The sequence below is a fragment of the Onychostoma macrolepis genome, chromosome 09 (assembly GCF_012432095.1).
Source record: "Onychostoma macrolepis isolate SWU-2019 chromosome 09, ASM1243209v1, whole genome shotgun sequence".
Taxonomy (NCBI): Eukaryota; Metazoa; Chordata; class Actinopteri; order Cypriniformes; family Cyprinidae; genus Onychostoma; species Onychostoma macrolepis.
Window position 1 is genome coordinate 15,531,134 of NC_081163.1, and position 142,685 is coordinate 15,673,818.

At 37.5% G+C, this 142,685-nt stretch overlaps 12 protein-coding genes and 1 long non-coding RNA gene across 23 annotated transcripts in view; 8 read left to right on the top strand and 5 right to left on the bottom strand.

Annotated features, from left to right (window-relative positions):
- The window catches only part of wars2 (tryptophanyl tRNA synthetase 2, mitochondrial), a 12,903-nt gene extending 29 nt beyond the window's left edge, over positions 1 to 12,874 (bottom strand). The window contains 7 exon segments of the mRNA XM_058786074.1: positions 1 to 594; positions 2,166 to 2,284; positions 2,367 to 2,449; positions 3,008 to 3,088; positions 5,546 to 5,736; positions 5,739 to 5,802; positions 12,725 to 12,874. The exon segment at positions 1 to 594 is cut by the window's left edge and continues 29 nt beyond it. Of these exon segments, the coding sequence (XP_058642057.1) occupies positions 146 to 594; positions 2,166 to 2,284; positions 2,367 to 2,449; positions 3,008 to 3,088; positions 5,546 to 5,736; positions 5,739 to 5,802; positions 12,725 to 12,829 (1,092 nt within the window). The 5' untranslated portion in view covers positions 12,830 to 12,874 and the 3' untranslated portion in view covers positions 1 to 145.
- Positions 12,875 to 21,923: 9,049 nt separating this feature from the next.
- On the bottom strand, positions 21,924 to 25,511 carry LOC131546788 (uncharacterized). The gene is made up of 4 exons (XR_009272781.1): positions 25,198 to 25,511; positions 24,793 to 24,851; positions 22,535 to 22,672; positions 21,924 to 22,116 (listed from the first exon to the last, which is right to left on the bottom strand). It is a non-coding gene; the product is annotated as an uncharacterized LOC131546788 (long non-coding RNA).
- A 3,432-nt stretch (positions 25,512 to 28,943) lies between these two features.
- hao2 (hydroxyacid oxidase 2 (long chain)) lies at positions 28,944 to 70,972 on the top strand. Of its 2 annotated transcripts, XM_058786680.1 has the most exons (9): positions 28,944 to 29,009; positions 40,205 to 40,266; positions 57,245 to 57,394; positions 62,433 to 62,584; positions 62,723 to 63,006; positions 69,273 to 69,494; positions 69,580 to 69,738; positions 69,877 to 69,946; positions 70,057 to 70,972. In XM_058786680.1, the coding sequence occupies exons 2-9, from the start codon at positions 40,223 to 40,225 to the stop codon at positions 70,110 to 70,112; spliced, it is 1,137 nt and encodes a 378-aa protein (XP_058642663.1). In that variant the 5' UTR covers positions 28,944 to 29,009; positions 40,205 to 40,222; the 3' UTR covers positions 70,113 to 70,972. The 2 variants fall into 2 exon arrangements, with proteins under 2 accessions (XP_058642663.1, XP_058642664.1); XM_058786681.1 differs by lacking the exons at positions 28,944 to 29,009; positions 40,205 to 40,266 and adding an exon at positions 56,484 to 56,603.
- A 136-nt stretch (positions 70,973 to 71,108) lies between these two features.
- si:rp71-68n21.9 (kelch-like protein 9) lies at positions 71,109 to 77,072 on the top strand. Of its 2 annotated transcripts, none has more exons than XM_058786678.1 (8): positions 71,109 to 71,314; positions 71,714 to 71,763; positions 72,254 to 72,524; positions 72,648 to 72,780; positions 73,562 to 73,758; positions 73,850 to 74,696; positions 74,787 to 74,900; positions 76,124 to 77,072. In XM_058786678.1, the coding sequence occupies exons 2-8, from the start codon at positions 71,759 to 71,761 to the stop codon at positions 76,618 to 76,620; spliced, it is 2,064 nt and encodes a 687-aa protein (XP_058642661.1). In that variant the 5' UTR covers positions 71,109 to 71,314; positions 71,714 to 71,758; the 3' UTR covers positions 76,621 to 77,072. The 2 variants fall into 2 exon arrangements, with proteins under 2 accessions (XP_058642661.1, XP_058642662.1); XM_058786679.1 differs by having other exon boundaries at positions 72,260 to 72,524.
- A 138-nt stretch (positions 77,073 to 77,210) lies between these two features.
- On the top strand, positions 77,211 to 80,720 carry hsd3b1 (hydroxy-delta-5-steroid dehydrogenase, 3 beta- and steroid delta-isomerase 1). Its single transcript, XM_058786682.1, is given in 4 exon segments — positions 77,211 to 78,629; positions 78,885 to 79,049; positions 79,294 to 79,605; positions 79,608 to 80,720. Coding segments are annotated over 4 exon segments (1,122 nt in total). The 5' UTR covers positions 77,211 to 78,478; the 3' UTR covers positions 80,102 to 80,720.
- Positions 80,721 to 84,124: 3,404 nt separating this feature from the next.
- pla1a (phospholipase A1 member A) lies at positions 84,125 to 90,947 on the top strand. Of its 2 annotated transcripts, none has more exons than XM_058787789.1 (11): positions 84,125 to 84,656; positions 85,347 to 85,563; positions 85,656 to 85,833; positions 86,065 to 86,173; positions 86,681 to 86,782; positions 87,001 to 87,093; positions 87,182 to 87,367; positions 87,780 to 87,869; positions 88,964 to 89,072; positions 89,183 to 89,338; positions 90,165 to 90,947. In XM_058787789.1, the coding sequence occupies exons 1-11, from the start codon at positions 84,530 to 84,532 to the stop codon at positions 90,244 to 90,246; spliced, it is 1,449 nt and encodes a 482-aa protein (XP_058643772.1). In that variant the 5' UTR covers positions 84,125 to 84,529; the 3' UTR covers positions 90,247 to 90,947. The 2 variants fall into 2 exon arrangements, with proteins under 2 accessions (XP_058643772.1, XP_058643773.1); XM_058787790.1 differs by having other exon boundaries at positions 87,200 to 87,367.
- On the bottom strand, positions 90,397 to 95,427 carry popdc2 (popeye domain containing 2). Of its 4 annotated transcripts, none has more exons than XM_058787791.1 (4): positions 94,353 to 95,427; positions 93,431 to 93,539; positions 92,789 to 93,272; positions 90,397 to 91,213 (listed from the first exon to the last, which is right to left on the bottom strand). In XM_058787791.1, exons 1-4 carry the CDS (start codon positions 94,847 to 94,849, stop codon positions 91,137 to 91,139), a joined length of 1,167 nt encoding a protein of 388 aa, XP_058643774.1. In that variant the 5' UTR covers positions 94,850 to 95,427; the 3' UTR covers positions 90,397 to 91,136. The 4 variants fall into 4 exon arrangements, with proteins under 4 accessions (XP_058643774.1, XP_058643775.1, XP_058643776.1 ...); XM_058787792.1 differs by having other exon boundaries at positions 92,770 to 93,272; XM_058787793.1 differs by having other exon boundaries at positions 92,717 to 93,272; positions 94,353 to 95,415.
- A 1,859-nt stretch (positions 95,428 to 97,286) lies between these two features.
- On the bottom strand, positions 97,287 to 100,226 carry LOC131547307 (cytochrome c oxidase copper chaperone). The gene is made up of 4 exons (XM_058787795.1): positions 100,091 to 100,226; positions 99,658 to 99,795; positions 99,068 to 99,197; positions 97,287 to 97,473 (listed from the first exon to the last, which is right to left on the bottom strand). The coding sequence occupies exons 2-3, from the start codon at positions 99,774 to 99,776 to the stop codon at positions 99,113 to 99,115; spliced, it is 204 nt and encodes a 67-aa protein (XP_058643778.1). The 5' UTR covers positions 99,777 to 99,795; positions 100,091 to 100,226; the 3' UTR covers positions 97,287 to 97,473; positions 99,068 to 99,112.
- A 5,560-nt stretch (positions 100,227 to 105,786) lies between these two features.
- Positions 105,787 to 110,881, top strand: hcn5 (hyperpolarization activated cyclic nucleotide-gated potassium channel 5). The gene is made up of 11 exons (XM_058787605.1): positions 105,787 to 106,421; positions 106,690 to 106,876; positions 106,953 to 107,057; positions 107,150 to 107,287; positions 107,422 to 107,583; positions 108,183 to 108,276; positions 108,382 to 108,509; positions 108,609 to 108,755; positions 108,881 to 109,118; positions 109,460 to 109,633; positions 109,969 to 110,881. Exons 1-10 carry the CDS (start codon positions 106,219 to 106,221, stop codon positions 109,627 to 109,629), a joined length of 1,572 nt encoding a protein of 523 aa, XP_058643588.1. The 5' UTR covers positions 105,787 to 106,218; the 3' UTR covers positions 109,630 to 109,633; positions 109,969 to 110,881.
- Positions 110,882 to 114,653: 3,772 nt separating this feature from the next.
- ska3 (spindle and kinetochore associated complex subunit 3) lies at positions 114,654 to 118,700 on the top strand. The gene is given in 11 exon segments (XM_058788041.1): positions 114,654 to 114,776; positions 115,075 to 115,209; positions 115,304 to 115,365; positions 115,448 to 115,619; positions 115,752 to 116,175; positions 116,910 to 116,989; positions 117,211 to 117,273; positions 117,276 to 117,400; positions 117,555 to 117,746; positions 117,888 to 118,091; positions 118,207 to 118,700. Coding segments are annotated over 10 exon segments (1,455 nt in total). The 5' UTR covers positions 114,654 to 114,776; positions 115,075 to 115,100; the 3' UTR covers positions 118,231 to 118,700.
- A 109-nt stretch (positions 118,701 to 118,809) lies between these two features.
- On the bottom strand, positions 118,810 to 120,234 carry sap18 (Sin3A-associated protein). The gene is made up of 4 exons (XM_058788042.1): positions 120,062 to 120,234; positions 119,577 to 119,686; positions 119,379 to 119,501; positions 118,810 to 119,299 (listed from the first exon to the last, which is right to left on the bottom strand). Exons 1-4 carry the CDS (start codon positions 120,131 to 120,133, stop codon positions 119,143 to 119,145), a joined length of 462 nt encoding a protein of 153 aa, XP_058644025.1. The 5' UTR covers positions 120,134 to 120,234; the 3' UTR covers positions 118,810 to 119,142.
- A 138-nt stretch (positions 120,235 to 120,372) lies between these two features.
- On the top strand, positions 120,373 to 132,293 carry LOC131547462 (uncharacterized). Of its 2 annotated transcripts, none has more exons than XM_058788039.1 (2): positions 120,373 to 120,506; positions 130,057 to 132,293. In XM_058788039.1, exon 2 carries the CDS (start codon positions 130,131 to 130,133, stop codon positions 131,397 to 131,399), a length of 1,269 nt encoding a protein of 422 aa, XP_058644022.1. In that variant the 5' UTR covers positions 120,373 to 120,506; positions 130,057 to 130,130; the 3' UTR covers positions 131,400 to 132,293. The 2 variants fall into 2 exon arrangements, with proteins under 2 accessions (XP_058644022.1, XP_058644021.1); XM_058788038.1 differs by having other exon boundaries at positions 120,379 to 120,556.
- Positions 132,294 to 133,027: 734 nt separating this feature from the next.
- lats2 (large tumor suppressor kinase 2) overlaps positions 133,028 to 142,685 on the top strand; it is a 17,095-nt gene continuing 7,437 nt past the window's right edge. Inside the window, exons 1-4 of one of the 4 annotated variants that reach the window (XM_058787354.1) lie at positions 133,028 to 133,256; positions 135,952 to 136,190; positions 136,286 to 136,674; positions 142,614 to 142,685. The exon at positions 142,614 to 142,685 is cut by the window's right edge and continues 61 nt beyond it. In XM_058787354.1, coding sequence (XP_058643337.1) covers positions 136,321 to 136,674; positions 142,614 to 142,685 — 426 coding nt within the window. In that variant the 5' untranslated portion in view covers positions 133,028 to 133,256; positions 135,952 to 136,190; positions 136,286 to 136,320. The remainder of the gene's footprint in view (positions 133,257 to 135,951; positions 136,191 to 136,285; positions 136,675 to 142,613) is intronic. The other 3 variants (XM_058787356.1, XM_058787355.1, XM_058787357.1) reach the window with 3 other exon arrangements.

Here is a 142,685-nt window from a genome sequence, read left to right on the forward strand (position 1 = left end):
AAAATACAAAACGAAAACAAACAAAACAGATAAGGATAATCTGTGACAGTGGTGTAATTTACTTACCAAAAGTTTTCACTAGTAAACTGAATGAATCTAAACACAGACAAAGAAGAGTTCATTGCAGTTCACAGTTTATAAATCCTTAATAGAAGCCCACCAGTTTTCTGACTTCGGTCATCACGGGAGCAGCGAGGCTGCGAGCGTTCTCTGCTCCTTTGGCTAACAAACTCTCAAGATGGCCTCTGTCGGCCCTCAGTCTTTGGATCTCCAGCCGAATAGGTTGCAGCTTCTGTACAATAGCCTCGGCCACTACATTCTTGTATTGTCCAGTGTCCATACCTTCAGCCAGCCTGACCACCTCCTCCACGCTCTTTCCAGACACAGCCGCGTGCATGGAGACTAGGTTTGATACACCGGGCCGACTCTCAGGCTCATAAGTCACTTCAGAAGTGAAGTCAGTCACAGCTCTGCGAATCTTAAGGACAATGTCATCAGGCGTATCGGTCAGGAAGACTGTCGCTAACTTTTGGGGGTCTGACTTGGACATCTTAGAAGATGGATCCCTCAGAGATTTCACCTTTCGAGGGCCACCTGAGAGTTAGAAAGCAGGAAAAGTTACAAAAAATTTCAACTGCGCTGAGTGAATATTTCCTATTCACTTCCATTATAATAATTAACTATAATATAATAAAACATATAATTACAATATTATATAAATATATAATTATATAAGCGTTAACTAAGTGTTAAAATAATTTTACTCAAGGACATTTAAACTGATCAAAAGTGACAGTAAGGAGTTTTACAATGTTACAAAAGATTTCTATTTCAAATAAATGCTGTTTAGAAAATTCAAAAGAAAAAAAAAAAAAAAAAAAAATCACCATTTCCACAAAAATATAAATCAGCACATCTGTTTCAAGCACTGATATTAATAAGAATGATAATTAAAGAGGTGAAGAATAATAAAGAATAATATCATAATTTCTAAAGGATCATGTGACACTCAAGACTAGAATAATGCCTGCTGAAAATTCCACTTTGCCAACACAGGAATAGATTACATTTTAAAATATATTAAAATAGAAAACAGTTATTTTAAAAAGTAAAATGTCACTGTATTTTTGAACAAATAAATGCAGCCTTGGTGACACATCCCACAAAAACTATACAATATAAAATGGCATATTAATACCAGTAAGTTACTGACACAAAATAGGAGTCAAATGTTGAATCAGTAACCACTCTGATAGATTTAGTTCAGTAAAGAATTTGTGTTTTTTTTTGTTTGTTTTTTTTAAACTGTTCACCAAATGAACCGGCTCATTTCCACCACTGCCAAAAAGCGATGCAGGAAACATGCTATTTAATATTGATTTCTTTGAAAAGCTTCCTTTACAATACTGCCTAACCATTTCAATACAAAAGTAATCGTAGGATGCAATTTTCGACTTTTTATAAGATACATTTCAGTAAATTAGCATTACATATAGCGACCACTAGTTGCACACTAATCAGATTGAAATGAAGGATCTCAGGAAAGCAGCTGGGTTGTGTAAATATTATTTCTTTGTGGAATCACAACACAGATGGGCTCTAACGGTCAGATCTTTGATTTGGTTTCAGGGCAACAGATATTGTTTGGCTTCTTTAGCTTTGGCTCTTGGATGCAGGCGCAGTCTTCCTTCACATGTAAGAAGAGCGATGTGAACCGGTCCTTTGTGAAGTCACTATAGGGAAACCCCCCAAATCCATTATCACCCCATCACTCAGATAGAGGAGGAAGAGAACACTCCTTTAATCAAAGCGCCATTGCACACATGACTGGTTTCATATTGTGCTTTTATGATGGCGATAATTACAGTGAATGAAAGACTGAAGCTCAAACTGACGATTCAACATGCCAGCCATGTGTGCGCATGACTTTATGTGCAAGGGTACGCTGATGTGTGTGTGTGTGACATACAGCGAGGAAAGCAGGGAGCTGGAGAAGACACTTGAGAGCACTGACTCATTTGTGTGTTCGCTGAATGACACCGAGTAATTTGTCTTACTTTTCCACTTTTCAGGGTTTGCGCTCAGGTGAATCTTTATGAGAAAAACAGGCTGATTAAAACGGGAAGTTAATGTCATGAGGTAAAAATGAAAACTCCCAAACATACTGAGCAGGGCACGAGGCTCTGGGAAGAACTCTCCATACTGGTTGTTAAAGATGCGGGCCAAGTCCTGGGCGAGCTCCAAATGCTGGATCTGGTCCTCCCCTACTGGCACATGTGTGGATCTGCACAACAATAACATCACTCTCTCTCAAACACAAAGCTGGGAATATAACCATGCTAAGAATAAAACACAGCCGTTCGTACTTGTAGAGCAGAATGTCCGCTGCTTGTAACACTGGGTACGTATAAAGCCCCACACTGCCTTCATTCTTCTGCTTGCTCTTCATCTGTAAGGAAAAGAAACGGAGGATTTACCGCTGGACGGACGGTAAATCTGAAGCACCTTTCATTACATCTGGCTGCAGCAGTCTATTTGTTTTCTTATTACAATGAGGTCTAACAACAAGCCCTCTCTCAGTTTCCCACATCGGCTGAATGAAGGAGTTTTGCCACATTAACGCACACAGACAGCATCCAAAGGCCACTTTCCGCCACGTTTCACATGCACTCAGCTGTTGAGTAAACAGCTAGGTGTTTTCCCTGCAGCGGTGGGAGGCTTCTGGCCGAGCTCTCCTTCAGCAGCAATATAAAAGGGTTGTCCTCTCTGGGTGAATCACAGTCATTATCAAGCCCTGTCTCTCCCTGCCAGGTCCGCCCGCCCTCATGACCGGCACAGGAAAAGCCTGTCGCCGTGCCACATGGACAGCAAACAGAGGAGGGAGGCCTGAGCATTTAGACTGGCATGTTACCATCTTCTAGAGGGCTTTAATATATCATACGTCTTTTTATTTAACATATTCTCACAAGTAGATAAAACACAGCAAAAACAAATGTGCTGTAATTACCTTCCATTGAGGCAGGTGCCGTAAACGAGGCATGCTGGTAAGGCAGCCTAGGATCCATGAGAGCTCAGCATGTTCTGAGACCTGCAGAGTAATTATATGATTATTATATGAACGAATCATTTGAAAATCCTTAGTCCGATAAATTTAATTTGGTGCGACAAACATACAGAAACATGGGAATACACAAACCCCTGGATACCTTCATAAATGTGTCAAGATTAATAAGTCTCTTCAGATAATTTAATGTTTTCATGATATGGAAAGTATAGATTGTAAAATTCAGTGTAACTCCCCCAAAACTGATATTTATCATAATTATATTTCGGAATTAATAATTGCAAAATCAATATACGGTTTACCTTGAGAAGTCTATTAAACATCTTTGAGAGTAATGAAAGATGTATATAAATGCTATTACTTTTTACATTATAGCTAAACCACATTTTTAGAGTCATTCAATTTAAACTTTAAACTTTTTTTTTTTTTTTTCCATGATCAACATGAAGTCAAAAAGTACATTTCTAAGAACTTGGCACACCATTAAAAAACTAAAATATTGTTTCTCTTTTTATTGTGGACACATACATATATATATATATATATATATATATATATATGTAACCATCATGCTATCAAATTATCATTACTCTTGATATGCAGAGTGACAGCACTTTACAGGCATCAAACTAGGCATCTTCGTAGCGCCCCTGTGTGGCAGTGAAGAGAACAAGATATCCCTCACCTCCCAACAGGTGCACAGTGGCACAGTATGAAGGCCTTTCTACATCCATACTTTATCACAAGTGCTCAGACTAGTCCTTCTCTTGTTACAAAATCATGTGAAAGAGCTCCTTTGATTGGCATTGTGAAATCTGCACAGTTCCCAAGAGAGTGTGCACGCACACAGACACACACTCAAAAGAAAAACACCCCTCAAAATCGTTCTGCTTCAGAAAATTAAACTTTATGAGCGCTGGCGACATCTCTCATACTCACAAAAGGATTCTGAAGCATCTGACGTAAACCCAGAGAGGAACGAACATAAAACGTGATTTTATGGCACAGCGCTGAAAGAGATATTTATTACAGCTATAGCTAATCTACATGTGAGGGTAAGACAGCGGATATGAAGTTGACTGAGGGATCACGGCAGAAAATCTGATATAGTGGTGGTGGATATCTTAGATGACTTCATATGTCAGATTTGTGCAATCAACTGAGACACAGAAATAGTAAGTGAAACAATAGAGCATTAAATCTAAATTGATTATTCCTCAGACACATACGTGAAAAGAAGTTTAAAGGAAGTGTGAAAAAGGGTCATATTTGTTTAGATTTACGCACACGAGTCTGCCAGAAACGTACATATAAATTTCTCTGTTGTGTGGATGTTATTCTGGTAAAAGGGTTTCTAGTGCAATACGTCCCAAACACACATACAGCTATAACACGAAGCACTATAGTTAAGATCCGACTGATTTTAGCTTGTCACCATTTTTTCAATGAAGTCAAGTGTTTTCCTTGGGCCAGGGTATTATTTTAACATGTGGAACAGTCTTGAGCTCGTATGGTCGATGGGAGGTCTTCAGTCCTGCCAAGATATGTGGCATGAAGTTAAAATGGAATAAAATCAGGGGAGTGTGTGTGTGTGTGTGTGTGTGTGTGTGCGCAGGTTTTCACATGCTCGCTGTAAAGTTTCAGTGAGAAAACACAAAATCCTGACACACTTACACTCTGCTGCACAACACACACAAACACACACAGTTGAAAGCATATCAGGTGGCTGAGAGGAAGAACATGTCCACACTTATTATAGTTACCCTTCAAAAGTTGCTCAATTCGAGAGAAAATGTGCTGGACAGCTAGAGAGTTGCTGCGTACAGTAAAATCTATTATTATCCTCCTCTTTCTGCTTCATGTGGTTGCTTTGAAGTGAACCGTGAAAACGAATCTGTGTGTTTTCCCCATCCTGAGAATTTGTAGAGATAGGAATCAGTTTGGTAAAATAAGCATTTAAAGCTAGCCTCGATTAAATAAATATTTGGCAATGGAAAATGTGTTTTAGCTTACTGCCAGTAGTTCAGCCCAATAAAATGACCAGACGCCTATTTAGAATGAGACTTTTGAAGTTATTTGAAAGGTGCCTTTGACAATGTTTAGGCAGAAAGGTTGAATAAAGATGCGCACACTTTAAAACTATAATACTAGAAGCATTTTGGGATAGATCATGTCATCCTAAATCTGCATTTCTCTCTTTCTGATGTGGAAGACAAAAAACAAACAAAAAAAATTTGGTGGTTTTTGTCCTCGCAATGAAAGTGTTGCTTTGGACCCCACTGGCTTTCTTTGTGTGACCAAAAACAGTTCATTCAAATTTTCTTATGAGTTCAGCAGAAGAAAGAAGATCATACAGGTTTGGAACAACATGAGTGTGAGAAAATGATGACTAAATATTCATATTTGAGTAAACAATCCTTAATTAAGGTTATTTAATATATGTTGCATACTTCAAAAGAAAGTCTTCAAGGCAGAACTCACTTGAGACTGCTGGAAAAGGATGGAGCGAGTCGGGTCTATGCCACAGGCCAACAGACTGGCGGCCATGTTCAGGATGTTTTCTCTGAGCATCTGAGGGTCCTGAGGCTGGGTGATGGAATGAAGGTCTACGATGCTGTACATGACTGTACTGTACTCGTCCTGCAGGGCCACCCAGCTCTCTAGAGCCCCAGATAATTCCCCAAGTGAGGAACACCTGTGGGTTGGATTCCTGAGAAAACCTGTGCTTCGGGGAGGCTCTGTAAAGAAAAAGAGAGAGGTCTGAGACAAAATCTGTTAGTAACAAAGACAAACATTCAAACAAAGGAGGGCATAAAATTGAAGGCAAAGAAAGTTGGTGGTGTGCGTACAGCCAGAAAGGAGACGCCCTACGCAGTTTTATGAATGTTATCAAAGCGATAAATCCAAGGCACGATTCACACTAACAGAGCACCCTACCGGGTGAGAGAGTGCTAGAGCGGAACTGCTCCACAGCCAATGAAAACACTCCACAGTTCACATCCAGCCAATAGCAGCTATTAAGAGCAATACAGTCGTGGAATCACAATCACAGTAGTGGTCCTGCCCAAAACAGCAACAGAAGAAAGCAGTGCAACCTATAAACCTATAAAGTATATTAAAGATTGGGAAGAATAAAACAAAGGGGTCATTTTTAAATGTTTGGACTGAGAAGGAAGCCCACTACTCTTTAGTCTTTAAAAAAAAAAAAAAAAGAGAGATATTCATGCCCACTGATTGCTTGACAAATACTGACAAAACTTCCACACTTCAGATTCAAAACTTACAAATTTCCATTTCCATACGTCAACTTCCAAACAACTTACTACAACCGCCAAATAATCTTTGTACTTCATAAAAAGGTTAACTTTGCAGCATAAAAACATTCAAAACGGGGAAAACACACTTACATGAAAAGAGCCATGAACACCTGCATGGGTATGTATGAGGTGACTTACTTTGGGGCCCATATACAATCTGAGATCTATGGCTGATCTGAAATCAGTCTGGCTTCAGGGAAGCCTATAGCCAGGGGAATAGAATCACTGATCCAAAGTCATTAGCTAGTTATAGGAAAGGAGCAGGCTCCTTATGCCATTACTGGGTGAGTAATTGCAGTGCAGTGGCCCGAATGCACAGGGCCTCTCTGAGGTGTCAGAAGTGATTTGGGGCAGAACGGAGCCTGGTTCATGTGTGTTCTCACCTTGCGTTGTTCCCCTCTTCCCCTCCGGCCGATCATTAACCATCCAGACATGGTAATAGTGTCATTTGAGACAATCACACATAAGCTGAAACAACACTAGGCCCAACTACCGAAGGAATAATCAACCTATCGCACCTCCCATCTACCGACAAGAAGGAATGTCTGAAAAATCAGATTTTTTATATCAATTTTTTTGGCGGCTGGTGTGATAATGGGGGAATTTTATTCAGGAGGTACATTACATAGTAACCTTAGAAATGCCCATTTCAATGTCATTCTTCATTATTTATTAGGGTGTAGCTATGGTTTTAACATTGATAGGGACATTTTACAGTAAATCCAAAACCTTTATTTATATGTTTAATTTATATGTTCGGTGTTTATACATATGAGGGTTTATTTCGCTGTGTTGATGCCATAAAAAATAATACAAAACAAATACAAGCACCTTTTTTACTTCCTTATTTAGTCTAAAGTCAAATGAAAAGGCCTATGCTTTCAAATGTAAATTTGATTTCATAAAATAATCTCAAATATACAAGCCTTGATGTGTCAAGAATAAGCAATGCTTATGTCACACAGATGTTAGACAGCATCCATGTTAATGTATAAAGTGAAATGAAATACTTTATTTTACATATGAAATAATGACATACACTCTTCCATTCTCACCTGCATTAATTGCTCGGTTTTTCTTTTACTCAGATTCACTGGGACTTGCTCGCTCTCCTCAGCTGTCCCACCAGCACAAACTATTTCTTGATGACACCTGGCAGAAGCAGCAACTTCTCTCCTAATTTTTTACACTGACAAATGCAACACTGTTGCACCACAGTGCAGCAAAGTAGCAAAAAAATTCCTCCGTGTCTACCATATGGAGTAGACATTAAACCGTATGTGTGTGTGCACAAGCTGATAGAGTTACACAGTACACCTACAATCCCTGTTCCTACACTCATGTAGGCACTTTGTAGGAGTATTTAATTGTAAGACTATCTGTGTGTGTTCCAGTTGGTGTAGGATTGAGTAAGTAAGTCTAGAAACAACTAAATACATGGAGGTCAGGAGGATGTCAGGTCATTACATCTCAAGTGGTCCAAAAATGGTAAAAGTTCTGCATGTGAAATAAAGTACAATAAAATAGAAACTGAAAAGAGAACTTTAAAAGCACAAGCAACCTCCATTTGACCATTTGAGATGGATTGACCCTTTTGTATCAACACAGTGAAAAACAGAAGCTAGGCTATGCAAAATTCAGCTCCAGGGCTACCATGAGACAGAATGACAACACTTGAATCTTCGTTGCAAACATATTATATGTGAAAACAATATTTTACATTTTGCAAAGTGCCATGCTCAGACAAGATTTGTTGTGAGAAATTATGTTTTTTTTTTAAGCCAGTGGTTTTCAAATGGGGTCACATACAGCAGAGAAAAAAAAAAAAGATAAATGCAAATGATAACATGCAACTAATATAATTAGCTTATCAGAGTTTAAAACACTTTTCATATTTTTTTGTTGTTGTTGTGTATCCAAAATCAAAAACTACATATTTTTTGGGTAAGGGACTGACACAATGAGCATGTAATTACAACTGGCCATTCAGATTTAATTAAGTTCTCAGCTCATTTGAGCTCTTTAAACTCAAAATCAGTACTATACATGAAGAAACGATAAGGACCCTATAGAGCCATCCATAGCTGAACTCCTGGAACATCCTGGCAGAGACGCCCATCTTTGCATGCCAATTCCAACACTGCCTTTCACCACCCTTTATGGTTCTGCAGGAAAGCATCAGCAGCTCAGTAAATGTGGAGAAGCTCTCCACAGGAGCTGATATCAGAGAGGGAGCATGAGGCCAGTTCTGAACGGCACCTCTGACCCTCCCGCCCCAGTCCATTTGTCCCCCACTAAGCTTCAGACACACAGAACCTACTGTTACGGTGTCTATCAGCATCGCCTCACTCACCCTATTAAAACAGACATCACGCTGAACAGCAGAACACATGCCTTAATCCTGCCACTCTCTGCTGGGCTACCAACAAAGCCCTGCTTTGGTGAAGTGTAGAGCAGAAAATCATTTTTTATGCACCTTCCCCTGCCCGAGACGGTGGGGAATGTGTGTTTTTGCTGTACCGAAACACACACAGCTTGAAGCAAAGTGCGAACGGCCGAAAATAAAACAGGAACGAGACCCGATTCGAGGGGAAAACACATTAGAGAAAGCGCGAGTGACAAAGCCAAAAAAGCAGTGAAAGAATAAGCAGGAGACAGAGCAAAAGAAGAGGTATTTGTGGGGAGGAGGGCGGCGTACAGGAGGTGCCAGGGGGCCAGGAGACGGAGCGTTTGATTAAATCTGCGGTTGACGTTTCGGACAGGTGAGATTGATGAGGTTCCTCTACGCTTCACACTGTGCGGAGAGCGCAGGGAGAGGAACAGAAACACGCAGTGTGGAGAGCCAGGGCTGGGGGCCCTCTCACACCGTGGGGTCCCCGGCCTGATTAATGGGGCTGGAGTCCCTTCAAAAACAGCGCTCCCAGCAGAAAGGGCCGCACCGTGCTCCAAAAATAACCAGGACGGGACAGCCGCTGCACTACGGACTGCGGCTTGGAGGCCAAACCCTGAACCGTTTAGGACCAATCGCTTTTGTTTCACTACAATCCTCCCTCTGCTGATCGCATTACATATTAAAAGATAGGTTACGCTTAGTCTGACATGAAATATAATTATTTGCAAGCTGCACAGAAAAGCCTGCCGAAATCTCAAACCAAAACCCAACGCCTGGCACGCAGAATGATAAATGTCTTGCATGGATTATATTGCGATATTTGGATACTCTATATAAACTACACTAAGCAAATAAAGGACAAAGCCACTTCTGCCTTTTTCCCTTTTGAGCCTCGACAGGAAAAAAACGGAGGCGCTAGCCTACTAATGACAAATTAAACACATAAAAGTCACAACGAAGCAGAAATAACCTGCACACACCTCATAAATTTATCAATGTGTAATTATGGTAACACTCAGGAACTCCTGAGCCAGAGTTTTTTCCTTGTTCCCTCTAATTTCCTCCAGCGCTGACTGTTGGTTTGAGCGGAACCCAGAAGCTCGATACCAGATAGTGGGTGCAATTCAATTAACTACGTCAGATTTTCGGTAACCGTAAATCTACAGGGTTTGGTGCAAAAAAAAGATTGATAGGATTTACTTTAAAACAATATTCACTCAGAAACCTCTAGTAAATTTCACAAACACATTGAATTAAATTTTGAAGTAGAAAAGATTCAAAATAAAAAAATTTCCAAAAACATGCTCCAATTATCTCATTAACTTGAAAAACTATTTTTCAAAGCGCAGCATTACTCTAAAGGAATTTAGAGCCAAAATACACTAAATTATCCAAAAAATTATGAGCGCTTGAGGGGTCTGGAGGAGTTATTCAGCATATATTACGTTCATCCTTCAGAATGATTAACCGAATTACACAGCGGAGTGTGAAATAAAGTGCTTAGCTGACATGTAAAAACAAATCGTCTAATTAATAAATACAATCAGGCCCGGCTCATGTGCGCCTGCTTTCCTACGGTTTCCTCTCCGGGCGGCTCTGGGAGTAGGTTTAATGGTTTTAGCTGACATGAGAGTTAGAGCATTTAGACCTGAAGGAGAATTAAGAGCCGTTTCCTTTTTGTGCAACACGAGGCTGAGATGACTGATATCAGCCATTAAGACCACAGGCGATTAAGGGCCGGATAGGGAGCGTCATGTTTTATAACGCAGCTTGGAGCGAGGGCCCACTGCATCCTGCTGCCTCATGCTGCAACGTATGGAAGGATAATCAGGGAAGTTTCAGGATGTGATCGGAACAAAAGCTTAAAACTGACATGAGTTTTATTGTCTAAACAACTGCGTAAAACACTTACACAACAGGGGTATTTCAACAGCTCCAGAAACAGAACAAGAGTTTTCAACACAGAGTGAAAGGTTAATGCTGAATTTATTTTGCATTTGCTTGCTGAATCTTGCTGGTTTTGGTGGTGAGAAAATCTAAGCACCTAACATGCTAATTTTATCCACTTGCCACTATTTGACACGTTTCATAATATATCATAATATTTATTTATAGGCATGGATTTCATTCTCTCACTTATACTTGGACAGAAAAATCTGTGCTCATCTTTTCACACTGCAGCTAAATGACTTGTCATAACCCTTTCTTTGCCAAAAAATATGCTCCATGTTTTGACGTACATCACACCTAGCAGCATTGTGAACGTCCAGATTAGCACGCAGTGCCTGACATTTGGAGAAAATTAAAACAAATGAAAACCAACACCTCATTTCAAATGTTGTTGCTGGTAATAAAGGACTGCTGGGATGGTTTTGACGTCTTTCTGTAACCTCACTCCCACAGTCGCAGCACTCTGCACTTTAGCGTCCCAAACGACACACTGCCTGTAGTTAACAAAACAGAGACTGCCTGCCAGCGGTGGACGCACATTCCTACACGGCAAGTGTGCTGAAGCCATCAAATAAAACCGGGTTGTCAATCAAGTCAAGGCAGTGGGGGCTTCGCATGCTCTGTAAAAGGCTCACTAGTTATAATTTACTGTGCTCAGGTCCAGTTAGCATTACATACACTCAGGGAATTGCACTGTTAATTAACAGTTTCTTTACATACTCTGGTTCACTTTAAAAGCCGGAATTTCAATATGTATAAAGGGCTGTGATGGCTGTTATAAATAGTGTCATTTTAGGATGGTTTATAACAGGGAGACATGGCTAATTGAGCAAGAATGAGCAGGTGAGCTTTGCAATGAGGGCCAAGATAATCCAAATATAAAAGGTTTCATTTTTAATAAAATAGTTATATTAATAACAACAAGTTGTTCTGGAAATGTTCTATGTCACTTACCCATTTCCATAAGCATTAAAATATTCCAAGAACATTTCTGTCTATTGGCAAATCACATATCTACACAGTAAAATTCAAATGCTTAAAGTGAGGCAATCTTAGTTGTGTAGTAATCATACAAATATTGTTTAGCAAAAGTAAAAAAATTTGATAAAAATCATATTCTCCAGAACTCATATGCCAAGCCACAGAGACAAGGACTGTCCAGTAAGAAATGTCTGAAAAAAAATGTCATCTAAATTTTTATTCTTTTCTTTTACGATTTTCATGATTTAACCTGATGCTACTTTTATGATGAACTTTCAGCACAAGGAAGACAAATTTACACAAAAATTGTGTTCTACTCCTCTCTGGACATATTTTATAAATACAAGTGATGTAATCTTCAACTGAATTACATATCAATTTTCATACTGTATCCTGCAATTCAAATACCAAACCTCATTATCTTAAGTCTTTGGCATAAAGGAATTCATTAACTTTTAAACTCATCAAACTCCAATGTTTTTTTACAGAATGAGAATAAAATTAGATCATCTGAAATATTATTACAATTTAAAATTGTTTTAAAAATGTTCTAACATGTTTTAAAATGCAATTGTTTCGTGTGATGGAAATGCTGAATTTTCATATCTCACAACATATCACTACCCTTTTAAAGCTACAAATCTGCAGCACAGCAGAACCTAATTTCCTCACAGATAATCACGTCAAGATGCTTAACTGCATGTTACAGCTAAACAAATTAAACTGCCACCTAACATCAAGCTATACTTGACATTAATAAGCTTTAACAACTATGCACTCGCAACAATGTCACAAGCAATTGCAAAGGCTCTTTAAACAACGCCGTTATTTGCACTCTATTAGCCTATATCTGAAAATACTGTAAAGACTAATGTAATGTGTTTAGATTGAAAATTAGGGCTGTCGGATACCTTCAATGTATTACAGAAGGTTTCCACTGAAGGTGATCCATGTAACATATCCTCCGTAAAGCTGCCAAACTGGCAAATAATAAAATGGTAAAAAGAGAACCTTTCTTACCGTCGTTCTCGTCGCTTTCCCAGCTTTAAATAATCTTCTGTGGGAATTACTCTTATGAATAAAACGCAAGACAGATTTCACGTTACATCTCATGGAGAGCGCCATCTTACTTATTCATAAACACAGGCGTACGGTGTCCAACAAGGGACATGCGGCCAAAACACACACTCAGGGCAGCAGCTCAAGCTTAACTTAAAAGGAACTGCCCATGAAATTGCCACCTCTGCAAAAATATTTTGTACCATAGCAAAATCTCATTCCTTTTTTAATGAATTTCGAATAAATAAATACAAGAGATTTTTTTTCCCCAATAGGCTACAAAGGAAGTGAATGGTAAAACTGAGGCTGCCATTCTACCACAGAAGAAACTGAAAATAAACAATAACATAATTGTTATAGTTAAGTAGGCTATCCCATTAAAACCAGCCTCACACTTAATCCTTCCTTTACATTGCAAAAGCATGAATGCTTGATTGTGTCTGTGTCTCATAACCTGAGCAACCTACTTAGACAGCATTTATGTTTATTATTAAAACATACCAACGCTTAAATATGTCACTAGCCTACTGCACATAAACTCACTGTTTTGAGACAGAAAAAAGTATCACAGTCCAACTCCAGCATTTCATTTTACGTAATTATTGACCCCCTGGTTTTTCTAACAGATGTTTAAAAAAAGTACAAACAGTTCTCTGTTTTGCAGCGTTTCAGACTTCTTTAACCACATCTGCAGCTGATTAATCTCACCTTTGCATCTGGTTGTATTCTCACACATATTCTATATTCAAGACTGTCTCCTGCGGCACTGTGCGCTGTAACACATAGACCGTGATCAAGCAGCATGTCTATACCAAAACCTCACTTTATGTTTGCATCATGCTGCATGATTCTCGCTCTCTCTGTTGGCTGTTAGTGCCTTTGGCATCTGTTTCCTGACCACCCAGTTGCATTGCATTGTTTTGCACCCCTGTGAAGAGGAATTCTCATTATATCATGACGATGATGATATTTCTCTCTCTATTCCTAAAAATATTAAAGGTGGTTTTACTACAACATTTCATTAAAGCCCCACTTCATTTCTTCTTTTAATGGACTGCAGCAAAATAAAAAGTTTGTGGTGTTTGGAAAAACCACTTATGCTTACATTTGACATTTTGTGTGTGTGATTGAGTATGTGTGACAGAAAGAGAAGGATGGAGAGACAGAGAGAGAAAGAGAGCAAAGCAGGGTGGGTATGCAGAGACTGAACTGGCAGCACCCCACTGTGATAGACTTTAGGAAAATAATATGTGGCTAATCTCTGTGTTTGAGTGTGTGTGGTCCATGAATAACATCTCCAACTTTACTGAGGTTCCTTTGTTTTACAAAAAGAATATCAGTTTATTTATATTTTTAAGCAATGGATAATCCAAATAAATGTAGCTTCAATAGAGTGTAGCCAAAAAACAGCACTTCTGATTTATTCAAAGTTACATTTATGATGCATTTATTTAAATAATGGTACAAAAACACGTGCTGTAGGAACTCGCTATAGAACCCAAAAACTGCCTCCTTTTTAATTCATAAATTGGAAATTGAATTGAAATTGTCTCATAAAAAAGTTGAATTAGGATGACAGGAAGAGAAATGTAATGGAAGTAGCGTCAAATAATTTCTTTCACATCTGAGTGAAATGGAATCAAAAAAGAAAAAACATAGGACAGGGACGTGGTTCTATGTTTTTTGATAGAGGCAGATTTGAATAGTCATACATCACTAGAGAGAAGTTTTCACAAGAGGATTGTAAAAAAAAAAAAAAAACAAGCTCAAAAATTGTTACATGAATGAATTGTTCACAATAAGATCAATAACATTAGAAGGGGAAAAAAAGGCTTTTAAACCTTAAAGAAACTTTTTCTCTCAACTCTTTTCTCTTTCTCTTTTTTAAATCTGTTTCCTTACATTTAAAATCAATTCTGAATTCCGTTGGCAATCCCATTTCAATTCACTGTTTTTCAGAAGGGGTGCATAGCCCTGCTATAAACTGTCAAAAATCGTTGTTCCCATATTTATTGCATGCAAGGCCTGTCTGCTGTGTGAATGTCGACCTCTTTCATCGCCCTCCCTGATCACTAATTGTTCATCTCCTCACCACACATTTATCTGCACAACCACCCTCATAGGTCTGTTCTAAAAAGCCTGGCCAAGTTTCAAGTAATAGAACCAGGGCCTATTGACTGCCCCTGATGTGCTGTGGAGAGAATGGGCAGGGTGGCTGTAACCAACAGCCCACCTGTGATAATATATAGAGGCAGGGGGCCATGGCCCACCACGGGGCAAGGCTATGAGGGCACGGGCCTGGGGAACGCAGGGACTGGGCCTGGGCCTCAGCCTGCATCAATAGCTCCCTGACACGCCAGCATCCTGACACTGACAGACAGGCCTTCCCCTCTGACACTGAGCCCACGGGGCGCCTGCCACCCAAGTCGATGGATGGATGGATGAATTGATGAGAAGATGGATAGGTAGATGGATGGCTTGGCTAGTTAAATAACAGTTCCATTTAATTGAAGAGTCCTAAAGAGCGCTTTTGGAAATTTCCATGTATTTTAATTATTTTTCTCCCCCCTACTTTGGTCCGTTAAGGAAAATAAACAGCTGGTGAGAAGTATTTTGTGTAAAGCAATGTTTGCTCCTGAGAGGAGAGTCTGGTTTCCATTACAGCAATGCCATCATGTCTGAATAGCCTGCAGCAGCGAGCGAGACGGTAGTCCAAGCAGACCGGGCCGGACTTTGGGTGGGCTATAATGGAGTTATCTCTTTCACTGTTCTTCCTCAAGAATGCCACAGCTCCGTTCGCTGAGACCCGAGGCTTCACGTTAAGCACAGGCCACCAGACGTCCTTCTCAGCTGTGGGGAACATGTGCTGTGGTCCTCTTGCCTGTCAGAGGGAAATGCGTGACTGTTTTCGAACAGGCAGGGAAGCAGCCAGCCGTGTGTGTCTGTGTGGTGCTGAGGTGGGAGGGGGTCGTCCCTCAGGAGGGATGTGTTTCAGCACCTTGTCTCCTTCTCTGTTATAGCGCTGACAGAACAGGAGGGAAAGAGTGACGGGGGTGGAGAAAGGGTCTCTGCTCTCTCACTCCCATCTGCTGTCTTCACTCTCCCGCTATCATACAGTAAAGCACGAGTGTGGGGTCAAAGATCACGGTTAAGGTCATGAGCTCGGAGAAGTTAAACTACAAATAATACAGTGGCATTTTGATCTTGTCTAATAGAGACTCGTGCACATAACTGAACATTTTAAACTACCATTCATAAGTTTGTATTTGGTTAGATGATTGAATGTTTTTGAAAGAAGTCTCTTATGCTCACCAAGGCTGCATTTATTTGATCAGAAATACAGTAAAGCAACAATATTGTGAAAATTTAAAATAATTGTTCTCTGTTTTAATATATTTTAAAATGTAGCCATTAAATGCAGCCATTACTCCAGTCTTCAGTGTCACATGATCCTTCGGAAATCATTCTAATTTGCTGATTTGGTGCTCAAGAAACATTTCTTATTACTGTTAATGTTGAAAACAGATGTGCTGCCTAATAATTTTCTGGAAACTGTTATCATTTTTTTTTTCGTGATTGTTTGATGAAAAGCTCTCACAGCATTTATTCAAAATAGAAATCTTTTATAAAATTGAACTCTGTCTTAACTCTTACTTTTGCTCAGGTTAATGCATCCTTGCCGAATTAAGTATTCATTTCTTTTAAAAAAAAAAAATCTTAATGACCGAAGATTTTGAATTTGCAGTGTACATTTGATATTATTTGTGACTTTGTGACCATCCACTTACAGCAAATTTTGAACATCAGAAGATATCGGGTGGCTTCCGTGACAGAGATCGCAAAAAAAAAGAAAATTACATGCTTTTGATTAGATGTCACATACAATAAATTGACAAGTTGCATTTAGGACCAACTTTTTTTTTTTCATTATTTTTTAGGTTTGATGATTGCATGGTAATTATTGGAATAATGATTTCCAGCTCTTCGCATCCATAATGATGTATATCAGAACGCTACTACTGGAAAAATGAGACTTTTCCTAATTTGACCACAGAAAAACACTGGTTATAAGTGGATGGACATTATTATTGTGGTCTCCTTTTGATGGAAACAAAATAATTGCTTATTTAAATGGAAATTTCACCCTAGTATATCCAAAATGACCCTCATGTTCTAAACCACTATTTTTTTTTTTCAGTAGGAAAGCAATTGTTTTAGCTTATATGTCACTTTCTTTCCTTCTTTCACACATAACATGATTGTACTGGTTCCTGTACTTCCTGACTCATGCAGCACAAACTGGTGGCAGATTCTGAATAGACCAGAGAGATTTGATTTATTTTGACAGTGCATGCAGCTCTTTGATGATTAAATCATTTATTGATTCATGCATCATTACATTAGGCAATGCTAATAGCACCATTACACTTCATGCTTAGCAAACTGATGAATGAAATGCAAATGTGATACTTCATAAGATGAGAAAAGTTATATTTAAAAGGGGAAGGAGCTACAGCTGTCGTTATAGGTGTTGCTGCTGTGAAGTAAGAGAAAGAAGGGGAGAGAAAAACAGACTGGAGAAAGGAGGCACCGTAACATCGGAGCAGGACTCTGATTATATCCAGATAGCTTGGTTTCACCACCGTGCATCATTACAAATGTGCCCGTCTTCTGAATCTACTTTCACATACACGCACTGCTCTATGCAGTACATTATGAAGCATGCGTCAATGTGTGTGTGTGCCCCTTTTAGGCTCTGCTGCTGTCAGCACGCTACTCTTCAGAATATGTAAAGGGTATCACTTTACAGTGAAGTCACAGGCCTGGAACCTCCTCCCTCTAGCTGCAGCAAACCCTGTAATTTCTGTTTGCATCTTATTTCAGCGTAATCTCTTTACATTCTTCACGGGAAAGACAAAGCTGCTGTTGTTAAATGGGGGGAGACCTCAGTATCTTAAAGATGAAGGTATGGAGAGAGTTAAAGTGTACAGTATGTCTCAGTTTAAGGAGGATTTACAGAGTATGAACAGAATCAAGGAAACAGATACACAGTAGCTGCCGTCCACCTTGTGGTGACAAGTGTAGACTGGCTACTGAAATTCAGAGAAGACACTGTCCACATTATAATTTGCTGCTAAACTGTCATAATTCCAAATGTACAGGAAATACCATGACTGCAGGCGACACAAAATCACTGAGCCCAAAATAGAAGCACCAGTATTCTTTGGGTTTGTGACTCTTGACTTTGTGATGCAAGAAAATTAGCTGGTTCAGTGACACACAAGGGCGACGACAAAAACTTCTTTGAGCGTTTGCATGTGATTAGAAACATAATTAAAATGTACAATACGTGGCTCTGAGAAAAAGCAGGATCTGTTGGCTGGTTTACGGCCTGTTGGTTTACAGCTGTTTTCCTGAATAATTAAGCCAGGAGAAAGCCAGCCGTACCCCCCACAGCTGGAATCTTTTTTCATATCCTAAAGACGGCTGTCCGAAGATTAACACTAATTTAATAGAAACCATAAACATCTCAGATGGATAAGTAAATAGTCGTTTGACGGGCAGTGACAGATAATGCAGCACTAATCATTTTCTAGTAGTTTTATTTGTGTTCATTTCTATAAAGTTTTCGCTGTAATGATGATAAATATATATTTGAAAGAAATACCTGGGCTGTACAATTATTTTGGTTTATCTTTGATTTATCTACATATTTAATATTAATATAAAATATATAAAATACATATGTTTCTTTGGCATACAAAAAATAAAAGCAACAAATTTCATAAAATAAATAACAATATTTTTGAAAAATACATTTCAGAACTGAGAAAGTCTTGCAGTGTGCTAGTCAAGAGGCTTTCTATGTTGGATATTTGATCTTAAAGCATAAAAACTAAATTTACATTTCCAAACAACTATTTCATATTAGCTTACCTGAACATTTTTACAGCTGGTTTTTAATTTTGTTTAAAGATCATGTCAGCTTGTGCCCAGAACCAGCTGGTTATGATAGCTCAGACCATTAACTGAAAATATGAGGCCAACATTTCCGTGCCAATCTGAATATGTATATTTTTTTCCACATTAATGAAATGACTATGTTTATTCAACTTCCAAGCTTTTTTGCTGCACATGAAGGTTAAATGACTGTTATACAATGAAATCAAAGGTGTGAGCTACTGTGGGCTTAGGAGCAAACACTAACAACTTTCAAAGTGTCAAAATTGCAGTTTCTTGGAGACACTAATATTAGGAAGCATGCTGAGTAATAAAAGGCAAGGTAATATAAATGGGGGGAAAAATGCCTTGGAACATTCAATTCAGTTTGTGTTGAATGAAATTAAGTTGTAACAGCACCAGTCATACATAATTACCATCATGCTGAGGAAAAAATATAAAGATTCACAGAACCAAAATATTTTAAAGTAAGAAAGTCGTACATGTATCTTAGTTCATAATGTAATTTGTGATCATGTTAATGACCAGATGGGAAAGGCTGTAGCACTATCCAGTGTAGGCTACTTAAAAAGGCACTGTATCTATAGATCTACATTTGACACAAATGTGAAATTAAGGAACATTTATTTAAATTAATTAATTTAAATGAATATGGTACTTTAAAAATCTTAAAATGTTCATAAAAACTATTTTTTAGACATTTATTCAACTAAAATAAATAAATAAATATAAATTGAACATTTGCACAAATCGACAAAGAAACGTTGAAAGTTCACGTATTAAGTTGACCTGCAGGTGTAGACTAGATGTTGTCTGTTCAGTTATAAAAACGAACTACAAAATAAAAACAACACGAATATATTACAGTTAACTTATTATTTTCTGAACAGAGATTATTAAACTACCAGCGATTTTAAGATCCACGCGAGCACTGTTTAAGCAAATTGTATGTTGACGTCTTAATTTGAAAATAAAGAGAAAAGTAGCACATTGTGAAAAGTAGCCTAATAATCAGGCCAAATCTGTCAAACGGACTCGCTTTTGCGTTTAAAATCCTGGTAAACAGCTCGAAGGTCGTGGGTCAGTTGCGTGATCATAGGTCACCCTCTAGTGGAGAGACCGCAGAGTGTCAGAACGAACCCTCAATCAGTCAACGAACGCAGAGCAAACACGGACGAACAATTAGGATCTTGCAGTAAGTTAACTAACCGTAAGAGCACTGATAGGGACGGGGCATATAATGAAGGGCATTTAGAGCGCATTGCACGGGTGAATGAGCCGGCTAATGGAAATGATAGACATGATTAGCCTTTAATGTGCGCTGAATGAGGGGATCGGGTATCATAGGCACTGCAAAGACAGCACGGAGAAGGTGCATTTATGGGGCACTACATCTGTGCATCAGCATCCTAATGAAAACGAGCTTCATTCCTGAGCAATCAAGACCCTCAAGGCAGAAAACAGGCCGCGCACTGCGGAGGCGCGCGCAAAAGTGGCCAGCGTTACCGTGGAAACCGAATACTCAGCATGTAAATAATGTGATCTATCGATGCCATCTGGAAAAGATTGGGTTTGGGTGCCTTAACCGCCTCTCTACCGATATGCGAGGGGGATCCATTACCATATTTATTTGTACTGCTAAACTTAGTCCGCGAATGGGATTATGTAGTGGTGGATTGAGAGTAGATCCTAAACAAACACATATATTAAAGCAGGATTTGGAGTATAACCTGAACAATAATGGATTTACAAGACAAGAGGGTTTTCCCCCTTTTTCATAAGCTCTCCATTTTTCAAAAATTGAATCCAGACTTTTTGGGGGTGAGCCTTTTTGCTATGAGAGCGCAGTGAGGGGGTGGGATCTGGCCAAGGTATTTATCATATTTGAAAAAATCTAGTTTGATGGGGGAAGGGGACAAAGAGTAATGGAGACGGGAAGAGAAGCTACTCAATCAAACTCACAGTCTTGGACAGAGAATCATGCGCGAGTTGCTTGTGGCACAAACATGAGGTCCCTCCTGCTCTGTAAAAATGGTAACCGGTGTCATCCAGCTCTCTTTCCCCCAATGGATGAATGCAAGAGTCTTCCTCTGCTCTTCCAGTGGTATCCTGATGAAGCAGGCAGAGTAAGGACTGGTGAATAGGTCTGGCCTGCAGACTGACAGCAGCCTTGAGAGTGAGTTTACAATGAGCTCTCTTTATCTACTGCTCGGACTGCTTTTCCCATTTAGATTCCCTCCTGAAATCCTCGTCTGCCTCCAGTGTCTCGAAATAACAGATTCACTATCCCTTGACCTCTGTTTTTATCTAGTTTCCTGCCCTCTCTGTGCAGATAAACTTAATGTACTCATTATGAAGTCAGCCGTGATGAGAGGTCACACATGCAACCGAGACAGAAGAAATGTCCTAAGAAACAAATTCTGCTCTAAAAAACGATTGAAATACAATACCTTGTACTTGGGATCAATCCCTTTTAGTTTAGTTAAGCAGTTAACTGTGTCAGGGAGCAGTTTTAACTTTGATAATAAGAAGAAATGCTTCTTGAGCATCAAATCAGCATATTACAATGATTTCTGAAGGATCATGTGACACTGAAGACTGGAGTATAATATATACACTATATATATATATATATATATATATATATATATATATATACATATATATATTAGTGCTTTCAAGCGATTAATAGCGATTAAGCACATCCAAAATAAAAGTTTTTGTTTACATAATGTGTATACTGTATATATTTATTATGTATATATGTAAATACAAACACATGCATGTATATATTTAAGAAAAATGTGTTATGTTTATATATTAAATATATTTATATATATATAAAATAAAATATAAGAATATAAATGTATAAACGTATATACATGCAAATGTTTTCAAAATATATACTGTATGTGTGTGTATTTATGTATACCATAATAAATATACACAGTACACACACATATATTATGTAAACAAAAACTTTTATTTTGGATGTGATTAATCGTTTGACAGCACTAATATATATATATACATATATACATACAGTATCACAGGAATAAATAAAATTTTACAATATATTCAAACAGAAAAGTTATTTTAAATTATAACAATATCTCTATTTTTTGATCAAAAAAATTCAGCCTTGGTGAGCATTCAACAAAAAAAAAAAAAAAAAAAAAAAAACTTACAGGCTGCAAACATTTGAATGTTATTGTAGTATTCATATTTTCAAAAATGAGACACAAACAGGCAGTACTTCCTTGTCACTGCATGCTTGTGTTCACAGATGTCTGTCCATACACATATATCTGACCCAATTAGGACCAGGTGATGGGAAAACCACAGAGAGGGTCCGGAGGTCCTGCAGACATGCTGACACAAAACAGAGATTGCTGAGGAGAGATAAGGAAATGATGGATGTTAGTAGACAGGATACAGACACCTGCTCCTGTTCAGCTAGTGTGTCAAACCCTGTGCACATAGTCATCATTAAAGCAAACATCTTCCTTTGAGGACATTTTTCTTTAGGTATTTTGTTGCCTAACTGTCATATCATGCTCTTTCACATCATTCCTTTGCTCTTGTTCTTTGTATCTCCCTCCCTCTTTTGCTTTCCCATCATCTGGTATTGATATTTCTTTCTCTGTCCTCAACTTACCTATTAGATGTGAGCAGTGTATTGCAGAGCAGTGCGTCTGCTCTAGGACAGGCCTATATTTTCTTAAATATACATTAGGAAGGAGCATAAAAAGAGTACATTTGTTCTATTATTATTGGATATTTTATTGAGATATCTCTCCTTTAACTTACATGACTTCAGCACTGATAATGGGCATGCAGAAGAGCTGTATGTTCTGAATGGAGTGGGAAAGCGGTGCTAATTAGGGCCTCTTGCAGGCCAAGAGGAAGTGGGCTTCCCAGGTCTCCTTTCCCCTGCGATCCTTCACCCTGAAATAACAACAACAAAAACAATGGTTTATTAGTAGTAGTAGTAATAGTAGTAGTCAGAGCTGGGTAGTAACCGATTACATGTAATCTGGATTATGTAATCAGACTCCAAAAATCAAGTATTTGTAATTATAATATATTACAATTTATAATGCTCATAATCAGATTAGTTACTTTTTTATGGATTACAGTACATTTACATTTAGTCATTTAGTAGACGCTTTTATCTAAAGCCACTTACAAATGAGGACATTGGAAGCAATCAAAATCAAAAAAAGAGCAATGATATGCAAGTGCTATAACAAGTCTCATTTATCTTAGCGTGGTACATGTAGCAGGGTTTTTTTCTATTATTATTATATAATAAATAAAAAGAAAACAAAGAGAATAGAAAAAGAATAGTGTTAGAGGTCTTTTTTGTTTTTGTTAATTGTATAATAAATAAAAAGAAAAGAAATAGACAGAATACAAAAAGAATAGAGAAGCTAGTTAGTTAAAGGGGTAGTTCACACAAACATGAAAATTGTGTCATCGTTTACTCACCCTCAAGTAGTTCCAAACCTGTATGAATTTCTTTGTTCTGCTGAACACAAAGGAAGATATTTTGAAGAAAGTTTGCCACCAGGCTGTTTTGGGGCACCATTGACTTCCATAGTAGGAAAAAAATATACTATGGAAGTCAAAGGTGCCCCAGAACTGCTCTGTTTCCCACATTCTTTAGAATGTTTTACTTTGTGTTCAGCAGAACAAAGACATTCATGCAGGTTTGGAACTACTTGAGGGTGAGTAAACAATGACACAATTTTCATTTTTGGGTGAACTATCCCTTTAAGTCTAAAAGGGGCACGTTTTTTATTTATTTATTTTTTTTAAGAATAGAATTAGGCTACTTTGTTTTTCTTTGTCTTTTATGTTTGTATTTTGTTCTTTTCTGTGAAATATTTTGACAATCAAAGAAGGGTCTTTAATTTCTTTCCAGTTTAATAATATTTAGCAATGTTAATCAAATGGCTATAAATTAGGTGCTTGGATGATTTGTACATATAAATAACCTATTTGTACATATAAACCCCTCGATTTATCTAAAAACAGCCCATGGCTCTAAAGACTTCATATAAAAGTCAATGTTATGTCACATTATGTCAGATACCTCAACTGAATTTAAAATCATTGCAATAAATTATCAGTTGTTGGCAATAATAAGTAACAATTCCTATCAAACAACATCAAATGCAAAAATAGTTTGCGATGATAAAAAAATGATGATATCATAACACACTAAATACTCTGATAGAATCGCTGTTTGGACATTTATTGGGAGTTTTTTTTAATTTTATTTATCTTCTTTTTTTTTTTAAATCCAGTGTTTGTTTTCAGTTCTGATTTTAATTAGATTTTCTTTTCATGAAAATTCACTTCATATTAGCAACACATTCAATGGCACTCTCCTCTAAAACGGTGAATATACAGTTATAGGTAATGACACTGTCTGCAAATGCATTAAACCCATAGAATATAATGTGGTGATGTTATGACAAATATGATGAATTCATTATAGTGTTATATTTGGTCTCCACATCTTAAGTAGGCTATTTAGGGAATAGTGCATCTGACCCTAGTTCTGTATATATAGCCTATATATATATATATATATATATATATATTATTTTTATTATTATTATTTTTTAAATTCATTTATTTATATATATATATATATATATATAAACTGTTTGTCTAATCGTTTGGTCAAACCCCTGAGCTATTTATTTAAACAAACAAACAAAAAGTATATGATTCTTTATAAAGTTCATGTGGTCATACATGTATTGTGTACTTGGATTGAAATATATATATATATATATATATATTGCTCATTATTCGTTGTAAGATAATATGTTGACTCAATATAGTTATTAACTGAATGAACACAGAGACCTGAATACTTGGCACATGATACACAATGACGGTGACAATCAGTGAATAGTGTTTGAGTATGAATGGGTCATTTTGAGTAAAAAATGAACTCCAGATGTCACAAAACAGCAAGTTACTTAACCTAACAACAAAAACAACCACAAAACAGTGTAAATACATCTCGAAAACAGCAAATAAAAAATTACCTCATGAATTATTCATGCCCAAGTGCATGATGGGAACAACGGGATCATGACGATATTTACTTAAACAGAATTTGTAAAAATAACAAACAATTCCAAGTAAAATATACTTATAAGTTCAAACTTTAAATTCTACAAGCTTAAATTGAGTACTAATATTGAATTTACTCTTTTATTTAAATTCTTGCCTGAACTAAATTATTTAATGTAGAAATTACATTTGTTTTTCTGTAGTATTTACTTCACCACAAAATCATTTTTATCAGTGACATTAACTTTATAAAGAATCATATCCTTCTATTTGTGGTGTGAGGGCTTACAGTTTAATGCAAATCACTGTATCTATAATATATTACATCTACAGAGATGAATTATAAAGCCACATTTTATTTTAGATGTTTACCATACCGAATTTCAGTTTAATTTTCATCCGAGTTCCGTAGTGAATGTAGACATATTTAATGTTTATATGATTCAACTTAGATCAATTATATGATCGATTGCCATAGCCTTTATCATCAATGTCTGCAGGTAAAACCTCGGCTTTTTCGGCTTTCTAACGCAGAGAAAGCACGTGTTTCACACCGGCCGTGCAAAGGGATATGGCAACTGATGATACAGTAAGCCTTAACCACTTCAACGCGATCTTAAGTAGAATAATATAAACATTAAATAATATAAAACGTCTACATTCACTACCACTCAGTCTCCGCTGTAGCTCCCGTGACCTAAATTCCCAGAATGCATTGCCGCTGTGACGACACATTCCCAGACTCGGTGGGCAAACTCGGGAGATTGAGGTCTCTGCAGTGCAAAAGTGGGCATTTCTGATTTTTTGGGGTGTTTTCAAACTGCTGGGTGTTTCTAAACCATGCAATCAAAATGACCCCCCTTACCTAACCCCACCCCTAAACCTACCGTCACTATGACATCAGCCAATCAGGTAACATGGTCTAAAAACGCCCTGATCTGGTAACTCCCATTACTTTCCTGCAGAGACCTATACTTGAAACTCGGCCCTTCCAGGCCACTTTCCTTTAGAGTTTAGCTCTCCAACCCTAATCAAATGCACCTGAACCAGCTAATCATTGTCTTCAAGACTGCTAGAAGGGTACAGGCAGGTGAGTTTTTATCAGGGTTGGATAAAATCTCTGCAGGAAAGTGGCCTGGAAGGGCCAAGTTTGCCCATCACTGCTCTATAGATTAAAGAATATTATGTAAGCGATAATCAACGGCAAGCTGTGCATTAAACGATTTGAATGCACGACGTGGAGGCGAAGAACCACCCGAGGCGCAGCGTCCTGCATATCAATGTTAGTTTAAATGTTTGAACTATATAAATGTGCGCTAGATGCATATCTGATCGTTTGTGTGAGGAGTGGAAGCTGAAGCGCACTTTGCAGGACATGGAGGCGTCAGAGCGGTCACTTGCATTTTTTTCTTGATAGTGGAAACAATTTAAAATATGCCGTAATTTTTGCTTATAAAGGTAAAAGTAATACATCATTCGGAACTGTAAAGGGTCTACTTTTATATGTGTGCATTCACAATATCAACAAAACGTTGTGCTTTTATTAAAATAAATGGGAAAACGGGATGCGCTTGCCGTCTCGACTTGAATAGGATTGCTTCACAATGATGAACCGAAACTCAACGAATTGAATCACAAATATGATAAATATATCTATAGAAAGCTTTAAATTACTACTTTACAACGAAATCATTCAAATCGAAAACAAAAACAATGTCCAAAACTGCATTTCTCTCTAAAGGCACGTCCAATGAGGAGATGGCAAGTCATTTTTCATCACCGTCTAAAATATAAAAATAAGTAAAAGCCTAAAACAGGCCCGATTGTATTTTTTTCTGATTTTTATGTTGCTCTGCTCTGAATTCCTTAAAATTTAAAGGATTTTCTGCAACGCAATTTTGTCTGATATGTGAATTATTTATTAGCCTATTTTAATCCATGCAGCAAAACAGCTTTAAAAATTACTTTATTGCATTGCAGATGTTTTTTTTAAGAACATTTCACCATCAATTTTACGGGTAGCTTGAATGTAAAACATTGTCATGAATTCGTTGTATTCCCATTTGTAAAATAGGCTACAAATTAATTGTTGAAGTCTAACCCGATCTCATGAAAGTGCGTGTAGCACGATTTTCTCTTTCTATTTGACGCAATGTTTATAAGCAGAAATTGACTTTGGCATGCAAAAGACTGATACGTTCATTATTAATGGCATGGCTGGTTCAGTCGACAGAAATACGGGACACACGGTCCTATAATTTACTGCTGAAATGTTTGCGGGGCAAATCTCAGGTCAGTCTGAGCGCTCATGGTACGCACAGTGCGTCCAGCCGTACACCTGCAGGCGCCACTGAATGTTCAATGCACTTAATGATGTTGATATTAAAAAATGGAATCTATTTTCTTTCTCTTTGCTTTTTTATATCAATATGGTACATTTAATGGTAAGTTTAAAACAAGTTAGATAAAAAGTAATATAAAAAAAAAAAAGTCAGAATACAGAATACCTAAAACGAGTAACCTAGATTGCATTAGGCTACTAACTACAGTTTTCATCATGTAATCTGTAATCAGTAATGGACTACAATTCGTAGGCCTAAATAATCTTCCCTGCGCTGGAAGTAGTAATGTTAATGATGTACGTATTGTGGTTCAGCTGGTTTTGGGAATGGTACACAGCTCACTAGAAATATTCCTGCGCATGCTCACAGACGACAGAGCGCGAACAGGAGTAGTGTGCAAAAGTGCGGTTTGTGTATTATGAGTGCATTAGAACGGGTAAGAAAATAAATACGCGCGTAAACAGCTGTTGTGAATCCTTAGGAAATGCGTGAGAACTTTTTTGTGCACGTAAATTCTCAAACTGTATGAAATTTTAATTGGACGAGGTCCATTATTTTTGTAATTTGATTTGGTGGAGTTATAGGCTTAGAAATTGCACTAAGCATCATGTCTTTCTGTTTTACATCGGTCATATAGTAACGAAAAAATCATATATGGAAAGGATGATGATAGGGTTCAACTGTGCCTTTTATTGTCTTGCAAAAAACTGTAATCTGATCGCAAAGCCTCCACACATGCTGGACAGACTGCTGTCCATCTACTCCACAGCACCTTTTGCTCTGCCCAATCTGCCACACAGATGTGGAGCTGAATCACAGTTGCAGCTTTCTTTTTTTATCTAGAGACCCTAAAACAGATAAAAGCAGCAGTTTGCTTTTACTGTCTAGGGTGATGGGTTTGCGAGATTTGCTATAAAGCGCTCAGCTGGACATGGAGGATGAGACACAGGGAACGATGAAGTTATCACCTCTGAGGCCCGTTGATCTTGCTCAACTTAAGCTGTCTAGTGAGAATGGACTTCATGGGAAAGCAGAGCTGACTGGAAACAGGCTATGTTTATGTATACCTCTGTCTTTATCCATCATGTTTCATTTTGTAAAATGATTGAGGATGAATTCTGTTAGAAAGGTAGCACCACTATACAGTACTCACTCTTAACGCATCAGGACATATGTAGTTGTTTGGAGAAGCCTACACAAACCATGCTTCTCATTTTAATAAAAGAGCTGCAAAATTTATATTCCTAGCTGGTAAAATGTTGTCTTCAATTCACATTTATTTCAAAATGCCTTCTGTCTCCCATTGTGTCATTTTTGGGTTGCATGAACACAAACGGATGTTTCAAAATGACAGCTAAGATCATAAATAATTATATGCCAGCCAAATCCCACATGCACACAAAAATGACATTTGGAATTTGCCCTCATACTTTTAAAAATAAAGGTTCCAAAAGGGGGGCTTTGCAGCAATGTCATAGAAGAACCATTTTTGGTTCCCCAATGAACATTTCAGAGAACAGTTTTTAAACATTTTTTAAACTTACTGTAAAGAATTCTTAAAAAATCTAAAGAAACTTTTTTTTTTTCACTATGAAGAACCTTTTGTGTAATGGATGTTAAAGGTTGGTCATGAAACCATCAATGCCATTAAAGAACTTTTATTTTTAAGAGAAACTAGTTCTGTTTGAATCTCTCATGCTCTAAAAGTGTAAGATAAATAGTGTGCAGGCTTCATTACAAACCCTTGAGCTTTTCTCATTTCTGTTTTGAGAGGAACGCCAGAGGAATACCAGCAGTTCTGAGCTACAGTACCAGACTCCCAGCAACTCTGGCACGTGTGCAGATCGGTAAGTCAGTTGAGCTTTTTTCTAAATATGCACACCTCTTTTACCTCATATTACCCAATCTCTGTCACGTTTAGTATAACATGGAGTGAATGGGAAAAGGCTGGACATTAGAGAGATATGCAGATACTGGGTGGGAGCGAAGGAGAGTGGAGGGTTCCAGGAACATGAGTATATGTGGTACAGAGGAGCAGAGCAGAGTTTCTCTATCAAAGATCTTTTCCTTCCTCTCATAAATACCACATCGATGAATAATAGCCCTCCCTCTGCACCATGGGCACTGACTCCAGCTCGCAGATCTGGACAACATATGAAATCAGTACACACCGGGCCGCGGCTGCAGCTGAAATCTCCTCGCCTTTAACTCATCAACAAGTTCATCTGGTGTGTAGCGCTCACACTGAGTCAGTCTGTATACAGCATATGCATGAGGCGTAACCATCTGTAGGCGATCTCATATTCACAACACATATGAACAGGAACTGCTATATCATTCTTGCTAACATGTGTGGGACAATGTATTCATTAATGATTCGTACAGCTTTGGAATCAACTCTCTATTCTTAAAGAGATAGTTCATCCCAACTGGAAAATTCAAGTCACATAAGATAACTTACAATTGCAAGAAATGTAAAAATACAATGAAATATGATATAAAGATAGGCCTTCTATCCTGCTTCTGGAGACCTACTGTGCAGTTTATATCCAACCTGCTTCAGTACACCTACCCAGGGCCATCCCTGGCTGACCCAAAGGATGGCCCTGCACCTACCTGCGATTTTTTTTTTTTTTTCTTCCCCAAGCGATCATTGATTAAACTAGGTTCAGGTGTTTTTCATTTGGGTTGGAGCTAAACTCTGCAGGACAGTGGGTCTCCAGGACCAGGGTTGAATACCCCTGTATAAAGTAAAAATGATGAGAAATAAAGTTGCCATAATGAGAAAGTTGGAGTTATGAAAATATGGTTGCAGCTGTTAGAAATAAAGTTGCATGTATAAGAAACAGTGAGTTATAAAGTCAAAGTTATGAGAAATAACATTGCCATTATGAGAAAAATAAGGTTGCAGACAGTTGTCAGAAATAAAGGAGCACTTATGAGATATAAAGTCAAAATTAAGTTGCTATGAGAAATTAACAATTACGAAAAAGAAGGTTGCTATTGTCAGAAATAAGGTCACTGTTATAAGATATAAAGTAGGAGAAATTGTTAGATATAATCATAAGATATAAAGTTGCAATTATGAGAATATCATAATTTAAAAAAAAAAAAGAAAAAAAAGTTGCATTACTTGGAAATGAAGCCAGACTTAAAAAAAAAAAAGTATTAGAAATTGTAAGATATTAAGTAGAAATTATGGAAAAATACAGTCGTGTGAGATAGGAAAATGTCATTGAAACATCATGGTGAAAAAAGGCACTGAATGAATTTGAGAGCTGCAAAAAAGCTGAAGATTTTCAGTGAATAACAACAGTCTCCGAATAGTGATGGTAATGGCAGTTGATGAAGGCGAGCAGATAATCACTGAATTTTCATATTTGGGTGAAATATCCATTTAATCCTACACTGAAACAGTAAATGTTTCTTATGGGAAGAGTTCAGGTTTCCATGCTGCCTGCATAACCTGAGAGTTTGGCCAGACGGAAGCTGAGGTCTGTCTGCCTCATTACCCACAAAGACCCAATGCTTCTCAGTGCAGCCTAAGAAGAATTCCTAAAAATCTTCTCAGCTGGACATCCCTGACCATAAACAGCTCATCAGAGGATAAAGTGCTTTATAGAAGAGTGCAGTATGCGTGTGCGTGTCTTTGTGCTTTAGCTTTTTATGTCTCTATCAGCTCCCCCTCAGCAGCAGAGCTGTAGGAGTGAGACGGGACGAGGGAAAGCAGTTGTGGGAAGTTGGCGAATGAGCTAAGCTTTGAAAGTGAAACATAAGAAAGGCAGATCATAAGAGCCAGGAAAACTGATATTCTCCTCGTTAAGGACTTGCTAGCTTCAGTCTCTGTAGTGGAGACTTCAACTTTTAACAGGAAACAGGTCTGAAAGAACCTGCTTGCAACACACAAGTATTGAGCATTCGCACAAATGCAGATGTGATGTGTGTTACATGCTACTTCACTTTCACTGTTAAATAATCCGATTGCCCAATATCGGGTATTCTACCACATTGTAAGGATGAGATCCCTTTTAAGGCTGTCATTTTTTTTTTTAAACATGGACAAATGAAAGCATGGCGGAGATGTGTTATCTGCTCTGGTCACAGTAAAATCTGCCACGTTTACTGCTGAATCTTCATTGGCTAAGCCAAAAGCATATTTGCCGTCATTCGCTCTCATAGGACGCCTCAGGAGTTTGTATAAAAACGTAATTTCCCTCATTGACGTGGCTTTCTCTTCTTCCTCTCCTCCCTTCTTTCTGCCGCTTTCTTATTTTTCTGTCATCTCAGTTCCTGTCTTCTTTTAAAAGTCTCATAAATCATGACACTAAGCTTTACTCTACATTATTTATATCAGTGTTAGAGAGTAAATAATAACTACTGATGCTGTAAATTTAACTACTTTTTTTAGCATGACAGATGTAGCAAGATGTAAGTATATTATATTTATTATGCCATGTAGTATATTTTCAAGTATATTCGATTGTTGTAGCATTTTTGTAAGTTCTGAAAAGTAGTTAGCTACATGTTTTTTAGCTACTTTTGTTAGTATTTTGCTATATATAACAGTAGATACATTTAAGGGGCTGGTTTTTAAATGTATAAAAACTCAAATCAAGATAAAGAAGGAAAATGACTAAGAAAAATGCCATCAAAATTTAGTGCGTTTGAGCATAAAACAAGAAATATATCTGTTAATAGTGTAAGAAAAATAAACCTAATTCAAAGGGAAAACAAGATTATTTTTCTTACTCCATTGAGTAAGATTATTTTTCTTGGTTTAAGTACAAAACAAGAATTTCAGAAAACAAGAAGGACAACAGAAATATAAGAGTTTTTTGCAGTGTAGCCTTCGATATAATTTAGTCAAAGACAGTGAAGTAAATTAATTTAGGTGATGACTGACAGCATTTCTTAAATTATGATTAACATGTAGCTCAGAAAGCAAAAGTTTCAAAGGAACTTCCTCACCGCTGGTGTGTATTCTTGACTTAAGATCTTCTGGAGTAGCTTGTGATGTAAAAAAAAAAAAAAAAGAAACCTCACACAGATGCAAAACTGGTGTCTTTCAGCAGGTTTGCTCCTTTGAGCCCTGCCAAGGCTTTTGTTTTCCATTTGTCATATGATAGTGCTGATTTTTGGTGGATTTCATGCTTTGTTTAATAAAACAAAACTTGTGTAAAGCTAATGTGGCGCCACTTTTCATTCGAGCAAAGATGCTTTTGTCTCTGTCACCCGTCAGTGCACGAGACGGTACGTCTGTCAAGGAAAGCTGGTGTGTGGAGCTGAACGGACAATCGTCTTTTAGCATCAAAGCTAATGGGGTGATTGACATTTCTGGGTGGCATGAGCTTTATGTCAGTTTGAGCAATGGTTTGTACATGCACATCCAAACAGATGCTCTTAAAACGTTTAATCTTATTTAACATTCCACTGAGTCCACAGACCCAATAAAAAGCATGCTTTGCTCATCTGTTACTGCAGTGTAGTTGTAAATAATTTAGTTATCATGTGCTTTGGCGGCATAATTTGGCCAATGCCCCAGTGCACTGCAGTGGTCACTCTGTGATGGACAGCTTTACATCTCTCTGTGAAGTTTTTTTCTTTTTCTTCCTCTCTAAAATGAACACAGTCACATGCAAACATCTGCTCTGTATCATTAAAAATAAAACCCAATGAAAACATGCACATGCCTCTGCTCTGCAGTGCATTTATATTGACTTCTAGAGACTCTGGATTGATTGGGGTCTTGAAAAATGGCCTTTCTCTCTCTTTTTGTACAGCTGTAACAAATTGAATGCCTGACTCTCATCAGCAGCTTTTCTCTCAACCCTGTGATGAATTACTGTCACACAGCATCGAACACATTGATGTTCTCTACACAGAGCAGGAAAAAAAAACAACCAACATCAAAACAAGCACAAATTTGACATCATGTGGAAGTATGATATATGGTATTTTATTGTGTAGGCATCTAATGCAGAAAAGTGAAAATAAACTGTTGATTGAGTTGAGGTAAGTTTGAGCAGGAATGACATTATTGACCTATTTCACAGACTACAGTTAGGCATATTCACATCATAAAACTAGTTGTTATTATTTTATTTTTTATTATTATACTGTATTTTTTTTTTTTTTATCGTTTCGCTGTTTGCTGTAGCAGTGTTATTTTAGTATCATTGAGATTTACTGACACCACAAAAAATGCTAGTACAAATGTTTTAAATGTATTTTTAAATGAACATGGAACTTTAGAAATACAGCTGAACAAGGTGTAACATGTTGTTCAGAATTAATTCAGTTCATGTCTGACTGCAATAATTGATTCTGATATTCCCTAAAATTCACTGTTGTCCATGTCCGTGCTGTACATCAGTCTGCTTCTCCATAATTATCTAAAACCGGCGCTGCTCTCATGTCTGTCGTATCACACCACTGTGTCCAAAATCACCCATATACCCTTATTTTAGGGGACACACATTTGTAATGCTGTCTGAAACCATAGTGGACATTATCGATCAGTCAGTCTGTCACTCATTCAATCCTATAATGCACCTCAATAACATTTTTTTTATTTGTGATAATGACCGACTGATTATAAATTATCCCTTATTTGTTCAACGGTTATACTATGAAGCAACTAGTCAAAGATATGAAAGAAAGAAATCCATTTTAAGGTGGACATGAGGCAGACACAAACTATGGAAAAAAGGCATACTTGATGCTTCCAGCTGGACAAACTATATGGTAATTTGCATAACTGCATAATTGTAGCTGAGCACACACACAGTTGATTAAATGTAGACACTGAGACTGAGGTCCTTCACAGGACAGAAGAGGAGCGTCCTAGCAAGAGAAGTCAGTCTGACCTCATTCTCGTTTTTACTACTCCAGCCATACTGGAACCCAACACTAGTTTAAATGACCCAAAGGATCCTTTCCAGATTAATCAGCATAGCAGCTGAATCTAAATGAGAGCACTCAATTTTTCCATTCTCTGTTTCGAGTGTTTGATTTTTTTAGCAGGGAAAATGAGCACATTTGATCAAACAAATAGTCTTGATTTCACCTAGTTTTGCGTAATCAAGGTGCTTGAACTCATCTTGCTTCTTGGATGGATGATAATTAACTGGGCCATAACAATAAGGAGAAACATTTATATGAAATTGATCCAAGGTTATGGGTGAGATTTGGGGCATTGGGGTGGTTCTCATATTAATTGACTTTGATGCAGTTTGTTAGAATGTTGGGTGGTGTTTATATGACTTCATAAATGTGCAATTAAACAGCGAATTTAAGAGTTGAGATGCAAAATTCTTCTGATACCTGTTTACAGAACTACTCAATTTAAAGAAGTCAGTAAAAATTAAGTGACTGATCATGTACAACAGAAGTTTCCTGTGCAAGACAAACTTAATATTCAAATAAAAATATTTAAATGCAATAAGAACCATGCAAGCATGTTAAATCCTGATAAAAAGCCCTTGTTCTGAGCTATCCAGAGTTCTAAACCACCATAATTACTCATCATTAAAACATTTTCTAAACAGAGTCTTACAGTAATTAAAAAAAAATGTAAATGTGCTGTACAAAGTTTTAAACAAACATAGTTAACACTTTACAATATGGGTGCATTAATATGCATTATTCCATGCAATTAATGCAAAAAAATTATCTTGAGATAATGAAGAATTAATGTATTAAGCTTATTTATTAGAATAGAAAGTTACATGGGTCAAAAAAAACAATGAAAATACTATTTTATTTTACTTTTTGATTCATTAAAACAGACGGGTGGGAGTTGAAATGCATGGCTTCAACCCATTGTGGTAATGAAATTAACTTATGCTATAGTTAATATTAGCGATATGGAATATTTGGAGTGTTGATAGGGAATGAATCCATGATGACACGTTTAATTAAAAGCAATTAATATATGACTTTATTTAATGAGTCACACATTAACTCAAGATTATCTGTGCATGAATTATTCCATATTAGTACACCCAAACATTTTAAAGAGTTGCTGGACTATAGGTTATTAAACATGTTTATGACAAAGCAGAATACAATATTACAGTCTGACGTTAACTATTTAAAATTAATTATTAATAATGTTAAATAGTTTGTATGTGCATTTTCTAACCGTATGAACCATAATCTGCTAATTGTAAAATCAAACAACCATTAATTATAATAGTAACTTCAAATTTGGCACAAGATGTAACGCACTATTTTAGATTTTATAGCTATCTAGCTGTAACAACACTCACTGTTCAGACAGTGAATACACAAAAGTTAACTAGTCTAGATCTGTAAGATGTAATGAAATTCCCCAAATGTTATACTGCATGCAGGGTCCTCACATTTTAAACCATCAAAGTATCAGTTTTGATGGGATTTTTCCATTGATTTCCATGACTGTAATCCATTTATCTTCAAAATAAGTTGGAATAAGCAGTGTGTTGGAGTGAATCATCAATGTAAACTGTGCTGAGTGTGCACTTTCCCCCACGTTTCTGTCTCCTCTCACATGCAAAAACACCAGACAATTATATATCCATCAATCAATCTCAACTCCAGATTTATGAGCCGTCTCCAGTCTACAAAGAAACAGAAAGAAAGATTCAGAGAAATAATGACATTAGGGTGACAGAGGATGACATTGACAAATTAAGAGAAATAGGAGGGGTTTTATTAGCAAATTTGGTCCCACATCCTATGAATTCTCAGACAGTGAAGTGGCAGAGACTAGAAATCCCAGACGCCACAGTTAGCACATGAAGATTGTATTATGAAGTCTCATACAGTAAAATGATTCTATTACTACAGTAAATGCTTAATTCAGAGATTGAAACATACATTCTAAGAAAAGTATGTGAAAATATGGTCTAGTGTCTTTGCCAGATGTTTTAGCCATATTTTGAATTTTGCATTGCAAAAAAAAAATGCTTCATTGTGTACTTTTTAAAAAAATCTGTGAAAAAACATATTGAAGTACTAAAATCTGTTTTTTCTCTTTATAATGTACCACCATAAAAACACAGGTGGGAAAGAGAAAGCTGATGAATCAAAGTTCATCAGAAGTGTATATTAATATAGAAAATGCACAGTGTCATACAAACACAATCACAGTAACACACATGACACTGAAATAATGCACTAAACATTAATGTAACATGTAGCATAAATTCCTAATGTATAACTAATAAAAAAAACTAAGATGAAAAACCATCAAATGTGAAGTGTCATACAGGGAATTTTGGAAATGTCAATTCACATTCACAAGATTACTTGTTCTGTTTCACGTACAAAAACTGTAAATTTAACTAAATTCTTCTGTAAAATTAAGTTAAATGCCTCATTAGCTTTATTACAGTTTATTACATGGAAATGTATCATTAACCATTTAACAGGTTTTTACAGTTTTTTTTTTACAATCTTTTACCCTTAAAAAATACAAACATTTGTACATTGTGTTGTAGGGCTGAAAGAAATGTGCATAAACTGGAAAAGATACTACTATTTTTGACAGGATATCATCCATTTTTCTACAGCTTTTTTTTCTAACAATATCTGACAATTTGACCTCTTTTTCTCATACATGCATAAACACAGTCATACATTCAATAATGTGTGGTGAAGATCCATGTGTGATAAACTCAAACTGTGTTTGACAGACAGAGGGTGGTGTTTTTGATCTTGAGACTATATTGTGACGAGCAGTAGGCGCTGTTTTGGTTCACAAAGATGTGGAACGAAAGGACAGAAAAGAGAAAAACAACATTAGCTCTTCAAACTGAACTCCACCGCTAGACCCAGAGAGAGATGGAAAGAGAGATTGAGGTAAAGACAAAAGATTGTGACCAGGGCAGGAGAACTCTCTGCTCAATCTAACACATATGTTGTGGGCTAATGGTGTTGTAGCCCAAGGGCACAGACAGCAGCAGCAGCAGCAGCATGTGAAAAAGGTTTTCCACCCAGACCTCACTTCAAATTTAAGAGAGAGAGGGGAAGAAAGGGAGAGGGGTTGAACTGAGAAGACTGAGAGGTTGTGTGTTTGAGGAGGGTAGAGAAACCGAGAAGAAAGAAAGATGGAAAGATATGACAAACATCAGAGCCATCTGTGGATTAACACAATTAACACCTCAGTGAAAGCAGGTCCGTCAGCACCTCTCTGATGCTCAAAGGATGCCTTCAAAGAGCCCAGCATGGCCCTCAAAACTCTCACTGCTGCCCAAAACAGAAATACTGTGTGTGAATATTGTAACTCGATTTAAATTAAGTAAGTGGAATAAGGAGGTAATGAAATAGAGGGAGAATCTGATTTAGCTTTAGCACAAGCGTGGCATGAATGGCGTTAAGTGGAGTTTTGTTTCGTTCATGGTGAGTTCAGACACTGATACTTTCCTCTAACATAACGCTTTCCACCTCAACAGACACAGGGACCCCCTCTATAAAAAACACCAGACTTTCTAATACGTTACAATAAGTTGCATTAAAAAACAGAGAAATTAATACTTTTATTTAGCAAGGGTGCATTAAATTGATCAAAAGTGACAGCGAAGACATTTATAATTTAAGATTTTTATTTCATAAATGCTGTTTTGAACGTTCTATTCGGTTAAAGGCATTAAAGAATCATGAAAAAATGCATCGAGAAGCACCAAATCAGCCTAGAATAATTAGGCTAATTAGAATCATTTCTGAAAGATCATGTGACGCTGAGTAATGGAGTAATGGCTGCTGATAATTCAGAAGAAATAACTTACATTTTAAAATATATGAAAACATTTCATTTAAATTGTAAAATGTCTAATCAGATAAATGCAGCTTGGGTGAACGCACAGGAAACGTCTTTCAAAATATTACAAAAATCTTACTGATGCCAACTCACAGTTAAACATTACATCAGTTTAGCATTAAATCATTTGTAAGTCGCTTTGGATAAAAGCATCTGCTAAATGACAATGTAAATCATTTAAAACACTTTAAAATAATTGTTTATTATATTTATTTTATATTTTTGAAAACTAAAATCACTGAATCGGGTGATTCAACATTAAATCCTCATTATAATAAAACTGTACTCACAATAACTGAAATAATACATTGTCCAGAATATTTATTATTTATCTGAAGTGACTTAAATGTTAAACATAACAAGCAATTTGTCACAGAGCCAACAATATTCGTAGTATGCATACATAGAATTTATTTGAACATTTGCAAAATTGCACAAACACAGGCACATTGATGCCATGCAGTGACCTTTACTCTAAGCATACAATTGAAACAAAGAGTTGCTTCTGGCCCCTTTTCACTCTTGAACAATGTAACTGGGCTAGTGCTGACTGTAGGGCTTAGTGACTCTCTCTCTCTGTGTGTGTGTGTGTGTGTGTGTGTGTGTGTGTGTGTGTGTGTGTGTGTGTGTGTGTGTGTGTGTGTGTGTGTGTGTGTGTGTGAGTGTGTGAGTGTGTGAGTGTGAGTGTGTGTGTGTGTGTGTGTGTAACTGGGGAGCAGCCAGAGGCAGGGTGTTGAGCCAACACATATGGCAGAGAAACATAGTACAGATCTCAGGAGCAAATCTAGAGATTTAGCGACAAGGTAAGACATAGCAACATACACACAAGAAGGGTATTAATGACTTCTTATGAAAAAGTAATTCATTTGGATATAAAAAAAGTGGTTTCTTTTAAAAAAAATAATATAAAACAAACTTTTAAAAATGATATACGATGATATAAAATATTGTATGTGTTAAATCCAATCTTAGATATGGATTCCTCTAGTGAGATACATTTTGATAAAAATAAATAAATAAATAAAGAGCACAAAAACAGCTTTTTTGTGACTGCCACACATAAACAAGCTTTGAAACATGAGTGACAGCATCTAAAAGGAGTGTGACGACAGCTGTCACATGACTGAAAGCCACAATCACTTCAGCTGATCTTAGGAAACTTTTTATTCATATCATGTAGACTTTTTTGGACTATTCCTTTTGGGAGGTGAGTGACTTTCCTTTTTGAAAAGCCTTGGCTTTATTTTTGACTCGGAGCTCAAACTCGATCGCCAAATAAATGCTGTTGTTTAAAAATAGTTTTTTTTATCTTAGATATATAGCCAAGTTGAAGTCTATCCTCTCTCTCAGTAATTTGGAGAAGGTTGTTCATGCCTTTGTGTCTTCTCGTTTGGATTATTGCAACGCTTTGTATCTGGGGGTGAGTCAGGCCTCCCTCTCTCACCTGCAGCTGGTTCGGAACTCAGCTGCTTTTAACTGGTACCAAAAAAAGAGACCATATTACTCCTGTGTTGACTTCATTACATTGGTTACCGATTCGATACAGAATCCAGTATAAAGTGCTGTTATATGTTTTCAAATCTCTCCATGGTTTGGCACCAGAGTATGTTTCTGATTTAATTATTCTACATCAACCTTTGAGATCTCTTCACTCCAAGGATCAACTGTGTCTCACGGTTCCTGGATCGCACTTGAAATGTAGAGGAGATAGAGCTTTTTCCGTGGCAGCACCTAAACTATGGAACGAGCTTCCGCTGTCCTTAAAAACATCTCCTACTCTAGGGTCATTTCAGAGGATGTTAAAAAAGCATTTATTTTCTTTAGCTTTTAATAATGTGCTGTAAATTGTATGTATTTGGGTTGTATGTATTTGTTTTTTCTTTTTTTTCATGTGTAGCACTTTGGTGCCCATTGTGGTTTTTGAGTTGAGGTGATAATTTTGTTTATCATTATAAGAGTTCTTAAGATTTTATCATACATTTAATGATTTGGTTGGAGCTTGTAATCCATGCCAAAATGTTTGTTGATAACTAGGGTTGTATGTGTAAAGCTTTTATCTTTATATGCTCTATAAAAAAAAAGTCTTTATTTGCTTACTATCGCCATCTAGTGTTCATTTGTTCTGGAGGTCTGTGTTGTCTGACATATTACAACATATAGAAAAAAGATGAAGAATCATAAAAGAAAAATAACTAGACAAAAGAAAGAAGTGATCTAATGTTGTTACATATTTCTCTCTAGACTGTGAACATCATACATATGCTGAACTGGACTGAAGATATGAACATATTGGGCTCTAATGGGTAAGTGACTAGCAGTTTGCCAACTCAACAACATAAGTGATATTATTGAGCATACATCTGCCGGAAATACCTAATCAAGATGCTGATGCCAAAACCAAAAGCTTTAAGTGGGGCAAACCAACTACAGGGAGATGGTTAGATAAGAAATACAAAAGCAAAATAGGCCATGTTTGAGAAAACCATGTGATGTGTGATTGTTGCACCATGCAGTTAATTGAAACCGTCAGTGAGACCTGCTGTATTAGTTGATACTACTGTTGCCCATACAATAGCATCATTCTTTCCAATGACAATCTCTCTTTATTATGTGGAGGTTTTAACATATTGTGTCAGAATCTGATTCTAATATTATACGAGTATCTGTTTTTTGTCCTGGCTCACTGAGAGTTGGTGTAACAGATTCAAACAGCATCTGATGTTTGTTTGAATATGTTGTTTGTTGTTTGTTCATCACTCAGTATATTGTACGGTGGCCGAGAGAGCTCAACATGCTGCAACTTCAGAAAACGCATGCAAATAGAAAAAGCACCAGCAAATCAAGAAAACATCTTCATCGGTTTGACAGCAGGTGGTGTAAATGCTCACAACGCAAACAAATAAAGAAACACACTGCAAATGCTCACAACACAACCAAATAAAGAATTTTATTTGCAGCACATTTTATTTGTGAGTATTTGCAGTGCGTTTCTTTATTTGGTTGTGTTGTGAGTATTTGCAGCGCGTGTGTTGTCAAGTTGTTTTCTTAATTTGCAGGTGTTGTTTCTATTTGCAACGCGTTGAGCTCTCTCGGCCACCGTAATATTGACTGTTCTAAGTTAATTATCTGTCAGTCTGCTTTATGTATATACAAGTGAACTTTTGGTTTGATATTGGTTTGAAATTTAAGCAAATAAAGTAACGGCAGGAGTTCAGGCTCTACTATCTGCTATGTTTGTGATGTGTAATAAAACACTGAAAGGTGTGATATTAAGTGCACTATGAAAAGGAGGAGGTACATTTATAAATGCATAACACAAGCTTTGAGTGTGAAAGGGCAAAATAGACAGAAATGGTTACTTTTTATATTATTAAAATGGTTGAGTAATGCATTTTTATCAAAAATATCAAAATATCAAAAATATGATGAATTAATACACTGCTGTTCTTACAATGTTTTTAAATATTTTTTAAGTCTTTTATGCTCAACAATGTATTTATTTGATCAGAAATGTAAAACAATAATACTGTGATAATTACAATAAATAAAATAAATGCAATTTGTTCTTATTATATTTCCAATTTGTTTCAATACTGAAAACATTTTTTTTATTTATTTGTTTTGGACAATATTTTTGTGGAAACAGGGATACATTTTTCGTCTTTTTTTTTTTTTTTTTTTAATTTCTTTTGAAAAATACCTTACTGACCCCATATTTTTCAGTAGCATATTTACTTTACTACACCCTCAAAAACTGTTTGACACCCTGAAAACATACATTCTGGCTACTCCACTTAAAAGGCTCAGAGGCCATCTTTGATTAAAAGTGTGATTGTTTTTTTGTCAACTTATAATATGCCATATATACCTGAAGGAATAATGTAACTGTCAGGATTCTGGACTGTTTGGGCCTGTTTACACCTGGTCACTTCATGCGTATTCAAAACGTTTCCATCTACACTTGGCCACATATATGTGTCTTCGCAAAACAGATATAAATCTGTTCTTAAATTCCCGCGCTATATGCAAATTTAACGGAGTTCACGTGAATGAAAGCAATACATAGGCGCTGGATTTTATTCATTATCAGCTAATTTCAATATCAGAGACCGCAACAAGAGAGAGTGCGACATCAGCACTGGAAAGATAGGTTAGTCTCACTACTTTTAATGAAGATGTTTTGTGTTGTGCGTCTGCGACTTATTTGCGTGTCAGCTTGCTGAAGAGATACTCGGTTCATCCGCGGTGACGCTTGTTGCATTAGCGCTGTCATATCTGACTATAACATGCCATATAGCCTATAAAACGCTCTCACACGTTTATTATTTAAATATTTTGGGAGGAGTAAAATTAGCATATGTGGTTTCAACAACCAGATGCATTTACACTTGTCCAGTTTCGTACTGGAATGGGGCCCAGACCACCTCCTGAAGTGGTTAGAGCGATCGGATTTATATCCGTCTCGAAAGCGTTTCGGAAGGCATTTACACCTGGTCTTTTCAGGATCGGATAGCTATCTGATCAGAAAAAACGCATGAAGTGACCAGGTGTAAACAGCCCCTTTGTGTCGTGTTTGGCCCCTGTTTCTGTTCCTGTTTGTCCTTATTTGGTCATGTTCCTGTCCTCGTTTATTTTGATTATTAGTTGATTCCCCGCACCTGTTTGTCCCTCGTTATCCTGTGCATTTAAGCCCCATTCTGTTCAGTCTGTGTTTGTCGGGTCTCTATCGTCTTGCTCGTGTGTCTCTGCTGTTTCCTTGTGGATTACCCCGTTGTTTTGGAATATATAAAGACTATTCCTTTGATCCTCGTCTCCGTCATCTCTCCTACACAGAGTGTAACAGTAACGTGGTACAATTATGATTAAATTAATACCTTTTCAGTATTGTTAAATAAGGTAAATTAAACGGGTCATATAATGCTACATGCACTTTTACAAGTTGTTTGAACTGAAATACACAACCACCCTATAATGATAAAAATCCACTCAGTGTATTTTTTTTTTTTTATCTACTAAAATCTTAACCCTTTTCTCAAATCAAGCCGATCTTAGTGTGACGTCACACAGACAGGCCCTTCCCACAATAGTTTGATTGACAGCAGCGTTTCAGCACAGACTGCACTGGTGTCTTACCTCAGACCCGCCCTGAGTGAGCTGTCATCAGTTGTTTCACCGCCGGAGCAGATGTAGACAAGAATGACTCTTAAGCGATTGAGGTGTTTTGTTGCTGGATGTAATAATGAACATAGCAGTAGTCATTTACTCCCGTCACCTGAGCGGCTGAAGAGGATTACGTTTGGTTCTGAAGGGAATGCGCCCTTGATCGACCTAAATGCATCTATGTTCGTGTGAATCATTCGTGATCCAGCTTCACCTACAGAAGTAGTGAGTACAAGGTTTTTTAAATGAATCTTTGCAAATGGCCTTTCCTAATAATGTGCTAATTAGCAAGTTTCACGATGATTGCAGCTAAAGTAAACAGTCCCTCAGAGTGGGGCGGGGTCAGCAGAGCTCAGCAACATTTAAAGGAAAATGACACAATACAGCTTGCTCTGAAAAGATCTGTTTTAGACAGGGTAAAAAAGGGTGTTTTTTACACTACCAATGAGAAATTTTAACCAAACTATGTTACAGACATTTCATTAAGACTCTAAAGAATAATATCAACTTGTGAAAAATGGGCATTATATATGACCCCTTTAAACACTCAATTTTTGTAAAATAGAAAAATATATAAATTTTAGCCATCTGTCAGAATTTGTTTTGACTATTCCATTTGAACAGCAGGTTCTTAGGGCGAATTCCGAACGGCTTCTTTGCGCCCTTGAAGGGCACTTCGGGAAGGGGACGGCATTTGTAGGGACGTTCCAAACGAAAGTGAACAACTTAATCCCTTCACGAAGGGCTCTTCCAGAAGTCCGTTAGCGAAGGGAACATGCGATGGTCACTTCACGGAGGTGATTTCCGTTTGTGATCATGTGATCTTCACTCAGGAGATCTTGCGATGCATTTTAAAGCAAAATTCAGGTTTATTTTGACTTTACATACAAATGTAAGTAGAATAAGCTAATTAAATTTGTCTTTATTTTCATGTAATACAAAATATTTTCGTCAGTGATAGAAATATGATTTAAGTTTGATTTTAGTTTGAAAAAGTTTAATAGTAAATAGTACACAATTAGACAGTATTTGAAATAAAAAAAAAATAACAATAAGAAGAAATATTTATTTGCAACAACTGTTGGAGCGCTGAATGCTGCACGCACGCGCAGCGTTGTCAAGGTAACATCTGGTCAGACATTCCCTTTGCCAAGGGAGTTCCGAACGCTTATACGAGACAGTAATGCCCTACACCCTTCAAAGAACTCACTTAAAAGGGCTCTGCCCTTCGAAAGGGAGTAGGGCATAGGGGTGCTCACTTCTGTTTGGAATTCGCCTTTATTCTAAATAGATTATGCTGTTGCTATCTCATTAGTTAGTCAGAGCAGGTGGTTGCATCACATGTAGAAAACTGTGAGTAATGCTGCATTCACGCCATGTCGTAGTTACATGTTACGTTCTCACAAGAGTGGAGAACATTGGTCAGGGACTGTTGGCTCCACGGAGCGTAGTTCAATAGACTGGTTAACAAACCATTGCAACAGCACCTTAGGGAGGAAAGCTGGATTGGGCCAAAGGGTAACCACTTAGTTTCCAAAGTTGCCACTTTCCAAAAGACCTTTTAATAAAGTTAAAACTTTCAAGGTCAAGATCACGAGTCGCACACCATTAACAGAAAGATTTCCATCGGTAGGCATAAAGCTTCCTTGTAGAAGCCGCCCTTGTATTACGAATAGTGTGAATGACCGAAGGCTCACAGTCTGCTAATAAGGAGTTGGTCCCAGAGGCCACACCCATAACTGCAGGCGGGCTGGATCTGGATGCCAAATACGACTGTCCAGTTGGGACAGCAAATCCCTCCTGACCAGAATCTGTCTCTGTTTGCCCACCAACAATGTTAGGAGCAAGGGAAACCATGGTTTGGACAGCCACCGTGGTGCTATCAGAACCCCTGAGTCTGCCCTGAGTAATTCTGTGAAGTGTCTCCCATAGCAGAGGAATTGGAGGGAAAGCATACAGAAGGCAGTCTGGCCAATCGTACGAAATTGCATCCTGTCCTAACGGACTGGATGCTTCCACCTGGGCAAACCACAACGGGCAGTGGGTTGTGTTCGAAGCAAACAGGTCTACTTCCACCATACCGAACTCCCGCCATAATGCCCTGAACTACATCCGGGTGTAGCCTCCACTCGCCTGCATGTATCCAATTCCTGGATAGAGCATCTGCAACCTGATTGACTACCCCTGGCAGATAAGCAGCCCTCAGCGACGCAAACCGTGGGAGTGAGCCGGAACAAACTCTCCAACTTCATAACCCCTTGGTGATTCAGATTGAAAACTGTTGACGTATTGTCTGATCGAATAAGCACATGGCGGCCTGCTAGAACCGGAAGGAAATGTCTCAAGGCCAGAAACACTGCATGCATCTCCAACAAGTTGATGAGGTCCATCGATTGGTCCCTTGACCATCTGCCACTGATACCTCTGTGGTTCCATACCACCCCCCAACCCATGAGGGATGCGTAGGTTGTTACAACTTCACGACGAGATGGGACAATTCCTAACGGCACACCTGCTGTCAAAAAGGTTAGGGAAGCCCACTTGCGGAGTACACGCACGCAACTGCAAGTCACTATAATCCACCGATGTCGATGGTGAGATGAATCCAACCGCAGAAGGTTGTTCCATACTTGCTGGGGTCGCAGATGGAGTAATCCCAGGGGAATTACGGAGGAGGCTGCTGTTAGCATCCCGACTAGCCTCAGGAACACTCCATACTGTAGAGTCACTCCCAGACGAAACTGGGCAAGGAGGTTTAGGATATCTGTCATCCGAGACTGAATTGATAGTCATCCCGATGAACGTGATGGATTGTGCAGGGGACAGAGAGCTCTTTGCCCTGTTCACTGAGAGACCCAACTTGACCACATGGTCTAGTAGTAGCTGTGTATTGTGCACAGATTGGGCCTTCGTCGGAGCACAAAGCAGCCAGTCGTCCAGATATGGTAGGATTGGCACTCCCTGGGCCCACAGGGAAGACAGGGCAGCCTTTATACATCTCATAAACACACAAGGGGCTAGTGAGAGGCCAAAGGGTAAAACTTTGAACTGATAACTCTTGTTCTTGAAACTGAGGCTAGAAGCGAAGAAACTTCCTGTGATACATGGCAATCGGAACATGGAAATATGCATCCGTCAGGTCTACACTCATGAACCAATCCCTTTCTGCAACTGACCGAAGAACATCGGTCACACGCATCATGCGAAACGGAAGCTTCTTTAGAAACTTGAGTCTTCTCAAATCTAGTCTCGTTTTGGAACCAGACTAGGAACCATCTCTTTTTGAACTAAGGGGTGAACCTTCTCTATTGCTCTCTTCTCCAACAAGGAAAGAATTTCCTTGAGAGAGAGAGAGAGAGAGAGAGATCTGCAGAACGTATCGGGTCTGTCACAACTGTTGGGATGAGACCCGAGAACTTGGGGGGCCGGCACGTAGCGTTTCTGGCCTTTTGAAGTTGTGGGGGGGCGTTGACATGGACCCCCCACGAGGGTGGCATATCTGGGCCTCATCAGAACCCGGAAACCTCTGTTGACCTTGAGGTCGGCTAGAAGGTTGTCGGAAACGTGGTTGTGCAGGTGTGTATCGGCGATAAGCAGGTGGTATAGGCATTCTAAAATTTGGGGTACGTTGCACCTGTGTTAGCTGTTCGGTAGTCGCAGACAGCTTCATGTGTTTTTCCAACACCTCTGATACGTCAGGACCAAAAAGATGTCCAAGAGACTTCCGGTTATGTCGGGTTGCTGAACGGCCGCGCTTTTCAACGCTCTCAGTTAATTCCCATAATTGCCAAGCCCTGATAACCAAAATCTTCGTTTTCTTCTTTGATATTTTCTCTGCAAAACACTAAGCATGTCTTCGCGACCGCAAAGGAAAAGAGATAAAAAGGATAATACGGATTCGGCTATGGATGACCTAGGATCCATGCCTGAAGCAGATACCGCACAAGTTGGCGCCTTTGCTAATTCCCGATAACAGCGTAATTCTTTCGGCTATAAACAGTCTGAAGAGTGAATTTTTGTCTCAATATAAGGATGTTCTGGCAGCAGTGAAAGAAGTTAGAGAGGATTTCTCTTCCTTTGCTGAAAGACTTACCGAAGCTGAGAACCGAATTGGCCAGACCGAAGACGACATAAGCGGCCTTCGAGAAAGGGTTTCCAAACTTGAAAAACCACATCGGACCTTGCCTCTGCTCTTGACTTGGCTGTGAAGCCGGCGCTCTAATATTCGCATTCTGGGTCTTCCAAACGGAGTTGAGGGAAATAATCCTGTTTCGTTTTTGGAAAACTGGCTCCCTCAGGTTCTGGGTGCGGACTCTTTCCCGGCGCCGGTGATCATTGAACGGGCACACAGTACTCTTTAAACTTACTACTATGTAAGCCGATAAGGTTGGTAATTTTGGATTTCACAGTCCACGAAGGGCTGGCTTTGATTTAGATAAAGAATGTTGAAATGGAGCTGTTAGGCTTTTATGTAAACTTATTTTCCTATGGTTAAACGGGCATAACATTTCAGAAATATTAGAGCATGTGCTTGTTTTCAAAGGATTTTTATGTTTTGGATACGGATTTTATTTTGTTTCTTAATTCAGCAACCTCATAGCGTTCCTATTAAAGGACCGTTAGAGTACTTAACTAGGGTAGTCATTGAAGTGATGTTCGCCATGCACTTTTTCAGTGTTAGTGCGTGTGCTTGGGGATTATTTTGTATTATAATGGTTCTGATGTGTTTTTTTTTTTTTGTTTGTTTTTTCCTCCTTCTTACCCTACTATATTATATATACGTATACTTGCACATGTCAATTTACTGGTACCTTTTCGCTCGACTCAAAACTACTTTAATTTTGTTGTAAATGACAATGGATTCTAGTTTTACACTAACATCGTGGAATGTTCGGGGGCTTTGCAATCTAATTAAATTGAAACAAGTGATGAATAGAGTTAACTATCTTTTTTGAAAAATATTGTTTCTGCAAGAAACTCATTTACTGCCGGATGAAGTCATTAAACTACATAGAAGATGGCCAGGCCAGGTTATAGCAGCATCATATGGTTCATATTCAAGAGGGGAAGCTGTGCTGATACATAAATCAGTACCATTTCATGTATTAAAAATTATTCATGACCCATCCAGTAGATATGTTATTATTACTGGTAGGATGGTCAACGAATATTGTAATCTTGTGAATGTTTATGGTCCGAATACAGATGAGCCATCATTTTTTCGTAATCTCTTCTTAATTTTGTCCTCTCTTCAGGGTAATTTAATAGTTGGGGGTGATTTTAATTGTACCCTAGATCCTAATTTAGACCGTTCCACAGGTATTGACGCTTCACACTCACAGACTAGGAATATAATTAATCAATACATAAAGGATCTTAATTTAGCTGATATCTGGAGGTTTCAAAATCCAACAAAGAAAGAATTTTCTTGCTACTCTTCATCTTTTCATACTTACTCCAGAATAGACTATTTTCTAATTTCAAAAGATCTGATTGATTGTATATCTAATTGTAAATATAGTAGCATTGTTTTATCTGATCATGCATCATTATCACTGAAATACACTCTCAGAAATATAAGTAAAAGCCCATCTAGATGGCGTCTAAACATAAAATGGTTACATAATCCTGAATTTCTTGATTTTGTAGGAAACCAAATTGATTTATTTTTTTAGTGTAATACAAATCAGACCTCCGCCTCAATAAGATGGGAGGCATTTAAGGCTTATATTAGGGGGCAAATGATCAGCTTTACCAGTTCTAAGACAAACAGATCCATCCTTAAAATGATAGAATTGGAACAAAATATTAAAGACTTAGAAGAAGAAATCCTCAGAAAAGATACTCCTGAACTGAGACAGGAACTTTTGTTACTTAAAGCAGAATTGAATGACATTTCTACTAATGAAGCTGTGGCTAATATAACTAGACTTAAACAAACATATTATGATCAAGGAGAAAAGGCCGGAAGGCTATTGGCTTGGTGTATCAAGGCTCAACAAAATGTAAATGTGATTAACGAAATAGAAATTATAGATGGTTTAAAGACAGTGATTCCCACTGAAATTAATAAGGCTTTTAGAAAATATTATGAATATCTTTATAAATCATCACCCCCACTGAATACCCATCTCTATAAAACATTTTTGGAAGAGATTCAGTTACCCTCCCTATCCGAGGAAAACTCTAAAGCACTGGATCAACCAATTGAAGAAGCAGACTTGACTGCAGCCATTAATTGTATGAGTAGTGGGAAAGCGCTGGGCCCTGATGGTCTACCCATAGACATCTATAAGATTTTTCACAACAGATTGATAACCCCAATGATTGATATGTTAAATGAATCATTCAATAATGAAGAACTCCCTTTCTCCATGCGTTCTGCCCTCATAACTTTAATTCTTAAGCCGGGAAAAGATCCTACAAAATGTGGTTCTTACAGACCCATTAGTCTTTTAAATTCAGACACTAAGATTATTGCTAAAGTTTTAGCTAGTAGACTTATATATAAATATTTACCATCATTGATTGATCCTGATCAAAACGGCTTTGTAAAAGGTAGTCAAGCTTTTCATAATATACGCACCGTGTTAAATGTCATACACTTCAAAAAAGAAGCCCCTGATACTGCTTTACTCTCCCTAGATGCCAAAAGGCTTTTGATAGGGTGGAGTGGGGTTATCTTTTTGATATCCTTTTCCACTTTGGTTTCGGTCCTTGTTTTCCCATGGCAGAAATATTGACTAATAATATAATCTCTAAATCATTTCAGCTTTCACGAGGCACGCGCCAGGGATGCCCCCTGTCACCGCTCCTTTTTACATTAGCTATTGAATCTTTGGCTAGTGCAGTACGAAGAAATATATATCAGGGATTACAATTGATGGTCTTGAAAATAAATTAGCTTTATATGCTGATGACATTATATTATTCCTATCCAATTTAAGTACATCTATACCATGTTTATTGAGCCTAATTAAAACATTTGGATCTTTTTCAGGCTATAAAATAAATGAGTCCAAATCTATGATTTTATTTCTTAAAGAATCGGAACGTCTTACACCTCCCATCCAAACCCCATTTAAAAATGCTCATGAAGGTTTTAAATATCTTGGCATTAATATCTCCCCAGACCTATATAATATGGCCTCCAGCAATTATAACTACATAACTAAGTTAGTCACCGAGTCAATTAACAAATGGCCACTTTTACCAATATCTCGGATTGGACGTATCAATATATTAAAAATGAATGTACTCCCCAAGTTCTTGTATTTATTTAAATCAATTCCCCTGCCTCCTCCACATAATTTTTTCTGTAATATGAGGAAGCTTTTCTCCAATTTCATTTGGGCAAATCGGCGTCCCAGATTGAGGCTCTCTCTTTTATATTTACCATATGAATGGGGAGGGTTGCAGTTGCCTAATCTTAAATGGTACTACTGGGCAGCTCAACTAAGAGCAGCAATGTTTTGGTTCACGAATAAAAATGTTATCCCTTGGGTACGGATTGAGGCCTGTACATCCAGGCAACTGCCGTTGAATCTGTATTTGTACTCAGCACCCCTGCCCAAATTGAAAAAAGCCACTTCCAATCCCTTTGTTAAAAATACTATTGTGGTATGGTATGAAGTCTTGAAACATCTGGGAGAGGTTCCACAGTTATCACAATTTACCCCTATTTGGGGTAACACTAACTTTACACCTGGGACACATGATGCTGGATTTAAAATTTGGGCATCAAAAGGTTTGAGTAAGGTGAGAGATTTACAGTGGGGCAAAAAAGTATTTAGTCAGCCACCAATTGTGCGAATTCTCCCACTTAAAAAGATGAGAGAGGCCTGTAATTTTCATCATAGGTATACCTCAACTATGAGAGACAAAATGAGAAAAAAAATCCAGAAAATCACATTGTAGGATTTTTAAAGAATTAATTGGTAAGTTCCTCTGTAAAATAAGTATTTGGTCACCTACAAACAAGCAAGATTTCTGGCTCTCACAGACCTGTAACTTCTTCTTTAAGAGGCTCCTCTGTCCTCCACTCGTTACCTGTATTAATGGCATCTGTTTGAACTCGTTATCAGTATAAAAGACACCTGTCCACAACCTCAAACAGTCCAACTCCAAACTCCACCATGGCCAAGACCAAAGAGCTGTCAAAGGACACCAGAAACAAAATTGTAGACCTGCACCAGGCTGGGAAGACTGAATATGCAATAGGTAAGCAGCTTGGTGTGAAGAAGTCAACTGTGGGAGCAATTATTAGAAAATGGAAGACATACAAGACTACTGATAATCTCCCTCGATCTGGGGCTCCACGCAAGATCTCAACCCATGGGGTCAAAATGATCACAAGAACTGTGAGCAAAAATCCCAGAACCACACGGGGGGACCTAGTGAATGACCTGCAGAGAGCTGGGACCAAAGTAACAAAGGCTACCATCAGTAACACACTGCGCTGCCAGGGACTCAAATCCTGCAGTGCCAGACGTGTCCCCCTGCTTAAGCCAGTACATGTCCGGGCCCGTCTGAAGTTTGCTAGAGAGCATTTGGATGATCCAGAAGAGGATTACAAGTTGAGTTTTTACTTTTTGGTAAAAACTCAACTTGTCGTGTTTGGAGGAGAAAGAATGCTGAGTTGCATCCAAAGAACACCATACCTACTGTGAAGCATGGGGGTGGAAACATCATGTTTTGGGGCTGTTTTTCTGCAAAGGGACCAGGATGACTGATCCGTGTAAACGAAAGAATGAATGGGGCCATGTATCTTGAGATTTTGAGTGAAAACCTCCTTCCATCAGCAAGGGCATTGAAGATGAAACGTGGCTGGGTCTTTCAGCATGACAATGATCCCAAACACACCGCCCAGGCAACGAAGGAGTGGCTTCGTAAGAAGCATTTCAAGGTCCTGGAGTGGCCTAGCCAGTCTCCAGATCTCAACCCCATCGAAAATCTTGAAAGTCCGTGTTACCCAGCGACAGCCCCAAAACATTACTGCTCTTAGAGGAGATCTGCATGGAGGAATGGGCCAAAATACCAGCAACAGTGTGTGAAAACCTTGTGAAGACTTACAGAAAATGTTTGACCTCTGTCATTGCCAACAAAGGGTATATAACAAAGTATTGAGATGAAATTTTGTTATTGACCAAATACTTATTTTCCACCATAATTTGCAAATAAATTCTTTAAAAATCCTACAATGTGATTTTCTGGATTTTTTTTTCCTCATTTTGTCTCTCATAGTTGAGGTATACCTATGATGAAAATTACAGGCCTCTCTCATCTTTTTAAGTGGGAGAACTTGCACAATTGGTGGCTGACTAAATACTTTTTTGCCCCACTGTATTTAATAATGAAACTATGCTCAGTTTTCAGGAATTAAGACAAAAGTTTGATTTACCTAAAACACATTTTTTAAAATATCTTCAAATTAGGAATTTTATTAATAAGACACAGCATCATTCTCCTCTCTTGCCAGATCTGTCCCCTTTAGAAAAAATAACTGTAAACCATTTTAATGGGGGTAGACAAAATTTCTTTATTTTATAGACTAATCTCTACTAATTGCAAGGAAAATACAGAAAATAAACGTTTGGCATGGTGTCAAGATATAAGTGAGAATATAACAGAAGATGAATGGCAGAGTATCTGTCTAAAGACCCATACCCAAACAATTAATACGAGGTTCAAACTTCTGCAATATAAATGGATTATGAGAGTATACATAACTCCGGAATTACTACATAAATTTAATCCCAACATTCCAGATCAATGCATAAAATGCAATCAAGAGATAGGAACTTTATATCATTGTTTATGGATGTGTCCCCTAGTTGAACATTTTTGGGAAAAAGTTTTAAACTTTTTATCCATGGTATTGAAACAAAATATTCCCAAATGTTTGGGAATATTCCCAAATTCCCACATTTTATACTGTGCATTGTTGCAATGTGCTAAATAAATATTGTTATATACTGTGGAACAGAGGGATCAGTCTCTACCGACTCCAAGGAGTTAGAAGTTGCCAAAATTAGTTGGCAGACAGTGTTCTCAGCTTGAGTAATGTAGGCAGTTGACTCATAAGCTTTCTTCAAAAGGGAATCTGTGCGGCCACACTGAGCACTAGGGCAGTGGACGTTTCCCCGCAGTGCTTCGTCCGGTGACACTACCAGTGCAGCAACTGGCTTTTCAATTTCAGGCACACTCCGCACACCAATGGACTGCGCTTCTGCCATTGAAGTTAGAGTGCGAGCAGTCTTGGATTGTCTTTTGGCCATACCTGGTCCTTTGAGGGCATTCGAAAACTCTGCCATGAAATCCTTGCATGCTGGCATAGCAAAGGAATCCACAGGTGAGGGTCTACAGAAAAACACATTAGACTGAACAGTATGTGCAGGACATTCGTCAAGGCCAAGATGAGCTACTGCCATCCGAAGCACTTCCAATGTGTCATCCACTGGATGTGGAGCATTCTCAGATGAATGAAGAGAGCCCTCACCAGAGCCACCAGCCACTGTAGACCCCACTGGCTTGTCATGGAGCTCAGGAACTTCAGTGGGAAGATGGTCTTGAAAATGTGTGTCAGAAGCACATGTAGACATAACGTCAAGGTGGGGGCTGTGAGAGTCATAAGGTGGAAACGTAGGTTCTTCACTCGATGAATGCGAGTTAATGTCCTCAGTGAAGGCCACAGGCACCTTCACCTTCGGTGGAGGCCACGTTCATCCCCATGAATAAACTTTCACCAAAAGAGGAGCCCCTTAAATGTGTGGTTTTTTTAGATGTTTAAGCCTTTATTTTGGGTAAGTGTCACTACTTATTGTAAAATTAAGAGATTAATGTTCAGACTTTTGCATATTATAACCTGGAACTTGGATGTGGTAAATAATTACATCAGATCCAAAAGATTTTAGCAACACAGCACAGATGCTATAGAACATGGTTAGCTGACTAGCTTTATAAGATTGTGTGCTACGCTAATATATTACTTCACAGGCATTACTGGCTTGTACTTTAACATCCATAATATTATAAATTGACAGTTTATTGCTGGTCTGTCGTTTTACAGTGCTGTAATTTTTAAAGATTTCATATTATTTTAAGGTGAGCTTAAAGGGTACACGACTATGAAAATCACACAGCTTCAGTGTGACATCAATAAGAAAAAGCAGAATTTCATAGATATCATAGTGTCTATGTAAATACTTCATAAACGGACTTTAAATATTAACTGATGGTTGTCACTTTAACTTAAGTTAATCGATTTTCTATGGATTCTGTCGACTCAAATCTGCAGACTGGCTCTGATCTTTGACAACTAGCATCAACTTCTCCAGACTGTAAATCTGTGGAAAATCGGGGCAAATATCATGTAGTGTATTCCAGCCATAAGAGACTATAGATAAGTTGACATCCATTTAAAAAGAGGTTTCATAATGAGGCTAGTTTCTGTGTTCATTCCCATGAATTAAATGTTCATTATTGGTTTGTTTTATTTGATTTTTGAATGTGTTACTTAGCTGAACGTGGACTGAACGTGTGCTTAATGGGTACAAAAATGTACCCATTAAGCACAGCCAGACTTTTTGAATTTAATGATGTATATCTTAATTGAAATGCTTTTGTCATTTAAAATAAAATTTTTGAGTGAGAGATTAATATTTTATTTTAACATAACTTTTTGCACTGAAACCAATATCTTGTGCACTAAAAATGTCTCAATGTAGATTTTGGTGAGCTTAATATGTACGTTTACCCTATAGGGGCATTCACTACAAACATCATTTATTTTCAACCTTAAGCATACACTATTTTCTGGCTAAAGTGAAACTAAAATTAGCCTGTGTGAAATGCGCTAGGCTGTACTGTACTTGTCCCTCTCATTCTGTACCAGTACAAATACGTGCACGCGTTGCACGTTTTGCTTGCTTCATAAGTGTTCCTGCATTAGGCTATATGAGTGGCTTTGGAATATAAATCGCAGCACATTTCGGATGAAAAAACGCGACTTCTATTTCTGTAAATATCACAGTTAGGAGATTTCTAACGACCGGGTCCCTGCATTATTACAGAAAAACGTGTGATTACAGTACTAAGCTGCTGCAATGGAGTAGCTCTAATTCTATTAAATAAAAGATGATGTATCATAGAGCAAAAAAAAAAAAAAAAAATGAACAGTGAAAGTAACAAAAACTTGTAAAATACATTTTAATGGGCATAATTAAGTGTGAAACTAACCGAAGGATATAGCTACAGTCAAACCAAAAACTATTCAGACACCACATATCATTTTTTATCTTTTTTTGAGTGCAGCACACTATAGTTCATTTATGTAAGTGAGGATAGCAAAATAAAGTAAACTGTGACATATTATAACCAAAAATTCATCATACAGTGGACTACCAGTAAAATTGATACAAATTTGGGACCAAAAATTATTCACACCAAGTCTGGGAAAAAAATTAAATAAAAATAAAACTGAAGTTCAGGTTTGCATGAACCTGGTTGACAGCATGCCCAGGAGACTACAGGCTGTCATTAAGGCTAAGGGTTGCCTGACTAAGCATCGATAGTTGTGTAAATATTGTCATAGTAACAGCTGTCTGAATAATTTTTGGTTGATTGTAATCCATCACATACATTTCTATCAAAGTTATCTGACATTATCAAGCTGAATTTGTTCTGACACAGTTTAACTCTGAGTTCTTGTCATATTTTATTACCATTTTCTAAACTATAGCGAATAAACTGTGATAATGTTTATGTTATTATTATTAAATGTTGAAGGTGTCTGCATAAATTGACTGTATCTATTTGATAAATGAAGTTAACCAACTAACATTATACATACTCTTTTGGTTTCTGTACCCAATATTTAAAAAATTTACAAATGCAATGAAAATATCAGTATCGGTACTCGGTATCAGCAAGTACCAAAGATAAAAGTATCATTAGTAATTCATTAGTAATTCATTCTAATGAATGTTATGTATTTGTTTGTTTTTGGTTCTTTCAGAGTTACATAGTGTATGTGTGCTGATCGATGAGTAAACACTGGGTTGCTGCAGTCCTTCAAAAACAGTACTGGATTAAGTCCATAGGTCATAGGTTTCTGATGACCAAAAGTACAGATCTGGTGTTCTGCTTTAATTATTAACTTTTAGTGGTAGTTCATGAAAATTTTATTGAAAAGTTTGACAAATTTATTTTTCTAACAAATATTATTATGAAAATACTTTTTAGTTCACTGTCTTTGCACTACGTAATCATATAGTCTCAGTAAGGGAATAAAATGTCTTGTAAAAGCTAAGTACTGGCCCATATTTAGAGTTCAAAAGTTAATCCCAACCTACTTGTGTTTCCATCCTCTTGGTTCAGACTTTCATGTTAATCAGTGTTCTGTCTGCCAAAGTTAGTTGGCTAAAAGCACCAAAGCAGTCCACTGTGCTGTGACCTAAATTTGTCTAAACCTTCAGAAAAGGTAAACGGGTCTCTTGTTTTTGATTTCAAAGTAGAATTGTTACATATAATACTATGTAATTATAATATTTAACCTAAATTTGTAAAATCAGGTGTGTAAACCTTCATATTCTGATTCTGTTTTAATGCAGGTCATTTGTTTAATGCTTTTGAGCACTTATCTGTAGGGTTGCAAAGGGGTGGAAAATATCCGGAAACTTTCCAAAAATCCCTGGAATATTCAAAAAAATCCTGGAAAGTTTCCAAAATTTCTGGAATATTTCCAAAATTTACTGGAAATTTTCCACCTTTTTGCAACCCTACTTATCTGCAATATCATGTGAAAATGTTAACATTTTTCTAAAGCAAATTTTTAAATGCAGTTTTTAAATGCATTTTTTCCACATTCACTAATGTAAAAATGCCTTGAGAAATATCAAGAAAATATATTATATTGATTTATTTGTATTTTATATTCATTGACATTGAAAGTAAATAATCTAAATATTAATCTAATTGATGTTCATAATTCTCTTTATATATTGGTGCAAGAATGCGAACTCAGTGATAAAATGATATTAATGCTGATATAATGTCAGTTGTGCATATATTGATGTCATGATGATGTGTGTGGGTTTATTTTATTTTCTTACTTTTTTTCAGTGAAGGAGTCTGTGTAGAAATGACTATGGTCTGTTTGAGTGATTTTGAGGAATATGCCAAGCAGCACCTCTCAAAGTCTACATGGGACTATTATGAGGCTGGAGCTGATGAATGTTGCACCAGAGATGACAACTTGCTGGCCTATAAACGGTACTATACTGCTGTTAAAGGGATAGTTCACCCAAAAATTAAAATTCTGTCATTAATTACTCACCCTCATGTCGTTCCAAACCCATAAGACCTTCATTCATCTTCGGAACACAAATAACGATATTTCCGATGGAATTCGAGAGCTTTCTGACCCTGAATAGACAGCAACAAGGCGCAGCACATCCAGGTTCTGTGTCAGAACGCCGGCTCCATTGTCCGCAGCACCTCATGGGTGGTGCAGTTAATGCCGAGTTCACACTGCACGATTTTTCACTCGCCGACAAATGCCCGAAATCAGAGACAAATCGGTGCTCGTTCACGCGAGTGTGAATTATCAAAGATGCGATCTGAGAGAATCGCCGACGCCCGCAAAATATTTGGCATGCTAAATAGGCTATCTGGAGCTGTCGGGCGATTCACAATCACGCTGTGTGCAATAATTTCTGACTGAAAACTACATCGGTGATGACCTTCAGCCAATGAGAGACCGAGAGACCAAGATACAGGGCAGAGGGAAATTTGGGGAGGAGTTATAGACCAGAATTAGTGTTGTCAAAAGACCCGGTACTTCGGTACCAAATCGGTACTAAAAAAATGATAACGTCAAGGTACCAGATTTTTTTTTAAGCTACCGGTGGTACCGAGCACCCGGTCAACCCGGTTCTTGACGCGTACGGGCCTATGATTTCCACGATGCAGAAAACGCGGACGGAACCTCGGAATCCAGTTAAAAAAACGGAATTTACAGTTTAACAAGGAATGCCACGGAATTTGTCAAAGTTTGGATGAATTAATCAAAAGTAGGTCATTACACTTAAATCAAATCGCGACACTGACTAGTATCTGTAAATATTAAGCCGCAAAAGTCGATTCAGATATGAATCCCGCATGTTCTGCGGGTCTCTGTGTGAATGAATGAATGACAGAGACGCGCGTCTTTTTTTACTACACACACTGAAGCGCGCGTGACGCTCGCGGTGATTTCAGCATCTGCCGTCTCAATGAGGACATAAAAACATAAACAACATCTACAGAACTGCTCTGAAAGACACTTCACGAGCATTTTACCGTTTCATTTGAGTAAAACCAGTGTCATATCATATAGCTACACACAGAAATTTAAAGGTATTCACGGCAACCCGTCAAAATAAAAGTTTGTCTTAAAGACATTGTGCCAGAAATATATTACTATTATTTAGTAGAATGTATGTGATACTATTACTACTGTTGAAAAAAATTAATATTTATTTTTAAAGAAATAATCACACAATATTTCTTCCATATTTTAATTTGAATAGTAAATCCCCTTTATTTACCAAAAAATAAATAAAATGTTTAAATTTCATTTATTTGGGTGAAACTTTACTGTTTACTGTTTTTCATACTTTTATTACTTGTGGAAAAACTTGAAACAATTTAAATAAGTATAAAGAATGGCATTGATTTCTGTACATTTTATTTTTGTTTGACTTTATTAAAAATAGTGTGTTTTTTAATTAGCATGTGGTACCGAAATTGGTACCGAGAACCGTGGATTTTCACTGGTATCGGTACCAAATACTGAAATTTTGGTACCGTGACAACACTAACCAGAATATCAGTATTTTAATAGATACAATTATATCATACAGAAACAAGCACAAACATTTGCTTGACCAGCCGCAACATCAACATTTACTGCAAAATTATTATTTACCTCTCTTTGCAGAACACACAATCCCTGTTCTCTGCATCTCCCTCCTGTATAATCTGTTCTTCTTTTTGTAGCTGGAAATTTGCACACAGACAATTTTCGGGCTATATATTTTTTTAATACTTCCAGTCTTGCTCGAGAACTCCGGGCTGACGCACGCGGGTTCTCGAGTTATTTCCTTATCACTTCTCGTGTGTGTTTTGTTGTGAAACGTAGTTTGCGGATTAGACAGAGTTTTAGGCGATTCTTCCTATTGTGAAATCGTGCAATGTGAAAGCCCCTGTCGCCGATCCATCGTGCAGTGTGAACTTGGCATAGAGAAATAATTGTTGAATAAAGTCATTATTTTTGTTATAAAGTCGTTATTTTTTGAATAACGGCATTATAAATAAACGGCGTTACTAACGGCGTTATTTTTTTAAGTAAGGAGTAATCAAACGAATTACCGTTTGCCCCATTACAACGCCGTTACCGTTACTGACAATAAAATGTGGCGTTACTATATTATATTATTAGAATTTAATTTTTCAGTTCATCTGAATGGATGCGCAGTGTAGCTGTATTTGACGTCCCATAAACAGTGTCAAGGCGCACGACTCGCCGTCGCTTTCTCTCACATACACCACGCAAAGAAAGATACAGAGCAAGAGAGTCTTTCATAACGTGCACAATTGACCTATCGGTAAGCCCCTCCCCTCGAACGCAGACTAGCCAATGGCAGTTGAGTATCAGTTGCAGGGGGAGCGGAACTCGGACATCTTTAGGTTTCAGCGCCATAGAGAAACACTGGAAGATCCGAAGCTCGCATCAGTTTTATGGGGTTTATGCTTCAAAAATGGGAAAACGATGTGTCTGGGGTACTTGTAACACTGATTCCAGGTATCCTGAGAAGATGGGCGATATAATTTATTTTATTACATTTCCTGAATCCAAACAAAACAGAGCAAAATGTCCCTAAGTATTCATACAAATGAAGACAAAAACGTTCATTTTCTGGTTGTCACACACTCATAAAGTTACAGTTTTCATCTGCTCAAGCAGAACGTTAATGTTATTGTGCTTTAGCAAGGTATCTCTGGCTAAAACTAGCTAACGTTAAAGTTAGTGAGTCCATGCTAATATACAAACCTAAATAGGGACTGTTCTCGCGTCTTGTACAGTGTAGGTCAAAAACACATAAACGAAGGTCTACATTTCAGTGCCTCTCCATATTAAACTGGTTAAATGTACATTAATTTAATCGTTCCCTGCGATGTTGATCCTGCATGTCATCCGCGATCGTTAGGACCGACCATAATATGAGACTTCTCCCGCTTGCATTGTGATCTGTAAACCCTTGCTTTGAGTTACCCACCGTATTTATTTTTAAATATGTTATAAATCCCTCCATGGAATATTTAATTCCCATTTGGTGGCCTTCTGTGTCCAAAATTGTGCAAAAACATTGTGGGACAAGGTTTTCACACTGTAGCTGTCATTGAAAGACAGCGAGCAACTCCGTTTGTTTGTCCGAGGGAGCAACAGTAACTAAGGGGGGCGGGGCTTACCGATAGGTCAATTGAAGCGCTACATGTAAATGATATTCTTTGTTGTATTTTCATGTCAAAATAACGGAGTTCCTTTGGAATTCTTCTGCTTTTAAGAACTGCCGGTTTCTCTGGTAGTGGGCGGAGCTAATGCGCAAACGACAATCTCATTGGCTGGCGCTCACCTATTATCGTCCCTATTTTGATTTCAGCAAATCAATTCGCGCGAACGCAGACAACTTGATTAATATTCATGAACCCAGCAGCTTATTAATCCTTAGTGCGTTTTATATTGATGACAAATATGCATTCATACTTGGTTATTCTAATTACTAAAGTTCTATCATCATATAATATTAAATTATCATAATATTATATTATAATGCTTGACTGACTGGTACTAAGTGTCAGTAGATAAATAGTGTAGATTAATGTACAATGTTTTATAATAATAATTTATTCTTTTTAGTGTCCATTTCATTAATTTAACATATTTAATATTGGGGACATCCAAAGTTATTTGACATTTGAACATTTTTTAAAAAGTAACGCAATAGTTACTTTCCCTGGTAATTAGTTACTTTTATAATGATGTAACTCAGTTACTAACTCAGTTACTATTTGTGAGAAGTAACTAGTAACTATAACTAATTACTTTTTTAAAGTAACGTGCCCAACACTGCTGATGTCACATGGGCTGTTTTAAAGGGGTCACTTTTACAAGTTGTTTGAACTGAAATGTGCGCTGGCAGTGTGTGTACACAACCATCCTATAATGATAAAAATCCACCCAAGTGTTTTTTTTTTTTTTTAATCTACTAAAATATTTACCCCTTTCTAAAATCGAGCCGATCTTAGTGTGACGTCACACAGACAGGCCCTTCCCACAATAGTTTGATTGACAGCAGCGTTTCAGCACAGACTGCACTGGTGTCTTACCTCAGACCCGCCCTGAGTGAGCTGTCATCAGTTGTTTCACCGCCGGAGCAGATGTAGACAAGAATGACTCTTAAGCGATTGAGGTGTTTTGTTGCTGGATGTAATAATGAACATAGCAGTAGTCATTTACTCCCGTCATCTGAGCCGCTGAAGAGGATTAGGTTTGGTTCTGAAGGGAATGCGCCCTCCATCTACCTAAATGCATCTATGTTCGCGCGAATCGTTCGTGATCCAGCTTCACCTCCAGTAGAAGTGAGTACAAGGTTTTTTAAATGAATCTTTGCAAATTGCCTTTCCTAATAATGTGCTAATTAGCAAGTTTCAAGATGAATGCAGCTAAAGTAAACAGTCCCTCAGACAGCGGCTTGGAAGAGAGGGGCGGGGTCAGAAGAGCTCATACAGATTTAAAGGAGAATGACACAATACGGATGGCTCTGACCAGAGCTTTTTTTGACAGGGTAAAAAATGTGTTTTTTACACTATCAATGAAAATTTTTAACCAAACTATGTTACAGAGTTTTCATTAAGACCCTAAAGAATAATATCAACTTGTGGAAAATGGGCATTATATGACCCCTTTAATGATGTACTACCTTTCTGGGCCTTGAACGTTGTAGTTGCGTTGCTGTCTATAGAGGGTCCGAAAGTTCTCAGATTTCACCAATAATATCATAATTTGTGTTCTGAAGATGAACGAAGGTCTTACAGGTTTGGAACAACATGAAGGTGAGTGACTACTGAATGTTCATTTTTGGATGAACTATCTCTTTAAATTTGTATTACTCTATATGTGTATAACCCTATACAATTTTATGGTCCATGCTTATGAGTAATCTAAACTAACTAAACTAATCTCATACAATAATGTCATCTCTTTCAGGATCCGCTTGAGGCCGCGGATTTTACGTGATGTGTCGATCAATGACACTCGGACCTCTGTGCTGGGAATGGAGATAAACTTCCCTGTGGGAATTGCTCCCACAGCTTTCCACTGCCTTGCGTGGCATGAGGGAGAAGTGGCCACTGCTAGAGGTGAGTGTGTGATGAAGTTACTGGGTTTCATTACTTCTTGTGTTATGCAGCACTTTGGCCACTAGATGGAAACTTGTTTGAAGCTACTAGTTTTACTTTTTTTGCATCTTATCTCTCCATTCTTCTTTCATTTCCCAGCCACTGAGGCAATGAGCACCTGTTACATAGCCAGCACATACTCCACATGTTCAGTGGAGGAGATTGCTGCAGCAGCGCCCAGCGGGTACCGTTGGTTCCAGCTGTACTTGTACCGGAACCGTAAGCTCTCAGAGCAGATTGTGCACAGGGTGGAGGCACTTGGCTACAAAGCTCTGGTGTTCACAGTGGATGTGCCCTACACTGGCAAACGCCGCAACGACATACGCAACCAGTTTAAGCTCCCACCTCACCTAAAGGTCAAGAACTTTGAGACAATGTTCCAGGTAGGGCAGTTATTTATTTTTTATTTTTTTTAATATTTGAACATTTAAAATTTATAATACAGTAAAGCAAGGGTTTTTAGGCCACCAAGGAAATTTGAGAGAAAATAAAAAGATTATGGAAAATATTTTTAAGGCTGTCCCCACATAGCAATTTTTCTCTGGCCCAGCTCCGGCCCACACAATCAGCTTTTGCTTGGCCCACATACCACAATGAATTACAGTCCTAGTGTGTACCAGAAATTGCTATGTGGGCCGGAGCTGGGCCAGAGAAAAATTTCTATGTGGGACCATACCTGTATGACCATAGCTGGCCCTATACGCTGGACCAGATGGGTTCCACATGTCAGCCTCAACAAAACCATAACCAAGCCACTTGATACACACCCCTCCCAGATGAATAGTCACAACAATGACAATATTCTGAACAAATATTTAATTATGTTTAATCAGCAAATCAAGTTGAATGAATCTCACACCTAACATACAGCATTATGGTCAGTTCACACTTTCACAAAAACTATTAAAAAAACAATAAAAAAAAAAAAACATGCTTATTTGTTTTGCTTGGTCAGTGTGTTCACCTTGTTGGAGTATGGCAGTGTGAATTGGCTTTTAGGTGCTTTGGAAAACAAAACAAAAAACAGAAAAAGAAATACATATTTGTTTAATGTTCACGAAATTAACAAAATTCTTAAAGGGGTGGTTTACTGCTTTTTTTCTTTGCTTGATTGTGTTTATGGGGTGCAATATAACATGTCTTCGTGTTTCGTTTGTTAAAAAACGCCTTATTTTTAATATATTTCACCTTTATTGTAAGCCTCCTCTGTCATTTGAACGACCGGTTGACTTCCTGATTCTATGAAACCACTCCCTCAGAAACAGGCAATGGGCTCAGATTGGTTAGTTGGGCCGGTGTGTTGTGATTGGCTAAACTGCTACTTGGCTAAACTTCGACACATTGTCCGGAAACTTCACGCCCATTACCTTTACGGGCGACAGTTGCATGTGCTGCGGTCAAATGTAAATAATGGTGTCAATATTAGTCAATATCAGTTTGAGCCAGAATCAGACCCAGAAAGCGGTAATGAAGAGAGTCGAGCAGAACTTCCGCAAGCACGGCTCTTACAAAACGTTTCTGAATGGAAGTTTGCTGTTGTGATTACATATAATTGTTTGAAGTTTGTACACGTTTGTCTTATACACACAAAATAGCATTGAACTAACTGGCCACTATAACCAAACAGCGTTGGCTTGTGTTTACGTTCTTGATCAAATCGAAAAATTACGTCATAAAGTATACATGGAAAATACATTTACAAAATTAGTACATAATTACAAATTCGGGTCCAAAATGTTTGTACGCGTTTGTCATAGACACACGAAATAGCAATTAACTAACTGGCTAAAGCCAGCGTTGGCGTTTGTTTACGTCCTTGATAAAACTAAAACATTACGTCTGAATTTATACATGCAAATACATTTAAAATTATGAAATCTTACTTACAGGTTGTGGCTCTACAACTGCTGCCTCTGGTTTTAAAGTTGGAACCGCTCCATGTTTTAGTAAGTTTCTGTGTGAATCCGGCATTGAACTTGTGTAGATTCTGGAAGCTGTCTTCCGTAAAATGCGCAGCACAGAGAGCTAAATTAGGATTGTAATTGTCAGGAACATAATCAAACATAAATTTTAACCATTGTTGACGAACTACAGCGTCCGTAGGAAGCCCGAACACAGAAGACCTGACAGCTGGGTGAAAATAACACCGTTTCGACAGCATGCCTACAACTCTCCACTATAACTCTTCCTCTTCGACAAAGCCGCAGAACATGGCCTTGCCCCCTCTTTGGCATGTTCCAGAGGGAGGGGTTGATGCAAATTTATGGTTTTTTTACGTATGCAACCCGGGAAGTATCTCGTTGTAGTCCCATATGAGTCGTTTTTGTAGGCATTAAACTTCCTGATTTTTAAAAGACGATACCTCCGCTTACGTTGAACTTTCAGCGCAGCAACTTTGCGGATACTGTTCATGCACCAACAGCAACATTACACACTATTTAAAATGAAAAAAGTGAAATCGCAGTAAACCACCCCTTTAAATAAGGTAGTTTCTCTATTTTTGAAATAATCAAGTGTTCATGTCCCTGAATAATATCTGCATGAACCCAAGTCTGAAGAGTACACATAATATCTAGTAGACAGCAATCCTTGTGAGTGAGAAGTCTAGTATGGAGGCTGGATCTCGAACTGACTTCTGTCCAGGTTATCAGTCTTCACGAACTGCCCTGAAATACAATTCAAACAAACAATGCTCATTTTGACCTCGGTGGTGAAGTGTGCAGAAAATTCTGCTGGACTGAAATTTAGTCTTTGGTGAACAGTCTTCAAGAGTGCAAATAATATTTTAAGTTTTAAGTACCTTTCAGGCTCGCGTGAGGTTTCCACAAGCAACAAAGTCTGCTTGAACAAAAACTTCACTACATTTAAAGTTTAGAAAATAATATACATACAGACCGTTACAGTTTGAAGTGAGGTGCGTTCACAATATTCTGGTTCTGTCTTACCGTTGTTAATTTTAATTTCAAATAACTTTTTTATTATCATCTGTGAATTTCTAATATTATATCATATTCTAATATTTTGAGATACTGATTTTTGACTTTCATGAGCTGTAAGCTCTAATCATCAAAATTAAAAGAAATAAACATTTGAAATATATCAGTCTGTGTGTAATGAATGAATATAATATACAAGTTTCACTTTTTGAATGGAATTAGTGAAATAAATCAACTTTTTGATGATATTCTAATTATATGACCAGCACCTGTATGTGAATATATTACCTTTCTGTATGGGAAAACATTGGTATTTTAGTCAAAAATATTTGAAATGGATTTTAAATGTGGGTCAAGATCGGCAATACTTATATGGCCCACATATCTACATTTGACCTCTGGCCCATGTCTTCTGTGCCGTCTTAAACCCGGTACCACCTCTGCCAAACCCGGGCCATGTTTGGCCCACATGCTGTATGCCAGTGCCAGATGAATGGCAGATGAATATATATACAGTGAGGAAAATAAGTATTTGAACACCCTGCTATTTTGCAAGTTCTCCCACTTAGAAATCATGGAGGGGTCTGAAATTGTCATCGTAGGTGCATGTCCACTGTGAGACATAATCTAAAAAAAAAAATCCAGAAATCACAATGTATGATTTTTTAACTATTTATTTGTATGATACAGCTGCAAATAAGTATTTGAACACCTGAGAAAATCAATGTTAATATTTGGTACAGTAGCCTTTGTTTGCAATTACAGAGGTCAAACGTTTCCTGTAGTTTTTCACCAGGTTTGCACACACTGCAGGAGGGATTTTGGCCCACTCCTCCACACAGATCTTCTCTAGATCAGTCAGGTTTCTGGCCTGTCGCTGAGAAACACGGAGTTTGAGCTCCCTCCAAAGATTCTCTATTGGGTTTAGATCTGGAGACTGGCTAGGCCACGCCAGAACCTTGATATGCTTCTTACAGAGCCACTCCTTGGTTATCCTGGCTGTGTGCTTGGTCATTGTCATGTTGGAAGACCCAGCCTCGACCCATCTTCAATGCTCTAACTGAGGGAAGGAGGTTGTTCCCCAAAATCTCGCAATACATGGCCCCGGTCATCCTCTCCTTAATACAGTGCAGTCGCCCTGTCCCATGTGCAGAAAAACACCCCAAAGATGATGCTACCACCCCATGCTTCACAGTAGGGATGGTGTTCTTGGGATGGTACTCATCATTCTTCTTCCTCCAAACACGTTTAGTGGAATTATGACCAAAAAGTTCTATTTTGGTCTCATCCGACCACATGACTTTCTCCCATGACTCCTCTGGATCATCCAAATGGTCATTGGCAAACTTAAGTCGGGCCTGGACATGTGCTGGTTTAAGCAGGGGAACCTTCCGTGCCATGCATGATTTCAGGCTCTTTTCAGGTCATTCACCAGCTCCTCCCGTGTAGTTCTGGGCTGATTTCTCACCTTTCTTAGGATCATTGAGACCCCACGAGGTGAGATCTTGCATGGAGCCCCAGTCCGAGGGAGATTGACAGTCATGTTTAGCTTCTTCCATTTTCTAATGATTGCTCCAACAGTGGACCTTTTTTCACCAAGCTGCTTGGCAATTTCCCCGTAGCCCTTTCCAGCCTTGTGGAGGTGTACAATTTTGTCTCTAGTGTCTTTGGACAGCTCTTTGGTCTTGGCCATGTTAGTAGTTGGATTCTTACTGATTGTATGGGGTGGACAGGTGTCTTTATGCAGCTAACGACCTCAAACAGGTGCATCTAATTTAGGATAATAAATGGAGTGGAGGTGGACATTTTAAAGGCAGACTAACAGGTCTTTGAGGGTCAGAATTCTAGCTGATAGACAGGTGTTCAAATACTTATTTGCAGCTGTATCGTACAAATAAATAGTTAAAAAATCATACATTGTGATTTCTGGATTTTTTTTTTTTAGATTATGTCTCTCACAGTGGACATGCACCTACGATGACAATTTCAGAGAACTTGCAAAATAGCAGGGTGTTCAAATACTTATTTTCCTCACTGTATATATAAAACAACAGAATATACTATTCTATAATATACTATATAATATCATATATTATATAATATCATATGAGGCATGAATATAATTTCGCATACAAGTAACACACAACATGAGCTTTATGTTATGCATTTTAAAAATATATTTTAGACGCAAAAGTATAAATTGGGCATAAAATGTGCAGTTTTATCACAAAGCACAATGCCACAGATGTCGCAAGTTTTGAGGGAGCATGCAATTGGCATGCTGACTGCAGCAATGCCCACCAGAGCTGTTGCCCGTGAATTGAATGTTCATTTCTCTACCATAAGCCGTCTCCAAAGGCATTTCAGAGAATTTGGCAATTTGGCATCCAACCGGCCTCACAACCGCAGACCACGTGTAACCACACCAGCCCAGGACCTCCACATCTAGCATCTTCACCTCCAAGATCGTCTGAGCCACCCGGGCAGCTGCTGCAACAATCGGTTTGCATAACCAAAGAATTTCTGCACAAACTGTCAGAAACCGTCTCAGGGAAGCTCATCTGCATGCTCGTCGTCCTCATCGGGGTCTCGACCTGACTGCAGTTCGTCATCGTAACCAACTTGAGTGGGCAAATGCTCACATTCAATGGCGTCTGGCACTTTGGAGAGGTGTTCTCTTCACGGATGAATCCCGGTTTTCACTGTACAGGGCAGATGGTAGACAGCGTGTATGGCATCGTGTGGGTGAGCGGTTTGCTGATGTCAACGTTGTGGATCGAGTGGCCCATGGTGGCGGTGGGGTTATGGTATGGGCAGGTGTATGTTATGGACAACGAACACAGGTGCATTTTATTGATGGCATTTTGAATGCACAGAGATACCGTGACGAGATCCTGAGGCCCATTGTTGCGCCATTCATCCACGACCATCACCTCATGTTGCAGCATGATAATGCACGGCCCCATGTTGCAAGGATCTGTACACAATTCCTGGAAGCTGAAAACATCCCAGTTCTTGCATGGCCAGCATACTCACCGGACACGTCACCCATTGAGCATGTTTGGGATGCTCTGGATCGGCGTATACGACAGCGTGTTCCAGTTCCTGCCAATATCCAGCAACTTCGCACAGCCATTGAAGAGGAGTGGACCAACATTACACAGGCAACAAACAACAACCTGATCAACTCTATGCGAAGGAGATGTGTTGCACTGCATGAGGCAAATGGTGGTCACATCAGATACTGACTGGTTTTCGGACCCCCATTAGTGTGCTCACTAACACAGATTTAGACAGATTTGTGAACAGTATTTGAGAGAAATAGGTGTACATAGAAAAAGTCTTAGATCTTTGAGTTCAGCTCATGAAAAATGGGGGCAAAAACAAAAGTGTTGCGTTTATAATTTTATTCAGTGTAATATGACTTCATATAATGAATAAGAATTTGTAATTCTTACTTTATAACTGGGATTTTATATATGAAAATATCTCAAAAGGGGGTCATCACATTTTGAGAGGTTACAATCATAAAATTTGAAATAAGCAGTAGATACGGAAGGCCACGAAAAAACAGAGAGAGGTAGTGGGAAATGTTGCACGCTGAATTCAAACTTACGCTGTTTGTATGAGAACTATGGCTTACCAAGTTTAAGCATACAGTATCTTGTTATGCAATGTCTGTTTGTATGAATCCCTCTTTGCTCCCTCTACAGGATCAGGCAGGATCCCAGGAGGACTACGGGATCCCTGCTAACACACTGGACCCGTCAATCAGCTGGAAGGATGTGTCCTGGCTTCAGTCTCTATCACGGCTGCCTATAATCATCAAGGGGATCCTTACTAAAGAGGATGCAGAGCTGGCCATAGAGCATGGCGTCCAAGGGATAATTGTGTCTAATCATGGGGGCCGGCAACTGGATGGAGGGCCAGCAACAGTAAGGCAATCTATCCATGTCTCGGTTGTTTAAACCTGATTCCCACCGTTCAGACAGTTACACCTTGACCTTACATGTCACACAGATAGATTGTCTGCCTGAGATAGTGGATGCAGTGCAGGGCCGTGTCGAGGTCTACATGGACGGAGGGATCCGCACGGGCAGTGATGTGCTGAAGGCCATAGCCTTGGGAGCCAAATGTGTGTTTATTGGCAGACCAGCAATCTGGGGCCTTGCATACAAGGTAACTGTGTGGAAAGCAGTGTTTCTAATGCTTGAAAATCTATTTAAGCTTGTACTGAATTTTCCATTAACAAATTGTCAGATACTCGCGTGATATTTGGTGCAGATAAGGTGTTCATATACAGTATGTTTTGATCAGGGGGAGGAAGGAGTCAAAGAGGTCTTACAGATTCTACACGATGAGTTTCGTTTATCCATGGCGCTGTCAGGTCAGTCTGTTATGTAAAATGTAATGTGCCATGTGTCGCACAACAAAAAATGGGTCACGTTTTGATGTCTGACAATTCTCTTCATTTCAAATCGCCTCTTATTCTGCTAGGTTGCCGAAATGTTGCTGAGATCAACAGGAACCTCATTCAGTTTTCCAGACTTTGAACAGCAAAGAGGACTTTAGTACTTTTAGGACTTTACCATTGACAGCAAAGATCCACTTTATTCACTATTAATACTAAATATATTCAAAAACTACTGTTGCTTTAAGTCACATTTAGCAAAAATGACATATTTACATATGTTCACAGTGTATGGATGGTTATAATGTATTTGTATTATGCACAGTACTGCATAAATTCCACACTATTTTGCCTAAGAATGAATTATTTTAGTACCTGATGAATCTCCAATCAGAAATTGTCAAATTTATTTGTATAGCGCTTTTTAAAATACAAATTGCTGCAAAGCAACTTTGTTGTAGTAAAGAGAGAAACAGGAGCAAAGTTGTTCATTTGGATTCAAATGTTTCGGTTCTCATAATTATGACTTCTATTTCAACTATAAAGCAATTATGCGGAAGATAATCTAGTAATTGACCTATTTTTTGCTTTACATGCTCCACTATATGGCAGAAACCAATTCAAGGGACTGAGTAAGTAAGTAATGCCCAAAGACAAAAAAGGTATCTTATGTAAATTAAATAATGTTCAGTTATATATCAATTTATCAACATTAAAATATCCAGTGTGACAATACTGAACAATACGAGGTTCTCGGAAGTAATGAAAGATGGTATGTCAGTATTGGTATGGTACAAGTCAGTATTTATCTGACAATTAGTGCTATACTTTGTCTGTTGATTTCTAAATTTTTAAGAAGTAACTCGATTTTTCCCTCTAAAAATTTCATATTCAAGTGTGCATTGTTTTTTTTCACTCTGTCTTTAATATAAAGATTGTTTGTTTTACAGGCACTGCAGTAAATAAACAGTAAACTGCTAAAGCAGCACAAAAAAAAATGCAGATTTGCTATCAGGCTTCCTCTTTTCACGCCGGCTATGGGTTCACCTCATGTGTATCACAACATCAGAGTGCAAATGCAGCTGAGGGAAGAGCAAAGGCTTGAACTGAAGCCTATTAAAAGTAACATGTCAAAAGGAGGAAGATAGAACATTTTGAAACAACATGTAAGGGTGTGTGTGTGTGTGTGAGAGAGAGAGAGAGAAGTGACACAGGAAGTCAATGAGGTTGTGGTAAACAGACTCTACATACCCATTTGTGTCGACTGAGTGTGATCACAGCGTGATGCTTTGTGCTAAAATGAGAAGACACTTCTGAAACCCCCTGAGAAAGCACCACGTCTCGGTAAGCTCCTTTTATTTTATGTAGTCCATCTTTCCAGAAATTTACCCCACTCATAAACTTTACATTTGTGTGTCAGTGCTCTGAAGAGAATGGGTAATGTAGTACTGTTATTTAGTAGTAAGCAGTAGAAAAATATTCAGTAAGTTTAGTATTCAGCTGAAGTTTATCTCCCAATTACTTTTGTGAACATAACTACAGAAAGACTCCTTCTTTCTATACACACACATATATAGAAAAGGCCGTGTCTGTCTAAACGGCATCTTTGTGTTCGTTGCACATAGATGGCAGCGCTAACTTCCCCTTTCAGACCTTGTTGTTGGTGAACGTACCTTTTTTACTTTGATCCAAATATTGTTCCTGCAGATCTGGTGAAACACTTTTTTAAATTTTTTTTATCAGAAATCCTATAGAGAGCAAATTTGCAAAGAAGCAGACACAAAAGACATGGGGTAAGTTCTGACGGTCTTATGAAGTTATTGCATCATAGGCCTTTCTAGGCCAATTTGGACAGTCATGTTGTATAATAAACTGAAATTTGTACTTTTGTAATCATTTATATTTATTTCTCTGATTTTCTTCATTGCTTTATTGCAAGAATACAAATAAGAGCTCAAATAAATCTCAGAGCTTTAGTTTAGTTTATTTAGTAGAAACGTGCTTTCGTTTCTACAAAAAAAAAAAAAAAGGGCTTTCGTGTTGCTTAATTGACAACTAAGATGTGTGATACAATATACAAATATCTTTTTTTCTGTTAAAATACATATATTTACTAGCACATAAAATAATGCATTTAGTTAGTGAACTGATAGTATTTGACAAAAATGGTCAGCTAAATGTTTACTAATTATTACAGAATATTATTATAAATTAGAGGAAAGGTGGAATATAGGTCTTTCGTGTGATCTGACTGTCAAAGTTTTAAATATGTCTTTATTTCAGCAACAGTGGTGAGGAAGGAAAACTGCATCGCAGACTTTCCCGAATAGGAAGCAGATCGCAGAGAGAGCCGCCACGACCCCCTCCTCAAACAGAAAAGCCTCCAACGGTGGCTCCTCCGAAACCAGCTGAGACTGCTCCAAAACTTCCAGAACCTGCACCAAAACCAGTTGTAATCCCCCCAAAACCTGCAGTGGCTCAAAAGCCCACTGCCCCTCCAAAGCCACAAATACAAGTGTTCAACAGCACAGAGCATGGAACTGCCATACTCAAGGTAAGAAAAAGACACGGTGGAAATAAACAGCCTAAAACAGAGAAATACAGAGTACTTACAAAGATAGAATGGTGATTTCACTGCAAATACTATATATTAATGGCAAATTTTGCCATGTCCCAGGGGTTGGATTGTTTTCGTGGTGATGAGACTCTTTGCGATGTGACTCTGGTACCTGGTGACAGCAGTGAAACTTTCCCAGTCCACAGGGTCATCATGGCTTCAGCCAGTGACTACTTCAAGGCCATGTTCACAGGTGAGTCTTACTAAATCCAGGAGGAGGAGCTTTACTGTCAAACCCTATTAATTTTTTTATGAAGCCCCTGTGGTTTAAATGTGTTACCTTTTTGTGATGTTGATCAGCTGTGAGATCTTGGGTGAGCCTGATCCTGCTATTTATCCATGTCTTGTGTTTTGCGATTATCTCACAAATGGTTATTGGCTGATATCAAACATTTTTTTATTTTATTTGTATCAGTCGATATAGGATATTTGATTGTGCGTATTCTGTTGCCTTATTTTTAAATTAATTTATTTAATTAATTCTTGCCTTAAATGTTTTAAAAAATATTTTAAATGATTTTAAAAATGAATTAAAATATGCTTTTTTGAAACAATAATAATTTAATAGAACTTAACTGTAATTTAGCAAATCTCTGAATTCATATCCATTTTCTCACTGTACACTGTGCCTAAATTCACTTATAACATTTAAAACAATTGATTTCAGTGTTTAGTGTTTTATTTTAAATTAGATTTAGTATTGTTTGTACTCAAACTTTGATAAACGCTTGAGAAAGCCAAGCCTGAAAGTTTAAAATAGTTTAAAGCAAGACGGATAGATGGAAATAATTATCAACTTGAAAAGTACAGGCCAAAATTGTAATATTTGTAATATTTTGTTCAAACATGTCACACTTTGTTCTGCATTTTAATTTATAATTAGGTTACCAACGAAAAGCATTTCCTCTTTGCAGTCTACTTCTCACTGATCCACACTGGTCTAATTTTTTTCCGTCTCCCTTTTGGTTTGGCAGGTGGCATGAGAGAGCAGGAGCTGAAGGAGATTAAGCTCCATGGCGTGAGCACAGTCGGCCTGAAGAACATCATCGAGTTCATCTACACATCTCGTGTGAGCCTGAGTCTCGGCACCCTTCAGGACACGCTAGAGGCGGCGAGCTTCCTCCAGGTGCTTCCCGTTCTCAGCTTCTGCAACCAGCTACTCAGCAGTGAGGTATAAACTCTTAAGATGTGGTGTTTGTTCTTCTTTTGCATGAATTATTCATCTACGCGTGACGTAATAAGCCACGTTTTCTACATGGCAGATCACTATAGAAAACTGTGTGGAAGTTGAGCGCATTGCCAGGGATCTCCTTCTGGAAGATGTCCAAGAACATGTCTACACGTTTGTGTGCGAGAACTTCTCCGGGCTGATGCAGAGCGGCCGCCTCCTGCAGTTGTCCGAGGCGAGCATTATATACGCCCTCTCCAGTGACTCTCTGAATGGTTTCTCCGAAATGGAGCTGTACCGCATCGCCCGCACCTGGCTGTCCCATAAATCCAGCGAGCGGCGTTCTGCGGCTTACTCTCTGATGCGCCACATCCGCTTCCCTCTGATGTCCCCTGCTGAGCTCCTCCAGATCTCTCAGGAGGACCAGACTGAAGAAGGAGCAGTGAGCAGAGGAATAGAAGAAGGGGAGCCGTTCATGCGATCAGACACGGCCTGTGTCAACCTCCTCCTGGAGGCCAGCAACTATCAGATGCTTCCCTTCCTCCAGCCGGCGCTGCAGACGGAGCGGACCCGGATTCGATCTGATTGCACTCACCTGGTGGTTCTGGGTGGTGTGATGAGGCAGCAGCTGGTGGTCAGCAAAGAGCTCAAGCTATACGATGAGGAAGACGGAGGCAGCTGGAGGTCCCTCCAACCTATGGAGGTGCCACGTTACCAGCACGGAGTGGCTCTTCTAGGGGACTTTCTTTACATTGTGGGAGGTCAGAGCACTTACGACACCAAGGGTAAGACAGCTGTGGACAGTGCGTACAGGTATGATCCTCGCTTTGACCGCTGGTTGCAGGTGGCCTCTCTGAATGAGAAGAGGACATTCTTCCATCTGAGCGCTCTTAAGGGGAAGCTGTATGCTGTTGGAGGGAGAAATGCCACTGGGGAGATTGGTAAGAACATGTTTTACTAATTACTCTGTACAAAATGTTCTGTCCTGTCTTAAAATACTGTGGAAAAACAGAAAACTGTCTGTTGTTCAGATTCGGTGGAGTGCTACAACTTGAACAAGAATGAGTGGACTTTTGTTGCACCGATGAGTGAACCTCACTATGGACACGCTGGCACAGTACATGGAGGTCTGATGTATGTGTCAGGTGAGTATCCACCATGATGTGAGATCAATGTGAAAAGGACATGCATATTATATGTAGTTGTGCATTAATGCGGTAACATCTGTCCTACATAACGAGAGGAGAATTTGTATACTAATTAAATGTGGCTCACAAAGCATGTGGCCTTAATCCACCAGAGTTCTCTGCATGAGTCTAATGAATGCACCGCACAAGAATTCTTTTATTAGTCTTAAAAAGAAGAAGAAAACACTTTTTGGAGGTCTCTTAGCAACTTTGCAACCTTCACCTAATGGCTAAGTTCCCAGAGCTAGAATCAAAAGTAACATGAAACAGATAACCAGGAAACAGAGCTGCTTCAAGCTGAACTGGGTCACTCATCTGAGGTTAAACCGCAGCCTAAAAAGGGCACGGCAGACTTGTTGTGAAACCATGAGAATGTCCATGCTTAAAGAATCACAAAGTATTCAGTAACTATTATTGAAAATAATTAAATTTAAAGGGGAAAAATGAATTTGGGGTAATGGGAAGATAAAAAATGATACAGGCACGTTGGGGCCATGTCCACCATGGTTTTTCAAAAGGTAGTGCACTTATTTACCAAAGATATGAAAGTGTGACGTGATGTGTAAAAAACATCAAGCTGGAAATCACATGTGACCATTGATCATGTATTTTTGTTTTTATTTTGCATTATTTTGTATTTTTTCCAAAAAAGGTTAAAGTTATCAGTAAAAATTTAGTATAGGGACCAATTCTCACTATTAACTAGTTGCTTATTAGCATGACTATTATTAATATGTTGGCTGTTTATTAGTACTTATAAAGCACATATTCTGCATGACCATATTCTACATTCCTAATCCTACCCAATACCTAAACTCAACAACTACCTTACTATTAATAAGCACCAAATTAGGAGTTTATTGAGGCAAAAGTCATAGTTAATGGTTTGTTAATAGCGAGAACTGGACCTTAAAATAAAGTGTGACCACCACAGATGCTATTAAACACGAAACATCATGTGGCGGAAATGGTGGTGGGATTTTTTTCAGACTTCTCCTGCGATTTATACATTGTTGGTGGATTGTTGAGTTCTGTGCAAGTTTTGGCCTCACAGTATAAGACCAAGTTAAAGGTCCTATACTTCAACTTCGTAACCACATTCTTTCTGCTGGTATGTATATTTCCACAAGAATAAAGAATAAGCTTGCTCTAAAAGTTGCATTCACTCTTTATACCATCAGGCGGCATCACAAGAGATGCTTTCCAGAAAGAGCTGCTGTGTTACAACCCCGATAGAGACGTGTGGAGCAGACGAGCAGATATGATGGAGCTTCGTGGTCTTCACTGCATGTGCACCGTGGGCGACCGCCTCTACGTCATGGGTGGAAACCACTTCCGGGGGACAAATGACTATGATGATGTGCTAAGCTGTGAATTCTACAGCCCTGCAACTGACCAGTGGACAGTGGTGGCTCCGATGCCCAGGGGTCAGAGCGATGTGGGAGTGGCCGTCTTTAAGGACCGCATCTATGTGGTGGGTGGTTACTCCTGGAACAGCAGGTGCATGGTGGATATTGTGCAGTGTTATGACCCTGAGAAGGATGAGTGGGAGAAGGTCTTCAGTGTCCTGGAGCCTCTTGGAGGCATACGGGCCTGCACTATGACAGTTCATTGCCCAAAACGTTCAACAGATGAGTCTGAAATACAAGAGTGTCCTCTTTTAACATCCAAAAGCTGAACAGATGGTTTAATATTGCTATTGGACTTTAAATGTGACATACTGAAATTAGATTCACACTGCCAGTGATGTGTATTGCAAAAAAAAAAGGTTGAATGATTTGATTACTGTACATGCCACTTTATTAATATCTGAGCTGGGGTAAGGGAAAATAATTTGCTTGTAAAAAAATAAAAAATAAATAACCAGCTAGTGCACCATTATTTGTTTAAATGTGCATGACTGTGTTTAAATGCTGTTCTCTTTCATTGCCTGATGGCCACAGTGCTTAATTTTGGCTCTCTAAATTATTCTCTTTTATGAGTAACTTGCTTAAACTCCTTTTATATGCTTTGCAAATCTTTTTTAATGAATTAATTTGTGTTTGGTTTCTTTTATATACATTTATCTTAGCATAAAATGTATACTGATTGCATTCAAGCAAAAATAAATAAATAACTAATAATAATTAATATTGCATTTCTTTCTTTCTTTCTTTACTTTTCAAATAAGGGCTAGATAATATACTGTTACACATATATAGGAACATGTGACACAGAAAACCTGTTTTGTATTTAACAATGTTACTGTTTACACTGTAATTTCTTTGTGGGCTTTTTTTATTCCTTTATTATTCAGGTAGGACAGTTGAGAGAGGACAGGAAAGCATTGGGTAGAGAGAGGGGCGGGATCGGCATAGGACTGCAAAACGGGAAGCGAAACTCGGGTCGCCATGACAGCAGTTGCGCTGTAGACGCTGACAAGATTTATTTTTTGCATTTTAGCCTTTTTATTATGATAAGACAGATCAGAGCTGACAGGAAGCGAAGTGAGAGAGAGATAAAAGCGGGACCGGGAAAGGCCCTCGAATTGGGATTCGAACTCGGGATGCCCATATGTCGGCGTGCTACCCACAAGGCTATTGGCGCTGAAGTTGCAATGTCATTTTGACCACATAAATGCAGATTTGGTGAGCATAAGGTACTTCTTTCAAAGACATTTAAAAAATCTTACTGACCCCAAACTTTTAAACAGTAATGAATAATCACCACTGACAAAACTAAATTCAAATGAATAAAGATGTAGTCCATATATTGTACATGGTTGTGTGAACAGAACAGAATGTGTCGTACAACCTTGAGTGGTTCATGTTTTGGCTAAGTCATTAGATTAGATTATCAGAAGACAAAGAACAACAACCCAAGGTCGGTAGACACCCAGAGTAAACGTAAAAGACTATTACACTAAAGTCTGACTGAAGAATGTCCCTGGACTTTAACTATGCTCATATCCACATAAAAGCAATCTAAGCTGCTAAGAGAAGTGGAAAAGTCAACATGATCAAATACCTGATAAAAATCTGTGATGTTGACGTTTAAGCCAGTTTGTGTAAAACATGTTTTTTTATATAATCTAGTAATATTTCAGTTTTTGGAAATAATAATAAAATTTAAATAATAATAAATACAAATACAAATATGATAAAAATTCAATTAGAACAAAAAATGTAATTGTTACTATACCCCTACAATCTCCTTATGTATCTTTCACAATGTCTATTTGATAATATGTAACGTCATTGCATTAATAAAACGTATTCAGTTGATTTCATGTCAGTAGTGGCTTCTTTTTGTAAAAATAGGCAGACTGCTGACTAACACCTTGACACTGTTTCTCAACTCCCATCCCCAGCCCATGGCATTGAGGCTGTCCTTGGCAATAAGGTTTAAAAATGCACCACCCTCCCAGTCCGCTCCACCATCTCTAAAGGCTCGTCACATCACTGTGGTTTCCAGACTCTGCCCTCTGGAACGGTTAAATCAAAGTGGCATAATACAAAGTGTTACCCAGGAGTGAAGTGGTGCTGGTGGCACTTGCCATGACTCTGTCAGGAGATGTGTGTGTTGTGACGGGAGCCTGCGGGTTTCTGGGAGAAAAGCTGGTCAGGCTGTTGCTGGAAGAGGAGAAGCTTGCTGAGATCCGACTGCTGGATAGAAACATCCGGTCTGAGCTAATACAGTCTCTTGATGGTAAGTGATACTTCCCTTACAGCATTTCTCATCTTGTATTTCTCCTATATGCGGGATTATGTTGGTCACCTTTTGTATTCTTCGTCTTCCCGTTTTGCACTTGAAATCAACATTTGCTTGTGAATATTAAGACTAGAGACAGTGTAAACTGTTCGGATGCCATTATCATTTCTGTCTTTTTTTTTTACTTTCTCACCTCTTTGTAAGCAACAAATTGTTGCTGTTGTCAATGTGTTTCTCTGTTTGTGCCCTCAGATTTCAAGGGAGAGAGTAAAGTGAGTGTTTTTGAGGGAGATATCAGGGACCGTGAGCTACTAAGAAGAGCCTGTAAAGGAGCAGCACTTGTTTTCCACACTGCATCTCTCATCGATGTCATTGGAGAAGTTGAATACAGTGAATTATATGGAGTTAATGTCAAAGGTGAGAGTTCTGTGCTGGTCATTATCACATTGTAACAAGACTGAATCTCTTGGAACTTATGGAATCCTGTAATGCAATTATTTTATTTTAATTAATTTAGTTACTTATTTATGGACCTTGGAGTCAAACAGGTTGAGAACTACTGATTTAAATGATACCTGCATTGGCACATCAAATAAAACCAAAATATGCCAACAATACAGTAATCAGAGACAATGAAATGTTGTTTATTTTTCCATAACAGGAACACAGCTGCTGCTCGAGACCTGCATTCAAGAAAACGTGGCCTCCTTCATTTACACTAGCAGCATTGAGGTGGCTGGTCCCAATCCCCATGGTGATCCAATAATTAATGGCAATGAGGACACCCCTTACTCCTCCTGTCTTAAGTTTAGCTACAGCAAAACCAAGCAGGAGGCTGAACAGATTTGCCTTCAGGCCAATGGAGAGCTGCTCCGTAATGGAGGTCAGCTGGCAACCTGTGCACTGAGGCCAATGTACATCTATGGACCAGGCTGTCGATTTACTTTAGGCCACATGAGGGATGGAATCCGCAATGAAATATGCTGCTGAGAACATCACGACGCGAGGCAAAAGTGAATCCTGTATATGTGGGAAACGCAGCCCTGGCACATATACAAGCAGGTCGGGCTCTCAAAGATTCCCAGAAAAGGGCCGTGATGGGTGGAAACTTCTATTTCATCTCAGACGACACACCGCCTGTTAGCTACTCGGACTTTAACTATGCTGTTCTTTCACCATTAGGCTTTGGGATACAAGAGAGGCCCATTCTGCCCTTCCCACTTCTGTATCTTCTGTCGTTCCTCATGGAAATATTGCATGTTGTGCTCCAACCCTTCCTGAAGTTCACTCCTCCCTTAAACAGGCAGCTACTGACCATGTTAAACACACCCTTTAGTTTCTCATATCAAAAGGCCCACAGGGATTTTGGATATAGCCCTCGCTATGACTGGGAAGAGGCACGTAAATGCACTAGCGACTGGTTAGCATCTGTCTTACCCACAGAGAGACAACAAATTAACTTGAAATGAATGAACATTATGTTTAATAATATTGTGCTACCTGTATTGCTAAGCAGTCATGTTCTGCCTGATGTTTTATAGTAAACTTTTATCTAATTTGATCCACGGTAGTAGAAAACATTCGTTGTCTAATGTTTAGTGAATAATGCTTGTTTTATGGTTAAAAAATGACTGGAATATTGTTTTCACATCTCACAAATACAAATATCCATATAAAGAAGTAGTAAATAGTAGTAATAAAAAGTACTAAAACCTTTTACTTATTCCAAAAGAAGATTTTATTACCATATTTTATGACTATAAAAATGTATTTTAAAATGAAAAAATAATTTCAGAAATAAAGACAAACCAAGTATCAATGCTGTTTAGACAGTACTTAATCAATTTCAAATGACTTGCAATTAAACACTATGTTGTGGTAATTCATAGGCCTACCTGTTTGAGTCTGTATATTAGCCTACTCAACTTGTCTGTTTAGTGGTGAGTTTTCAGTGACCCGTATTGCATGTTGCAAGTTTTTATTCATTTACCAACATACGGAGAACAAGTCGTTTTGAGGAAACATGCTAAGTATCATGAATATTTGATAAATGCTGTGAAATTGATCAATAGTTATTATAACTCGATATCCAAATAAAATTGAAAAGAGATTTGTCAGCTTGCCTGGCAGGATTAAATATATTGCTGTCCATTTAAAATGAAGAAACAATTTTGTCTCTCCCTTACCAAAAACTAGTATACTTCAAGTTTATTTTATTAAGTATACTGAAAGGGATTGTGACTGTCCCATCGACTGCCAAGTAAATAACACTGTCAAGGTCCAGAAAAGTATGAAACACATCGTCAGAATACTCCATCTGCCATCAGTGGTTCAATCGTAATGTTATGAAGCAACGATACAGGGATACGCTGTTTGCGTTCAAATCAAAGCGTAAATCGACGTATAAGACGTATCCTTGTAATTTACTTGGCAGTCAATGGAACAGTCACAAGCCTCACGGTTTTCATCCAAAAGAACTTAAATTGTGTTCTGAAGACAAACTAAGTTTTATGGGTTTGGAACGACATGGGGGTAAGTGATTAATGACAAAATTTTCATTTTGGGGTGGAGTATCCCTTTAAGAAAAGTTAATATATGTGTACTTTATGTAGCAAGTATACAAATATCAGTGTACTAGTAGTACTTGTAAGTGTACTATTTCAATACTCCTCGGGACTAACTTGGCCCAATTTCTAGTATATAAAAGTAACACAACTAGTTTACATCAATGTTTTTAGCTTTTACTACAATTATACTAAAGGTGAACTTATAGGTATACTGATAGTTTACTAATTAAATACTTGTAGCATTTTTAGTACACTTTGAAGTATAGTCACAGTAAACTACTAGTTTAGTAGTTTTATACTGCAAATATACTAGCAAGTTTTCTTTAAGTGAACTTTTCATCATTTCAATACCCTATGTAGGTATTAATTTGTATATATTTTGTTATGAATATCTAAACATACAAAACATCCAGAGAAAGAACAGATTATCTGCTTGTAAACAAAAAACATTTTATTCTAGCTTCATGCATTCTTTTTTTAAACACTTGAATGTGGGTAAGTTTCATAAATAAAAAATAAAGAAATAACATTTTGAACAAAAAGCTGAAAAAAGACTATGAATTGGATTCAGAATAATCAAAACGTAGATGGAGCCGATCAACACCCCAAAGCTTGACAGTCATTATTACCTCTTCATCTGTTGACATTTTATTCCATAACATTACAGTTTTGATGCTGTTATATGTCTGATGATCATGTTAGATTACGGCCGTTTCTCAAACGAAGGCTGCATCCTCCGGAGGTCGCATTTGTAGACTGCATATGTCATAAAGAAGATCTTATTTTAGAATATTAACAGTTAGAAATTTGACCATTATTCTTAGTTAAGTGTAAATTGTTGTAATATGCTTTTGACTCGCGAATATAATGCTCAGTTAACTGAAATAAACCAGGCTTGATGACTTATGCAGCCTGCAAATGCGACCTCCTGAGGATGCAGCCTTCCGTTTGAGAAACGGCCTACATGTGGAAGTATCTGTTGTTTCTTTTTCTTCTTCACTTGTGGTTTTTGGAAATTATGTACAGAAGATGTGTACTAGCACCCCCTACCATATAACAATGAAAACACGGATTCTAGGAGCACAAGTATAGTTCAAATATATTAGACTTTTTCTAAGTATAAGTCAAGTGTACTTAAATGACATTTTAAGTATATTTCAGAGAAGTACATAAAAATGTAACTAAAAGTATACTTTCCTATTTTTTTAGTTTAAAAGAAGTATAGCCTACTAGCACACTTTTTCGTAAGGGCTTTTAAGAAAATATATACTTTAAAATTTCCAAAAAGACAATTATTTAGTATTGTGGTATGAATAACATTCTGTAAGCACAAGCAGAATTTGTTCTGTGTAGAGTACTATTTTTGCATCACAGTATTACAGATATTATACAGGTGCATCTCAATAAATTAGAATGTCATGGAAAAATCATTTATTTCAGTAATTCAACTCAAATTGCGAAACTCGTGTATTAAATAAATTCAGTGCACACAGACTGAAGTAGTTTAAGTCTTTGGTTCTTTTAATTGTGATGATTTTGGCTGACATTTAAAAAAAACCCACAGACTGCACTGGTGTCTTACCTCAGACCTGCCCTGAGTGAGCTGTCATCAGTTGTTTCACCGCCGGAGCAGATGTAGACAAGAATGACTCTTAAGCGATTGAGGTGTTTTGTTGCTGGATGTAATAATGAACATAGCAGTAGTCATTTACTCCCGTCATCTGAGCCGCTGAAGAGGATTAGGTTTGGTTCTGAAGGGAATGCGCCCTCCATCTACCTAAATGCATCTATGTTCGCGCGAATCGTTCGTGATCCAGCTTCACCTCCAGTAGAAGTGAGTACAAGGTTTTTTAAATGAATCTTTGCAAATGGCCTTTACTAATAATGTGCTAATTAGCAAGTTTCACATGAATGAGGCTAAAGTAAACAGTCCCTCAGAGAGCAGCTCGGAAGAGAGGGGCGGGGTCAGAAGAGCTCATTAACATTTAAAGGAGAATGACACAATACAGCTTGCTCTGACAAGAGAGTTTTTGACAGGGTAAAAAATGTGTTTTTTACACTACCGATAAGAAATTTTAACCAAACTATGTTACAGAGTTTTCATTTAGACCCTAAAGAATAATATCAACTTGTGGAAAATGGGCATTATACAGTATATGACCCCTTTAACAACACTTGGAATACAGAACGAGTTGAATGGGATAATTTTATGACATTTTAATCCTTTTTGTAAAAAGATTGAAGAAGTTTACAATTCATTAAATGAACAAGTGCAAGCATTTTTTTTATATAATGTTTTCTTTTGTGATCCGAAAAAAATAAGGTAGCTTAATATGGCTTTAGAATAGCATCAGATTGACTAATTATTTAGGCTACCTTAGTTATGAAGGGGTAATAGTTATAATAAATAATAGTTATAGCTATAATGAGAGAGAGCTAGCGAGCAAAATAAGGGTTAGGCGTAAAAGAGCATATAGTTATTGTGTTGGGGCCCCGTACCTGAAATTTGCTTAGGGCCCCCAAATCACTAAGTCCGCCCCTGGCTATTAGTTATCGTTCTTGGTATATTTATATTGTATAAATATAGCCGCGATGGGCTACTTTAAATTTTGTACATGCTAAAGCGACAAAAACACGAATGAATGAGAAAAAGAGCGCGAAATTGCTTGATATTAAAATGAGTTAAGCTCAACAAGCCGCTGTCTTTTCCATCCTGGCAGGTCTATTCACGTAAACACATCAATATCATTGTATGATGCTCATTTTTTTCTGGTCTCGTATACAAAGTAAAACAAAAGCACTTGCAGAAGATCGCCCTATGGGGGAGTCTGAACCTGAACAAACAAACAGTTGATGAAATAATGTCTTTCAGGTGGGGCCAATTGATTGTGTTAATTTCACTTCAATCCAGCTAAAACTGCTTAGAGAGTTTTGGCTCAACACTGTGCCAAAGAGGCCAAAGTCCGGCCTCTGGACAAACAATCAAACATTTCATCTGTGAGGTCATAGGTTCACAACCAGCTGCAGATCAGTGGGCAGATCATTTGTTTTTCATTGTTGTAGTCAAAGCCCAGAAAGATTCTCCACTAGCTACACAGGCTATCACAGGATGGAAGCTGGGAATTAATGCCTCTCATGCTGACATGGTTTATAACAGCACACCAGGAATGGAAGGAAAACCCATTCATCTCGCTTAATCGGATATTGAAGCATTTTTCTCAGAACCAGGCATTGTGTAACAGATTGTGGCTGGATATTAAGTGGATTCCAGGCTTCTTAAGACTGAAGAACAGGAACAAAACGCACTGAAAGGATGCAGAAAGAGAAAGAATGATTTTGCACCAACCAGCAGAAACATCTCACTCAGCTGATTTCATCATGCTGATCAATAAAGCCATGGCTTGGAAATGGATCAAGGCTTTTGTTTATTTGTCAATGTGTGTCACCTCTGCTGTGGGTAAGTTCAGTTTAGTTCAATATCACGTAGAATGAGTCTTTAATTGTTCCTATCATATTGGGTAAATACACCACATCTGAATTTAAATGATCTGCAGTTTTAGTTAGTAGTGTACATGTTTATTTGGAGAAAGAGAAACACTGAAAACTTAAGTTACAGTGTGATTCACTGACCAGCATTTGTTAATATAAGTACAGAATTTGATTGTAGTGATTTAAATGTTTACAAATCCATTGATTCATAGAAAGACCAATGGATTAAATTAAACTAAACCAGAGACCATTTGACCTCTTTAAAATGTATACAGAATCACACAGAAAATTACAAAATGGAGGTGCAAAATCAAAACTGTGTCAAAAATAGCATGTTGAATTGCTCGGATCAAAATAAAAATGCATTTCTCAGTGCTTGTATTTTTGGTGGCTGCAATTTAATGTTTTTTTTAATGGTGTTTGCCTTCCAAAGTTAATTTCCAAAGTATGCAGCTTTTGAAAATACCAGGACCATCTTTTTTTATTTAATGTATAATATTTTACTTTGCAAATTTACAAGAATTATTTAAAATTATACAAACTTGCACATCTGGGGACAGCAGTGTCTGGTGAAGCCACCAATTACAGATTAAAATCTCAACTTTTTGGCGTTGTACTGTTTGGCATACTCATGAATTCCATGTGTACAACTTTACAGGTAATGAGGAAGCATCCCGAAAGTGTGCTGACTTCAACAACACCACTTGGATGGAATACAGACAGGGCACCAAGCTCCAGGTTCAGTATCTTCTTCTTACACGAAAGAATGCAGACTGTGCCAGCCTCTTCACACAGGATTGCCTCAACCATACCCAGAAACACACCGCTTACTTCAACTCATCCCTTCCCACTAAAGTCATTGTTCATGGATACAGGTGAAGCATTTAATCAGCAGCATTTTATTATGAAAAGCAATGCTTGTGAATGACCTTTTACACAGATGATTCTTTGATATACTGTGTTTCAGGGCTCTGGGCAGTAAGCCTTCCTGGGTGAGTGGCTTAGCCCAGGCTGTACTGCGGGAAGAGGACGTGAACGTTCTGGTGGTGGACTGGGTCTATGGAGCCTCCTTTGCTTATAACCTGGTGGTAGAAAACTACAAGGAGGTGGCAGTGCAGATATCAGTGCTTATCAATCAGCTTACGGTAAAAGTCTCAGTGTTTTGATCATGTTCAAGTAGTATAAAATCCATTGTCGTAATAGACCACTTGACCACTAAATACTAAAGGCTTTCTTCTGTGAGCAGTGTCCATTTGCTCGAAGTAATAAACATAATAAAATTGATCAGTACACCGAGAATCACAGTAAATGCATAGGAAGTACAAAGTGAAGAATAATGTAAGTACATTACATTTTTGTTGTTGTGTCCATTGTAGAAATATGGAAGCACGCCGGAATCTTTTCACTTCATTGGTGTGAGTCTTGGAGCACACGTGTCTGGATTTGTGGGGACCCTATTTGAAGGCAAGCTGGGTCGAATTACAGGTAATATTTTAATAAAATTTCTAAAATATATTAATATACAGTGGTTATACAATACAGTTATATACAATATCCAAAAGTAAGAGACCATATTGAAAAATATAGGTTTGAAAACGCTGTTATTGAAGCAAAAGCGGACATAACATTAATATATGCATACCATTTAGCAAATATAATAAAATAATTACAATTATACTAAAATTGTCAATAAACAATGAATATATAATAAAATTTTGTCCCAATGAGACCTTTGAAGATGCTACACTTGTGAGTGGAACAAAGACCAACACTGCACCACACTGAATGAGGCTTTCTGACAAAAGCAGAGGCTGCGAGAGCACTTCAAACAAACAATGACAAATTGTTATGCCGCACAGCCTTGGCGAGAAAACAAGAGCTTGTTTGACAATTTAAAGTGTTTAAAATTTATGTGGAACCTTAAAAGTGGCTAAATGTGAATCATTTAGTATAATGCAGAACATACTGTATATCTGAGTTTTGTGCCCTCAGGTCTGGACCCCGCAGGCCCAATGTTCAAGAGTGCTGATCCATTTGACCGGCTGGATTCATCTGATGCTTTGTTTGTTGAGGCCATACACACTGACTCTGACTGTAAGAGTGAATCACTCCTTTGCCTGAAATTACATAAATTAATTTTTATTCTTTCAAGAACACAGTCTAATATTGAACTTGACATTTTCTTGACCGCTTTATTATCTTGATTTACTATCTAACTGCCAGAGTTTGTATAAGTATGCCACTGGTGCTATTGTCAATACAGAAGTACGGGTAATTAGTGCAACTGACCTGAATATCTATGCATTTGCCAGACTTTGGTATATCTATTCCTGTCGGGCATGTGGACTTCTTCTTAAATGGTGGAATGGACCAAGCCGGTTGTGCACGCTCAAAGTTTGCTTCAAGTAAGTGGACAACAAAAGCTGATCAAATGCTAACTGAGATATTAAGCTAAATTAAATGTACCATAGCTTGATGATGAGAATTTGTCAGTTTTTATCTACTTTCCAGTGTATGGTTACGTCATTTGTGACCACATGAGGGCACTGCACGTCTACATGAGCGCCCTGAACAGCTCCTGTTCCCTTATTGGTTTCCCCTGCTCCAGTTATGAGGAATTCCTGGCAGGAAAATGCATCACCTGCGAGGGCCCCTTCAATGGCACATGCCCACAAATAGGTAATGAGTAAGTAGAATATTTTAAATGAACTTGAAATTAATTGATGTATCAGGACATACAGTGGAGATCCTCACATTTTTAATTGACTCTCTAGTGTATGATTAGATGTCTTTCATGAGGAGGATGGATACCGTTAACACACACATCCTCATTATCAAGGACTGAATAATAATTCTCAGGGGTTCTGCATGCTAATCTAATCTTGGAGGGTTATGACCTTGATGTTCTAGTTCATTTAGGTGCTCAATCAGGCATTTCGTTTGTATACACGAGTGTCTTGCTCCAACTGGACAATGTATCACTTGAGGCTGATTATGTAACAACAGGATAATGTTGTTTCATGTAATGTATGACGCAAGCCTTGCCCAGGTGTGCTCCTTCACTGTCTGTTTTAATGTGTATGTATTTCAGGCTTGTTAAAGAACAGTGGGATAACAGCTAATCCCCTGCCAAATCAAGAGAGGGTCTATCTCCTGACCACTGCTACGGCTCCTTATTGTGGTGTGTATGAGTTTGTGCATATTGTCATTTATCAAAAGTCCACTCTCACAGATAATGATTACCTACGAGTTGCGTAATCAGACTACTTTTTTAAAGTAATGTTACTTTTTAATTTAGAAGGAAATATCTGGGTTGCTTTTTCAAGCAACTAACTAAAGTTACTTTGTTTCCTATGTATATTGACTGACAGCTCGTGTTGCCATGTTGAGAGAAATCAGGAATAAGTGCAGAGGAGTTGTGTGCACTGTGTGAACACGTTACTGTAGTAGACTAAACGTGAACATGCATTTACTCATCTCATCTGCACAAAAACAGATTCAGTGTTCATCAAAATCTCAGAATATTATACAAACCTGCAATAATTAAATGTTAAATATAGGCAAATATCATTTATGTATTTAATCCCATTTTATTAACCAATGTCTTTGCTGACCGTCGATGATCCAATTCAACAATACTAAGCAAAAGTGACACATTTGTTTCATTTTTGTTATTGCTGAATAGTGTGAAGGGTTTTTTTATTTATTTCTTCTCCTGCGTCATATTCTTTATGCAATTTGTTTAAGCTGCACCCTACACTATGTAGACGTGAATTTACATTTCCTTCTCTTTTGGTGTGAAAGGGCTTTTACTTTTGGAAAATAACTTTTTATATTAAAAACAAGCAAGCCCTGCGCATATTTAAAAAGTAACTCAAAAGTAACATAACTCATTCCATAAAAATGTATAGTAATTGGTTACATTTTATGGAGTAACGCAATATTGTAATGCATTACTTTTAAAAGGAACTTTCCCCAACACTAGTATTAACATCTCTGTATTAACAGTAAAGACAGTAAAGTGACAGTAAAGACTTTTACATTACAAAAATTCCATTTCAAATAAACACCGTTATTTTGATGTATTTTATGCATTAATATTTTTGTAGAAACCTGTTATACTTTCAGGATTCTTTAAAGGGATCGTTCACCGAAAAATGAAAAGTCTGTCATGAATTACTCACCCTCATGTCGTTCCAAACCTGGACTATATTTATGATGTCCTTACTACCTTTTAAAAAATAATCCCTCTCATGCCCTCCTACTTTTTTTCAGCGCATCACATCCTAGTGGAATTAAAGGTGTCCCCTTTAGACAAGACTGCTGAAGTTCAGCTCACCCTGATCTCTGTGGGACACCCTGAGACAGAGCTGAAACTCAAACTGTATGTATTATATTTCCAACAAGCCATAGCATGTTTTTTTTTATTATTGCAGGTTTACTCCTTTAACTGTTTAAATCATGTGTGAATACATTTGTACATATGTATTTCAGAAATACAGATGAAATGGTGCATAAAAAGGTGGCTGCACACCCAGAGCAACTGTGTAAAATTGACTCGGTGCAGCTGAAAAACACAGGAGCACGATTCTACAGACAAGGAGAAATTCATATTGAGTATATCTGCATCTCTGAAGTCCCTCAAACCAGGTAAATGCAGCATTAATGTTTGCCTTTAAGGGGAGACACTACAGGCAATTTTGAGATTTTTGGCTTTTTCATAAAGTGTTTTTGTAGAACGAAAAACATCCAAAAGACACTGTTAAGTGTTTCTTTTATAGCACTTTATCTATCTGTATCAATAGATTTCAATTACAATACATATTTTTAAAGGCCGTTTTCTCAAAATGAGTTTTTTCTCCTACACTGAGCCATAAATCTCCACTTCAGTAGCACTTACACACACCAAACTTTACATTTTTATTCCTGTCTATATCCTGAAGGTTTTTACAGAGGGATTTGTACATATATAATTTGCTTGATTATATACAACATTTTAATCCCCCAAAAATGTCAAAATATAGTGTTTTCTGTCTGTTCTAAGTATTTTCTGAATTATGGAGTGACAAAATGAGATGCCCAAAATTCCCTCTGTAAAAACTTTTGACTGTAATATGTCAAAAAAATTAAACAAAAATTTTGAAACTGACTTCATCCAGTGTTTAGATTTTTGTACAAGAAATGTATGCAAATTAGTGCATATTTCATTAAATAATGCATCATTTGCATATTTAAACCCAACATTTTATAGAACTTGTAATACAAAAAATGTTTGCAATTATCAATGTAATCAATCAACCAGGTAAGTAAGGCGATAACTATTAGTAAAAAAAATTACCCTATTCACCTGCAGTGTCTCGCCTTAAACTCTTTTTCTCTTTCTGGACTCTCATTACACTGTATTTTGATTTGGACATAATAAGTGCATTTCCCATCCACTGTATCTAATAGTACTGTATTTCTGTTCAATGTGCAGAGGGCTGGATCCATTATGTGTGAAGAACATTAATATTGGACGGGGAGTGCAATGGTCACATGATTTTGTACAGTTGTGCTAAATTAAAAGAACAACACACAATCTACTTAAGAGAGCTTATCCAAAAGTCTTAAATTAGTGAGACTCAAGCGAAGGTCACACACTACAACTTGGGTTGGGAGACATTAAAGCTTGGTGACAAAGACATAAATAGGATACAAGGGGACTGAAATGCTTATATATATTTATTATGTTTTAGCCCTTTATATAATGTACAATATGATTTTTGTGCACTGTTCCAGAGTGTTATATCAGCCAAGAGGAATCAAATCAGTCATTCAACACTCAGTAGTTTTTTTGTGTTAATATGTGTGTACTGGTTCATTTCCAATTATTAAAATGTTTGGAGTGGTGCAACATTCAAGGTACATTTCAATATTTTGGCACTTTGATTAGCATTCTTGATATTAAAAATTCAAATCTGTTCATTTACAATTAGTGATAAACCTCAAGTCACATTTTGAACCCAGCACTTAACAATTGGCCCCATGAAAATACATTTTCATCAAATGGTCAGTGTACAGTCTCAGAAGATGATGCTGAAGCATTTACTAACTTCCTGTTATGATAAAGCGCACTTTTGTAATAAATCTTATTATCTATCTAGTATCATTCTGAAGTGCTGTTAAAATTAATTTGTTTGAAAATCTAATGTGTTGCCTGTCTCATGTATTCCAAACAGATTTAAGTACTAAGCACATGCCAATAAAAATAAAACAGTCATTTTGTGTGCAATGTGGAATCATATATAACAGTATCTGTTTTGGGAGGTTTAATCTTGTTCTTTTAAGGAATCTTTTTACTGTTCGGTGTTAATGTTGTCTTCGTTTGTATGAGGGGAAACCGATTCGATGGTGATTTTGGTGGAGGAATCGTTCAGATGTTATGGTCTTTACGCTGCTGAAACCATTCCTACAGCTTTGGGGTGTCAGTAGGGGCCAGTGGGGCACCTCCTCTTTGGAATCGAAGTCTTCTTGGAGTATCATCCTCTGTTAGATTTATGGAAAAAGGTGACACACAAAAATGTCATTGAGAACACTGCAATAAATCCCATTACTTATTTCAGCACAACATAACCAAATCTAGAGGCATGTTTGTATCCATCAGTGTAGTTTGCATATTGTTTTCTGTAGCCCAGGCTGTATTTCTGGACATGATCCATATATCTCATTCCTTTGGAAACTAGCGTGTGAAGGTCACGTCTCAAATAACAGCGGAACCCTCCTCCTCCCACAGCTGTCCCACTATCCTGTACCCTACAAAATGCAATATGGCCCTTGTTGGCAAAGCCAAGTATTTCGAGAGGGAGGAGTACTGGATAAACAGACTTGGTATGTTTGGATCCCTAGATGTCCCAAACCCCTTCCAGTCTTTCATCCAGCCTCTGGCACAAGTGTATGTGGTAAAATAAAACCAGCCTTCTCCTAAGCATAGAAACATCTATCAAACAATAAACTAAATAAACAACTAAATAAAACTCAGTTATCTCTCACCCAAGGAAGCCTTTTGCTCTTGCCAGAATGCACGTGTTAAATGAGGACATACCATAGACTTTGTGTTGTTTGTTTGTGTTAAAACAATTTAAAGTTAATTATTACAGAACCCCCTACACAAATTAATGTAGAAATAATTAATATTAATTGCATTAAATCATGAATGAATAGTATCAATATATTAATAAGAACACACCTGCAATGTAATTTAAAGGAAACATTTTTATTTTTATTTTAATTAATCGAAATCTAATTTTTATGTAATTTTAATTACATTTTAAATCAATAGCATTATCAATATATAATTATTATTGCCTACATTAAAAATATAATGTAAAAATTTAATATAAATGAATAGTATTATTAATGTATTATTATTATTACAAGCCTAAAATTAAATCAATTAGTTAAATTATATTGACCATACTATTCATTAGTATCGTCAATATAATCATAATGAATTTAATAAAATAATAATAATTATTATTATTAATATTATTGCAAGCCTAAAATTAAATTATGCAAAAAATATATATATATATATATATATATATATATATATATATGTGAACAGTACTATCGATATAATCAAAATATATTTAATAATAATAATAACAAATTATCATTAAAAACAGTATTCTTCTAGCATATTAATTTTCAATATAATTGATTATTTATATATATATATATATATATATATATATATATATATATATATATATATATATATATATATATATATTCAATATTATTTTAACTGACATCCCTTCCTTGCATATGAATTTATCAAATGGCAGTAAAGTCATAAATATAATCCAGGTCAAAAAGAAGTAGCCTATACAATATAACAATTTATCATGCAATTTATCATCACTCTGCATTCTCTTAATCAGTCATTGTTTGTGCAGTTCAGTGTCCAGTTAGTGCAGTTGTGCCTCCTTCATGCAAACCAGCCCCATCTTTACCAACCCACCCATCAATCCTTCCTTGTGTACTTACATTGTGATTTAAGAAGTGTCCCAGTGTGTTAGCGTCAACACCCCATACTTTACTTCAAATAATCTCTCTCACTCCCATAGTCCATTAGAGAGCCTGTCATATCAGCAAAGTCCTCCAGAACCAAGCTGGTGGAATCCTCACCAGAGGGCATCTCTGTGTCTGAGGGACAGAGCTGGTGTGGAGGTTTGGGCACAGGGGTCTTTCCCTGGTCCGGATAGACGTTTCTTGCTTCTAAGCCCTGGTTAGATGGGGCTGGATCAATTGGCACGACTGTAGCATCTCCTTGGCTCCCCCTGGGAGGTGAACTAGCACTGCCACCCTCACTGCCCTGTGGCGAGGGGGCGAGGACGTGGTAGAGACTGGGCAGACGGATATCAAGGCGCACACCACTCTTGGCAAACAGCTTGTCATTGAGCGAGTACAGTTTGTCAGCAATGTCACTCCCGAGCATGACTGAGAAAAGTCGGGCAACGTAACGATCCTTAGACAGCAGAAGGTAAAGACGACGTCTGCGCCAAGAGATGTAACGGCAGTCCGTCTCTGCGGTCAGTGTCACCTGAGGTCAAAAGGGTCATGGGATGTTTAAGGGCATGCAATATTTCATGGTTGTATGAACATTGAATAATTTTGCTCAATGGCACGGGCTAAAAGATTCTGCCATGATGTACCTGATCACATTGGTATACTAATTATAAAAATAGCATATTATCGTACCTGGAAGTTGCCCTCTTCTGTTGGTCTTAGAGACTCCCATTCTGGAGAATCAAGAAACTGGTGAGGGAAGATATAATGGAGAAACTGACCTTCTAAGGACACTCTAATCCTGTAAAAGAAAAATATCTGGTTTTAAACACACATCCTAAGGTCTTAGAAATGTACCTTTTGTATTCATGTTCGTTTAATATGGATTTGAAAAACATTTGTACCATTTTCAAGAAGCATGAAATGAAAATTCACTCTAAATGCACATTATTAAATGTTAAAATGTTACACTCAGAAATACATTACAATACAGAATCTGTCGCTACTTCCGTTTTAAATTTCACTTTAAATTTAATGACTAAAAATGTAACGCAGCGTAACCATCGAGTAAAAGGTCAAAAAAATGAGTGTACACGTCTTAATTATAATATTTTTTTTAAAGTAAATATCACAAAAATCGTGAATGAATCATTCAAAAATATAATTCTGTTTTTGGGAGGCTTCAACACATGACATTTCTCAACCTGACCTATTCATGAAAAGGTCAAATAATCTTATATTTTAAGAGACTTGCTGACCTTGACACAGTCACGAGGTCTGCAGGGGTCCTTTCTATTACATAATTTCCTGAGTAATAATTACTTTTTTAAATATGTTTTTATTAATCAATAGACATAAAAAAGCATTATTAACCCACAAAATATTTTTCATGTTATTCATTACACAGTACAACTGAGAATGCTGCCTTAGTATTGCGAGCTACTGCAATCATTAGATTAGTACACCTTCGGGGAACATCAGCAGATATTTAGTGTGTGTTTTGATTAATAATAGTTACAGTAATAATAGTTTAAAGACTACTAGTTCAAGATCAATCGCTTATCCGGAGAACTGTATGAGAGTCTACAACTCTGCCAAACATTCTGTTTCTCACCTGCCAGAAAGAAGAAAAGACAACTGATCAATGGGCGTCTTCCCCTCGACAGCATACGTCTCCTCGACCGCTAGAGAGAGCACTTTGTTCTCGCTGGCAGCTGTAATCTCCTTAAACACCTGCACAGGTACATCCAGAGGCAGATATACCGCTGTATAAAGTGCAGAAAGCTCCTCGTTAGTTAAACCGTCCTGCATCAGCCGAAAAATCAGATGACACACCTGGGCCAAACACTGCAGCATCAGCAGCAAGTTCCAGAGGAAGACATCAAGGCCACAAATTGTCAACCAGCCCCACAGAGCCAGACAGAGGAAAGCGGGAGCCCAAAAGCTGAAGATGTACAGAGCTCCATATGCTCCACTACCACCCATATAGCCCAAAAAAAGAATGGTGTTACCCAGATGGTAGATGGCACCTTCGGTGCTGTTGGTCCATCCATTGCAGAGTGTGTGATTGTAAATTATAGAGTCAATCAAGGAAGAATCGCCACTATTCATGTTTATGGCTATGTGGTCTTCAATTCAACTGAAACTGAATATAAAAAGGAGCCTTGTTGGAAAAAGTAGTGGTTCATAAGCCCAAGGTGTTAAAAGTTTGTTAAAAATATAAAACTAATGAAAAAAGATTGTTCCCCTTAGCCTCTAACAGCCAATACACCTCTTACTGCCAAAAATAGTTGGAATGAAAGAAGCTTCATAATTCCGTTCCATTCAGTTCTGTTGACACTCACTTTTCCTTTCGAATTTGACAATATCAGCCCTATAGCGTCTCTGCTTCTGTTCCCTGTCCTGCACTGGACTGTTGGAAACATGGAGTGGGAGAGGCGGGGGTAGAGACCCTGAGAAGGATAACCATGTTTGGAATTGAAACCCAAGGAGGAAAGAGCCACAGACAGAAAGCAGACTCGCTACTTAACATAACACAATGATGGCCGGGCAGAGTGATTACGATAACAAGTGACATGGACTGACGTCTGTGAAGATCTCTGAAAGCTCTGCCAGATGTCACCAACACCCGTTTTCTCACAATCAAACAGACAATTTGTACTCCAGCTCTTCTAATGGCGTTTGAGGGGAGGAGGATCCTAGGCTATGGGGGGGCATATTTAGAGAATCTGGGGCAGATAAAATAACAGGGGAGGTCATGTAACACTGTTTACCTCCCCCCCTGGCCATTCCTTTTTGTAGTTTCTTACATAACTTGGCCCAGCAGTTGTTGGTAGTTAATATTCTGCTGCTTAGCAGTGGCGTGCAAGAGTGAGTGGATTCTGTTTCTTTTATTATTTAAGCATAAGTTATGAGAATATTGTTGTGTAAAATGCCAAATGGCGTTGTTAGGCATGACAGCATACAATACAACATGTTCTTTAGTGGCCAATGCTTATGTAAGTTACTCCATAAATATCAAAATACTAAGGACAAATGGTAATTAACCCTTATTTTATTTGGTTGTTTTCAGGGATCTATTCTTATGTAAAAAGACATTTCCAAGAATAATAATTACAGTAATTGCTAAACTGCATGTTCCATCTTTTATAAATATATCAAAGAACAACGATTAATTGTGTTAATTTAGAGAAACTGTAAAACTGGGAAATAAGGCACCAGCAAATGCACATTTTGTTATTGTTATGATCGAAATCAAATAAAAATCCTACAGAATTATATACTCGATTAAGAATTTGAAAATGAACTTCCTTTGCTTTTGGTGTTGCTGGAAATGTTAAATATTTAGTTCTTGATTTCTTATCTTCATCACAGGAAAAATAGAAAAACTAAGTCTTTGCCTGAGGAAAATGGATGTAATTTTAGGACAGAGGCTTTCCATATTGTGCTGTTTGGATAATTTAAGGTTAGTGAGAGCAAGTCTATTCATTCACCAAAGCTAGGGTAGATGAGGAACTGCATTATTTTGATATAAAACATCTGAAATACAGATTATGGGAATTATGCAACAAAAATAACAATCTACTTTAAGAGCTGCGCAGTGATATGCGGTGTTTAAGCACTAATGGAATGCTCTATTGAACTAGATCGCAATGACAAATCGCTTTGTGGTGTGATTAATAGATCCATTTGTTTTACCTCTTAATCATGACAGCTTATATAGATGGAAACATAACTGAAATGCACAATGAAAGTCAATATACACTGGATATCTTGTGCAGCTTAACTAGCTGTTATAGATGATAAGAGAGTGTTAAAGTTACTATTCAGAGCTGACAATTTGACATGTACCCTGCAAGAGAGGCATGCCGATAGAAATGTTCTCACTCACGTACTGTGTGCACATTCTCATTGTAGTAAAGCACCATCAAAGCAGTTTGAATGACAGAAATAAACCAGAAAAAAACTATTGACATTTAATATATGAAAAATATCAATTATGCATTTGCATTTGTTGTGCATATTTAATGAACCGAACATCAAAATGTATAAGGTAATTATAAGCAGAAATTGTTAAATAAGCAATCTGTTCTTGTGTTTGTGTCAGGGACAAACTATACTTGTGAAATCTATAGGAGAAATGCAAATTATGAATTGCTTTTGCTGGGTTCACACCAGGTGTAGATACAGAATTAAAGCGCTTCTGCGGGTAGACCTCAGATTAGAGTGTGCTGGGAGCAGCAGCTCTATTTTAGGCCTGCATGCATAGTTAAGTGCAGCTGTCACCAGCCCAACGCTGGTACAGGGAATTCGAAAGCCAACCTAGTAGGAAGCTTGAAGGAACGGTCTGTTTGCGTAAAAAACTGCTTGGCCTGTAGGGTGTCAACAGACACTACTTCATCAATAATTTAATATGTGATATAATAAGCAAATCAAGCATGCGATACATGTTGATTAGACTGAATAATTGAATAGGCGGTAAAAAGAGAAAGCCATCCTTGTTATAAGAATCTCTGCTTATTACATACAAATACACAAGAAAAGAGAATGGGTTAACATCTTGCATAGGATCTTTATTGTCCATAAATGTACATAAATCACATATGAAAGAAAGAGAAAGAAAAGACAGACATTTCCCTCAGAGAAATAAATTCAGCCCCGCATAATCTTCCCTGCAGTGTAAAAATATAAATAAAAGAGCACACCGGATCCCATTTCACACAGGTTGTCACACACTACAAAAGAAAGAAAAGACAATTAGAAAACATTATAACAGAATCTTTAAATGAACAAAAAAATAAGACAGAAGATTTTTTTAACTTAAGGGATAGATTTATTTAAAATATATTTAAATACATTTAAAGGGAGTTAAAATATGGAAGTTTTGGCATTATTTACCAATGGAGAGTTTTAGTAGAATATCTGAGCTGCTCTGTTTCATACAACAACATGAGGATCAGGAGCTGATAAGCTCCAAAAAAAAAAAACAATCACCATAAGGTAGGGCTTGCATAGACTAGTCGAGTAGTCGAGTGATCGACTACTTCAACCACTAGTCGGCGCTGTCGGAGACAATCGACTACTCGGGCGTGCATTAACCATAATGCATGCACAGTTTGCAAGTACGACGTGAATTTTAGGATTACAATATTGCGTGTAGCTGTTACTTTCTATTGCTTTATCTATGTTGCATGTAAAATTAAAATATGTAATGTAATAATATGGGGTGTGCTCGAAGCTGAATACCTTATTCGGAAAGGCACAGATAATGGATAAAAAAAAACGAATAATGGATAAGTAATAATTCTGCCTGAATATTTGGCTGAGGCTGACACAGTCTGGTGTTTGCTAGATAACAGGTGAGCCAGGGGATCAGCGCAATATTATACACAAACCAAACCAGCTCTCTCTCAAGAGTAGGCTAATAATCAACTTAGATACAGATACATTTTCTACTAGGCCTACATATTTGCTTCTTTATCTTTTGCTGGTTTAAACGCACATTTAAAAAAGACTCGCTTAAAGAGTTCTGCGTAATGAAAATGTGTGCATTGAATTAATTCAGTCGTCTTCAAATGATCACTAAACGTTTGTCATGACATCTCTTTGCTTGTATGATAAATTTATTTTTAGAAATTAATAATTATTTTAGTTTAACATGGCATTTTTGTTCAGTAATAACTACGAAAAAAAAGAAAGATAGTCATAACGGTCTTATCAAGTAACTGTACGATGTTCCACCTGGTTTTATCCGAATACAGATACAAATAATTTTGTGATTGTTACAGATACAAATACTGGCTGTTGCATGAAAATTAAAATATGTAATATCATACTGGTAATTATAAAGTTTTGACAATTTATGTATGTAGCTATTTGTTGCATTAGGCTATGAATTAATAAACGTTTATTGATAAGAACTATTTCATGTCTTTTCATTTACAGTAGCATGAACCACAAGTAGTCGAGTAATTTGAGTATTTTTTAAATAAGAAATCGACTAGCAGAAATCAGTAGTCGTGCAACCTCTACCATAAGGTCACCAAAAAAGTATTCTTTATGACTTGCGCACTTTATTCAGACTCTTCTGAAGCTATATAATAGCTTTGTGTAAAGAACAGCCTTAAATGACAGCTGTGGTCACCATTCATATTGTATAGCAGAGAAAATCTTGAATATATAATATAAATAACTCCAGAGAAGAACGTGAACTACTCCTTTCGATTCAATTTGCAGTGCAGAGATCTGAAAATTGCATTACCAAAATTCAAGGTTGTGGTGGCCAAGATATTCACTAAGAATATTCTTTGTAAGAGACTAATCACTTACCATTCACTCAATCAGATGATGATGATGATGGTGGTGGTGGTGGTATTATATCTTAAAACCAAGTGCCCTCATGCACTCCTTGTGTGCTTCAATGAGGTCTGTGCAGCTTTCCTCTCCCTTATCAATTATGCTGCAATGAAGACAATATTGAGTCACAGTATCTTGCTAAAATGTATTAGGGTGAGTTTACCCAAAAATAAAAATTCTGTCATTATTATTTACTCACCCGTGTGTTGCTCAAAACCAGTTTGATGGAACACACAAGGAGAAATTTGAAGAACTGCTCCTGCCACAATACAACTCTAGTACTAGTTCAACAGTGATCAGAGTAGTTTTACAAGTTGATGCAGACTACTTTTATGGGGATTTGCATCCTTTCGGAAGTCTGAAATTCTTGTTTGCTTTTTATTTAATGTAAAACGCTGAGCAGTTCAGTGCTTCAAAAATTATTTTCTGCTTCACAGAAGAAAGTAAGTCATGCAGGTTTGGGACAACATGATAAATAATTATGTAAATAACGACAGAATTTTAATATTTTGGTGCAAAATATCCCGTTTGAAGCAGTAACTAATAGCTACAAGTCTCCTCACCAGGCATCTCGTGCTTTTTTGGTCTCAGGACACGCACAGCATGGTTTGAGAGGTTTCTTCTGCTCTGCCCCCTCTATTGCTGGTGAAGCCTCCACACTGGCTGCTGACAGGCTCGACATTTCCACTTACAAACACTGTCTGAGAAAAACAAAAGAGCATGGGACATATGATTTATCAGTTCTAAACTTCCGTTTCAACATAACATATTTTGCACAGCCAGCAGAGCGCAGCATATTATCCACCATGCCATTAGTTACATCATGTCCTAGTTACATCATGGCCTCTGCTCTTCATCGTTTCGTTATTATTCTAAAATCCAGCTGTCCATACCTCGCTGTCAAACATGCTGTATCTTATCGGATGTAAAAGATATTCAAACTGTGCTGTCAGGTAATATCAAATAAAAATGTGTCTCTGACAAACTTGTACTCACTCTATATGATGTATGGACTGGTGCGCTCACGTGCGTCCTTCCTTACACAACCTGCAGCTGTCAAATAACAGAAGAACCCCGCGAAAGCGGAAGTGTCGCGTAGCTTCCGGGTCAATGCCATTAAATAAAAACAACAAAATTAACAACAAAGCCACAGTCATTTACTACCTAAATATGATTTACATTCACACACAGTTTAATGGCTAAAGGTAAACGAAACGCGATTCAATCTAAAATCAGTTCATAACAACACAATAAAAGTCTTATACAGAATAAAAGTCATTTAAAAGTTGAGGTTTATATGATCATAATATTGTTATCATTACCTAACATCTCAGTGTATTAATTTTAATACATATTTTAATAGAATTTTAATTAAATTCCGCAAGTTAATGTCGCTTTATTGTGCCATCCCAAAGAGGCACAAAATCACTTTCACAGACATTTAAATTAAATGTTCCCTTCTGGTGGAATGACCTGCCCAACTCAATCCGAGCAGCTGAATCCTTAGCCTTCAAGAATCGGCTAAAAACACAGCTCTTCCATCTTTATTTGACCCTCTAATTCTAGCAATTTCTATTCTTTTAAAAAAAACTTGCCCCTTTTAGACTTGCACTCTATTCATTTACTAACAGCTTGTTTTCTAAAAAAAAAAAAAAAAATTTACACTAGCTTCTCTATTCTTTTTTCTATTCTATCTATTCCTTTTCTTTTTATTTATTATACAGTTTAAAAAAGCAAAAAGGTCCATAACACTAGCTTGCTCTATTCTTTTTCTATTCTGTTTTCTTTTTATTTATTATATAATTTTAAAAATAACTTGCTACGTGTACTATGTTAAGCTAACTGAGACTTTTATAGCACTTCCGTATCATTTCTCTTTTGTTGATTTTGATTGCTTCCATTGTCCTCGTTTGTAAGTCGCTTTGGATAAAAGTGTCTGCTAAATGACTAAATGTAAATGTAAATGTAAATTACATATTTAATTGTTTAATCATATTGGCTCATGTCTTCAATTTAAGTCAGATGAGATATGAACATTATTTTGTTTCTGAGTAACTTAGGTATTTGCAGGCAAATTCACATAACTCTACTTTTCATTCATGCAGTTTACAAAAGAAAATATGTTCACACTGATGCAGCTTACTTCATGGATGACTTCTGATATTGATGATAATATAGTTTTCTTTTTGTGAGAATTCTTTGTGTGATCCATCTAGCTATTTTCTCCAGGACAACTGCACTATCTGAATCTGTTTTTTTGTTTGTTTGTTTGTTTGTTTTTTTCTCAAGAACTGCTTGGAAGACCCTTGGCCTGTTTTATACTCTACACATATTCAGCACATAAACGGATCTCCAAAAGAAGTGCAACAATGGCACATATAGCTTTCATGTTGACATTGCTTCTGATGTGTAACAGAGTTACATCTCTGTACAGAAAATAAAGTGCTTTCAGGGTTACTAAATTAAGTATTTTTTACGATTATCACCATGTATTTAAAAATGGTTATCATAAGTGAGCTTTTGAGGACATACTTATTGTCATTAAAATCAAATTTTCACGAGGAGAGGAATAATGGTTAGATCTAAATGATAATAAGTCTACCTGAAGCAGAACCCAAACCCTAAAAAACAATGCTGTCTTGTATGCCTGTCACTAAGTGTGCAACTTGCATCAAGTCTGACACATACTTTTTTTTCAAACACTGGCAAAACTGCAAAATATTGTGTTGATAAATGTTTATATTGCATTTTCCCCTGCATTTTCTGCTACGTTCAGCGTGCTATGAGCGGCAAAAATAGAACATTTCAGTCATGACGTCAATTTGTAGGCCAACACAGAATGCGAACTCAGCATGAACTCCCTCAGGCATTTCTACTGGGTGTTTAGTATATTTTTGTTTGTTTGTATGTTGTGTTTAATTTATGACTTGATAAAAGGTAACTTTGCCGTTTTTTTTCTACAACATAAACAGCCACACTATACCTCAAACATGAATTTAGAAAGTGCTGCGTCCGATTAATTTCAAATAATTTGTCATGCATGTAAAGAGATGTGTTATTAATCAGAAAACCATTGCAGTACTTATATACATTTTTAAAGATAATGATTTAAATTCTTGTGTCATGTGTTAGGCAAACACACACACACAAATATGTCTGGTTTGCTATCCTTTTTGGGGACTCTCCATAGGCGTAATGCTTTTTCTGCTGTACAGACCGTATATTCTATTGCCCTACACCAATCCTACACCTAAACCTACCCCTTACAGGAAACTTTCTGCATTTTTAGATTTTCAAAAAACTTCATTCTGTGTGATTTATTAGCTTGTTTACCCATGGGAACCTCAATTTAGGTCCCCACCGTGACACGAGTCCACATGAGTCTGTGTGTATTCAGGTTTAAGTCCCCACCAGAATAGAAAAACAGGTACACACACACACACACGTTGGTTTCATGGTTTATGGGGACTGTCCATAGGCATAATGATTTTTATACTGTACAAACTGTATTTTCTGTTGGCCTACACCAACCCTACACCTAACCCTACCCCTCACAGGAAACTTTGTGTATTTTAAGATTTTCAAAAAAACTTGTTCTGAATAATTTATAAGCCTTTTGAACTACGGGGACACTAAAAGTGTCCTCATAAATCACCTTCACGTTGTAATACCTATGTCATACCCATATCATTATACAAATTTGTGTCCTCATAAACCACATAAACATGCACACACACATACATACATATATATATATATATATATATATATATATATACATACATATAGTGTAACGTTAGGGAGGTGTGACAACAGAGTTGGATCCAAATGCAGGCTTTAATGAAAAGACGTAGTCAGACAGGCAGGGTCCAGTACCAGCAAACAGAAATATACAAGGTAATCCAAAGGGGTATTCCAGAAACAGGCAAATGTCAAGTCAGGCAGCAAACGATCACAAAACAAACAGTCCAAGGTCAAACACACCAAGGCAAGGCAAGGCAAGGAAACAGAGAGCACGGAAAACACGTATATGTAACAGGCTAACAATATCCAGCGATGTGTGTGTGTGTGTGAGTGCAACCTAAATAGTCCTCCTGATTGGAAACAGGTGTAAACGGATGATAGGTTCAGGCAGAGGGATCCAGGGAAAAGAAGTCCAGGGTGAGTAGTAATGGTAAGGGATGGAATGCCCTCTAGCAGAGCTCATGGAACTCCAGCTGGTGAGTTTGACAGAGCACCCCCAACCCTAAAGAAGCGACTTCCAGCAGGAATCCAGGGCAGAGCAGGGTGTCAGGGTGGAGCCGGAGACCACCACGGCAGAGCAGGAGGAGCAGAAGACCACCAGAGTGCAGCTGAAGTGGAACACAGAGAGGTTAACAGCAGCCTCCTTGGCTGTGACTTGACAGTCAAAGGGTTCACAGGCGGCCTCCAGGGCCATGATAGGGCAGGCAGAGATTTCAGAAACGACCTTCTTGGTCGTTACAGGACAAACAGAGAGTTCCCAAGTAGCCTCCTTGGCCGGGACAGGACATTGAGTGAGTTCAGAGGCGGTCTCTATGACCATGACAGGGAGATTCTGCAGTGGGTGCTGCCTCCTCTGGACGTTCTGATTCAGGGACTGGAGCGAGCTCTGGAGTGAATTCAGGAACTGGAGCGGGCTCAAAGACTGGAATGGGCTCAGGAGTGGACTCAGGGACTGGTGTGGACTCTGGAGTAGATTTAAGGGCTGGAGTGAGCTCTGGAGCAGACTCTGGGAATGGAGAAGGCTCGGGATTGGGTTCGGGGGAATAGAGCGGATTCTGGATCAGACTCTGGGACTAAAGCGGATTCGGGGACTAGAGCAGGCACCACCGCCTCGGGAGGTTCTACAGCAGAATCGGCCACCTCTGAGGAAGCTATGCCGGTGTGTGCGGCCCAATGCATAGAATGGGCGTAGCCATCACAGGCTGGACAGAGAGCACAGCATCTATTTCCTAGACAGATGGCATTGTAACCGGTAAACTAGAGAGCGGTGACGTTTGCCAGCCTATGAGTGCTGAGACCAGCAAGCTTGATTGCGTAGTGACCAACAGGTTTGAGAGCGTAGTGACTGGCGGGCTAGAGAGTGTGGTGATTGCTGTGCTAGAGAGTCAGTCGCTCACACTGACACCAGCGGTGGATCCTCCACACTAGATGCCAGTCTCGGTCACCTTGGGACTGGCTTTGTGGATCTGGGTATGGCTCTGACCTGGCAGCCATCTTGTGGAGAGGTTCGGGACTAGCAGCCATGATGGGACGAGACTCTGGAAGGGTGGCCATGATGGGACGAGACTCTGAAATGGCGGCCAATGGCGGGACGAGACTCTGGAACAGTGGCCCTCTTGGGAAGAGACTCTGAGCTTGAGGTCATCTTGAGAAGAGGCTCAGGTGCAGGGACTACAGAACAAGAAGGTGCAGAAAACACATATGGCGACCATAAGAACTGGACATGATGGTGGCCATGATGGGCCAAGCTCCGTGGCCACTGGAGCTTGCTGATGTTGCCCAGAAAATGGCAGAAAATTATCATAAAATAGATAAACAGTCCAAGGTCAAACACACAAAGGCAAGGCAAGGCAAGGAAACAGAGAACATGGAAAACACAAAAACGTAACAGGCTAACAATATCCAGCGATGTGTGTGAGTGCAACCTAAATAGTCCTCTTGATTGGAAACAAGTGTAAACGGATGCTAGGTTCATAGGCAGAGGGAACTTGGGAAATGGAGTCCAGGGTGAGTAGTAATGGTAAGGGATGGAGTGCCCTCTAGCAGAGCTCATGGAACTCCAGCTGGTGAGTGTGACAGAGCACCCCCAACCCTAAAGGAGCGACTTCCAGCAGGAATCCAGGGCAGAGCAGGTTGCCAGGGTGGAGCCGAAATATGATCTTTCACACTCAGAATTGTGGCAGAGATATATTCCCATACTAGCAGAGCTCATGGAACTCCAGCTGATGAGTGTGACATAATTAAATATATAATTTAATGAGTTTTAAGTATTTTGGCAATTGGTTAATACAATAATGATTATAAGTATACCTTTTTTATTATTCATGTGTATAGTTCATGTGTTATTTGTAAGATATGTCACAGATTAAATTGTTGCATGGAAGCATCATTCAGTATTTTAACTAGACAGATGTTTCACAGCTTAATAAAACCAGTGACTAGTCATGTTTAATGAAATCAGTCATTACACCCACTTGATAACTGAATGCAATGGGATATGTAGATTACAATGAATGAATGCAGTTTAGGTGTTTGTTGCCTTCTGAGAACATTAGATCAGTTACATGTTACATTACTTGAATACCACTTTGAAATTCAACACTGTATTGTGACTCTCATAAACATAGGCTGCCAATGCAACACAATACTGTATTCAGTTTACTGGATATCTAGTGAGCTCCACCATTGTGATGTGATAAGCTGCAGGTGTCTGTTTTTGATGTAAACACATCCACAATAAAAGACAGACCAGTTTCACCAGCTGCCCCTAAGAAACAAATGCTTTAAACTCTGATTTCTCCAAAATAGTCTTTGCCTGCAAAAATAGATACCTGTATTCTGTCTCTTTCTGAAATAGCAAAATTATCTGTGCACTCTTGTGAGTTCATTAGAAATAATCTCTTTGTCATATCAGTACAGTCATTTACGCACAATAAGAGCGTAAGTAATTCTATCACCTCCCATTGTCAGCCTTGGGTACGGTTTTATCAGAACCATCTTTCTAGTTCAGATGACAATAGTTGTGATATTCAAAACCACCTTGTGTCAAAGAACCGCCCCGCAGTCCAGATGAGCTGAGCTGATGTGAGCGCGAGGCAGAGATACTGAATAGTTGATGAGACAATAGTTAGTTTGACAGAGGGGGAAGAATGGAAAGTCTGGAACTTATCTCCTTCTCCATTCTGGACCGAGCCAGAGGACTGTGATGGAAAATTACTCAGCGGCTGTGGATGTGCACTCGTGAGAGAGAGAGAAAGCAAGAGAGCGAGCGTGAAGACGAAGAAGAAAAGTGGATGAAATGGTCAGCATAAAAGCAAGTCCAGAAATAAAGTTGTCAGAGAGGCACGGTGAGAGATGTTAGAGGTGCTCCGGTGATCACAATGCTTAGTCAGGGCCTGGAAATGCAGCGTCTCACACCTGAGAATCACAGCCGCTTCCGTTGGAGCGGGTGGAAAAACCTACTGCTGCCGCAGTTGAACAGACGCTCGCTGTATGTCTACGGCAGCGAGGTGGCTGTGGAGGAGGAGTGCGTTAGACAGAAGGAGGGAGGTGTGTTGGTCATCCATCCCTTCAGTCGTTTAAGGTACTGTAATCTGTCTTGGTGTTTTTATTTAGTAGAGGTTTTTTTTTTGTTTTTTTTAATACATTTTACTTTATTTTATAGCCTACTTTTTAATTAATTAATTAAATTTAAAATATAAATAGAAATGTTATACAATAATAATTGAAAAAAATAAAATAAAATATGTTATAAAATAAAAAATAAAAATACTAATGAGTTTTGAAAAGGACTGTCATGCAGTCTGTCATGTAAAAATGCCATGTTTTAAATCATGTCCTTATTTATGCAGGAGTTATTACATCATGTGTATGGTGGCCATAACATTTCTCAATCTAATTGGCATTCCAATGGAGATTGCCTTTCTAGATGGCAACAGTGGAGTAGGTTGGGAGGGTTTTAATGTGTTCTCGGACACTCTGTTCCTGATTGACGTGGGGCTTAACTTTCGCATGGGGATCATTAATGAGGACAGTGAGGTAAGGATTAGCTCTAGACATCACAAATATCACATTGCTTAAACTTCTCCAATGAATCTTTCTGTATGTTACACAGGGAGCCATAATGGATTTGAAAAGCATTCGACATCAGTATTTAAAAAGCTGGTTTATACCTGATATGGTGGCAGCATTCCCAGTTGGTTACATACTACTTATTGCGGTAATGTGCCTTTTTCTGCAAAATCTTTTGGCTGTATTGAAATTACAAAGCTCCAAATGGAAAACTTGTGTTTTGTGCCATTGTCATGACAGGACCTACAATACCACAGTGACTCTCCCTCATCCAGAGCCACCAAAATGATGCGCATCTTGATGTTTGTGAGAATCCTCAGTCTTGTCCGCCTGCTGCGTGTTTCAAGGCTCGTTAGGTTTTTCAATGAGGTGGAGAGAGTAAGTAATGAATTGCTTGAACAGGAAACTGACCTTATCTTAATTAGGCAACGCTGAATGTCAGTTTAGTCATCATTCAGAAAAATTCTTTGAATAATGCTTTTGATTTTTATATTGAATCTCTGCCCATATAGGTTTCAAATGCCAACTTGGAGGTGGTGAGGGTGTTCCTAAGAATTTTGTCGTTATTTATGATGATTTTCCTGCTGTGCCACTGGAATGGCTGTATTCAGTATTTTGTGCCTATGCTTGAGGAGTTTCCCTCAGACTGCTGGGTTAGAAGAGAGAATCTAATGGTAAGTGTGTGAGCAACATATTCACATAAAGAGCATTCCCACATTTATAGAAATGTTATTAATTTTGAAAACTGTACTTGCAGGGCCTGGAAATATCATGGAAATGAATAATATTATATATATGCATACATATATATATATATATATATATATATATATTAGATATGCTCTAGAAAGTAGTCTGTCATCTTACTTGTATATTATTCCGAAGCTGAAGCTGAGCACAATATTACAGCAATAATAATACTGAAATCCTCTTAGGTAATTTTCACTCCTATTAATAACTGTGTGAGTCTTCTCTGTGACACTACGTTTAACCTATTATAATTAATTACACTTTTTGAAAAAAAGGTCCAAAACGTACTAATATGTGCCATATATGGACTAATATGTACACTTTAGGTACTAATATGTACCTTTATGCACCCTTTAGGGGTAAATAAAATACAATGTGTACCTTTTCAAAAGTTAGTGCCCTATTGACAACTTTTGTACCTTTATTCTGAGACTGTATTACAGAGAGTGTGTAATATTTCTTGTTTCATGGTTTTAATGTATACAATATTGTATTAATGTCAATGCTTTGTGTAATTTGTCAGAATGCCACAGTGGGAGAGAAGTACTCTTTTGGAGTCTTTCGGGCCCTCTCTCATATGACTGCAATATCATACGGTTCCTCTGAAACACCCACAAGCAAGGAGTATACTTTTGATCAGCTGATTTAGCAAAATGTTAATTTTATATCACAATGCACAACTGATACTTCTTTTAATGCCTGATTTTTGTTTTGTTTTTTAGATGAGGTTGAGCTGTGGATTGTCATGACTAGCATTGTGTCTGGAGCCCTCATGTACACGGTGATGGTCGCCAACACTGCTGCAATGATGACTGATGTGGACATAACAGCAAGAGCATACAAGAACAAGGTGCAAGGAAAACAAATATATTGCTAAAACAGCATATTAGATTTTTATTGGGGGTGTCATTCACATTTTCTGTTCCCTTATGTGTTTGTTTTTACATAGATGAATCATATGGAAGATTATATGACTTTCATGAAGCTTCCCAAAGCCCTTCGCATGCGCATCAACAACTTCTTTCAGGCTCGTTACGCAGGAAAATGGTATGATGAGAAGGATGTCCTGAAGTGGGTGTCTTCATCTCTCAGAGAGGTACTGCTCACTGTTGAAATTGCTAGATAGTCACAGAAATGATTATTTAGAAGATGTTTGGCTCATGTTTTTAATAGTGAAGCAGTGTTTTTATAGTTTAATGATTGTTTGGATGGATTTGTTAGGACATTCTGATGACCATGTGCTCGGCCCATGTGAGAAAAGTTCCCTTTTTCCGGAACTGTGATATCAACTTCATCAATGCCATTCTTCTGGAGCTGCAGTATGAGGTCTACCAGGAGGGTGACGTCATCATCCGCCAGAACACTCCTGGTGACCGCATGTTCTTCATCGAGCACGGGCAGGTCCTTGTGGAGAATGAGTATTTCCAGAGGGAACTGTGTGATGGAGACTGCTTTGGAGGTTTGACCCGAGTCATGTTGCTTTGTCAATGCAATGTCTGTTTAGACTGTGTTGTTTGTAATACTCATGTCTTGAAACTATTTATTAGTAAGCTGTGTTAAAGGGATAGTTCACCCAAAAATTCTTTCATCATTTACTAACCCTCAAGTTGTTTCAAACCTGTTTGAGTTTCTTTCTTCTGTTGAACACAAAAGAAGATATTTTGAAGAATGTGTGTAACCCATCAGTTGACGGTAGCCATTGACTTCCATAATATGGAAAGATACAAGTCAATGGCTGACAGAATATTCATTTTTGAGTGAACTATGCCTTTAAATAATGTTTTTCCTTGCCTTTTCCAGAGTCATGTCTCCTAACAGGAGGAAGGCGTTTGGCCACAGCACAAGCTCTGACTATCTGTCAGCTTTTTTCCTTGTCGGTGGACTCCTTTCATTGTGTTCTGAAGGACTATCCAGACATCAGGAAGGAGCTGGAGACATTTCAACAGGATAAAGACATTTTGTTGTGTTGAGAAAGTAAGTTTTAGTTCTATCCATGACACAATTTGGAGCACAACTTAGTTAATTTAATAGTTTTACTGGAAACCATGATATATCTTTTCAAGATTCTATTTGAAATAGAGATTTTGTTACATTCTAAATATTTTCTTCTTTACTATCTAGTTATTTACTAGTACTTTTAAATTATAAATGTGTACATTTATTTTTAAATAAACTTTTGAATGGTAGTGTTAGGTAAGATAGGAAAAAATCCTTTTAAAAATATAACACACTGCATAATAAGGATAATTAAGGATGCAAGAGTTTAATGCATTTTGATCTCTATTTTGCATTTCTATTTTAATTGGTAGATGGCTACACTTGCATCAAGCCCCTCCTGCAGCTTCCTCAGCATGCACTTTGCCTGCTTTTGATTTGCCAGCTTTGCTTTACTTGGATCTTCCTCTATATTGGCATAGATTTCCAGATGTGGTTTTGGAATATTCTGTTCCAGCTGGTAAATGTGGGCTTAAGTATTCCCTTGTTCAACAGTGTATAACAAGCTGTTGGAAAATGGACTTTGTATAGCAAATAAGGTATGACTTGGCAACCGCATTGGAATGGGATTCCTCTGAGAATACTGATAGGATGATTTTAGACTGTTTGTAGGCCACCTTCTCCAGCTTCGCTACTCCCTCCTGGCCTCCGCTGCTATACTACTTTCCAAGTGCCCACAGGAGGATGCACAGCTCACAGATAAGCATAACCAGTTACAATGTTTTTGGGACCTCTGCCACTCGCTCCTCTAGTAGGTTTCTGCTTGTCTGCACCTCCAGGATCTGCCTCTTTACGCCTTCCTCTGTCTTCCTCTGAAAAATCCAGAACAGCACCCACTGGTGGCCTTCATTTTCCTGTAGAGGGCATTCATTTTATCTGACCAGGTCCTCATTGTACAGTAGGTATCTATCAGAGAAGCCTTGTTTAAAACAGAAAATATGTTTAATGTTTTGGCTAATATGTTAGTGCTTTCAAATAGTGTGCTGAGTTCAATTTTACGTTAAAAATGTCCCACAAATGTCAGCAGATTATTTCCAGAAATCAGCATAGCGGATGTATAAATTCTGTCGAGGCCTAGAAAAAACTCACCATTATTTACATTTAAAAAATATATATATTTAGGGAGGAAAGGGTCAAATTTTGACCCAAAGGTTGTAGAGATAATTGTAGCTCTGTTTAAAAAAAAAGGCAAATGTTTATAAAAGTCACATTTTAAAAAGATGTTAATAAAATATTCCTGAATAAAAAGTGAAGTTTGTTTTTTCTTCTCTCAATACAGAAAAATGCACTGTTCTTTATTTTCAGGGGTAATATGTGACCATGTTTAAATTAGGCATATACTGTAAATCAACAGTGACAGGAGTTTGATAACAGTGTTTCCTCTTAGCTGTCCATGAGTTAATTCCCATTCTCTGTAGGCCTTCAAAGAGAAAGTTTCATTAGTCACATATATGTTAAGATACTCTTGCAGATTTAGAATTGGCCAAATTGACAAATTGGCCAGTCAAAGTTTAGGGAAAATTAAACATTGTCTTTACTCTGTCATGGACATATAAAACATGCATTCATTTAAAAAAATAATAATAATTAAACATGAGTTTTTAATGTTCAGTCCTTTAATTTGAACTCTATCTTTTTTTTTTTTCTACTATTTATTATTCAAGTTAAATGAATGGAAACATTCAGTTCATTTGGTTAATATAATCGGAAGGAATAAGAAACGTAGCCTAACCTAAAAGAAAATCTGTACCACTGAGGAATGAAGTGTCCAGAAACTAAACGAAGCAGAACACTGAGGAGATATCTTGTCATGACTATTGTGCTAAATGTAGTGGCAAATAAAAGCGGCAGTAGCCTGTCTAAAGCTCCTTGAATTCTGGAACACTTTAAAGGATGAATTGAACTGTGCTTTGTGCTTCTTAACCGAGGGGTAGGTCATAGGGCACACAATAATAAATCATAAATAATAAGTACACAAAAATCAATGACTGTAATTAAGCAATTATTCAAAGAAAACTATGTGCATTAATTGTTTGTATTTGGGTAATATTTTCAGTATTGTTTTAGACAGATTCTAAGGGTGAACATTGTCACTAAAAACAGAGATCTGTTAATCACAAGGGCATAAATAAATAAATATGCTGAAAACACTTCTTCTTTCGGAAATCCAAGACATATTCTAATCATATTAGACATATAAAATACCTCGACGCCTCATTGGCCGCTTTGAGCCGTTGCTGCGTTACGTCAACGCGGCCGCCATATTTATCCGGGCAAGACTGCTTTAAAAACAAACGGAGGTCAACGGGGGAGCTGCGGGTTTTCTGGATAAAAACACGATAACGTTTACATTTATCAACCGATTTCAGTGGTTTGTGATCTACATGGACTTAAAAATAACTCTGCCTCCAGTTATTTAGTTAGGCTTGGAAAATTGTGAAAGCTCACACTCGTGTTGATTTGGTTGATTTTTTTTCTGTTAACAATTCTAATATTAATGTAGTATAACTGTGATATATACATGTCATGTAATTTTAATGTACATTAAATTAAGTTTTTTCATTGCTTTCTCTGTCTTCAACCTCAACATTTTAGCTGTTCTTGTGCCTCAGGTCAGAACACAGCTCATTCCCTTTGAAATACTGGGGTTAAAAATCGAAATAATACATCTTTAAGTATTAATAATTTACCATAATAGAGAAAATGGAATAAAATCAGCGAATACAAATCAAAAAGTGACAGACTGGTAGTCTGCTTCCTATTTTCATAACACTCTATACAGATAAAAACTCCTCAACAAATATTAACAAATGTAACTGATAATCCTTTATGGATTCAGTAAAACTTAGTTACAGTGGTAAAATATTATGCACTGATACAGTGCGCAGTAAAATATAGTAAAAGTGATATGTAATATTAAAAAATATATGTAGTACAAGTTGTAGTAAAGTGAATAATATAATAAAATAGCGAGTACAACAGTACAATAATATAAGTGATATAGTAGATTTATAATAGCAACAATTATATGTATAATACCATAATAAATGAATAACAATAGATGAATAATAGCAAGTAGAATATGTAATATCAAAGGTGGAATAATACAGAATAGACAATAATGAAGAAAAAATTAATAGTAAATTATAAAGTAAATTAAATAATAGTGAAAACTACAGTTTTATAATAGTATTTGTGTAATAATTATTAAACAAAGACACAACTGAAGACAAGCAAAAATGTATGGTTGTCAATTCCAAATTGTGTTTATATATATAAATCCAAATTATTATTTATATATAGATATAAGATAGATATAGATATAAAATCCTCTGACTCAATCTGCAGCTCAAGGACATTTTATTTCAGTTTTCAGTTCTAGCTTTTCCTGGGAATAGAGTGGTTTAGTTGTGACGTGAAAACCTGACTAATAAAGACTAATTCTCCACTGCTTCCCTCAAGATTTACCTATATTTCATAATGGGTTTTTTTAAATTAATGAGTAAAATAAGGTTTGTGGTAAACAACTTGACAAAGCTTGACATTTTGCTATACAATGCAAATTACACTCACTCATGCAGAAAACACAAATTTTGAAAATGTTATTTATTTTTCAATATCTGTTACTACATAGGAATGTTTGGGGCATAAGTATAGTTATGTTTAACACAGACCAGAATATGAGATGCCCCCAAAAACCTTTATATTAATCAAAATTAATAATCATTATTACAACATCAAGAGCAATAATCAACAATGATTTTGTCATGATATTGCAGCTTCACTCAATAAGGAGTTCCTGTGTTTCTGATTTCTAGGCTATTTACATTATGCAGTTTTTGTGTAAATGCACATACAGTACATGATCAGCATTAAACAGCCTGTGTAAATAATTTTAAATGCAGTCTATAGTATTGTGATTGACTGAAGAAACTGGTTATTTTTAAAAGTTTGACAAAAAAACCCGACAGAAACATGTAATAAAGTAATTATATTGTTATAAAAATGACCCATACAAAGGTTAAAAAATGCTCCTGGAAGTCTGTTCCGGGGAGAGAGAGTGGCTTGAATATGATCAGGGTCATTCTGGCCATTCATTCAGGGCTATTCTGGGTTTTAACCCAGAAACCCAGAATAACCCACAACATTAGGATGTGGAAGTATAGCCTAGTCTCTTGGAAATTCAAAGAACGGGCTTTCTTCAGCTTTCCTTAAGGCTTGCGTTGTCCTGTTTGCAGTTGGCTAAAAATGAAAAATATATAATCAGTCCACAGTTTTATGATAAACTATGAAATCCTTATAATCTAGTGATGATAAACTTCCTCTTTGTAAATGAGTAGTGGAATTAAAGAGAGATGCTTTAGCTCCATCCCTATCCTGACAGTCTGACAAAGTGCTCACTGTACATATTGTGCTCATAACACAATTTAGTTTATGATATAAACTACAATATAAGTTAAAACTTAATAAGAATTAATTTAAACTTTGATTTCTCATAAAGTCTCAGCTTTCACAGCTTACTAGCGATATCGCTAACGTTAGCTATTAATAGTCTGACACTGGTGGCTAATTAAGCTGTCAACATAATGTTAAAAATGACCAAAAAAACATCCAGAAACAACTGTTCAGTTTTACCTGTGAAAGATAATGCCCTGAGATCTGTTTTTATTGTTGTGCGACGGTCTGTAGATGCCCAAGATGCCGACGAGTCAGGTATGTTTTCTTCTGTCCCGGTGTTGTGCCGAATTCTGACCCTCGCCAGATTATTAGCTCCCTAGTATTGGTAGGTTTGGGGTTAGGATTAGGCAATCTGGTAGCGATTTCAATGAGGGTGGTAATAATTTGGCAGGGAGTCGAAAATGGGCACAACACCGGTATGAGAGTTATGGAGAGTTGCCCGGAGTAATATGGCGGCGACGTTGACATGAGGTCGAGCAGCCAATGAGGCGGCTAGGTATTTATATGTCTATGGGGAAAACCACCGAGCACGAAATAACTGCACAGAACGACAGGTGGCAGTAATGAGCCGAACGGTGTTTGGATGTGCGTCAAGTCTAACGAGTCAGACAAAACGAACCCGGATGGACCGCGAAATTTGAAAGAAGAGTTCAGATAGATATTTGTATGTCGTTGTCTGAATCTAATTTATAAAACCACAGCAACTTTGTTAAGGTATAATGCGATTTTATGCTGAACTGAATGTGCTCAAGACAGTATATTCATTGGTTTTGTTATTGTGATAATTTACTTGTTATTGTACACTTTCCATATTAGCTGGCCAGTCCAAAACAGTTAACGTTACAGTTAATTGTTTATATGGCTGTGGAAAAGAAGGATAACACGTTTTATGCTTGTATATTATTATGGTAATATCATATGTAATAATATAATATAATACTGATTACTTACTGTTATTTCAGTTTGTAAAACAGGAGGGACGTTGAGAATGAATCCTTCAGAGCGTTTCTTTGCAAAGCTGCGGAAACTGACTGTTTATCTGGAGACAGAAAGCAACTATCTCCTTCATGCAAGTCAGAACCCCCAAGACGACGATGGTAAGTTGCCAGGAAATATTTTGTAGCTACTAATAAAATGATCAGGTCATAAGTATGCATCTGTTGACTGGTGTATGTGATCTGTTTTATTCAGAGGATGAAGAGAATGGGGCTCAAGCTCTGTACCAGCTGCACTCTGAAGTCAGAGCATTGAAGGTATATGTGTATGTTTAGTTGTGGTTCATGATTTCACTTTATTTTTAAATATGGGCTTCATTTAACACAAAACCATGTGCAGCGGCAAGTTCAAAATCAGGTGGCTACACATGACGCAACAAGTACTGAACTGAGGAACTTTGTGAGAAGATGCTTGGTGCTGAAGCAGAGAACCACGGAAGACATTGACAGACTGAAGAAACACTATGAGAAGTATGGCTACAGACCACAAACAGCAAGACAGGGAAATGCAGGTAAATGTTTATTACATTTGAGAATGTTAACATCCTGCTGCTTGACTTTTGTGTTTATTGTCTCTAATTGAAGATTAAAATAGATTCTTGCTTATTTCAGTGGAAATGTTTTTTATTTACTCACTATTCTAGAGATGAATGGTACAAAGGATGCAGATAAGTTGGATGCAGCAGATGAAGATGAAGCGATGGGACAAGGGCTTTGTGAAGAGGCTCAGCAGCCTGAGACACCAGAGAAGATGCAACCACCCGTTGACCAGCTGCGGACCCCAAAGCTCTCCGATTTTGGTCTGTCTGCACTCCAGTTCCAAAGAGTGCTTGGTGAAGCAGAGCCGCCCCACAGTGCTGCTCCTGTCCCAGCTGTGGCTCTGTCACCACCACCATTTGTCATGAACATGCATCCACCGCAGCCAAAGACGCCCAAGTGCTCTCTGCGTATGGAGGAGGATGCTCCGACTCCACGACTAGAGGACTTTGGCATCTCTGAGTACACCATGTGCTGGAACAATGACTTTACCATGGATTTGTTCAACAAGAAACCACCAAAGACCAGCAGGTATGCTGCTTACTATGTCTGGGTGTGAATATCACATCACAAGCATGATTTGCTTCAGAAAAGACTAAATATGTCACTTTCCAAACATGCTTTGAATTTTTTGTAATTCACAAAATTTAGCCTAATAGGGTAAATTTAATGCTGCTTACATAAAACAGGATTTACATCTTTAAGAGTAAGAGACTTTACTACTGATATTTTTGAAAGTTAAGTTATATTATTTAAAACTCATTAATTTGATTGGGTGTGATGTAATTAACAGATCTCTACATGAAAAAACGTTTACACTCACCAAGACTGCATTTATTTGGTCAAAGATACAGTGGAAATAGTAATATTCTGAATTTATTTTAATTTACTTTATTAATTTATTCCTGTTATGGCAAAGCTGTATTTTCAGCATGCATTTATTCTAGTCTACAGTGTCACATGATCCTTCAGAAATCATCCTAATATACTGATTTGGTGCTCAAGAAACATTTCTTATTATTATTATTTGTGCAACTTAATATTTTTGTGAAAGAGTTATCTTTTTCCAGGACTTTTTGATGAATAGAAAGTTCAAAAGAACAGTATATTTGAAATGGAGAACTTTTGTAACATTATAAAAGATTTACTGTCACTTTTGGTCAATTTAATGCATGCTTTTTTTTTGTGAAAATCTTATTGATCTAAATTTTGAAATGTGTTGTATGTATATTTAGCACATAATATGTGTGTTGGGTCTTTCACAGTGAAAGAACAGAGAATGGTCAGAAACCCTCTCGTGTTTTCCCCACTTTGTCTTCTGCGCCTAACAAAGGTGTTGCCAACGGTAAATAATACCGACTGTTGTTTTCTTAATATTATGAATAGTTATCAACCTGTTTGGAGTTTTAAATAATTGTTTCTTAACAGTATAACATTTAGTTCCTGTAGCCCTGAATGTGTGGTTACATTTGTGCGTTAACGATGTGTTACAAAAAAATGCATTCTTGTTTTTTTTTCTCCAAGCTTCCCTTTTTTGATCTGCATTGTTGTGTTTAAATATTCCAGATAGTCTGGAATCCCCAGAGCCTCCTGTGTTTTGCACCCCAGGATTTAAGTTTGAGAAACACCGCGTCCATCCTCTCCACCACTGAAAGGAAAGAATGACCTTGATTCTCCTCCTTGCCTTAATAACTGCCCTTCTACACCAGAGCTCCCTGCATTTGAAACTCCTTTTATCAGAAAACTAATAAAAAAGGTGTGATGCGCTCCTTAACTCATTATTTTAGTTACTAACATGTAAAAATCTACCACAATAGACATGACTAGTATTACATTAAACCATAATCACATTCAGTATTATTTAAAATGTGTAATGGTTTCACTCACTCACTCCAATTACCGTTTCAAAGGACGACAGGCAGGAAGAAACCGATAGACACAGGGCATCACAGGAGGGCAGCTGTCCCCTAGCAGACCTCTCAAACACAAACAGAGCTCCTTCATTTGATGCTCCAGAGATGCCAAAACTTCTACGTTATGAGGATGAGGCCATACCTGAGATGCCGTCTCTGCAGTCCCTTTTTGGGAGTTCTCTTGCTTTCGTAAGTAATCATATTTTGCTCTTTTAATCATTCAAATTGTATTATACCCTAGATTTGATGCTAAACCTTATAAATGAATTGGTGAATAGTTTCATTTATTGAGATGCACTTGACATTTGCCCTTCCTTTAACTCTGAATAGAAAAATGCATCTAGTGATGCTTCTGGGATGAAGACGGGGGCAGATCACGTGTTAGACCTGAAGCAGAGCCCTGTCCCAATGCATGAAAATGGCTTCAACCAGGATTGGTGCCTTGCGACTCCAAAAGTCAGAGTGAAGTTCCCTGCAGAGCCATGCACACCAGAGATGCCCGATATAAGTTCAGTCACTCAGGATATTTTAAAAGTGAGTCACTACCTTGTAATGCTGAAATGGCAATGTTGGAAATTATGACTTATGTCAAAGAAAGAAAATAATATGGTTGTTAAAATCTAGATTTTTTTTTCTACTCCTCTTTTAGCTTGTGGCTCAGTGCAAGTATTAAGCACTCACTACTGAATCTGAGCTGATGACCATGAAGCCTGGCTTTCAAAAATTGGAACCAAGAGGAGAACAGCAGAGTGTAGTCGTAGAGTGATTCTACGGAATTATATTTCATTGTGAGAGCAAACACTTTTAAGGAAACTTTAAACCATTTGAAAATAATACTTAATAAAGAGAATCAAAAAAAAGAAAAAGTTATTGATGGTTATGCAAATGGTACTGATTACACTCAGATGTGTTTGAAAAATTTAGACTAAAGTAAGATTACTAAATAATAGCACAAATACTATTACTTATATATATTTAGTCTCTGAGGAACACTACAGTTCAAGACTAGTTTGCAAATAAGGCAAGATGGATGAAATGCTGAAAAGCCAAACATTTGGCTCCATAATGTAAAAAAAAAAAAAAAAAAGTAATTCTATTGAAGTTTAGATTATGTCTATGAAAATCTAAACCATTAATGGGGGGTAATTCTTATGGTAAACTCTGCTTAAGTGAAACAGTTTAAAAGTAAGTGCAAGTGCTTTGTTCATACAGTGTCAAAAAGTCAGTTTATAAATGTTTACACGAGACAAGATACTGAAAAAAAAAACATTTATTCAACATTTTATGGGAATCATGGTAACAGGACTAAAACTAAAAAGGTAGACCTGGTATAAAACCCCATGAAGAACATAAAATATATGAAAAAGATTATCTATATAACTTCCAATCCTCAAGATATGCCCTATCCTGGTGCTGGAGATCAACCTTCCTGCAGAGTTTAGTTCTGGCTTAAACACTGAACCAGCTAATCAAACCTAATTGAGGTTTGCCTGAGAAGCACAGGCAGGGTTTGAACTAAACTCTACAGGAAGGCAGATTTCCAGACAGACATTCACCCTTTGTTTAAATGCAGGCAAGTCTTGTTTTAGTAGGGTCTCATGCGTCCTTGGAGAGGTGGTGCACGGTTAGGCGGAGTGATTGCGATGTCAAGGTAATCTCCGATCTGAAAGCGTTGAGACTGAAGCGTCATGGAATCATCTGCACCTTTGCGTCCCGATACTGTATTGCCAATCTCTTTAACCCTACAACAAAACCAGATGGGTTAGTCAAAACAAATCGAAACTGATGAAGTTAGAACAAAAAGCCTTCTTTATAGATTACCTGTAGATTTGTCGTTTAGGGTCTGGGTATACTATTGCAAACCCAAAATGTGTGCCCTTCTTCCGCGCTTCCGGATAAACTTCCTTCACCAAGCTTGTCAGTTCCTTCAAAGTAGCATCCATCCTGTAACCAACGCAGATACAATTCAGGATCATACAGTTTATTTCATTTTTAATTCAATGCAGAGTTTATACCTACCAGGTGTAAATCTGAAGCTCGCTAGATGGTACATTCCCCCGGGCAAACTCGTCCATGCGATGATGCCTTCCATTGTTGGTGGTGAACACTCTGAGAAGAAGAGGGCATGTCTGTGGAAAACATGCATTATTTAATAACACTCTCCGTCGAAACGCAGGCGAATATGTACACGTCTTCAATATTGGTATTGCAGACAATGTGAAATGCGTTCGCTGTATGCGTCCTTTATATAACGTTATCAGAGAATTAGATTAATGTTCTATACTGGACTTTTTTATTTTTTTATGTACAGCAAACTTAGTCATAATTTACGATTTGTATACTATGTTGCAATTAAACGTTTTATTACCATATAATTCTAGTACAATAAGCTGTATACTTAAATTTTTACTAGTTACATTTACAAATTAGCTTAGCATTGCAAGACGCGTCGTTTGTGCACGACTATTTGCGCAAATGAGGAACAAAAGTAACGAAAAACAAACCTTCTCTCTGTCCACTGGCTTTTCTGGCTCTTTTTTGATTTCCTCTTGTGTGACCCTTGATTCTACAGCCATTTTAATCCAATATTGTAAGAAAACAAGTGATGAATCGCTGTTCACAGCGCCTGTTAATGAGCGATCGCGGCGCGGCGAGATGATGTCAGCACTGTAGGGCGCCAATCACAGCCAACAGATGACGGCCAGTCAGATGACGACACACTCGCGTCGCCTACGCTACCCCCGCCGCCATTTTGGGAGTCAGATTGTAAATATTACTAGAGAAGAAAAGCAAATACGTCCACAAATTCGGTGGCCTTAATATGGTTCACACGTGCGTAGTGGCCGGTTGTCGGAACAGGAGGACTCGTGGGACCACATTATCCTTCTACAGGTTTCCTCGCGACCCGGAGCGGAAGCAGCGCTGGATCGCTGCTGTGAATCGCGAAGGGTGGGTGCCAAACGAGGGCAGTAGACTCTGCAGCACTCACTTCATTTCGGGTATGTGTAAATCAGATGTCATGGGTATTGCATGGGTTTGATTTTAGCAGGAAACTTAAAAAGCAATGCTCATGTCTGGGTCGAATGTATATATTTCTAGTAAAGTGGGGGAACATATTTTTATGTTTGCAACGCACCTTTCTGATGTACCATAACGGATCTGAAAGCCAGAAAGTGTTTCCTCTTCATGTTAACTTCATCGTTATTATACACTTTGGGGGTTTGGGCTAAATGTAAATAATTGCACAATGCTTATTTGGCTTTAGATTAACTTTTTGTATTGCACAATAAGGAGTCACTCCTCAGCGGTCAAAACAGACCGAAGGCAATAAACATAACATTTTTAATTAAATGAATGTACTAATGATTTTGTTTCAATAATATTTATTCTTTAATATTTTGTATTTTGAGGGGATTTAATGGTACTTGACAGTATTCACCTCTAAATTATGCACTGTTTATGTCTGTGTAAAAATAAAAACAAAATATATAAATTAATACAGAATTTAAGTTGAAATTGAGCAAAGGTGTTTAATATCCAATACATGGATAGCAGATTGATGCCACCTGGTGAAAGAAATAAAGAAAATCATATGTAATACCATGATGTAACCACTAGATGACTTTATAAATACAGTATATAAGTATTTACTAGTAAGAGTATTTCCGGACATGATTGCTGAATTTATATATATATATATATGGGTTGTTGACGTGACATGGCATTTTCACTGTTTCACAAGATAAAAATGAATATAATTAATATTGTTGTTATTTAAAATTCTGTAAATCATTCAACATTTCTTCGTCCTTCATGGAACTGTTATTATAAAAGCTGCAGTGTTATTCAATTTTTGGAAAATTTTTGAGCCAAATGTCAATATTGTCCTATGGCGTGACTCTCAAGCATGGTTCAATAAATTACAACTTTTATAAATTAAAAAGAGAAGCATAAAAATGTTAATAAATACCTCTGGCATAATTGTACAAGTGTCTATTTTAGTAAATGGCAATCATTTTTTTTTTCATCCATATATTTCTGAAAGTGTAGGAACTTGATACATTTTGTCTCTGAAAACCATGTCCTCTGGTGTGACACCTTATCCTGATTTTAAATTGGCAATTCCAGAGAAGAATTTAATTAGTTGAAGGACCCCATTCATGGTCGTGTTACTGAAGCCCATAACGCGTGCACATGGTCAAATTTTCTCAGAATTTAACTTTTTTTGGAACCACTACAAAAGTGTTACGTTTTGTTGTCCTTTGGTGTGACACCCCTAAATTATATTTTTTAATTAAAAACTTCACGTTAAACAACATAATCATGGAAAATTATGCAAATGTGTCTTGCAAACTGCTAATGACAGGTTAGCTTGGAATAGCATGGTCATTAATTGACACAAAAGGCTGAAACGTCCTATGGTGTGACCAAGCGGCAACCTCCCGCTCTCTCTCGTGAAGCCAACACGGAAGTGACTAAAACTGCAATTCATCGACTGGCCGCTGGAGGCTGGTTGCAAAAGGGAGTCAATCCCATAGACTCCCCATGTTAAAATGCCCAACTTTACAGCAGAAAAAAAACATGTTTACAGCCTAGTGCAAAAAATGATTTTGATCTATATAGCAAATTTTGCCCTTCATGACAACTGTGAGGGGGGTGAATTTTTTTTTTAGAACTCATCTGTTTAAATTATATTGACCCTTAAAGTTCTGCATAATTAGAGCGTGGCCAGTTGAGTGACAGGCGGATTGCCGCTTCTGTCACCACTGGCGAGCTAGGTGGGCGTGGTTTCAGCAAACAGCTCCACCCATATACCGCCTTTTTGTCCATTTTCGATTATCCGGGAGTGACGCGTGGTGACGCGCTTGCCAAGATGGCGGCGGTCGGCTTCAAAAATGCTCTTCAAAAACCTACGGGTGACGTCACGGACAATACGTCCATGTTTTTATACAGTCTATTATGGAAGGTCGTTGGGGCCAAAACGTGTGGTACTATTTTTTTTTTTTTTTTTTTTTAATTGCATTTCAAACCATTACAATATTTGAAACTTAACAAGGGGCATACGGACATCACCACATGTAGATGTAAGGGCTACACTAAGCAGCATAATAAAAATAAAAATAAAAAAATTTTAAAAAAAAATTGAAAAATTGAATTTTTTTTACAAATACCTTACAACATTTTCAAGAATGTTAAAAGTTTTAGAAGCCTTTGAATTCAAAGGTTTGGACACATTCTTAAAAGAAGTGAAAAAAGATTTTACATCAGAAGAAAACATTCTAAAGTTAGGTTTACAATGAATAGTTCTGGCTTTATGAAGGTGAAATTTACCCAGAAGACAAACGTGTGGTACTATGGAAGGCCGTATTATTAAATTTGTCTTTACACGTAATGTGTACAGACGAAATAACGCCTGTACACGTTATTGCGTCTACACGCGTTATTTCGTGTACAGACGTTCTGACGTGTAGACGCGCAATTACGCATAGCCGCGTAAACACAAGATTTCCGGTGTCAAAATAAAAGTCCACTAGCACTGCAAACCTTACACTTTTTTCTAATCTTTAACCTAAATAATCTAAATACTAAATTGTGTAGCATAACATCATTTTTGGATTAATAAATACAATAATTATATTAATAAATAGAAAAATTAATTAATTTATAATTCCTTTTTTTAATAATGGCGCCCCCGAGGCAGACTCGTTTGCTCGCTCCCTGCTCGAATGCCGTTTTTGTTTTTTGTTTTTTTCTTGTTTTCTCTGCAGTGCACAAATACAATGCACTGCTAACATGCAACAGACAGGCATTGCTGGATATCGCCAATTCAGCCAACCATTTATACCACCGGAACTACAACTCGCTCCCACAACCACCCCCTCACCCCCATGAAGGCCTAGAAGAAGCACTTAGCTCGAGCGAGGAAGCTGACCCGAGGAAAATGCTCCGTTTATAACAGTAATCTTGGGGGGTAGACTCATTTAAATTAATGTAATACTCTGGTTTTAGCCAGGTCTCTGTCATACAGAGAACATCTGGGTTATGATCAGTAATTGTACCATTTACTAAAAGTGCTTTTGTAGAAAGGGACCTAATATTTAATAAGTCAAGCTTTATCATTTGTTTCTCTGTATTGAATAATTTTTTTATTTGTTGAACATCAATTAAATAGTTACTCTTAAGATAGTTTGCTCTTCTAGTTCGGGGAACAGACACAGTCTCTGTAGTGTGATATCTAGGTGAAAGAGTCTCTGTGCTGAGAATTAACTGACTTCTGTGACATGAGGCAGCTAGCAGATGATATATTAAAAATAATTTTAACATTGACAAAACATAGGTAACATTAAAGGTCTACTGAAGTGCCTTGAAATGCACAGCATTATGTGGTGTGTGTTAAACATATAGCCTAATCATTTTCACAAATACACGCCGTAAAATAAAAAGATATAAAATAACATGAAAATATCCGTTACGAAAATTAACCGTGGTTACAACCAAAAAACATGGTTATTATAGGTAAGCCATGGTAAAAACAAATTAAACATGTTTTGCTACACTAACCATAGTTTAACCATGGTATTTGTAGTAAAACTGTAGTTATAAGCTACAACTGGTAATAAAGACGCCCAAAAAACACGGTTAGCCTAGCCTACATTTACTATAGTAATACCATTGTTAATCTTCTCGTTGAGGAATTTTGTTAACAACTGTAAACAAACAAAAAAGCACGGAGAGGGCAAGATAAATTCATTGTCTAACGAAATCCTGTATTACAACATTTTTGAGAACTTTTGAAATAATCAAGCTATGACATGCCCATCATGCTTTGTCGGTATATTAGATTGGTCAGGTACTCATGTTCCGTGGGTCATATTTCCATAAAAAAACATCAGAAAATGCTGTAGTGCAGGATTTTTTTTTTTTTAAGAACTTCTGAAATAATCAAGTTATGACACGCAAGAACAAAACAGTGAATTGTACCCTCGAAAAATCCAGAAAACCGAATGAACTGTATGCAATTAACGCACCTCAGAAAGAAAGCTTTTAACCACTTTTTCAGTTTGTTTACAGTTGTTTACAAAATTCCTCAACGCCATAACTCTACTGCATGTATTTTCAAATGCCGCCTCTTTCTAGGTTGTAATACAACGTCATTATCATGTGACTATAGATAGCGCTGACATGTCCGGAAAGAGAATGATCATACTACCAAGTGCGTTGGTACGTATATTAGTACGTCACTTTTAAATGTATTATTTATTAATTGTCATTATGTTGAGATTTACGTGACTATTATATGTTTAATCAATTTTATGCAAATTTGGATGACTTTGGCCTTGCCATTGGCCAAAACACTAACGTCTGTACACGAAATAACGCGTGTAGACGCAATAACATGTACAGGCGTTATTTCGTCTGTACACGTTACGTGTAAAGACAAATTTAATAATACGGCCTTCCATATGGTACTAACGCGTTAACACGTAAATACGCGTAATTGCGTGTTAACGCGTATTTACGTGTTAACGTGTCATTTTGTGCTGGCATTGAGCTTTAGCACCATCTACTGGTGGTTTTTAATGAATTTTAATTTAATGTCTTTTCAGGCATAATAGTTACAGCACAACTAGTATTCAAGTATTTTTAAATTATAACTGTTCAACCCCTGAAAATCAACAAAAGAGCAATGATATGCAAGAATGTAAATGTACATAGGGAGTCTGTTGTCTCCTTCCCCTTTTACTTAAAACATCAAAGCACGTGTATTGAGTCTACTTCAGTCTAGGAACTAAACTTGTGTATGGCTGGAACCACTTTTCTTGTATATAATACACACACACCTTAGCAATTGAGAGCAGTTTTTTGCTGAAGATGGAGCAGGCAGTGCTGTTGACTTCAAGACCTCATAGTGTTCGAACTTGTAATGAAAACAACGAGAGATGTATACCATAGATTAGCTTGTGTTAATGAGCCGCTGTTTTAGATATAAATAAGGTCTTTTGTTGCTATCATGTCCTATATTTTGTCACCCCTTCTCAGATGGTTATAGTGCCTGACACACACCACTGGGTAGAATTCGAAATACATTAAAAAGATATATCTAATACCTTAAAATTACTTGATAACATTGGATACACTAATTTCATGCAATAAATCAATAATTACTAAACCCCAATGCCCCAGGAAAAGTAATATTTTGGTTATGTTTTTGTTACCAACTAATTGAGATATTTAACAGCTATTAAGTATCTTCACTTAAAAATTGAACAAGTCATCCAACCCCTACCTTGATCCTCATGTGACAAGGAATGTGCCCTCCATTATATGGTGCATAGACATGGTGAATAATCAAAGGACACACGCAAATAAATTAATCAAGGCTTGTATTAGTAATAACTGAAATCAGACAGATGAAATATAATTTGACAATACAATTTGTGAAAACGTAAAATCATAGATTGAAGGTAGTATCAACAAGGAAATTAAATATATTTTAATATTAAAATACAGAACATGAGACTGTTTCCCCTGGCTCTTCAGTGTGCCCTTCCGTCAATGTCCCTGGCACGTGATGGTTGCTTTAAGTAAACTCACGGTATGCTCCGCATAGTACCTGGGTCACAACAACATGAATAATTCAAATAAAACGAAAGGGTGATGTCACGTTGACACTGCCTGTCGTAACAGCTTGTAATCCTTTTTATGAATATTAATGTGCTGATGCGCATCTTCGTTTTATTTCAATTATTCATAAGATTGTGAATGAGCACTTACCTAATGATTACGTTGAGTCTACCTCATCTGGCGCATCTACCATTTAGGCATGCGTAAACACGTAAATCGCGTGTTAACGCGTAAATACGTGTTAACGCGTTAATCCCACACGTTTTGGCCCCAACGGCCTTCCATAGTCTATGGGTGTGACAGAAAATGTCCTCCGGTGTGACGCCTGTACTGTCACACCACAGGACAAAGATGTCACACCAGAGAACAAGGTCTCATTAAAAAGCTTTTTTTTTTATAAGCAATTAAATAAGATTTGTTTAACTCCTTTTTATTCTTTTTTGATCATTTTCTGTGTTCTTAAATGCAATAATTACATTAATTAAAGTTTTTTCAGATTTTTTTGCAGAAAACTTCTACTGTTATAAAGTCTCATGAAAATAAGTATAAAATGTGATACTTTGTTTTTGAAACAGAAAGAATTGAGGGGAAAAAATTAGTGGAAGAGAGAAGAGAGAGAACGCGGAAATATACAAAAATTAACAGGGATCCACCAGAGATCCTAAGAGAATGATGCAGAAAGTAAATAGAATCAAAATCATGCCTTAAAAAGAGTAGCTATATAGTTTTTAAAAAAATCATTCACATCTTAATGAATGTAGTTTCAATCATATAGCAATAATATTTAGCTGTATCATAAATATCAATCATATTTAGCTGTGCCGCACATGCAGCAGGGGGGCTAGAAGAGTTTCAGTAACATACTGATTGACTACGAGACTGAATTTTGTTGATGATAAATTATTTTGTTTTGTTAAAAGAAATGTTGATATTGTTTGTATCAAAATTAAACTTTCTTTCTCATTTCACATGTTCATAATGAAATAGAAATGCTTTAACTACAATTTCTGTACTTTAGTGTGATGTAATGTCCTATGGTGTGACACACATAAAAGATTTGTTTTTATCTCAAAATATCTTAAAAAAACAAGAAAAAAACCAGTTGAGTATTGCAGTAGGGGAGATAGAAATATCTTTCATCTTAAAGTGGTTTAATTTTCAGCAGTTTTGAACAGATGACAGCAAAGATTGTCTTGTTGTCAAAGTTTGTCTTGAAATTGTCCAACACGTGATTGGGAAGAAAGTGAAAAAAGAAAATGAGGTTAATTATAATTTCATATTAAATAAATAACACTATATGAAAATAAGTGTCAAATTTATGGTACAGTTCAGTAAAAAAAAAATTAAAGAAAGAAATGACGAAGTTAGGGACCCTTTACATTTTCTCAAAGACCACACTTCACACTAAATATATGCATTTCTTCTTCAAAAAATGGTCTTTTACAAAAAAGCATTTTTTACTGGCTATTTGTCAACTACCTGTGTGTGTGTGTGTGTGTGTGTGTGTATGTGTATGTGTACAGTCATGGCCAAAAATATCGGCACCCTTGGTAAATATGAGCAAAGAATGCTGTGAAAATTAATCTGCATTGTTAATCCTTTTAATCTTTTATTAAAAAAATTCACAAAAATCTAACCTATATAATAAGATAATAAGAATTTAAAATGGGGGGAAATATCATTATGAAATAAATGTTTTTCTCTAATACACATTGGCCACAATTAATGGTACCCTTTTATTCAATACTTTTTGAAACCTCCATTTGCCAGTTTAACAGCTCTAAATTTTCTCCTATAATGCCTGATGAGGTTAGAGAACACCTGACAAGAGATCAGAGACCATTCCTTCATCCAGAATCACTCCAGACCCTTTAGATTCACAGCTCCATGTTGGTACTGCTTCTCTTCAGTTCACCACTCATTTTCTACAGGGTTCAGGTCAGAGGACTGGAATGGCCAGCAGAAGCTTGGTTTTGTGCTCAGTGACCCATTTTTGTGTTGTTTTTGAGGTTTGTGTTTGGATTATTGTACTGTTGGAAGATCCAAACATGGCCCATTATAAGATCTCAAACAGAGTCAGTCATTTATTGATTTTTTTTTTTTTTTTTTTTTTATCTGTTGGTATTTGACAGAATCCAAGATGTCCAGGACCTCCAGCAGAAATATAGGCCCACAACATCAAAAATACAGCAGTATATTTCGTTGTACACATGGGGTACTTTTTATCCCTGTGTTCACCAAACCCATCTTTGAGTGTTTGCTGCTAAAAAGCTCATTTTTTAGTTTCATCTGACCATAGAAGCCAGTCCCATTTGAAGTTCCAGTTGTCAGGTCAAGTCAATTCACCTTTATTTATATACCGCTTTTAACAATACAGATTGTGTCAAAGCAACTTTCCAATATCAAAATAGGAAAATAGTGTCAATAGTGTAAAATGACAAGATTAAAATGTAATGAAAAATGACAAGATGGCAATTCTCCAGCTGTGGTCCTTGGAGAGTCTTCAGCCACTCGAACTCTCCTTCTCACCGTGCATTAGGACGATATAGACACACATCCTCTTCCAGGCAGTTTCGTAACATTTTATGTTGATTGGAAATTCTTAATTATTGCCTGATGGTGGAAATGGGAATTTTCACTGCTCTAGCTCTTTTCTTAAAGCCACTTCACTAATTTGTGAAGCTCAATTATCTTTTGCTGCACATCAGAAATATATTCTTTGGTTTTTTCTCATTGCGATGGATGATTAAGGGAATTTGGGCTTTGTTTTCCCTCCTATTTATATATTTCTGTGAAATAGGAAGCCATGGCTGGATCATTTCATGTCATAATGAATTCATAATCACCCTGGAGTGCTCAAAATTGTGAATATGAATATACTTCAGAGATATTTTACTCATAAGAATTTCTAGGGGTGCCAATATTTGTGTCCAACGTGTATTTGAGAAAAAACATTTATTTCATAATGATATTTCCCCCCATTTTAAATTCTTATTATCCAGTGAAAGGTTAGATCTTTGTGAATTATTATTTGTTTTATTAATAAAAGATCAAAAGGATTAACAATGCAGATTAATTTTCACAGCCTCCTTCGATCATATTTACCAAGGGTGCCAATATTGGTATGACTAATATATATATATATATATATATATATATATATGTATACTGTATATGTGCGTATGTATACTGTATATGTGCGTATGTATACTGTATATGTGCGTATGTATACTGTATATGTGCTATGTATACTGTATATGTGCATATGTATACTGTATATGTGCTATGTATACTGTATATGTGCGTATGTATACTGTATATGTGCGTATGTATACTGTATATGTGCGTATGTATACTGTATACTGTGTGTGTATGTATACTGTGTGTATGTATACTGTATGTGTATGTATACTGTATGTGTATGTATATATGCATACTGTATGTGTATACTGTATATGTGTATATATGTATACTGTATACGTGTATGTGTATACATGTATACTGTATAGATAGATATAATTCATCGTGTCTGTTGCATGTTTTTGACATTAAAACTGACAAGTGTGGCTATTTTTTAGACAATGTTTTCTGTTACTTTTTGGATATATGATTTAGAAATAAATGAATTCTTTCTTTTTTTTTTGTTATCAACTTTTTATTCATTTCTACACACTACATCACAACATCCATTAAAAACAAACAAAATAACAGACATACAATCAACACTTCAAAAAGTCCAGTCAAAAAGGAGAGCGAGAGGGAGGGGAAAAATAACAAAAACAAGTCATTCCTTCATACAATCGAGTATGTTAAAGAAAAAAGCCTGCCAAGCATCAATAGTAGAGAAATAAATGTATTCTTGTTCTGTTTACAGGAAAACAAGTGAAAAATCCTAGATCCCCAGACTATGTTCCTTCCGTTTTCACTTCAGCGCCACTGTCACCAAATATGAAGGAAGCAAGTGCCTGTGAAATGTATGATAAACAAGAGGCACAAGTGGAGGCAGCCAATGCTTTGCTCTTCCTGCAAGGACAAGGACGTTTCTTGGAGGACCAAGGCCAGACTAGAAGTCAAGAAGAGCCAGAAAGTGTTTCTTCATTAAGCAGCTGTGATGAAGAGGATGATAAGATTGAAGATGATGTAGAAGAAATCTCACTGACAAGTGTAAACCAAATGGGAAGCCCAGTCAAAAACATTCCCCCTGACTATGAGTCCAGTCTTGAGGCTCTTAAGAAAGAGAACATGGAGCTGAGGGAATCTATAGAAAAGATGTCTCTCACCGAGGCATCATTTAGACACGATCCAGAAAAGGTTCGCTTCTATACGGGACTGCCGAACTACTTTGTGTTTGAGACTGTTATGTTGCTTCTCATGCCACATATGAAAGGAGACAAAAATGCAAAACTTTCAAAATTCCAGCAACTGCTCTTGACATTAATGAGACTCAGGCTTGATCTTAAAAACCAAGACTTGGCCTATCGTTTTGGGGTCAAGGTTGCCACCGTGACCAGGACTGTCCATCGGATTATTAATATAATGTTCACCACCCTTGTGCCCACTGCTGTTTTTTGGCCATCCAGAGCAGAGCTCAGAAAAAACCTACCTGCAGCTTTGCGTTGCACGTACCCAGACTGTGCAGTGATCATTGACTGCTTTAGGGTATCTCTGGAAAAAGCTCTCAATGTGGATGTGAATCAAGAGGTTGCATCTACAGCATTGACTCTGCCAGCTCATGCCACGGTGAATGAGCTTAAATATGTGATAGGTGTTGCTCCTCAAGGTGTGGTCACGTTTGTCTCGAGGGGATCACCGGGTAACGTCAGTGACAAAAATCTTGTTGAGAGTTCAGGCCTCCTTTGTAAGCTTCTGCCCGGTGATGTTGTGTTGGCTGAGCATGACTTTGACATTGAGGGCTTAGTGGGGGCTTGCAAAGCCGAACTCAAAATCACTAGTAGAAATTGCTATGAAAATTGCCAGAGTGGACAGGATGGAGAAAATTTCTCACTGGATGGCACACTTTCAGATAAAGCGAATGTTCACAGGCATGTTGGGAAGGTAATAGACATAGTCAAGAGGAGATACTCTATGTTGACCGGACCAGTGGAGAGTCCCTTTACGGTCGTAGACCGCACTTCCAATGTGAGCACTTTTGATAAGATAGTGCAGGTTGCTTGTGCCTTGAATAACCTGTGTATTTCTGCTGCACCCCTGGAATGAGCGCTCATATTTGCCACACTTTTGCGACTTTTATTTGTACATTGGCTGAATGCACCTTTTTATTGTTTCCCTATTTTAGCAGAAGACTTTTCGCTAAAAGAGGATCTTAACCTTTCTTAGAACATTTATGCAACCTAAGGACTAGTTTATACCAAACATGTTCATCAGGGCACAGTTCACTGGACAATCTCCTCTCTAGTATTTTTACGTAAGGAACTTCCTTAGTTTCTAGGCTGACTTTGTTGATGCTTCAGTTTGATAGAGACATTCCATCCATAGTTAACTTTAATTTAGTATTGTCGAGAGTGAAGCATGTATGCTGAGAATTTAAAATATTCAAGGCACTAAAGAAAGCATCTCAGTTGTATTTTGACATTAGCTGCCCTTAAGTTCCAGTGCCTTTGTCCTTGTGATGCCGATACCATTTTTTTTGCTTCTATATAGATATACACTATATTTTTACATTAATCCAGCAGTACTTTGTTCTTTACTTCTGATGTTGCCATGTCACTCTACCGTGTAACTAGCAAGTCTCACAAAATTACAGTTTAGTTATTTGCATTGCTATGTGATCATTGTTGTGTTAAATCAGCATTTAGTAACATATAGCATGATATATTCACTGAATTTTGACCATTGCACATGTTTCAGCACTGTATCCCTCACTATCACTTAACTGTGTGTTCCATTTATCTGTGTTATTGTTTGTGAAAGCGATGTTTATGTTGAATTTTCCATTTTACTCACGCGTCCTATGTGAAAAGTTCACCAACACGACTGTAATCTAATGTAGCACCCTGTTGTATAACATGTATGAAAATATCTCCATAAAATTTGAGTACTTGTAATTGGAAATGGAATTTTGTTACTTTTCAGCTTCTTTATTCTTATAAATTTCTTCTTTTCCATAAAAAACAAGACCTTCTAACATTCTGTACTAAATCTAAAACTATTCTAAACAGCATTTTGCTGTTACATTTTTAGTGATTTAATATATTAAGTATTTCATATTAATTGTATGCATGGAATTTTTATTTATACTTTTAAAAATTATTTTGTCACACACTGCAGCAGCATTTAAAATAAAAGGGTATGCAAAAGCAATATAGTTTACCTATATTAGCACATCAAATATATGTGTTCATATATTCATGTACATTTTAGCAGATTCTGATGTTGATTAAATGTATGTGTCATAATGTTGATGATGCGGTTCCTGTTTCACGATCATTCATTAGAACGTGTCAAAACTTGTAAGCAGAGTGTTTTGTCTCTGCCTTTTTGTTTGTCGTGGGTGGTTTAATCATGTGTGACCTATTATGAATTCCTTTAGGACTTGAGACTAAAATGACTGATTGATTAAAGGACACAATGCAACAACCTGATTGAGGAGCCCGGCGAAGAATCTGAAAACAAGTATATTTTTAAATATTTTATTATAACATCATTAACAATAAATACCACCATGAGTTATAATATATATGCGAATAGTACATATATCCGCCAGTATTGTCCCTCTCCAGTGATTATTATTTGCTAGCTTGCATCAGATGAGAATCTCAGCGTTGTGAATGTAGGAAGCCCCGCCCAGGGTATGTGCAGTGCTGACGTGCATGGCTGCCTCACGTGACTCCTCTGGAATGTTAACAATGCAGTAAGTGTCCAACTTTGTACTGCATTCTAATTCTGCCGTGAGTGGCGAGAAAATGGAGGACAATCCCATGATTTTCACTGTGTGCTTTATATGAGAGGACATCGAAAGACGATCCCCGGGCAACAAAACACCAGACAGATAATCTACAACTTTACTGAAGTTTAAATCAGTTCCTTGGATTAAGGTACCACTAAAATCACATGGTGAGTCGCTCAAAACTTTATTAACTTTTTTTTTTTTTTTTTTTAAACGCTGGGCATTAGTAGTTTTTAGGGATTTCTATAGTCGATTCACGCTCGCAAATCCTTTGTAAGTGTGGGAAGGAAGTTGTATTTGTCATTTAAAGCGAGATAGGAGAGGAGTGAGCGCATTCTCCCTGCGCTGGAATGCGGACTTGCTCCAGCGGATCTGCGTTCCTCTCGCTCCTGTACCGCAAAGCGCTGCAACCTCTAGGCCCTGCAACTTTATTCCGCCTTAAAGTTACTTTGAATCTAGAAAAGCATTTTGAAGATTTGCTGTTTGTAAATCTGATGAGAATAATGTGAGATTATGTACGTAAAAACGTTTTGCGTGGTTTATATGACTTTTTATATTCCGTCTTTACAGCTGGTATGGAAGACATGCGATAAAACTGAATCTTTACCGAAACTCACCGTAACAAATATCTTGGCTTTGACTGGTATAAACACCTGACTACATTACAGTTATGTTAAAATCTCATGAAATTTCGCGTCGGCTAAGGTGGTGATAAAATAGAGGTTTCCACGAGCTACAGGTAATGTTGTATTTTCACTCGTGCCTAACAATATATACTTCCCGTTGGTTTTTGTTTATTTATCTCGCGCAGTCTGATGTTTTAGTAGCAATACTAAAATCATGTACTACTATAACAGACCGATAACATTACACATCGACTGTTTTGAAACTGAATAATTCACTCCACCCACAAAATTATCGGGTTTTTTTTGTTTTGTTTTTTTCTCGTAAGATGTGCGATGACATGTGGTGGGATCTGTATTCATACTTACACTTGTTGTTTTTGTCTGCTTTGTGTTGTCTAAAAAATATTTAGGTTGATGATAAAATTATGAAATTAAGCAACAACAGTGGTCTTTTTTTTTTAACGACAGCCACAGAGGGGCCAAATTAATGTAATGTCAGTGTGATTTAAATGACTTCATACTTTCTACTTTGCAAGGAAGACAATGACAAAAATCAACAATAGGAAAGCATACAATAAAAGTATTTTTATATTGATGTTTACTGTGGTTATTTAAACAATATGCTCTCAGGATTTGTTTATATTTAGTTTATATATGTCTGTATGAATTGCATATATGAAAATGTGGATAAAGTGCAAGAACAAAATTTTCAACACTAAACTTACATGATTTATGGATCATGCTATAAAAAATTAAATGGCTTCCAGTTCACATGCTTAATCATTTGTCCAGAACAGGGGAACTGAAAAGGACAATCAGACCCCATCATTAGCTCTGCCTATGAGTAATAGTTAAGCAAAAGTGTGAAACTGTAATGATTTGACAAATATTAAGCTCTAGTTAGAAATAAAGGTAAAAAGCAATAGAAAATGTTTGGAATCACTCAACCATTTCATATTGTGCTGATGGAGTTGGAATACCAATAGTTGGATACCACACCATTCAGTGTCTTGAAATGAAGGAAAACATTTATAAAATGGCCTAGGCTATGTATACTTTGACTTTAATGAGGAACATTGCAGAAGAGCTGTGTCTATGAATGTTTATGCTGGTTGTATGCGGGTTATGCAGCAGTGTGTTTGTGGTCAGCTGTACAGTCTAACTGCAGATGTAGCATCTTTAAAAGCTTGTGGACTGAATATGAATCTATTAAATGTTTACTTTTCTCATGGATTCTCATGGATTAGTGTTTGAAAGGGGAGGTACTGTGAATTGCTGCTGTTGCTTGGGGAATGGAAGGCATGGAAAGTATTGTGTTGGAAGCCTTGACAGTAATGGCAATTATACTATATTTGTTCTAGACTGAGCAATGCATTTCCAGTATTGAGCACTCACATTCCAGAAGTATGTTTGTTCTGAAAGTCCTTTCTTCTTTGTTTTACCAGAAGACAAGAAATAAAAATATTTGGTATATGAAGACCCCACGAATATCATGATGAGAGGCATTTTTCAGTCCTGTTTTGAATTTGAGGTATTTCCTTTAGAAACAGGAAGTTTGAGCGGGATATATTGAAGGACTTTCTTTTAGTTCAAGTCACAGTCATGAACCATGATCAGTAGTTTTCTTTTTTAGTCTGTTTGTCCAGAACAGAACACACTACATTTTTATTTCTTAATATTTCGGGGTTGGTAAGAATTTTTTTTTTTATATATATATATATATATATATATATATTCTTAAAAGAATTCTCTTATGCTCACCAAAATACAGTAAAATAGCAATATTGTGAATTTAATCATTTGATTCAAAGCTGAATTTTCAGCAACCATTACTCTGATACTATTAAGGTAATAAGAAATGTTGGATTCACATTTGTTTTGCTTAGCATCAATTTAATGCGTCCTTGCTGAATAAAATAATTCACTGGTTAAAAAATGTTAAATATTGTATAAGTTATGACACTGTGTTGTGTAGACGTTTGATTTTGCGTCTACAATAAGGGTTTGCCATATGACCATGTGAGCTGCTGCATAAGGAACATGCTGATTGCATATTCTGCTTCAAGGGAGTAACAGCACAGATGTGCATGTATTTAGTGATAAACCTACCTGTTGACAGAGGTGCTAATGTCCGATCAGACTCAGACTGTCAGGCATTTGACATAGAGTAGTGATGCAGAGTCTCGGACGTGCCTGGACCGCACCCTGACCCTTCTGTCTAACACTGTCTCCACAGGCAAAGATGCATACCAGACTGGGATGGAACAAGTACGCAGATGTAACCCCTCACATGTCTTGGGAGGAGGGGGAGTGTGAGCCCTGAAAGGGGTGCTGGGATGTGAGTAGGCCAGCATCCAGCACGAGCCAGAGCCAAAGAGGCAGCAGCATCAAAGACGAGCAACAACAGGAATCCTAATCTTCCCTTGCATCTTTCCCATTGCAGCCTGTTATCTATTCAGGTCAGACTGAGCCTGGGTGTGTATAGCTCTGTGTCTTATTGTATGATTGCACTGCCATTGTTTGTTTTCTTGTGAGTGAGTAACTGGCTAAATCTTTCTGTGTTTTTCAAGTGTGAAGAATTTGTGTATACAGGCCACGTTCACTCATGAGGCCTAAGACCTTCCCTGCCGCCCCATATGTGGGCAACACGCGCCAGCGCCTGCAGGAGATCAAGGAGGGACTGAAACAACCTGCAAAGCTGGTGAGCCAGGCGCTTCATGGAGGGAGCGCTCGAGGGGAGGGGGGCAGAGGTGGGGACTCGAAGGGCAAAGACCAAGCTGGAAGGCAACAACAGCTCCGGCAGCCTCAGAAGTTCAACAACTACCAAAATGCCCTGCGAGAGATCCGCAAGTCTCTATTGCCTTTTGCCAATGAATCAGGCCCGGGATCCAGCTCGGGACATCCTGGTGAAGTCAATAGACAGATGCTACAGGATCTCGTCAACGCTGGTTGTGATCAGGTAAGCAATGTATTGGATATACTGCATGTGTGTATGTATACGAATTTCTGATAGTAATGTAAATAATGATATAAGAAATTATTCTTATTTTTTTATGATATTTATGTAGCCTGTATATGAGTGTATATTTATTTCTGGTTGGTAAGATTTAAAAAAAAAAAAGGTCTCTTATGCTCAACAAGGTTGCATTTATTTGATCAAAAAATACAATAAAAACATTAATATTGTAAAAAAAAAACTGTTTGAAACATGATTTCTATATTTTAATACACTACAATGATAAAATCAAAAACATTTTATGTGATGGTAAAGCTGAAATTTCAGCAGCCATTACTGTTAAAATGTTCCACTTAATATTTTTTTGGAAACAGTGACCATTTTTTTCAGGATTCTTTCATCAACTGATTCTTTAAAAATACAGCATTTCAATTAATTTAACGTGTCCTTGCTGTTAAAAAGAAATACTTCAAAAAATCTTACTGACACAAACACAAGTTATGCTGACTGAGAATAAATACTTTTTTATATATATAATATACACACACACGTGTGTATACATGTATATTCATTCAGAAATGTTTCTGAACAAACATGTTGAGCTCTATAACCTTAGCAATTATTGAGCTTTGAACATTGTACAGTAGACATCCTGTACAGTGTATATCCTCTCTTTGCCAAGTCTGAAATCATTACATAATATTGAATGTGATGTTGAAATGGCAGTTTTCACAATTTATTTGGTTTTTTAGTTATTTTTTTGAAGAGCACAGTGGAACATCTCCGCCCCAGAGGAAGTGGCAGAAGCCAAGTCAGCCCTTCCTCACCTTTAACACTCAAAATACAAACATTTATACAGAATTGTTTCAATTATGTTTTTTCCAATATTAGTGTTAGCTGATAATGGTCCAGTTAATATATAACTGTGTATATATATGCTAGAACATAATACTACTGTATTATTTTGTAACTGATTGTTTCTGTGTGTCTGTGTTGCTGTGTAATAGTGGTTGTTGTGCAATCACTATTTAGTTAAATGTGTTACATGTGTTCTGGTCCTTGTATTGAAACCTAGTGGCTGAATATTAAAGGGATAGTTCACCCAAAAATTCTGTTATCATTTATTCACCCTCATGCCATTCCAAACCTGTATGACTTTCCTTCTTCTGTGAAACACAAAAGAAGATATTTTGAAGAGTGTTGGTAACTGAACAGTTTTGGTGACCATTGGCTTCTAAAGTATAGAAAAGGAAAAAACTGAGATATTTAATCTTTTATGTTCATAGAACAGTGGTGTTGTTGTTGTTGTCGTTATTATTATACTAAAATTAAAACCTTAAACCTTTACCTTTAAATTAAGATGAAATAAAATTAGAACTTATTATTGAATTAGATTTAAAATAGATCAATTTGAAATGTTGCCTTGGCAACTAACTGATAGAAGTTTAAGTACTAAAACTAAAGTTAAAACATAGAAATATTTAGATGTAGAAATATATAAAAAAAACAAAAATTATATTTGTAATGCTCTAATAGTATATAAATATTATTAAATAACCTCCCACTGAAAAAGTCATACAGGTTTGAAACGACATAACAGGAGTAAATTTTTTTTGATAATAGCCTGTTCTCATTCATTTGTGTCAAACATGCAGGAGACCTAGGTCCTATAGTTTGTTTCAGTCTCTCTAATGCAGACCCATTGTCAGATCATTAATGAATATGTGTTGGAGCTTTGCTACTAATGTTCAGATGCAGCTCTGAGAGCAGCCCTGTGATTGCATTAGGCATGTGAGGAATGCTGTGCTCAAGCCCATGCACAACACCACTGAGAAATCCACCACGGCCCAGTGGAATTACGAGGCCTAGCTGAAGGGAGCCGAGCTGCCTCTTTGACATGGCTAAATAGAGACTGGAATGGGGCTTTTTTAGGTCTCTGGAAGCTGAAACATGCTATCAGATGAAGTATAGTATGGAGTCAGACTTGATTTGGATCATGTTGTCTGGATACATTCCTGACTGGCTTATCTTTTGCTGTCGGTCCTGATGCTGGCTGATTATGATATGTATGAATGATCATTTTATGTACTATTATGAGTTACAGTTATATAGTAACAATTCATTAATATTATCATTAGAGTAACATTTTGGAGTTAAAACCCTCCATTTGAGGACAACTACATTAAACCTGATTTATTTTTTGTTCTAAAGAGAAAAGCATTTATAAAAAATTCAGAACTGCGAGCATAATATTTCACAGGCATATGTGAATTTCACAATCATAGGTTGATTTGTCTTTGCCCTGCATTCATGGGACAGCATGTGGGACAGCAGTACATACAGAGGAAGTGCTCAGTTCATTCGTAGATGGGTGGTACATTTTCCCCAGCAGAAATACAGTAAACAGGGATGTCCCTTTTCTGCTCTTTTGGAAGTTTTTGTCTTTACGTGTGGGTTAAAGCTTTTTTAGTTGTTACAAAAACATGAAATTTGTGTTTTGTGGCTCAGTCTGTCTGACTTCATGTCTCCTCGTTTTCAGATTTAGCGTGGCCAAAAGTTCGAGTTTGAATCTTGTCCCCGTGTCGTGCACCACATGCACCTAGACCTCCCATAAGATCTGGGCATACATTTCGGCATGTTTTTATTAGTAGTAATTTAGTCATTATTGTGAAATGACTCGGTTGTGGTGTGTGACTTGGTATTTTTAGTTCTCCGTCATCTTCTGACTGGGGCCTGTGTTCCTCCCTGACCCTCCGTACATTCCAGGAAGGTAAATGGTCCTTCCCTGAGCTGCTTTAGTTTGGTCACTATAGTTGGATTTCGCCTCACAAATTACACAGCAATGCGGCTGACGGTTACATAACCACCTCTGAAGGAGGAAATGTTTTAGTTGGGGAATGAAAAGGGGGTGGGGGTGTAGGAAGAAGAGGAGTATGACATGTGTTGTGGATTTGTGGTTTTCAAGCTTAGGATATGAAAAACTGTCTGCGTACATCATGCATGCGATGCTTGTGTACTTGCGGAATATACATGATATGATAAATGTCTAGTGCGGTGCTGGCATATCGCATTTGTTTGCACATGATCTAAATGTTTATATTAGCATTCTTGCGCAACCCAATTTGTCCAGGATCTTGAACCACAACTGGTCAGTGCTATGCATTTTTACGTTAAAGTCCACTTGAAACACCATTCGACTTTTGTTTTTTTCATCTTTTTGTTCTTTTTTAAAAATTTTCTTCAGGAGTTGATTACATCACTAAAGGTGGGCAACTTGTATCAGTGGTTCGTGGGAAGGGGCTGAAAAGTAAGAGGTATTGGGGACGTCATCCAAAAAGAAGAGCAGAGCAAATGATTGTATATAAAAGATTACAAAGACATTTGTTTTTCTTAAAAAATAATCTTTATGTCGGCGCTGACATTCTTGTGGACAGTGTGCTGACCTATAACGCGATTGCATTGTGGGCGTCCCGAGTTCGAATCCTGGCTTGAGGACATTTTATCAGTTCATGCATGGCCAAGGATTTGAACCCATGACCTTGGCATTGATAGTGCTATGCTGGGCTGTTTTAGCTGCTGTTTTAGCTATTTTGCTACTTTAGGGATGATGTTCCACCTCTCCATCTACTGATGATGATGCCCATCCGGTCCATATGGCTTTCATTACCATGTTCAATGGTGGAATGTGTTTCAGAATTTGGGTCAAAGTGGAAGCTCTTAAAAATGAATAGTGATGGAATATAGTTATGTCACTTTATTCAAGAAGACTATAGACTGTTTACTTTTTAAAGTATGAGTTTGGGAAAAAAGGAGAAATAAATGTTTGTGTTTCTGTGTGGGTACTTGCCGACGCCACAGTCAGAAATTGAATGTCTAGTGTAGCATTGAGGCTTGTGGTCATGACAAGGGTGTAAATACAAACGAGATATTTTGGGACCAACCAAATGAACGCTTTAGGCACATTGGAACAGAATGATCTCAAAAATAAAGAGAGGAGGAGGGACAATTTAAAACGAGATTGAAGCATAGATTTCCACATAGCTGGAATTCTTGCTTCCTGGCTCGTGGAATGTCCTGAACATCTGTCGCCATGACAGTGGAGGTCAGGGCTGAAACTCTGACCTGGGGCCAAACCAGACCCAGCCCTTCCCGAAACCAGACTGAAGTCCATGTTGGATTGTTGTGTGTGTGTGTGTGTGTGTGCGCGCTTTTAAAGAGGGAACGAGAGAGTGGCGCCTTTAACTCACCAAAGGGGACGAGAAGGCACACACCCTTGGAGTGGACAGTGATGGAATGCAACAGAAAGCCATTGCACTTCTGAGAGCAGCGATCACAGAGAAACAGCGTGTGCTCTGAGTATTTCCCGTGTGTTTTGTACAGTACCGACTATGTAAAGAAGCATTTAGACAAACTGATGGCAAAACACAGAGTAATTTAAACTACTCGGGGAATGTGTAGAATGCGTGTGGATGTGGCACTGCGTACTGAGTGTGCCCACAGTTTATATAGCTGCTTGTTTATGCCCATTGATTTTTGGCATAAATTTCAGTGCCATCAAACTCTGACATAGTCTTTATCACTCTTTGTCATAGTTTTATAATATAAATGTACTTTGAATTTCTATCTTTGAATGCATAGAAGACATAAACAGAAGTATGTGCTGAATTAGGCACTTATTCCCCCTTTATTTTCCATGGCATGCTTGGTGCAGTATTATGTTTGACCATCAGAGGCAGTGTAACGCTGTAGTGCTGTAGAATTTGGTTTGGGCAGAATGTCTTCTGAATGAGGTCATATGCCATTCAAGGGGATTTCCTCATATAGGTGTGGGTCTGCTCACAGAAGATTGTACATGTCTGAGTTGTTTTATTTTAAATTGCACCGTCACAAAATGTGACAAGGGAAACTAACTTGTTATCCTTGCAGATGAACAGAGTTGTTGCATGGTGGGTAATCGTGTAAAAATTCAAGTTGAGAAGAACTAAAAAAAATCAGTCTCTATATAAATAATTTAAAATTTTGTAACACTTTTTATTACTTTGAATTTAGTCCATTTTATAAAAATTTAAAATGTTAAAATTAATGTGCCATAAGTATTACCGTCAAATCTATGAATTATTTCAAGGGTCTCTCAGTGCGATGTGTGGTCAGATGTGCCCAGCTCTGGTCATGGTGCACTTGTGGGCTGGCACAGGAAAGAGCTTGTGCTAACTTGCAGAGGAAGCAGCTGCAGGGAATGTTATTTTAACACTTATCTGCTGTGTGTACTATGGGTTGATTTATATTTACGTGCATGTTCATGTGGACATATGTGTTTATCTAAATAACTGAAGTGCATTAAGGTCATTTTCCATTACCAGTACAAATTACAAAACTGTACGATACCAATTTTGATTAAAATATTTGTCAAGCTACATACATTCCTTTTGCTCAAGAACATGCATTCCTTTTTTTGCTCAAGAATGTTAACTAAATTAAACTAGAGCAATGCTTTTTAAGTGAAGGAAGTCTGACTTTGCCTAAAATGTAAAATAAAATAAAAAAGTTAAAATTTGTATATAATTTTGGTTCTATTACAGTCTCTCCAGTCATGATTTTCTCTGCAAATTAAAGAAGAAAATGAGCACTTGCTTGTCCTACATCTGATGTGGGATATTTGTGGGAATTTAGTGGTAGTCATGTTCTCAGCAGCTTTGCCTTGCTTCACATAGTGATTTAATTCAAACTGATTTCTGTGGTTATAACAAAGAGTACCATGCCTACAGGTAGTTGTAATCTCGTCTTTAGAAGTACTAGTAGTAGTATTGAATCTCAAGTACCTTTTTAAAAACCTAATTTGTGCATAATGACAGGAAATGCATTGTGAAAACCACAAAAAAAATAAATAAAAATGAATTCATTGCTTATTTTGTGATCGTTCTCTGCTTGAATTTCTGAAACAGGAAATGGCAGTCCGTGCCTTAAAACAGACTGGCAGCCGTAACATTGAGGCAGCATTGGAATACATTAGCAAA

What these genes read in the sequence shown, in the direction of transcription:
- popdc2 (XM_058787791.1), bottom strand. Translation starts at nt 94,849, where the DNA reads ATGAATAGTGGCGATTCTTCCTTGATTGACTCTATAATTTACAATCAC. An exon ending in CAGAAGAGGGCAACTTCCAG is followed by an intron (nt 93,273 to 93,430) that starts GTACGATAATAT and finishes TTTTGACCTCAG; the next exon opens with GTGACACTGACCGCAGAGAC. An exon ending in CTCTCTAATGGACTATGGGA is followed by an intron (nt 91,214 to 92,788) that starts GTGAGAGAGATT and finishes TAAATCTAACAG; the next exon opens with AGGATGATACTCCAAGAAGA.
- si:rp71-68n21.9 (XM_058786678.1), top strand. An exon ending in ATGGAACTGCCATACTCAAG is followed by an intron (nt 72,525 to 72,647) that starts GTAAGAAAAAGA and finishes GCCATGTCCCAG; the next exon opens with GGGTTGGATTGTTTTCGTGG. An exon ending in AGGTCTGATGTATGTGTCAG is followed by an intron (nt 74,901 to 76,123) that starts GTGAGTATCCAC and finishes TTATACCATCAG; the next exon opens with GCGGCATCACAAGAGATGCT.
- LOC131547462 (XM_058788038.1), top strand. Translation starts at nt 120,379, where the DNA reads ATGGTTCACACGTGCGTAGTGGCCGGTTGTCGGAACAGGAGGACTCGT. An exon ending in CAGCACTCACTTCATTTCGG is followed by an intron (nt 120,557 to 130,056) that starts GTATGTGTAAAT and finishes TTCTGTTTACAG; the next exon opens with GAAAACAAGTGAAAAATCCT.
- sap18 (XM_058788042.1), bottom strand. Translation starts at nt 120,133, where the DNA reads ATGGCTGTAGAATCAAGGGTCACACAAGAGGAAATCAAAAAAGAGCCA. An exon ending in AGCCAGTGGACAGAGAGAAG is followed by an intron (nt 119,687 to 120,061) that starts GTTTGTTTTTCG and finishes TGTTTTCCACAG; the next exon opens with ACATGCCCTCTTCTTCTCAG. An exon ending in GAGCTTCAGATTTACACCTG is followed by an intron (nt 119,502 to 119,576) that starts GTAGGTATAAAC and finishes CGTTGGTTACAG; the next exon opens with GATGGATGCTACTTTGAAGG.
- pla1a (XM_058787789.1), top strand. Translation starts at nt 84,530, where the DNA reads ATGATTTTGCACCAACCAGCAGAAACATCTCACTCAGCTGATTTCATC. An exon ending in CAAGCTGGGTCGAATTACAG is followed by an intron (nt 86,174 to 86,680) that starts GTAATATTTTAA and finishes TTGTGCCCTCAG; the next exon opens with GTCTGGACCCCGCAGGCCCA. An exon ending in TGCTACGGCTCCTTATTGTG is followed by an intron (nt 87,870 to 88,963) that starts GTGTGTATGAGT and finishes ACTTTTTTTCAG; the next exon opens with CGCATCACATCCTAGTGGAA.
- LOC131547307 (XM_058787795.1), bottom strand. Translation starts at nt 99,776, where the DNA reads ATGTCGAGCCTGTCAGCAGCCAGTGTGGAGGCTTCACCAGCAATAGAG. An exon ending in AAAAAAGCACGAGATGCCTG is followed by an intron (nt 99,198 to 99,657) that starts GTGAGGAGACTT and finishes TCTTCATTGCAG; the next exon opens with CATAATTGATAAGGGAGAGG.
- hao2 (XM_058786680.1), top strand. Translation starts at nt 40,223, where the DNA reads ATGCTGAACTGGACTGAAGATATGAACATATTGGGCTCTAATGG. An exon ending in AACTTGCTGGCCTATAAACG is followed by an intron (nt 57,395 to 62,432) that starts GTACTATACTGC and finishes CATCTCTTTCAG; the next exon opens with GATCCGCTTGAGGCCGCGGA. An exon ending in TGGATGGAGGGCCAGCAACA is followed by an intron (nt 69,495 to 69,579) that starts GTAAGGCAATCT and finishes CATGTCACACAG; the next exon opens with ATAGATTGTCTGCCTGAGAT.
- hcn5 (XM_058787605.1), top strand. Translation starts at nt 106,219, where the DNA reads ATGCTTAGTCAGGGCCTGGAAATGCAGCGTCTCACACCTGAGAATCAC. An exon ending in GTTACATACTACTTATTGCG is followed by an intron (nt 107,058 to 107,149) that starts GTAATGTGCCTT and finishes TTGTCATGACAG; the next exon opens with GACCTACAATACCACAGTGA. An exon ending in TGATGGAGACTGCTTTGGAG is followed by an intron (nt 109,119 to 109,459) that starts GTTTGACCCGAG and finishes TGCCTTTTCCAG; the next exon opens with AGTCATGTCTCCTAACAGGA.